Source organism: Somniosus microcephalus, chromosome 29 (genome assembly GCF_052327205.1).
Source record: "Somniosus microcephalus isolate GS21.2 chromosome 29, FLI_Smic_1.0, whole genome shotgun sequence".
Lineage (NCBI taxonomy): Eukaryota > Metazoa > Chordata > Chondrichthyes > Squaliformes > Somniosidae > Somniosus > Somniosus microcephalus.
In genome coordinates this window covers 38,616,940-38,761,118 of record NC_141015.1, presented here as the reverse complement: position 1 = coordinate 38,761,118, position 144,179 = coordinate 38,616,940, and the positions used below count along the sequence as shown (strand labels likewise).

Below are 144,179 nucleotides of genomic sequence, written 5' to 3'. Positions count from 1 at the left end.
TAGAAATCTATCTATCTCCTTCTTAAATATATTCAGTGACTTGGCCTCCACAGCCTTCTGTGGTAGAGAATTCCACAGGTTCACCACCCTCTGAGTGAAGAAATTTCTCCTCATCTCAGTCCTAAATGTCCTACCCAGTATCCTGAGACTGTGACCCCTCGTTCTAGACGCCCCCCCAGCCAGGGGAAACATCCTCCCTGCATCCAGTCTGTCTAGCCCTGTCAGAATTTTATACATTTCAATGAGATCCCCTCTCATTCTTCTAAACTCTAGTGAATACAGGCCTAGTCGACCCACTCTCTCCTCATACGACAGTCCTGCCATCCCAGGAATCAGTCTGGTGAACCTTCGCTGCACTCCCTCTATGGCAAGTTTATCCTTTCTTAGGTAAGGAGATGTTGGTTGAGGGAAAAATATTGACCAGGACACCGGGGAGAACTCCCCTGCTTTTCTTCAAATGGTGCCATGGGATCTTTTATATCCACCTGAGTAGGCAGTTGGTGCCTCGGTTTAACGTCTCATCTGAAAAACGGCACCTCCGACAGTGCAGCACTCCCTCAGTACTGCACTGGGAGCGTCAGTCTAGATTTTTGCGCTCAAGTCTCTGTAGTGGGGCTGTGAACCTTTGACTGTCTGACTCGGAGACAAGAGTGCTGCCCACTGAGCCACGACATATACCAAATCGGTGTGAATATGATCAGCTGGCGTGATGTGAATCTGCATGCAGGCACTTGAGACCAATACAGAATACTATCATAACACATTAGGGTAGTCCTTGACTTTGTGCGATAGTGTAAAATGGGTGAAAAAGAGTCGGCAGCCCGTTTTGCATCTCGAACAATTTTTATTTCCATTGACATCAACAACACCAACAACAACTGGCATTTATACAGCGCCTTTAATGTAGTAAAATGTCCCAAGGTGCTTCACAGGAGCGATTATCAAACAAAATTTGATGCCGAGCCACATAAGGAGATATTAGGACTGGCGACCAAAAGCTTGGTGAAAGAGCATGATTTTAAGGAGCGTCTTAAAGGAGGAGAGAGAGGTGGAGAGGTTTAGGGAGGGAATTTCAGAGCTTAGGTCCCGGGCAGTTGAAGACACGGCCGCCAATGGTGAGGCAAAGGAAGTGGAGGATGCACCAGAGGCCAGAATTGGAGGAGCGCAGAGATCCAGTGGGGTTGTAGGGCTGGAGGAAGTTACAGGGATAGGGAGGGGTGGAGGGATTTGAGCACAGGGATGAAACTTTTACGTTCGAGGTGCTGCGAGACCGAGAGCCAATGTAGGTCAGCGAGCACAGGGCTGATGCAAGATCCTGCAAATCCATTGGCAGGATAGGCGCACCAATGTCAGTGTTCTCGCTCAGGCCAACATCCCCAGCATCGAAGCTCTGACCACGCTCGATCAGCTCCGATGGACGGGTCACATTGTCCGCAAGCCCGATACGAGACTCCCAAAACAAGCGCTCTATTCGGAGCTCCGACACGGCAAGAGAGCCCCAGGTGGGCAGAGGAAACGCTTCAAGGACACCCTCAAAGCCTCCTTGAAAAAGTGCAACATCCCCACCGACACCTGGGAATCCCTGGCCCAAGACCGCACAAAGTGGAGGAGAAGCATCCGGGAAGGCGCCGAACACCTCGAGTCTCTTTGCCGGGAGCAAGCGGAAGCCAAGCGCAGGCAGCGCAAGGAGCACACGTCAACCCAAGCACCCCACCCACCCGCCCCTTCAACCACCGTCTGCCCCACCTGTGACAGAGACTGTAGGTCCCGCACTGGACTCATCAGTCACCTGAGAACTCACTTTTAATGTGGAAGCAAGTCATCCTCGGTTCCGAGGGCTGCCTAATATGGGTGAACAGGACCTGGTGCGAGTTAGGACATGGGTAGCCGAGTTTTAGATGAGCTCAAGCTTATCGATGGTGGAAGATGGAAGGCTGGCCAGGAGAGCGTTGGAATAGTCAAGTCTAGAGGTAACCAAAGCATGGATGAGGGTTTCAGCAGCAGATGAGCTGAGGCGGGGCAAGAGACGGGGCAAGAGACGGGTGAAGTTCCGGAGGTTGAAGTAGGCGGTCTTGGTGATGTTGAGGATATGGGGTCAGGAGCTGACCTCAACTAGGACACTGAGCTGACTGGCTTCACGAAGCCCGATAAATAACTGGAGTCTTCCCTGCCATTAGTTCACCTGGCGAGTTTAAATCTGGTGATGCCACTGACCGTATAAAAGCTCCTGCGTCAGGAAGTAGCAGCATAAGCAAAATATAAAATCAGCTTAAGCACTAAATCTGAAAGTGTTGGTGGAGGTGAAGAATCAGAAAGTATCATCAACAACAACAACAACTTGTATTTATATAGCGCCTTTAATGTAGTAAAACATCCCAAGGCGCCTCACAGGAGTGTCATAAAACAAAATTTGACACAGCCACATAAGGAGAAATTAGGACAGGTGACCAAAAGCTTGGTCAAAGAGGTAGGTTTTAAGGAGCATCTTGAAAGAGAGGCGGAGAGGCGGAGAGGTTTAGGGAGGGAATTCCAGAGCTTAGGGCCCAGGCAGCTGAAGGCACGGCCGCCAATGGTGGAGCGATTAAAATCAGGGATGCGCAAGAGGGCAGAATTAGAGGAGCGCAGATATCTCGGGGGGTTGTGGGGCTGGAGGAGATTACAAAGATAGGGAGGGGCGAGGCCATGGAGGGATTTGAACACAGGGATGAGGATTTTAAAATTGAGGCGTTACTTAACCGGGAGCCAATGTGGGTCGGCGAGCACAGGGGTGAACGGGACTTGGTGCGAGTTAGGACACGGGCAGCGGGGTTTTGTATGACCTCAAGTTTACGTAGGGTGGAACCTCATTGTCCGTCTCTCTCTGTCCTTGGTAACCAGGAATATTACTAATGCTACAGATAAAACACTCCTTGGGAAGGTCAGGTCAGGTGCTGCCAATAATTTGCAGTGAGTCATCAGTCTGATTGTGGCTTTTTCTTTGGTTACTGTAAAAGTGACAGCAGAACCCATGTAACACGTAAGATGCGGTTTCCGTGGCCTGTCTGTGACATCAGTCGCATTAGTCACTCTACTCTATCAGATTGTGCATGTCACTAGACCGACATCAGGCAAGGCTGCGCAGCATCACTTCCTATAGCTCTATCAGCTGAACAATTAAGAAATTCAACTGGATTGTGTTGGCAATCGATTGCTCATGATTCCTGGAATTAAATCACTTACTGCAAGAAAAGAAGAACTTGTATTTATATAGCACCTTACACAATCTCAGGACACCCATCATCCCAGTGCTCAATGATCCACATTGGCTCCCTGTCCCCGAACGCTGGCACTTTAACATTCTCGTCCTCGCGCTCAAATCCCTCCATGGCCTGGCCCCTCCCTATCTTTGTCACCTCCTCCGTCCCTACAACCCTCAGAGATCTCTGCGCTCCTCCAATTCTGGCCTCTTGCGCGTCCCCCACTTCCTTCGCCCCACCATTGGCGGCCGTGCCTTCAGCTGCCTGGGCCCCAAGCTCTGGAATTCCCTCCCTACACACCTCTCCGCCTCTCTCCCTCTCTCTCCTCCTTTAAGACGCTCCTTAAAACCTACCTCTTTGACCAAGACCTGCCCTGATATCTCCTTCTGTGGCTCGGTGTCAGATTCTGTTTGATAACCGCTCCTGTGAAGCACCTTGGGACGTTTTACTACGTTAAAGGCGCTATATAAATGCAAGCTGTTGTTGTTGTTGTCCCAAAGCGCTTTACAGCCAATGAAGTACTTTTGAAGAGTAGTCACCGTTCTAATGTAGGAAGAAAAAAAAAATGATTTGAACACTCAGGTTTTTTACTGAGGTACTAAATCGCATCACATTTGTTATTTTCTGACTTTCAGGCTTCCTGTCTTGGTTAAGGACTTACATTGATAATCAGCTTCATCACATCAATCAGATGTTATTGTTTGTTGCATGTTTTTGTTTTCAACTGGGATCTTTTGAGTTACCTTTATATTCCACGAGTTCCTTTTACTCCTCCTGTTCCTGTCGAGGGAGAGGGACCTCTTTTACTAATGCAAAACACCACGGGTGCTGAAAATCTGAAATGGTAAGAGAAAATGCTGGAAATACTCAGCAGGTCGGGCAGCATCTGTGGCGAGGGAAACAGAGTTAACGTTTCAGGTCAGTGACCTTTCGTCAGAATTGGAAGAGGTTAGAGATTTAACAGTTCATAAGCAAGTACAGAGGCAGGGAAAGTGGGGGGTGGGGAGAACACAATGGAAGATCGATAGGGCGGAAGGCAGGAGTGATTAAATGATAAAAGGGATGATGGTGCAAGGCAAAAGGGGGTGGGATAATAGGACAAGTAAAGAAACAACAGATGAGTCTAGAGGAGGTGTAAATGGGAACAGCAGACCCATTGCCAGCACCTGCTTTCTGAGAAGGTGGAACGGGGGTTATGATATAAAGTTGTTGAATTCAATGTTGAGGCTGCAAAGTGCCTCATCAAAAGATGCGATGCTTTTCCTCGCGCTTGTGTTGAGCTGTTCAGCCTGGTACCAGCGTCAGTGTTCTCGCTCAGGCCAACATCCCCAGCATCGAAGCTTTGACCACGCTCGATCAGCTCTGATGGGTGGGTCACATCGTCCGCATGCCCGATACGAGACTCCCCAAACAAGCGCTCTACTCGGAGCTCCGGCACGGCAAGAGAGCCCCAGGTGGGCAGAGGAAACGCTTCAAGGACACCCTCAAAGCCTCCTTGAAAAAGTGCAGCATCCCCACCGACACCTGGGAATCCCTGGCCCAAGACCGCACAAAGTGGAGGAGAAGCATCCGGGAAGGCGCTGAACACCTCGAGTCTCTTCGCCGGGAGCAAGCGGAAGCCAAGCACCCCACCCACCCGCCCCTTCAACCACCGTCTGCTCCACCTGTGACAGAGACTGTAGGTCCCGCATTGGACTCATCAGTCACCTGAGAACTCATTTTTAATGTGGAAGCAAGTCATCCTCGGTTCCGAGGGACTGCCTAAGAAGAGAAGGTACCAGCAGTGACTTAATGAAGGATGGTGCACAGTGGAACGTTACAAGGCTAGCTCTGTACACTCCCTGCGTTCAGGGCTTTGAATTGTTGTGGGTTCAAGATCCACTCTAGGATTTGAGCGCACAATCTAGGCTGGTGCTCCAACGCAGTCCTGAGGGAGGGCTGCATTGTCAGAGGAGCCGTCCTTTGGATGAGACGCTGAAGCGAGGTCCCAGCCGCCTATTCAGGTAGACGTTAAAGATCCCATTGCATTATTTGAAGAGAAGGGAGTGTCCCAGACAACATTCCTCCCACATCCAAAACCACTAGAAAAAGATTAACCCTTCACTCATCTCGTTGCTGGCGTGTTTGCCCACACGACAACAGTCACTGCTTCGCAAAGTAATCACTGAAAGGAAAAAAGAATATGCATTTATATAGCGCCTTTCACAAGCACAGGACGTCCCAAAGTGCTTTAAAGACAATGGAGTACTGTCACTGTTGTAATGTAGGGGAAAGTGGCAGCCAATGATAGCACAGCAAAGAGATAAATTACTAGATAGTCTGTTTTAATGCTGTTGATTAAGGGGTAAATATTGGCCAGGACACCGGGGAGAACTCCTCTGCGAAATAGTGCCATGGGATCTTTTACATCCACCTGAGAGGGCAGACGGGGCCTCGGTTTAACATCTCACCTGAAATACGGCGCCTCTGACAGTGCAGCACTCCCTCAGCCTGGACTTTTTGTGCTCAAATTTCTGGAGTGAGTACTTGAAACCCACAACCTTCTGACTCAGAGGTGAGAGAGTGCTACCCACTGAGCCAGGCCTGATATCTTATGACATGACACCGTGTGCGAAATGCTTTGTGATCTTTCGGAGAGATCTGATAACACACAGTATAAAAACAAGCCCGTCTTTCTTATTGCGGCACTCAAATGGTTAAAGTGTTCCTAACCAGTTCCATCTGCACCTCCGTGCAGAGCAGTACATTCCGTGTTTACAGTGGGAGCATTCAATTCACAGCGCAGTCAGCTGGATCCCAATTGAATGTGCGCGCTCAGCATTATCCCTCACCTCTGGCCCCCATTCAGTTCACCGAGTTCAGGGGCCTGGGTGGTGTTGAATTACCTGCCTGTTTGCACGTGTTGTGGTTGCTGTGAGCATGAAAGTGATGAGGGAGCTGCTCGAGGCTGCACGCACCAACCAGCCTGTCGAGCTGAGCGTATCAGCTTCCAACCTGTGGGACAGGCGCAGCAGTTGGCAATTGCAAAGGCAGCCATGGCTCAGTGGGTAACATTCTCGTCTCTGAAAGAAAGAAAGAAAGACTTGTATTTATACAGCACCTTACACGGCCATTGGACGTCCCAAAGCGCTTGGCAGTCAATGAAGTACTTTTAACATAAAAACATAAGAATTAGGAGCAGGAGTCAGCCGTACAGCCCCTCGAGCCTGCTCCGCCATTCAATAAGATCATGGCTGATCATCTACCTCAACTCCACTTTCCCGCCCGATCCCCATATCCCTTGATTCCCCTAGAGTCCAAAAATCTATCGATCTCAGCCTTGAATATACTCAAAGCCTCAGCAGTCACAGCCCTCTGGGGCAGAGAATTCCAAAGATTCACCACCCTTTGAGTGAAGAAATTCCTCCTCATCTCGGTCTTAAATGGCCGACCCCTTATCCTGAGACTGTGCCCCCGCTTCTAGACTCTCCAGCCAGGGGAAGCAACCTCTCAGCATCTACCCTGTCAATCCCCCTCAGAATCTTGTATGTTTCAATGAGATCACTGTAGTGTATGTACCCGTCTACCTTTAAGAGAACTATTGTATGTAACCGTTCACCTTTAAGAGAACTATTTTAGGTGTGGCACTACTTTGTTTGGCTTCTGTATACTGTAATACCGACGGTGACCACACCAGTATATAAGTGTTGTGTCAGGATTTATTGGGCAGATTCGCCCTGACCTTCGAATAGTAAAGTCCTGTTTTAAGTTACTCTTGGAGTCTGTGTATTAATTAACTAAACAACCCACAGACTTTACAATCACCTCTCATTCTTCTAAACTCCAGAGAGTATCGGCCCATTCTACACAATCTCTCATCATAGGACAACCCTCTCATCCCAGGAATCAATCTAGTGAACCTTCATTGCACCGCCTCCAAGGCAAGTATATCCTTCCTTAGATAAGGAGACCAAAACTGTGCACAGTACTCCAGGTGTGGTCTCACCAAGGCCCTGTACAACTGTAGCAAAACTTCCTTACTCTTATACTCCAACCCCCTTGCAATAATGATGAGTGTAGTCGCTTTTGTAATGTGGGAAACACAGCAGCCAATTTGCGCACAGCAAGCTCCCACAAACAGCGATGTGATAATGACCAGATCATCTGTTTTTTTAGTGATGTTGATTGAGGGATAAAGGACACCGGAGATAACTCCCCTGCTCTTCTTCGAAATAGTGCCACGGGATCTTTTACGTCCACCTGAGAGAGCAGACGGGGCCTCGGTTTAACGTCTCATCTGAAAGACGGCACCTCCAACCGTGCAGCACTCCCTCAGTACTACACTGGAGTGTCAGCCTAGATTTTTGTGCTGAAGTCTCTGCGTCAGAAGGTTGTGGGTTCAAGTCCCACTCCAGAGACTTGAGCACTATCTAGGCCGACACTCCCTAGTATAGTACTGAGGGAGTGCTGCACTGTCGGAGGTGCCGTCTTTCGGATGAGACACTAATCCGAGGCTCCGTCTGCTCTCTCAGATGGATGTAAAAGATCGCATGGCACTATTTTGAAGAAGAGCAGGGGAGTTCTCCCCAGTGACCTGACCAATATAATAGCCCTCAACCATTATCATTAAAACAGATTATCTGGTGGTTATCTAATGGCTGTTTGTGGGACTATGCTGTGGGCAAATTGGCTGCTATTTTTCTTACATTGTAACAGTGACTACATTTCATTGGCTGTAAAGCGCTTTGGGCTGTCATGAGAGGCGCTATATAAATGCTCATTCTTTTGTTCTTTCCTCTCTTCTCCTGAAGGCGTTGACTACTTGCTGGGGTCCTGTTCCGCGGGTGCTGTTGACCTCAAGCTCCTCACCCGAGTGCTTGTTATTCTCATGTGATCCTGGACTATGAGCGTTGGCAGAACACTACACTGCAAGGGACATCGGAACTAGGCCCCATCCTGCCCCCAGCCAATGGCCCACCACACATCCACCTTCCTGCGGGGTCACTGGACAGCAATAGCTGTTTATATGTTGGGTTTGGTGGTGTGCCAGGATCGGCGGCTCCCAAAGTAAACGTACTCTGTTTGCTATGTCTGGCAGTTAGGAAGGCCTGTTCTTCCGATCAGCGGCCATAATGAAGGGAAGAGATTGTGTTCCAGGTGACAGTTTGTTCCAATTAAATAGGTTAAGGAGGACCTATTAAGGGGTCACAAATTTAATTTCTACAAGGCCAGATCTAGGTTAGATCTATTTATCCCTTAACCAACATCATTCAAACAGATTATCCGGTCATTATCAGGTTGCTGTTTGTGGAAGCTTGCTGTGCGCAAATTGGCTGCCGCGTTTCCTACATTACAACAGTGACTACACTTCAAAAAAAGTGCTTCATTGGTTGTGAAGTGCTTTGGGACGTCCTGAGGTTGTGACAGGCGTTATAGAAACGCAGGACCTTCTTTTATCTTTCTTTGCCCTGACTGTGATCAGACTATAGGAATATGTAACCTTGCAGTGCGTCTTAATTGCAATTGTAATGCAGAACAGCCACAAGTTGATGGTAATGGGGATTTAGAGTGGGGAAGGCTGTCCAGGGTGAAGGATCTTTTCAACTCCTCCACTGCTATAATGACTGCTCTGAATTACAGCCTGTGAAAAGTGTTCACAATGCAGACCTTAAAGATGCTTTATGCCACAATTAACGTGCTTTGATGTTAAGAGTTCTCTCTCTGGGGGAAAAATTCGGTTGGTTTGCGCCTCCCGTTAGCGCCTTAAGAGGGCGCTAATGGGGCGCAAAGCAACTAGCGCCGGGCGCGGCGATGTTTGCGCCGCTCACGAAATTGACCAGACATTTTGCAGCGGCGCTAAACACTACCGTCATGATCTCCTGCGCCCGCAGATCGTGACATCAGTCAAGCGTGCAACGCCCCGGACCGGATATTGAGTGGCGCCCCCTGCCTTACCGCCTGCCGCTAGCAACGACAGGTTGAGGGGAGCATTTTGCAGTCGGGAAGGGACTGGGGGAGCGCTATTTAAAGGCGACCGCTTCCTGCCTTTTTTTTCGCGACATTTTTGCATCACGCATTCTGAGTGAGAGAGAGAGACTTCTGGAGATATTCAACGCTGTGTGAAGGAGTTTTGGGTACTGAGCAGCACTTTGTAGGTTTATTTTGATTTGTCCTTCCTTGCATCAATTTAGAAGAGACTGTGGGGGCTGCACTCTGAGCTCTTTCCCTGGGCCTCTCCATTGTTCTTTCCAGCAGATTTGATGTACAGGTCTCTCCAGGCCGAGATTCAAGGCTGCAATGAGCAGGGTGTGGATGGAGAGCAAGATCGACCCCTGTAAGAACTGTCCGGCACCAGTGTGTCTGTGTTCCATTGCTGACTGACATCACATGACATGACATCGCTCCTCGGCGTTAGCGCCTTAAGAGAGGTGTGAAGCGCCTGATTTAGCGCTCCAATCACCTCCAGGGGCGATAGAAGCCAAGTTTGCAGGCGGAGGCGATAACTAGCGCCAGGCACTAAACTTTGCACCCGGCCAATAATTGCGGCCCAAATGGGGCAAAACCGAATTTCTCCCCCTTTGTCTATTAATTGGGGACTCTCTTGTGTTCATATATATGGGAGCAGGCTCAGGAAGTGGGTGAAGCCTATCTTGGGGGGGGGTGCATGGTGTGTCTCTGTAAATACAAGCTTGCAAATGACTGGAAGAGGTTGCAGCCCCCCTTCCATTATTTGAAGGGGCTGCTCCTCAATTGTCGGTTGCACTTCAGTCCCCACGCTCCTGACCCTTGGGCAGCCAGTGCGGAGGGGGAGCGAGCGGATCGGAGGGAACCTCCTCGTGGGACGGCTCCTGGGCCTGGCTAAGGTGGCCATTAACAGGTCCAGGCCTGCGGGCGGTCGAGGGGCTCGTTCGGCCCGACCACCTGGTCCCTCTTCCGCGGCTGCGTTCGCACCCGGGTGTCCCTGGAGAGGGAGCTGGACACCGGAGAGACTGGAGTGCTTCATGATTCCCCGGGAACAAAGTTTTGGTTTGATTTGTTAAGTTTAATTTACGGCTTATTGGTTGTGCCCCTTTAAAAGGGGTTGCTTGCCTCCTATTTGATTGGTGATGGCACCAACCATCAATCACTGGAATCAACATAAAAAGGTGTAAACTACTGAAGATTCAGCCGGTGTATTCTATCAATTCAATTCAAATCAAATCGCTTTATTGGCATGACAAGGTACATCTTATGTTGCCAAAGCATCGAAAAACATTCATGGTTGTACACAAAAATACAGATCTATCCATACAGTGTACAAACAGATATATCCCTGAGTGTATAAATATACATTCATATAATTTTTGTATACTCTTTTCTTATATTTAGTGGTTGTCCCTCTGTTTATGGCAAGCTGTAACATAGTGTGCCGCTAAGGTTACACAATTTCTCTCTTCCCCTAGTAGATATGGGAGTTTTTGGTCGTCATTCAAATTTCTGAATTCCGGGCATATTTTTGTGAATTTTGGGTAGAAATTCTCCCTTATGCCCTGATATTTTCTACACGCTGTGAGGAAGTGCATCTCTGTCTCCACCACTCCCTGACTGCAGTGAGAGCATATCCTGTCCTCTCTTGGTAGCCGGGTCTGCCTGTGTCTACCTTTTTCGATCGCCAGGCTATGTTCACTAAGTCTGTACATTGTCAAGGTTTTTCTCATTTTGCTATCCTTCATCACCCGGCTAGCCGACTTTTACACACCCAGTGCACGGGCTTTGTACAGTCGGCTGCAAGGTCAATGTGAAGCTGTTAGGACCTACTAAAACCGGTTACTGGGTGGACCTAATTTAACGTAGGGTTTGGGGCTATTGGAGCGAGACGTCCAATCACAGTAGGCAACCCTGCCAAAGATCCTTCCTCAAATATGGTCAAAGAGGTGTTCAAAATTGAAAGGTTTTGATAGAGTAAATAGGAAACATAGAAGATAGCAGCAGGAGTCGGCCATTCGGCCCCTCGAGCCCGCTCCGCCATTCAATGCGATCATGGCTGATCATCCAAATTCAGTACCCTGTCCCTGCTTTCTCCCCATATTCCTTGATCCCTTTAGCCTTAAGAAATATATCTAACTCCTTCTTGAATATATTTAATGAATTGGCCTCTACTGCCTTCTGTGGTAGTGAATTCCACAGGTTCACCACTCTCTGGGTGAAGAAATTCCTCCTCATCTCAGTCCTAAATGGCTTACCCCTTATCCTTAGACTGTGACCCCTGGTTCTGGACTCCCCCGCCATCGGGAACATCCTTCCTGCATCTAGTCTGTCTAGTCCTGTTAGAATTTTATAAGTTTCAATGAGATCCCCTCTCATTCTTCTAAACTCTAGCGAATATAAGCCTAATCGACCCAATCTCTCCTCATACGTCATTCCTGCCATCCCAGGTATCAGTCTGGTGAATCTTTGCTGCACTCCCTCCATGGCAAGAACATCCTTCCTCAGATAAGGCGACCAAAACTGCACACAATACTCAAGGTGTGGTCTCACCAAGGCCCTGTACAACTGCAGCAAGACATCCTTGTTCCTGTCATAGAGTCATAGAGTCATAGAGTTTTACAGCACAGAAAGAGGCCCTTCGGCCCATCGTGTCCGCGCCGCCCATCCATCCCTGTCCTGTCTAATCCCATTTTCCAGCATTTGGTCCATAGCCTTGTATGCAATGGCATTTCAAGTGCTCATCCAAATGCTTCTTGAATGTTGTGAGGGTTCCTGCCTCTACCACCCTTTCAGGCAGTGAGTTCCAGATTCCAACCACCCTCTGGGTGAAAAAGTTCCTCCTCAAATCCCCTCTAAATCTCCTGCCCCTTACCCTGAATCTATGCCCCCTTGTTATTGACCCCCCTACTAAGGGGAAAAGTTCCTCTTTATCTACCCTATCTATGCCCCTCATCATTTTGTACACCTCAATCAGGTCCCCCCTCAGCCTTCTTTGCTCCAAGGAAAACAACCCCAGCCTGTTTAGTCTTTCTTCATAGCTGAGGCGCTCCATCCCAGGTAACATCCTGGTGAATCTTCTCTGCACCCTCTCCAAAGCAATCACATCCTTCCTATAGCGAGGCGACCAGAACTGCACACAGTACTCCAGCTGTGGCCTCACCAGCGTTTTGTACAGCTCCATCATAACCTCCCTGCTCTTATATTCTATGCCTCGGCTAATGAAGGCAAGTATCCCATATGCCTTTTTAACCACCTTATCTACCTGTTCCGCTGCCTTCAGAGATCTATGTACATGTACACCAAGGTCCCTCTGACCCTCTGTACTTCCTAGGGTCCTACCACTCATTGTGTATTCCCTTGCCTTATTTGTCCGTCCAAAATGCATCACCTCGCACTTTTCAGGGTTAAATTCCATTTGCCACTTTTCCGCCCATCTGACCAACCCGTTTATATCGTCCTGTAGCCTGAGGCTTTCCTCCTTGCAATTTACCACCCCACCAATTTTCGTGTCATCTGCGAACTTACTGATCATACCTTTTACATTCTCATCCAAATCATTTATGTAGATCACAAACAACAAGGGACCCAGCACCGATCCTTGAGGTACCCCACTGGACACAGGCTTCCAGTCACAAAAGCATCCTTCGACCATCACCCTCTGCCTCCTGCCACTCAGCCAGTTTAGGATCCAACGCGCCAAGGCACCCTGGATCCCATGGGCTCTTACCTTCTTGACCAGTCTCCTATGCGGGACTTTGTCAAAAGCTTTACTGAAGTCCATGTAAACCACATCCACAGCATTTCCCTCATCCACCCCCCTAGTCACCCCCTCGAAAAATTCAATCAGATTTGTCAGACATGATTTACCCTTGACAAAGCCATGCTGACTATCCCCGATTAATCCTTGCCTCTCCAAGTGGAGACTAATTTTGTCCCTCAGAATTTTTTCCAATAATTTCCCTACCACAGATGTTAGGCTCACTGGCCTGTAATTCCCTGGTTTATCCCTGCTACCCTTCTTGTATAATGGTACTACATTAGCTGTTCTCCAGTCCTCTGGTACATCCCCTGTGGCCAGAGAGGTTCTGAAAATTTGTGTCAGAGCCCCTGCAATCTCCTCCTTTGCCTCCCACAGCAGCCTGGGATACATCTCGTCCGGGCCTGGGGATTTATCCACTTTTTGGCCTGCTAAAACCGCTAGCACCTCCTCCCTCTCGATGCTAATATGTTCAAGTATGTCACAGTCCCCTTGCCCGATTTCTATGTCTGCATCGTCTCCCTCCATAGTGAACACAGATGCAAAAAATTCATTTAAAGCCCCGCCTACATCATCTGGCTCTACACACAGATTGCCACTTTGGTCCCTAATGGGCCCTACCCTTTCCCTGGTTATCCTCTTGCCCTTAATATACTTATAAAACATCTTAGGATTTTCCTTTATTTTGCTCGCCAGTGTTATTTCATGGCCCCTCCTCGCCCTCCTAATTTCTTTTTTAAGTATGCCCCTGCACTTTTTATACTCCTCTAGGGCTTCTTCCGTCTTTAGTCTTTTGTAACTGCCAAAAGCCCCCCTTTTATTTCTAATGCATTTTTGTATATCCCTTGTCATCCAAGGTTCCCTTTGCTTGTTGGTCCCACCCTTGACCTTTACAGGAACATGTTGGCATTGTACTCTCTCTATTTCCCTTCTGAAAGTCTCCCACTGTCTTGATGTGGATTTTCCTATAAGTAGCTGCTCCCAGTCCACTTTGGCCAGATCCTGCCTTATCATATTAAAATCGGCCTTCCCCCAATTTAGAACCCTTATTTCCGGGCCGTCTTTGTCTTTTTCCATGACCACCTTAAATCTCACCGAATTATGGTCACTATCGCCAAAATGCTCTCCTACTGACACTTCCACCACTTGCCCGGCTACATTCCCCAGAATTAGGTCCAGTATCGCCCCCTCTCTTGTAGAACTTTCTACATGTTGGCTCAAAAAGCTCTCCTGGATGCACTTTAAGAATTCTGCACCCTCTAAGCCTTTCACACTCTGACTATCCCAATTTATATTGGGGAAGTTGAAATCCCCCACTATTATTACCCTATTATTTTCGCACTTTTCTGAGATTTGCCTACATATCTGTTCCTCTATCTCCCCCTGACTGTTTGGGGGCCTATAGTACACTCCCAGCAAAGTGCTTGCCCCCTTTTTGTTTTTAAGTTCTACCCATATGGCCTCATTAGAGGAACCCGCTAATATATCATCCCTCCTTACAGCAGTAATTGACTCCTTAATTAATATTGCAACACCCCCTCCCCTTTTACACCCCCCTCTGTCTCGCCTGAAGATTCTATACCCCGGAATATTGAGCTGCCAGTCCTGACCCTCCCTCAACCATGTCTCCGTGATAGCAACAATATCGTACTCCCATGTGTTCAACAACAACTTCAGTTCGTCCACCTTATTTGCAAGACTCCTTGCATTAAAATAAATGCCTTCCAGCCCTGCCATATTCCCTTTTGCCTTCGCATATTTGCTCTGCCTTGTTTTTTTCTCTGTATTTGGCTGTAAATCACCCCCTGCTATAGCTCCACTCTGTACCCCATCCCCCTGCCAAGTTAGTTTAAACCCCCCCCAGCAGTGCTAGCAAACCTCCCCGCAAGGATATTGGTTCCCCTCTGGTTCAGGTGTAAACCGTCCGACTTGTACAAGTCCCACCTTTTCCAGAAGCAGACCCAGTGATCCAGGAAACTAAAGCCCTCCCTCCTGCACCATCCCTTTAGCCACGCATTCATCTGTTCTATCTTCCCATTCCTATACTCACTAGCACGTGGCACCGGGAGTAATCCAGAGATTACAACCTTTGAGGTCCTGCTCTTTAATCCTTCACCTAGCTCCCTAAATTCTTGCTGCAGGACCTCATCCCTCTTTTTACCTATGTCGTTGGTACCAATGTGGACCACGACCTCTGGCTGTTCACCCTCCCCCTCCAGAATGCCCTGCAGCCGCTCAGTGATATCCTTGACCCTGGCACCAGGGAGGCAACAAACCATCCTGGATTCACGTCTACGGCCACAGAAACGCCTATCTGTTCCCCTTACTATAGAATCCCCTACCACTATTGCTCTCCCACTCTTTTTCCCCCCTTCCTGGGCAGCAGGAGCACCCCCAGTGCCAGGAAGTTGGCTGCTGCTGCCTTCCCCTGGTGAGTCATCCCCCTCAACAGTATCCAAAGCGGCATACCTGTTTGAGAGGGGAATGGTCACAGGGGTCTCCTGCACTACCTGCCTGCTTCTATTGCTCCTCCTGGTGGTCACCCATTTCCTATCTTCCTGTGCAGCCCTTCCCTGCGGTGTGACCAACTCACTAAACGTGTTATCCACGAACCTCTCAGCATCGTGAATGCTCAACAACCCATCCACCCGCAGCTCCAGCGCCTCAATGCGGTTTGCTAGTAGCTGCAGATGGATGCATCTCTGGCACACGTGGTCATCAGCGGCACCGGCAGTGTCCCTGAATTCCCACATAGAGCAAGAGGAGCATATCACGGGGCTGGGCTCACCTGGCATGACCTTCCCTTTACTTAATTTAAATTAATTTACTATCACCAATTAAAAATATCTCTAAGGCGCTTGTATAGTCTACCAAAAGTCCCTGCTACACCAGAAAAGACCCTAGTAACTATAAACTACAGAGTTTAAGTTTAAAAAAGAGAAATACTCACCAACCAATCACTTACCTGCTCCCTGGTGACGTCACACTCTGATTACTTTTTACCTCTCTCCTCTGCTGTTGATTTGGTCCCGCCTCACTGAACCCGCCGGTTTTAAGTGCCGCCGGTCGCGCTGCTGCTCTCCCACAGGTCCAAGCTCTCTGACCTCGCCTCTGCTGAACCCATCGGTTTTAAGTGCCGCCGGTCGCGCTGCTGCTCTCCCACAGGTCCAAGCTCTCTGACCTCGCCTCTGCTGAACCCGCCGGTTTTAAGTGCCGCCGGTCGCGCTGCTGCTCTCCCACAGGTCCAAGCTCTCTGACCTCGCCTCTGCTGAACCCGCCGGTTTTAAGTGCCGCCGGTCGCGCTGCTGCTATCCCACAGGTCCAAGCTGTCTGACCTCGCCTCTGCTGAATCCGCCGGTTTTAAGTGCCGCCGGTCGCGCTGCTGCTCTCCCACAGGTCCAAGCTCTCTGACCTCGCCTCTGCTGAACCCGCCGGTTTTAAGTGCCGCCGGTCGCGCTGCTGCTCTCCCACAGGTCCAAGCTCTCTGACCTCGCCTCTGCTGAACCCGCCGGTTTTAAGTGCCGCCGGTCGCGTTGCTGCTCTCCCACAGGTCCAAGCTCTCTGACCTCGCCTCTGCTGAACCCGCCGGTTTTAAGTGCCGCCGGTCGCGCTGCTGCTCTCCCACAGGTCCAAGCTCTCTGACCTCGCCTCTGCTGAACCCGCCGGTTTTAAGTGCCGCCGGTCACGCTGCTGCTCTCCCACAGGTCCAAGCTCTCTGACCTCGCCTCTGCTGAACCCGCCGGTTTTAAGTGCCGCCGGTCGCGCTGCTGCTCTCCCACAGGTCCAAGCTCTCTGACCTCGCCTCTGCTGAACCCGCCGGTTTTAAGTGCCGCCGGTCACGCTGCTGCTCTCCCACAGGTCCAAGCTGTACTTGAATCCTCTCGCTATGAAGGCCAACATACCATTTGCCTTCTTAACCACCTGCTGCACCTGCATGCTTACCTTCAGCGACTGGTGCACAAGGACACCCAGGTCTCATTGCACTTCCCCTTCTCCCAATCTATTGCCATTCAGATAATAATCTGTCTTCCTGTTTTTGCCACCAAAGTGGATAACTTCGCATTTATCCACGTTATACTCAGGAAGACTCAGTTCCCTCTGGTAGGAGGGTCGGTGACAAGGCAGAAGACATTGATTTAAGATCATTGGCAAAAGTACCAACGGGTGAGATGAGGAAACATTTTTTTTTGATGCAGCGAGTTGTTGTGATCTGGAATGCGCTGCCTGGAAGCAGATTCAATAGTAATTCTCAGAAGGGAATTGGATAAATACTTGGATATATCCTGGCCAATACTTACCCCTCAATCAACATCAGGAAAAACACTTTATCCGGTCATTATCACAGTGCTGTTTGTGGGATCTTGCTGTGCGCATATTGGCTGCCGTGTTTCCTACATTACAACAGTAACTACACTTCAAAAAGTACTTCATTGGCTGTAAAGCACCTTGGGACATCCGGTGGTCGTGAAAGGCGCTGTAGAAATACAAGTCTTTCTTTTTTTTGATATGGAGGGGCTATGGGGAAAGAACAGGGGAAGTTCTTTCAAAGAGCCGGCACAGGGACGATGGGCTGAATGGCCTACTTCTGTGCTGTATGATTCTGTGTCCTGAGGAAGAGTCTTTAGATCGGAAAATGTTGACCAACTACCTTCTGTTTCTCCACAGATGCTGCCTGCCCTTCTGGGGAGCAGCTTCAGCGAGTTCCTTGCCAGTGTTGCAATCAAAGCTACAACCAATTGCACAAATCCCGTGCGTCTGGGAAGCGGCTGCAGTAAATGTGGTGGCTCTTGTGCAATGGGCCCGCGATAATGTCAGGTCTACGCATCTGCCGTCTGGTTCAGGCAGACAGTTACGGTAAAGTTACGCTCTGCTCTGCTCGTAGATGGGCCTCTGCGTTACACAGTGGATCCCAGTGTAAAACAGCCGATACATCAGATCAGATGCCCGTTATACATCGCTGCCGCTTTTCGTTTCATGTATAACTTGATGAGTTATCCATTGACAGGATAGGCGCACCAACGTCAGTGTTCTCGCTCAGGCCAACACATCCCCAGCATCGAAGTTTTGACCACGCTCAATCAGCTCCGATGGACGGGTCACATTGTCCGCATACCCGATACGAGACTCCCAAAACAAGCGCTCTACTCGGAGCTCCGACACGGCAAGAGAGCCCCAGGTGGGCAGAGGAAATGCTTCAAGGACACCCTCAAAGCCGCCTTGAAAAAGTGTAACATCCCCACCGACACCTGGGAATCCCTGGCCCAAGACCGCACAAAGTGGAGGAGAAGCATCCGGGAAGGCGCCGAACACCTCGAGTCTCTTCGCCGGGAGCAAGCGGAAGCCAAGCGCAAACAGTGGAAGGCGCGCACGTCAACCCAAGCACCCCACCCGCCCGCCCCTTCAACCACTGTCTGTCCCACCTGTGACAGAGACTGTAGGTCCCGCATTGGACTCATCAGTCACCTGAGAACTCATTTTTAATGTGGAAGCAAGTCATCCTCGGTTCCGAGGGACTGCCTAAGAAGAAGACTGCCTAAGAACTTGACTAGTCCAACACACTCCTGGCCGGCCTCCCACATTCTACCCTATGTAACACTTGAGGTTATCTAAAACTCGGCTGCCCGTGTCCTAACTCGTACCAAGTCCCGTTCGCCTATCACCCTCTGTGCTCGCTGACCTACATTGGCTCCCCATTAAGCAACGCCTCGATTTCAAAATCCTCATCCTTGTTTTCAAATCCCTCCATGGCCTCGCCCCTCCCTATCTCTGTAATCTCCTCCAGCCCCACAACCCGCCCCGCCCCCACCCCCTCCCCCCCCCCCCCCGAGATATCTGCGCTCCTCTAATTCTGCCCTCTTGAGCATCCCTGATTATAATCGCTCCACCATTGGTGGCCGTGCCTTCTGTTGCCTGGGCCCTAAGCTCTGGAATTCCCTGCCTGAACCTCTCCGCCTCGCTACCTCTCTTTCCTCCTTTAAGACGCTCCTTAAAACCTACCTCTTTGACCAAACCTGCCCTAATTTATCCTTTTGTGGATCGATGTCAAATTTTGTTTTAGAACACTCCTGTGCAACGCCTTGGGATGTTTTACTACGTTAAAGGCGCTATATACATACAAGTTGTTGTTGTTGTATAACGGGAGGCTGATCCGATATTGCCCGTTTTTTGGAATGTCCCCCAATATCAGTTATAATCAGGGATGCTCAAGAGGGCAGAATTAGAGGAGCGCAGATATCTCGGGGGGGTTGTGGGGCTGAAGGAGATTACAGAGATAGGGAAGGGTGAGGCCATGGAGGGATCTGAACACAAGGATGATAATTACTGCAGCAAAGCGGTGAATAACCTGTTTTTCAACTCTGGCAACATTCTGAGGTGCAAAAGCTTTGACGCTGTCTGAAGCTTAAAACTCCCGAGGCCAGAGCCAGGGCCTGAGCATCAGTTAATACACATGGGCACCAGGCTCGCTCCATCTGTCGCAATAGAGGGCTCGCTGAGCCTCTGAAGGGTTTTCATTAGCAGCCCAGTAGCGGATGAGATGTTATGTGAGAGCAGCAGACAGTTGGTGAGTCTGAGAAGGCATGCCAACGCCTGTTCTTGACTGAAGAAATTTGGAATGGCCCCCCAGATTCTCACCAACTTCTACCGGTGCACCATCGAGAGTATCCTGTCCGGCTGCATCACTACCTGGTATGGCAACTGCACCGCCACAGACCGCAAGGCTCTACAGATGGTGGTGAAAGCTGCACAACATACTATAGGAATTAAACTACCTGCTGTGCAGGATATCTACCCCGAGAGGTGCCGGGGGAAGGCCCTGAGAATCATTAAACACGCAAGCCACCCCGGCCACAACCTCTTCGCCCTGCTCCCGTCTGGTAAGAGATACCGAAACATATGGTTTCGTACCAGCAGGTTTCGAAACAGCTTCTACCCCCAGGCCATAAGGCTCATGAACGAATAATTTATTATTATTTATTACTGTTGTTTTATTTATTATTACTGTATTTCTATTAGTATTTTATCATTGCTATGCCATATTTATTCCAATGTTGGGAGGACTCGTAAAAATCAACATTTCATTGTGCAGTACACACGTTTGCTGCATATATGACAAATAAAATTGAATTGAGTGACAGAGGAGTTGCTGCCCATTTGTTTGGCAGCTGACTGTAATGGGACCTTGTGTGGAATTGCAGACGGGTCAGTTTCTTAGACCTGTCCCATTGATTCAACTGGACAGTGCCTCCAATATTCACATTTATAACTGCAAATGTACACTGTGTGAATGCAGGTTATATGGTGCATGGGTGCATACTACAGAAATAGACATTGTAAAAGAAAGAACTTGCATTTATATAGCACCTTTCACATCCTCAGGACCTCCCCAAAGTGCTTCACAGCCAATGAATTTCTTTTTGAAGTGCAGTCACTGTTGCTTTGTAGGCAAACGTGGCAGCCATTTTGCACACAGCAAGATCTCACAAACAGTAACTGAGGTAAATTACCAGAACATCTGTTTCGGGGACGTTGGTTGAGGAGCTAATGTTGGACATCCACCGGCAGATGTCCTCGCTCGTCTTTGAATAGTGCCACGGGATCGTTCCTGTAGATGGTGCACACCTGCAGCCACGGTGGATGTTTAAGCTGGTGGATGGGGTGCTGATCAAGCGGAATGTTTTGTCCTGGATGGCGTCGAGCTTCTTGAGGGTTATTGCAGCTGTACTCATCATCGAAAGCCGTCTTTCAGATGAGGCGTTAAACCGAGGCCCCGTCTGCTCTCTCAGGTGGACGTAAAAGATCCCACGGCACTATTTCGAAGCAGAGCAGGGGAGTTCTCCCCGGTGTCCTGGCCAATATTTAATCCTCAACCAACGTCACTAAAAACAGATTATCTGCTGATTATTACATTGCTGATTAGCTGCCGCGTTTCCTACATTGCAACAGTAACTTCACTTCCGAAAAGTACTTCATTGGCTGTAAAGAGCTTTGGGACGTCTTGAGGTCATGAAAGAGGCTGTTTAAATGCAAGTTCTTCTGTTCTTTCTATCATTCTCCTGACTTGTGCCTTGTTAGAGAGGCTTTGGGGTGAAGAAGTGTTTCCCAACATCAGTCCCAAACTTGCCCATTACCAATTTGTAACCTTTCACCTTGTCCTACAGACATGTTTTAGCTTGAAGTAGTGCTCCGAATTAGCCTTTTCCACTCTGCTTAGTATCTCATTCACCTCTATAAGGCCCCCTATCATTTGAAGTCTGAAGCATCTGGGATTTTCCTAGTCTATCCTCAACACTTAGTCCTCTGACATCAAGGATTGGCTTTGCATCCCTTCTCTGTGCTGCCTCCAAGGCTGGGATCTTCCCTTGTGCTTCAGTGTGTAATTCCCTTGAACCCAACAGTCAAGGTGCGGCTTGACTAGAGTTGCACACAGTCTGAGCTTGATGGACTCAGACGTGAACTCTGCTGACTTGGCAATGCAGCTCGGCATTCTGTTTGCTTTATTGATTGCTGCTCCACAATGGCTGGATACGGTTAGTATCGAGTCTGCTATCATTCTCCGATCTCTTTCAGCCTCTTCCCTGGCTAGTTCAATGAATTTTTAAAGGCTAGTTTCTCTCCAAGTTTGGCCATAACATGCTTTCAGTGGTTAATTTCTAACAGCGTCCCGCAGAAACTCTGATGTTGAAATACTAGCATTTCCTCAGCAACTATACTGCCAGAAAGAAACAGGAGACCGCTAAACCAGCCAATTAAATCATCGCCTTCAGCCAACTCCCAGACAGAGACATGAGGAGACATGAGTGTGTCTGACTCGCAGAGTTTGCTGACCTACATTGGCTCCCGGTCCGGCAACACCTCGATTAAAAAATTCTCATCCTCGTTTTCAAATCCCTCCATGGCCTCGTCCCTCCCTATCTCTGTAATCTCCGCCAGCCCTACAACCCCCCCCCCCCACCCCCGAGATACCTGCGCTCCTCCAATTCTGGCCTCTTGCACATCCCCTAATCCTGGGCATTGGTGAAAAGAACAGGTTGGAAAGTGCCTCACTCTCGTATTCATGTATTTCATAGAATCTTACAGCACAGAAGGAGGCCATTCCGCCCATCATGCCTGTGCCAGCTCTTTGAAAGAGCTCTCCAATTAGTCCCACTCCCCCCCCTGCTCTTTCCCCATAGCCCTGCTCTATATTGAGTAAAGTCATTGGCATTCCTGCCCTTTGGATGGATGTGGTAATGAGTGACTGAGGCTGAATCTGGCCGCTTCGAGAATAAGATCTGTCAATTCAACACAGGAACTGGTAGCAGCACTGATCCAGCAGATAGAGGAATCACTGAGCAAGCAACACACGTCTCACACACAGTCTACGGAAATACATTCACTTCTGGGAGCAGTTTTGAGTTCAGTTTCACACAAAGCATCAAAGGCCATATCCTGACCCGCAGGGATACAGTAATGTGGCTGCTATCTCGTACTAAGCCTTTTATACTGTGGAATCTGGGAATCCAATAGTGAAGCTTCTAAATAACAACAGAAAACGCCGGAAAAACTCAGCAGGCCAGGGCAACATCCGTGGAGAGAGAAACAGAGTCAACGTTTCAGGTCGAAACCCTTCGTCAGAACTGAGAAAAAAGCAGGAAATGAAACAGATTAAAAGGCAGTTTGGGGGCTGGGAAATGGGGGGGATGAAAGAAGAGACATTAAGAGATATTCAAGGTGAGACGAGATGGTAATAGGACAGGTAAAGAAACAAACAATGGCTCTAGATGAAGTGTGAAATGCGCTGGCAGAGTGAGAGACAGCTGCCATGTGGGAGAGAGAAAAAGGGGGAAGGGCACAAAACAAAGGTGTGGATAAAAAATATGAAAATGTAATAGGGGCCGAGGTTATGATCTGAAATTGTTGAACTCGATATTGAGTCCGGAAGGCTGTAAAGTGCCTAATCGGAAGATGAGGTGCTGTTCCTCGAGTGAAGCTTCTATCCTTTTTTAAAAATTTGTTTACAGGATGTGGGCGTCGCCGGCAAGGCCGGCATTTATTGGCCATCCCTAATTGCCCTTGAGAAGGTATGTGTGGTGAGCCACCTTCTTGAACCGCTGTTCTTTGTAGCGGTTTGGTACAACTGAGTGGCTTGTAAAGTCATTTCAGGGGGCAGTTAAGAGTCAATCACATTGCTGGAGTCACATATCGGCCAGACCGGGTAAGGACGGCAGATTTCCTTCCCCTAAAGGACATTAGTGAACCTAACCTGTACCTAACTTCACACCCAGGATCCCTAGGATGTGCGTGCTTCAGTGTCTCCTGTTCCAAACCTCTTGCATATCTTCACATCGCCACCACTAGAGCGGTGGTATATATATTAATGATCTGGACGAGAGAATTGGATGTAATATCTCCAAATTTGCAGACGACACAAAGCTGGGTGGGAGGATATGCTGTGAGGAGGATGTCGTGAAACTCCAGTATGATTTGGACAGGTTGGGTGATTGGGCAGAAACATGGCAAATGCACTATAATGTGGATAAATGTGAGGTTATCCACTTTGGTGGCAAAAACAGGAAGGCAGATTATTATTTGAATGGCAATAGATTGGGAGAAGGGGAAGTGCAAAGAGACCTGGGTGTTCTTGTGCACCAGTCGCTGAAGGTAAGCATGCAGGTGCAGCAGGCGGTTAAGAAGGCAAATGGTATGTTGGCCTTCGTAGCAAGAGGGTTCGAGTACAGGAACAAAGATGTCTTGCTACAGTTGTACAGGGCCTTGGTGAGACCGCACCTTGAGTATTGTGTGCAGTTTTGGTCACCTTACCTGAGGAAGGACGTTCTTGCCATGGAAGGAGTGCAGCGAAGATTCACCAGGCTGATACCTGGGATGGCAGGAATGACGTATGAGGAGAGATTGTGTCGATTGGGCTTATACTCACTGGAGTTTAGAAGATTGAGAGGGGATCTCATCGAAACCTATAAAATTCTGTCAGGCCTGGACAGACTAGATGCAGGAAGGATGTTTATGATGGCCGGGGAGTCCAGAACCAGGGGTCATAGTCTAAGGATAAGGGGTAAGCCATTTAGGTCTGAAATGAGGAGGAATTTCTTCACCCAGAGAGTGGTGAACCTGTGGAATTCTCTGCCACAGAGGGCGGTGGAGGCTAGTTCATTAAATATATTCAAGAAAGAGTTGGATATATTTCTTAAGGCTAAAGGGATCAAGGGATATGGGGAGAAGGCAGGGACAGGGTACTGAATTTGAATGATCAGCCATGATCTCATTGAATGGCGGAGCAGGCTCGAAGGGCCGAATGGCCTACTCCTGCTCCTATCTTCTATGTTTCTATGTAAAGAAACAAATAGGAACAGCCATTGAAAAGTGGCCGTCACAGTCTGTCGTGAGGTTTCTATCGAGAGGGAGCAATGTCCAATGTTCCTTGTAATTTTTTGTTTGGTGCATGGGCCCTTTTACTGTCTGCGCGGCCCATTCAATTTTATCGCATGCGCGGTTAATACCATTGCAAAGCTGGTGAGCGGTCTGCGCGGGACCTCCAGACCGCTGCACGGCCACGCAGCTTAACAGGAACGCTGGCGACATTTATTCTCCAGCTCCTCGCGTTCACACTGCCAAAACTAGATCAGTTCCAGATCACTCTCGCCTCTGAGTCAGAAAGTCGTGGGTTCAGTTCCCACTCCAGAGACTTCAGCACATAATCCAGGCTGACACTCCCGCTGCAGTACTGAGGGAGTGTTGCACTGTCGGAGGTGCCGTCTTTCGAAGGAGACATTAAACTGAGGCCTCGTCTGCTCTCTCAGGCGGACCTAAAAGTTTCCACGGCCACTATTTTGAAGAAAAACAGGGGAGTTCACCCTAGTGTCCTGGCCAATATCAACCAACATCACTGAAAACAGATTATCTGGTCATTATCGCATTGCTGTTTGTGGGAGCTTGCTGTGCGCAAATTGGCTGCTGTATCTCCTACATTACAACAACAACACCAACTTCTTGTATTTATATAGCACCTTTAACGTAGTAAAACGTCCCAAGGTGCTTCACAGGACCGTTATAAAACAATATTTGACACCGAGCCACATAAGGAGATATTAGGGCAGGTGACCAAAAGCTTGGTTAAAGAGGTCGGTTTTAAGGAGAGTCTTAAAGGAGGAGAGGCGGAGAGGTTTAGGGAGGGAATTCCAGAGCTTAGGGCCCAGGCAGCGGAAGGCATGGCCGCCAATGGTGGAGCGATTAAAATCGGGGATGCTCAAGAGGCCAGAATTAGAGGAGCGCAGATATCTCGGGGGGTTGTGGGGCTGAAGGAGATTACAGAGATAGGGAGGGGCAAGGCTATGCAGGGATTTGAAAACAAGGATGAGAATTTTGAAATCGAGGCGCTGCTTAACCGGGAGCCAATGTAGGTCAGCGAGCACAAGGGGTGATGGGCGAATGGGACTTGGTGCGAGTTAGGACACGGGCAGCCGAGTTTTGGATGACCTCAAGTTTACGTAGGGTGGAATGTGGGAGGCCAGCCAGGAGTGCGTTGGAATAGTCAAGTCTAGAGGTAACAAAGGCATGGATGGGGGTTTCAGCAGCGGATGAGCTGAGGCAGGGACGGAGACGGGTGGTGTTACAACAGTGACTACACTTCAAAAGTACATTAATTGGCTGCAAAGCGCTTTGGGACGTCCTGAGGTTGTGAAAGGCGCTGTAGAAATGTTATTTCTTTTAAAGACACTGGGGTGCAATTTCTACAGGGGTTCCCCCCGATCAATCGTCCATAAGAACTTCAGTTGCTTAGAAATCCTGGAGAAAGGAGAATCTACTCCGCTGTGAATAGTATTTTAATAATATGTGCAGAGCATGTTTTGGTAAGAGATGGTTTCCTATGTCACTGAATAAATGTCTCTTATCAGCTGTTGTATGAAAGAGCCAAAGTTTCATAAGTTTCATTTCATAACGAGTGGATTGAACTGACACACGTCACTTGTTTTTCTTGCTTTCTCTCCCTCGCTCTGATCCTGTCCTGCGCCGAGAGGCCCTCGGAGAGGTCCAGGACACACAACAACGTTTTGTGTTTCATGCGCAACGTGACCAGGCTCAGCAGACAGAGAGCTCTGTACACAGCAGACTGAACAAGTGCCACTGGGTCCTAGTGCCTGCCGGCATCAAAGGAAAGGCCGCAAATGTTACAATTTAGCGCTCCTGGTGCAGAGTTGTGCACGATGGGAACCTCGATCGGGTATTCGGCCAACGAAGCCGAGCTTTGTGGCTCGCCTGATTTTATGTGCATCGAGATTAACTTCCCGTTTCCCCTCTTGGATTCACTCTTTGATGCAATCTCTGTTGCTCGGCGGTCAAAACCGTGCGCTCCTCCCTCCAGTCCCCAGGTCCCACTTTGCCCACATTGAAATCTAGGCATTCTCCGCAAAGCGCCTTAGAGCCAATGAAGTACTTTTTTGAAGTGGAGTCACTGTTGTAATGTAGGAAACGCGGCAGCCAATCTGCCCACAGCAAGCTCCCACAAACAGCAATGTGATAATGTGCCATCCTCATTAAGTCATCCTCGGTTTCAAGGGACTGCCTAAGTAGAAGAAGAAGACTGAGCAGATAATCTGTTTTAGTGATGTTGGTTGAGGGATAAATATTGACCAGGACACTGGGGATAACTCCCCTGCTCTTCTTCGAAGTAGTGGCCGTGGGATCTTTTACGTCCACCTGAGAGAGCAGACGGGGCCTCGGTTTAAAGACAGTGCGGCACTCCCTCAGCATTGCGCTGGGAGTGTCAGCCTAGATTTTTGTGCTCGGGCCTCTGGAGCTGGTTGCTAAGATGGCGCTGTGTTTAACCGAGCTCCGTCCCATTAAAAATATTTGCTCAGATGCTTCCTGTGCTCCCGTCCCAAAGACTAAGTTGCTGAGATGAAATCTCTGTACATTGGCAGCTGCTTGTAAATACCCAGCTCCTGTACTTGGGGCAAGGCTAGGCTATGAAAGTCAGAGAAAAGGAGCAGAAAACGATTGTTCGTGTGTTCTTTAAGTATCTCAAAAAATTCAGTGACAAGTTGCTTTATACTGCAAACAGCAGGGACCCGGCACAAAGGCCTTTCTCTCAGATTCACAAATCATTAAAAGTGGCCAGGCAGGTTAACAAGGCCATAAAAAGTGCAAACTAAGCACTGGGGTCCATTTCTAGAGGAACAGAATTGAAAAGCAGAGAAGTGATATTAAACTTAAATAGAACCTTGGTTTAGACCACACTTGGGAGGACTGTGCGCAGTTCTGGTCTCCGTATTGCAAAAATGATATAGAGGCACTGGAGAAGGTGCAAAAAACGGTTTAGAAGGATGATACCAGAACTGAGAGGTTATAACTATTGGGACAGATTGAACAGGCTGGGGCTCTTTCCCTCGAGAAACTAGAAGACTGAGGGGTGACCTGAGAGAGATCTTTAAAATTATGAAGGGGTTCAATAAGGTAGTCGTAGAGAAAATGTTTATGTTTGTAGAGAGTCCAAATCTAGGGCCCATAAATATAAGATCGTCACTAATAAACCAATCGAGAATTCAGGAGAAACTTCTTTACTCAGAGAGTGGTGAGAATGTGGAACTCGCTACCAGATTCAGATTCAGATTCAGATTAGATTTATTTGCCATATGTAACAAAGTACAATGGAATGCTTGTTCCCCGTAGGGACGCGTCAGCTATACATACAGCGCCGCGTTCAGAGTCAATACAATGGCTTCCCGTGGCAGTGGGAGCACGATGTCCCTCAGCCGCTCCGTCCTCCTCTTCACTGCGGCCTCCTCCTCGCTGTTGCCGGCTCCACGTGTGGTGGCCTGCTTCTCCCGCTCTGGCCGCCATGCCCGGCTCCCCTCCTCCCATCCGGACTGCGAGTTACCCGAAATGGAGCTGCCGGCCGACGTGCTCCACAGGGAGCGGTTGAAGCGAATAGGGGACGCTCGATAAACACAGGAGGGATAAAAGGAATAGGAGGATATGCTGACAGGGTGAGATGAAGAGGGGTGGGAGGAGGCTCGTGTTGAGTGTAAACACCGGCACAGACCAGTTGTGCTGTAAATTCTGTAATGTAATTCTATGTAATGTAAAAAGGAAGGCGTTTTGATAATTGTTTGAATGTGAAATTTCACCTGAATGAAGCTGTTAAAATATATTTGCCAGCTTTGGTAAAGCAGAGAAATCTCGGAACAGTGTGAAGAAAGTAAGGCTTTGTGTTGTACGCTGAGAGAACGACTCTAACATGCACAGATTGCATCATCCACAGAACTGCAGGCACAGAGAGAAAAAAAATTCAACTGCCAGCCTCGGCTTGTGAGAAAGGCTGCGGTCTTTAATTAAAAACCTTAACGAGGACACTTGACAGGGAGGACAAAATGAATGTAATTATATCATTGTGAAATGTGCATTTCATGCGTTAATGTTTGCAGCTTTATGCCTAGATTGTAGTCAGAAGGTTGAAAGGAAAAAATTGCAGAATGTTTAGAAGTTTCCACTTGTGGGAGGGGTGGTGGGGGGAGTCCAAAACCAGGGCCCATAAATAGAAGATAGTCACTAATAAATCAAATAGGGAATTCAGGAGAAACTTCTTTACCCAGAGTGGTGAGAATGTGGAACTCGCTACCACAGGGAGTGGTTGAAGTGAATAGCAGAGGTGCGTTTAAGGGAAAAAAAGACTTGCATTTCTCCAGCGCCTTTCACGACCACCGGACGTCTCAAAGCGCTTTACAGCCAATGAAGTACTTTTTGAAGTGTAGTCGCTGTTGTAATATAGGCAATGCGGCAGCCAATTTGCGCACAGCAAGCTCCCACAAGCAGCAATGTGATAATGACCAGATAATCCGTTTTTTTGTTATGTTGGTTGAGGGATAAATATTGGCCCCAGGACACCGGGGATAACTCGGAACCCCGGAAGCTAGATAAACACATGAGGGAGAATGGAATAGAAGGATATGCTGGTAGGGTGAGATAAAGAGGGGTGGGAGGAGGATCGTGTGAAGCATGAACACTCAAAGAATCTGCAAAGGGATATAGACAGGCTAGGTGAGTGGGCAAACATTTGGCAGATGGAGTATAATGTGGGAAAGTGCGAGGTTATCCACTTTGGCAGGAAAAATAAAAAATAAAAAAGCAAACTATTATTTAAATGGAGCGAGGTTACAAAATGCTACAGTTCAGAGGGACCTGGGGGTCCTTGTGCATGAAACACAAAAAGTTAGCATGCAGGTACAGCAAGTAATCAAAAAGGCAAATGGAATGTTGGCCTTTATTTCAAAGTGGTTGGAGTATAAAAGCAGGGAAGTCCTGCTACAACTGTACAGGGTATTGGTAAGACCACACCTGGAGTACTGCGTACAGTTTTGGTCTCCTTATTTAAGGAAGGATATACAGGTAGACTATCCTTTATCCGAAAACCTCGGGACCAGCCGTGTTTCGGTTTTCGGAAAATTTCGGATTTCAGAAGGTATTTTATAAGACTGGGAAATTTGTCGGGCGTGGGGGTCGGCGGGGGTCATCGGGGGTCGGGGTCAGCGGGGGGGTCGGCGGGGGGTCAGGGGTGGGGGTCGGCGGGGGTCGGGGTCGTGCGCACGACTTACGCTGAACGAAACCTTTCGGTTTTCAGAGGATTTCGGTTTTCGGAAGTGCGGATAAAGGATACATTATCCCTTATCTGAAAGGGTGGGGGGTCGGCGGGGGGTCGGGGTCGTGCGCACGACTTACGCTGAACGAAAAAACCTTCGGTTTTTAGAGGGTTTCGGTTTTCGGAATTTCGGATAAAGGGTAGTCTACCTGTACTTGCATTGGAGGCAGTTCAGAGACGATTCACTAGGTTAATTCCAGAGATGAGGGGGTTGACTTAAGAGGAAAGGTTGAGCAGGCTGGGCCTATACTCATTGGAATTTAGAAGAATGAGAGGTGATCTTATCGAAACATTTAAGATACTGAGGGGGCTCAACAGGGTAGATGCAGAGAGGATGTTTCTCCTCATGGGGAAATCTAGAACGTGGGGGCAGAGTTTCAGAATAAAGGGTCGCCCTTTTAGAACTGAGATGAGGAGGAATTTCTTCTCTCAGAGGGTCGTAAATCTGTGGAATTCTCTGCCCCAGAGAGCCCTGGAGGCTGGGTCATTAAATACATTTAAGGTGGAGATAGACAGATTTTTGCAAGATAAGGGAGTGAAGGGTTATGGGGAGCGGGCGGGGAAGTGGCTTTGAGCCCAAGATCAGCCATGATCTTATTGAATGGTGGAGCAGGCTCGAGGGGCCAAGTGGCCTATTCCTGCTCCTATTTCTTACGTTCTTAAACACCAGCATGGTGCAGTGGGGCCGAATGGCCTGTTTCTGTGCTGTACATTCGATGTAATTCAGGCAAAAAAATGTCCAAATTTCTTTGTGCGGTTCGATTGGATTACCTTCTGCTTTCTGAGAAATGTCCCGATGGCCAATGTAGAATGAATTAATAAATTCAAATCACATGTTAGTAAATTCGCAGATCAGCCAATCAACTTTGAGGATTTTGGACATAAGAACTGTACAACTGCAATAATTGGAATGGAAGATCTGCTCCTAAGAAAGCGCGGCGCCAATTAGCATACAAGGGGGTGTGACACCCAGTGTGACAAAACTCTGTGCTAAAGATACCCAATGACAACACGCAACAGGGCTCGGATAAATGGGTCATTTTATTATCAAATACAATGTAAATAGTGAGAATAAGATATCTCCAAGCAGTTAACATTCAGTACAACAAGATTTATACATTCTGAGTAAATCCCATGGATCTCAAGGCATACATTAAATCTATCCAGTGAGTGAAATATGGGATTGAGACTGATCTACATACAGATTATTTAGAGCATTACAGACATCTCCATTGTCACAGAAGGGAATCAGATAGAACGCCTCACTACTACCATGTGACATTAGTGTAGGGGATCCCTCCAACCCACCCCTAACCCACCCACCCACCCACCTTCTCTAAATATCGGTAGCGCTGTGCAGGAACGGGACCACACTCTATTTGGAGCTATTCCATGACATAACGACGCACCCTCTAATCAGCTACATTACGCTACACTCTGTTTATACAGTTTAAGCGGACATGTATTGCACCTTTGCTCCTATGAAAGACGGGCATGCAAACACAACTTCACTTTTAGCGTTTTAAAAACTTTCTTTTCACCATTTATCGTCACGGTAAAACCTGTATTAAGATGGCGGCTTCGTTACTTGACTTGCCTTTGCAGCTCAGTAATATTAAAAGGATTTTTTTTGTGTGTGTGTCTTGGAAAGAGAACAAACCCTACTGGTCCAGCCATATCGCATCGTTCACCCCTCCCTTTACATAAAAACTTATTATCTGGAGCAAGAGGATAAGCGTTTGGCCCTCGCCCCCCAGTACGATTATCCTATCATAGACGCTTAACCCCCCCATCCCTAATTGTTAACTCCCAACTTTAAGAAACACTTAAGTTCCTTCCCTTACCTCGAGCAATGCTAATATCTCTAAACTCTACAATTTGGTACTTTTATAGTGCTCTTTGCTCACTCACTGGATCCATTAGCATGTTAGAGGCGAATAACACACTGTCTGTGTGGAGTTTGCACATTCTCCCCGTGTTTGCGTGGGTTTTCTCCGGGTGCTCCGGTTTCCTCCCACAGTCCAAAGATGTGCAGGTTAGGTTGATTGGCCATGATAAAAAAAATAAAATTGACCCTTAGTGTTAGGGGGATTAAATACGTGGGGTTACGGGGATAGGGTGGGATATGTGTTGGTGTAGGGGTTACGGGGATCGGGTGGGATATGTGTCGGTGCAGGCTCGATGGGCCGAAATGGCCTCTATCTGTACTGTGAGGTTTCTGTGATTTCTGTGATTTCTGTGACTCACATTTCTTGTGTAATACTCGGTCCTCGTGAAATGATTTGCATTTGAGAAATTAAAATATAACACACAGGCCCCACGAGTCTCTGACTACATCATTTACAAACAAGCCAAAGCCGTCACATCCCAGTAAGTGAGTGCTCTGACCAGAGAAACAAAATACAAAAATGGAGTACACTTGCAGTAATTAACTGGAGAAAAACAGTGAATACTACGATCAAGAGGGTGGTTCCAGGCCAATCGCCTGGTGCCCGGTGCTCTGGGCTACGAACCGTCACGTATTTAGAGAAACAGTAGCTGGAAGATGGAAGAACAGTGTAGGTACAAGGTCGATTCAAACTGGTCAGACCGGACCAACGTGCAGCTGAGCTAAGCACTGCAGCCCTCTGCAGAACAAGCTCAGGACGAAGCTTAGGTAATTCAGTCATAACTGATCAAGTTGTAACCAGCAAAGAATTTCTGTGCAGCGTTTGAACAGTGGGTGATCTTGTTATTAAATCCTCTATCCCAGTAATGCACTACCAACCTGCACAAGTCAAAGCCCCACAGCAATGTGATAATGACCAGATAATCTGTTTTAGTGAGGTTGGTTGAGGGATAAATATTAGCCCCAGGACACCGGGGATAACTTCCCTGCTCTTCTTCGAAATAGTGCCGTGGGATCTTTTACATCCACCTGAGAGGGCAGACGGGGCCTCGGTTTAATGTCTCATCTGAAAGACGGCACCTCCAACAGCGGGAGTGTCAGCCTAGCTTTATGTGCTCAAGTCTCTGGAGTGGGACTTGAACCCACAACCTCCTGACTCAGAGGCAAGGGTGCTGCCCACTGAGCCATGGCTGACACCTGTACCAGTGCCCCAGACCACATTCCGAGTGTTCTTTGAACTGCTCCCATCCCCGAGAATAGGGTGCAGGGGGTCTGGGGCTTGACGTGAATCGCTCCGTTAAAGGCGCTATATAAATGCAAGTTGTCGTGGTTGATTCCGTGCACTGTCACGTTTGATGCTATTGTTGTGCCTTTACACAGGGACAGTACCAGAGTATTCAGCAGACTGCAGGGCGAGAGAGCTGGAGACCATTTTGACTTTGGGCGAGATTGGGCGATATTGGCTGGGCTGCCCGTTAAACACCTCTCCTGACCTTTGTTTCTAATCGGGAACAGTGTTTAACGGGCGGTCGATATCATGCGATTGGCACAAAGTGAAAATTACTCCCCAGACAGTTTGGTGTCAGAGTGCCTCGAAAAGTCAAGAAATACTTGTTTATTGAGGCTGTAGTTTCTTAAATTAAACCCAAACATCGGCAAGAGAACTATGTGTGTGTGTGTGTGTGTCAGTGTGTGTGGGTCAGTCTGTGTGTGTGAGGGTCGGTGTGTGTGTGTGTGTGTGTGTGTGGGGGTGGGTGGGTGTGTGGGGTGTGTGTGTGGGTGGGTGGGTGTGTGGGGTGTGTGTGTGGGTCGGTGTGTGTGGGGGTCAGTGTGAGGGTCAGTGTGTGTGAGGGTCGGTGTGTGAGGGTCGGTGTGTGTGTGTGTGTGGGTCAGTGTGTGTGTGTGAGGGTCGGTGTGTGTGGGTCGGTGTGTGAGGGTCGGTGTGTGTGGGTCGGTGTGTGAGGGTCGGTGTGTGTGTGTGTGTGGGTCAGTGTGTGTGTGTGTGGGTCAGCGTGTGTGGGTCGGTGTGTGAGGGTCGGTGTGTGTGTGTGTGTGGGTCAGTGTGTGTGTGTGTGGGTCAGCGTGTGTGTGTGTGAGGGTCGGTGTGTGTGGGTCGGTGTGTGAGGGTCGGTGTGTGTGGGTCGGTGTGTGAGGATCGGTGTGTGTGTGTGTGTGGGTCAGTGTGTGTGTGTGTGAGGGTCGGTGTGTGTGTGCGTGTGTGTGTGTGTGGGTGGGTGGGTGTGTGGGGTGTGTGTGTGGGTCGGTGTGTGTGTGCGTGTGTGGGTCGGTGTGTGTGTGTGTGTGGGTCAGTGTGTGTGTGTGTGGGTCGGTGTGTGTGTGGGTTGGTGTGTGAGGGTCGGTGTGTGTGGGTCTGTGTGTGAGTCGGTGTGTGTGGGTCAGTGTGTGAGGGTCGGTGTGTGTGTGGGTTGGTGTGTGAGGGTCGGTGTGTGTGTGTGTGTGTGGGTCAGTGTGTGTGTGTGTGGGTCGGTGTGTGTGTGTGTGTGAGGGTCGGTGTGTGTGGGTCAGTGTGTGAGGGTCGGTGTGTGTGTGTGTGTGTGGGTCAGTGTGTGTGTGTGTGGGTCGGTGTGTGTGTGTGTGTGTGGGTCAGTGTGTGTGTGTGTGGGTCGGTGTGTGTGTGTGTGTGAGGGTCGGTGTGTGTGGGTCTGTGTGTGAGGGTCGGTGTGTGTGTGTGTGTGTGGGTCAGTGTGTGTGTGTGTGGGTCGGTGTGTGTGTGTGTGTGTGGGTCAGTGTGTGTGTGTGTGGGTCGGTGTGTGTGTGCGTGTGTGGGTCGGTGTGTGTGTGTGTGTGGGTCGGTGTGTGTGTGTGTGTGAGGGTCGGTGTGTGTGGGTCTGTGTGTGAGGGTCGGTGTGTGTGGGTCAGTGTGTGAGGGTCGGTGTGTGTGTGGGTTGGTGTGTGAGGGTCGGTGTGTGTGTGCGTGTGTGGGTCTGTGTGTGTGTGTGTGTGGGTCAGTGTGTGTGTGTGTGGGTCGGTGTGTGTGTGTGTGTGAGGGTCGGTGTGTGTGGGTCAGTGTGTGAGGGTCGGTGTGTGTGTCTTGAGCCGGTGACACCGCTCAGGTTCAGGACCAGCACCGTCCTAGTAACTCCTATAGTTTGTGGAATGGGGGGAGGGGATATTGGCTGGATAATTCTCTACTCATCGAGTCTGTAGAATGGCACATTTTCAGTGACAGCACCAAACACTGGTCATCGTGGAGATAAACAAGACAATCTAGTTCATCTTTCCAATAGAAACCTACGCTCTCCCCCAGGCCGTCACAGCACTGAACCGCTTCTTGAGTGACTCCAGCGCTTTGCCTGCATAGAGATTATTCCTGGTATTGAGCTCTCTGTGAAGAAGTGCCTCCTGACATCAGTACTGACCTTGCAGGTACTGCAGGAGCTCATACAGAGCTAAGCTGCTTCTATTCTGCCCTAACCCGGTCGCTCTACGTCGGGACATCTTAAAGCTGTTCATGACAATTTCCTCTGGTCAGTGTTCACTAACGTCAAAAAAGACCCTGTTCACAATTTCACTGGGAATACCAAGAAGAGAATTTTCATGAACACACGAGCGGTGATCGGGGAAAATTTATCCCTCAGAGTCTTACCTGCAACCTCAGAACATGCTCCCTCCCACTGCTCCAGTGTGACATTTCTGTGAACTTGCATCAGCCAACATGTGCTGAGTAATGGAGGTTATGGCCCACAGCAACTAGGAATTGGATGTGAGTGTGTGTGAACGTGTGTGTGTGTGTGTGTGTGAGAATGTGTGTGTGAACGTGAGTGTGTGAGAATGTGTGTGTGAATGTGCATGTGTGAACATGAGTGTGTGAACGTGCGTGAGTGTGAACATGTGAGTGAGCGTGTGTGAACATGTGAGTGAGTGTGAACATGCGTGTGAGTGTGTGTGAACATGTGTGTGGGTGTGAACGTGTGTGTGTGAGGGTGAACGTGTGTGTGAGTGTGAACATGTGTGTGAGTGTGTGTGAACATGTGTGTGTGTGTGAACACGTGTGAGTAAGTGTGAACATATGCATGAGTGTGAACATGTGTGTGTGAACATGTGTGAGTGTGAACATGTGCATGAGTGTGAACACGTGTGTGTGTGAACATGTGTATGAGTGTGAACACATGTGAGTGTGAACATGTGTATGAGTGTGAACACGTGTGTGAGTGTGAACATGTGTATGAGTGTGAACATGTGTGTGTGAGTGTGAACATGTGTGTGAGTAAGTGTGAATGTGTCCTCTTCCTGCATCACTCACACATGCCCCCTGGTGGATCAATCAGGCAACAGCATCGTAATCATTCACGGCGAAATAATCTTAAATTTACTGGCATCCTTTCAACTGGAGGTTAGTGAGATATTGTGGTGGGGCGGGGTGGGGGGGTGCTGGTGTGGAGGTAACTTTAACAACTGGGTACAAGCAGGAATAAAAAAAATTACACTTCACTAACTCCATAGCAACAACCCGCCCCTCCCTCCGACACTGGTGTGTGTCCACACAGCCTGGTCTAGTAGCAGGGATCGCTGACACTCAGCTAGTGTTCGCCTACAGGGCAACATTTCTGTTAAGGATAATGTTTCACTCGGGAGTTTAGATTCAGTGACACCTTTTCAGTGCTATAGTTGGTCCTGCAAACAGCTTCCAGAGAGAAACATGATCTGTCGCTGAAACTAAAATATTAAATAGGCCTGTTTGACAATTCAGCCCAGTGCTTATTGTATTAAACAGTCTCCGATTTGGTGGAACTCAAAGCCAGACCACAAGTTGGGCAAATTTAAAACTGCTCAATACATGTGCTGAGGCTTTCAGAGTGGTGCTGGCTTCCTTCCAGTGTTTGGGAGAGTATCTCTGCTGACAGGAAACAGACCTGCATTTCACACAACGTGTCAGGATTGCTGATTTTTCCCAATGAGATCGGCTTGTCTGGGATTGCCGTGGCACTGGCAAACTTGGGACATTTTGGAGGGTTTCCTATTCCTGCTCCCTCGCCCCACTTCACACGCACGTCCTATGGAGATGCTGCACTCCGCGGGCAGTGACTTATTCCCCAGTTTGAAAGTGTTCCGAGTTTCACATCAAAATTAAATGCAAACTTACAGAAACATTGTAATTACCGGCACATATGGGTGAGCAGTGGGTGAGGGGCAGTGGGTGAGGGGCGGTGGGTGAGGGGCAGTGGGCGAGGGGCAGTGGGTGAGGGGCGGTGGGTGAGGGGCAGAGGGCGAGGGGCAGTGGGTGAGGGGCAGTGGGTGAGGGGCAGTGGGTGAGAGGCGAGGGGCAGTGGGTGAGGGGCAGAGGGGCAGTGGGTGAGGGGCAGTGGGTGAGGGGCGGTGGGCGAGGGGCGGTGGGCGAGGGGCAGTGGGTGAGGGGCAGTGGGCGAGGGGCAGTGGGTGAGGGGCAGTGGGTGAGGGGCAGTGGGCGAGAGGCGAGGGGCAGTGGGTGAGGGGCGGTGGGTGAGGGGCAGAGGGGCAGTGGGTGAGGGGCAGTGGGCGAGGCAGTGGGTGAGGGGCAGAGGGGCAGTGGGTGAGGGGCAGAGGGGCAGTGGGTGAGGGGCAGTGGGTGAGGGGCAGTGGGCGAGGGGCAGTGGGCGAGGGGCAGAGGGGCAGTGGGTGAGGGGCAGTGGGCGAGAGGCGAGGGGCAGTGGGTGAGGGGCGGTGGGTGAGCGGCGGTGGGTGAGGGGCAGTGGGTGAGGGGCGAGGGGTGAGCGGCAGTGGGTGAGGGGCAGTGGGTGAGGGGCGAGGGGCGGTGGGTGAGGGGCGGTGGGTGAGGGGCAGTGGGTGAGGGGTAGTGGGTGAGGGGCGGTGGGTGAGGGGCGGTGGGTATGGGGCAGTGGGTGAGGGGCGGTGGGTATGGGGCAGTGGGTGAGGGGCAGTGGGTGAGGGGCGAGGGGCGGTGGGTGAGGGGCGGTGGGTATGGGGCAGTGGGTGAGGGGCGGTGGGTATGGGGCAGTGGGTGAGGGGCGGCGGGTGAGGGGCGGTGGGTATGGGGCAGTGGGTGAGGGGTAGTGGGTGAGGGGCGAGGGGCGGTGGGTATGGGGCAGTGGGTGAGGGGCGGTGGGTATGGGGCAGTGGGTGAGGGACAGTGGGTGAGGGGCGAGGTGCGGTGGGTGAGGGGCGGTGGGTATGGGGCAGTGGGTGAGGGGCGGTGGGTGAGGGGCAGTGGGTGAGGGGCAGTGGGCGCGGGGCAGTGGGTGAGGGGCAGTGGGTGAGGGGCAGTGGGCGAGAGGCAGTGGGTGAGGGGCGGTGGGTGAGGAGCGGTGGGTGAGGGGCGAGGGGCAGTGGGTGAGGGGCGAGGGGCGGTGAATGATGGGCAGTGGGTGAGGGGCTGACATTGTCTACTACACAGTCAACTAACATTACTCTAGAATGAAAAAGCTGTTACTTACCTCTCTATTTCGCTATATTGTTCTCAAATGTTTCCTACAACAATGAGCTCCTCATTCACACCCCTTCCCCTCCTCCTGGTTCAACTGCAACAGATTCAGGACTGTGATGTGTAAATGGTACACTTGCGGTGGTCAGCAACATCACTGGTGAGTGCGGCCGCCAACTGATGGTAGCTTGCTGTGCCCAGTCGTGTCAGTGTGGTAAATAAGTAGTGTTAAGTAGTGCAGTTAGTAGTGTCAATGATGTGCTGACTGGTGCCAGGGAGGTCATTGGTAACTGGTAGTGTACACGGTGGGACAGAGGATGAGTTAATCAGAAGGAGTAGAAGTGGTTTATGAACGGTGGAGAGAATGTGCCCAATGGTTAGTAGTGCTAATCATACAGCTGTTGCTCCTCTACCAGATGTAGCCCCCATCATCGGTCTCCCCAACTTCACCCTCTTCCTCCTCTGTTTCTTCGGCATTCTCTTCTGTCTCTTTCTCTTCCTCATCCTCCCATCCAACTCCGCTGCCAAAGTCACCGGAGAAACTTATCACATCATCTGTAAAAGCGGCAAGAAAATCCGGGTCAGTCGCAGCAGAAAGAACATCACGGAGCAAAGTTGCCAATGAGAGCAAGGTATTTAAAAGCCTGTGTGGAAGGGGAGGGGAGGGACGGGAGGGAGGGAAGGGCAGTGACAGGGCCAAGAGAATAGGAGGGGGAAAGAGGAGAGGAGGAAGGGAAAGGAGGTGCTCGGGTTACCAACTGTGGTTGGACTCATGGTGGGAGGTTTCATCACATGACCTCCAACCGCCCCGCTCCCCCACTCTCCCGCCATTGGTCGCCCAACATGTCAATCCTCCCGGAGCCCCGCCACGGACAAGATGGGCCGAATGGCCTCCTTCTGTGCTGTTAATTTATATGATTTCCCACACCAATTGGAAAGCAAACAGACACTTCATCACCTGATTGGGTGATTCTTGACTGTCAGTCAGACAGCCTGTTTTTTGCCATCTCCAAGGTTTGTATAACTAATAACTAAAAAGACTTTTCTCCTGGGTTGCTCGAATCTTTCAATCCTGGAGACTCCAGGACAACCCTGGGGGGGGGTTGGCCTCCCTCGGAAGAGCAACTGATAACTGACAAGGGTAACAATCACTGTCCTCCTCTTAAAGAGCGCAGAATAGCAACATAGGGGCAGGAGGAGTCCATTCAGCCCCTCGAGCCTGCTCTGCCATTCAATCAGATCATGGTTGCTCTGTACCCCAACTCCATCCACCCACCTTTGCTCCATACCCTTACCTAACAAAAATCTATCACTCTCAGTCTTGAAAGCTCCAACTAATCCCCAGCATCCACAGCCTTTTGGGGCAGAGAGCTCCAGATTTCTACTACCCTTGGTGTGAAACAGTACTTCCTGATTTCCCTCCGAAAGGGCCCGGTTCTAATTTTAAGGTTACGCCCCCCTCGTTCTTGATTCTCCCACCAGAGGAAATAGTTTCTCTCTCTCTACCCTGTCGAAACTGTGTAACATTTTAAGCACCTCGATCAGATCACCCCTCAACCTTCTAAACTCAAGGGAACAGAAGCCAACTTTGTGGAACCTGTCCTCATAATTTAGTGCCTAAATCCACTAGAAATGAACAAATAACGTTTCGGTCCCAAAGTTCAGGGTGTGTTTCCTTGGGGGGGAGGCTGACTGGTGAGTGAGAGAGAGCGGATTCTATGGAACTGCTCGGGTTACTTCCGGTCAAAGCAAAACGCAGTACGAGGTGATTACCGCAGTCGGGGTTTCCTTTAACACGGGTTCCGGTCACCTCACCGCCCTGCTGGTCGACGCACCAGCACTCGCCAGAGTAAGCGTTGCACTGCAGCTTCCGATAGTAGCCGTCCTCATCGCAGCTGGGGATGAGGGTACCTGTGAGACAGAGAGTGGGGTTAGTCTCGCACAGTGGCCAGAACCTGGCCATCAACTCATTGAAAGAAAGAATTCGCATTTCTCCAGCGCCGTTCGTGACCTCAGGATGCCTCAAAGTGCTTCACAGCCAATGAAGTACTTTTTTTTTTAAAGTGTGGTCACTGTCGTAATGTAGGGAACGCGCCAGCCAATTTGCGCACAGCACGATCCCACAAACAGTGATGATGATCCCTCAAAGCAGATAATCTGTTTTGAGGTGTTGGTTGAGGGGTACATGCATGGCCAGGACACCGGGGATAACTCCCCCACCCCCTGCTCTTTTTCAAAATAGTGCCATGGGATCTTTTACATCTGCCTGAGAGAGTAGACGGGGCCTCAGTTTAATGTCTCATCCAAAAGACGGCACCTGCGACAGTGCAGCACTCCACTGGAATGTCAGCCTGGATTATGTGTTATTACAATGCTCTGAGAGTGGGACTTGAACCCACAACCTTTGAGATTTAGAAGGCAAGAGTGCTACCTGCTGAGCCACAGCTGTCACCCAGCACCTTGCACAGCCTCTGGAAGTCCCAAAGTCCAAGGAATTTACAGCCAGTTAATTACTTTTGACTGGCAGCCTCAGCTGTTACGGAGGCAAAACAATTAACAACACAACCTACATAGGGTGGCTAGGCCGTGCCCTGCGATGACCATCAAACACAACTGGGGGATTCAGCTAGTTGAAATAATCCATGTTGTCTTAGACTGATCCCGTATGTTCAGTCGGAGGAACCATGGATTACTTCCTTGGTTTTCATGGGAAAATGGACAGAATCAGAAGGATGAGGTTCCCAAAACCCTGTCAAATATCCCCAGCTGTGAAGCGCTTTGGGACGTCCCGAGGTCGTGAAAGGCGCTGGAGAAATGCAAGTCTTTCTTTGTTTAAATGTGTTATTAGGGGTGGCAGGGGTCCCTTCCCCAGAAGGACATTAAACATAGAAAAATAGAAAAATAGGAGCAGGAGTCGGCCATTCGGCCCCTCGAGCCCGCTCCACCATTCAATGCGATCATGGCTGATCATCCAAATTCAGTACCCGGTCCCTGCCTTCTCCCCATATCCACCAGCTTTTCCTGGTGCCAGCCTATAAAATCACCAGGCTTACTGACATTGATATCACAACTTGCCAGGGCGGGTTTTCCTCGGTTGTTAATCCAGGACCATAACCAATGGGCTAGCAGGTCATGGCCATTCATAACCCGCAGGGAGAGCTCTTTGGGCACCTGGCCCGCTCTTCAGGCGCGGGGCAAGCCCTGCTCACCAAACCCCTTCTGACCTGCCCTGTATCGGCAGCCCCAGTTTACAGGCCATTCTGCTAAACAAGCTGTCTTTAGTTAATCTGGATCTACGTGTGTTTTTGATGTTTGCGTATGTGCGGCAGAGATAAACTAAAGTAACAATCTAATCTACTTCTCGATTTGCTGTGGCTTAAACCTTCGCAAACCGCAAATAACCAGTTCTCTGAATGGCCGCCTAATCATTAACCATCACTTAAACAGCCCGCAATCTGATTGGCTTTTTTGCAAACATTGATGCTGAAACACTTTCCAAACCGAAAAGCCCTGAGCTGGATAGCATTGCACAAGATGGCAGAGCAAATGACAAAAGCCTCGTACACTCGTACGCTGCCTGGGGCTCATCCTGTAAAGAGCGGACCTGTGCCACATTGCAGTGGAGAGAGCATACAGGTTCAATCCGAGAGGGGGGGGGGGGCGGGGGTATGTTGGAGAACCTCGCTCAACATCCAAGGAGCAAAAACAGGCCAGGAACATTCTTTCTCACCAGATCATCTGTTTTGTGGTGGTTGAGGGATGCACACATGGCCAGGACACCGGGGAGAACTCCCCTGCTCATTTTAAAAATAGTGCCATGGGATCTTTTACATCCGCCTGAGAGAGCAGACGGGGATGTTTACCAGGGTTTTGGGGACCTCATCCTTCTGATTCTGTCCATTTTTTCCCATGAAAACCAAGGAAGTAATCCACAGTTCCTCCGACTGAACATATGGGATCAGTCTAAGACAACATGGATTACTTCAACTAGCTGAATCCCCCAGTTGTGTTTGATGGGGATAAGAGTCAGCTGTGGCTCAGTGGGTAGCACGCTCTCAGACGGTCGTGGGTTCAAGTCCCAGCCTATAAAATCACCAGGCTTACTGACATTGATATCACAACTTGCCAGGGCGGGTTTTCCTCGGTTGCTAGTCCAGGGCCATAACCAATGGGCTAGCAGGTCATGGCCATTCACAACCCGCAGGGAGAGCTCTTTGGGCACCTGGCCCGCTCTTCAGGCGCAGGGCAAGTCAGTAAGTACCGGCAGGGTATTGGAGGACAGATTCATTTATCCTTTGAGTCCCACGAGCTTTTCTCAAAATGTATAAATGGGGAAACGAATGTCACTGCTTGAGCCTGCCTCAACATCAATGATAAGGTTTTACTTGCAAAAAAAAGACTTGCATTTATATATCTATTTTTTTATTCGCTTATGGGATGTGGGCGCCGCTGACAAAGCTGGCATTTATTGCCCATCCCTAACTGCCCCTTGAGAAGGTGGTGGTGAGCCGCCTTCTTGAACCGCTGCAGTCCGTGTGGTGAAGGTGCTTCCACAGTGCTGTTAGGGAGGGAGTTCCAGGATTTTGACCCAGCGCCGATGAAGGAACGGCCGATATATTTCCAAGTCAGGATGGTGTGTGACTTGGAGGGGAACTTGGAGGTGGTGGTGTTCCCATGCACCTGCTGCCCTTGTCCTTCTAGGTGGAAGAGGTCGCGGGTTTGGGAGGTGCTGCCAAAGAAGCCTTGGCGAGTTGCTGCAGTGCATCTTGTAGATGGTACACACTGCAGCCACGGTGCGCCGGTGGTGGAGGGAGTGAATGTTTAAGGTGCTTAAGATGTTTAAGTTTCTATTGTATAACGTCTTTCACAACTGTGCAGTTTTTGATGTATTTAATTCATCTTTCTATGTATTACAGAAAGGCGGAGGGGATGCACCTCAGTTACAGGAAACTCTTTGGTATCCGGCACCGACGGGACCGTGATGGAGCCGGCTGATTAAAAATTCCGGATGACGGTTATTTACCGAGGCTATTTTTAACAAAGAAAAATTTAAAAATCAAGAAATGTGCAGTATACAGTAATTGGGTACTCACCTACAGAATGTTGTGTTAAATGGATGGTGGGAGATGCTTGATTAAGTACAGTACTGCCAGTTGAGGGTAATGCAATGCAATGACTACGAGCAGCGTGGGAGACACACAGTACCCCTGTAAAATGGCGGATCAGAAGAGACTAGCGGCAGCGCGGGAGAGTCAGACTCCTGTTACAGGGGTATTGAGGCGTTCCGACTCCCGACAGCGCCAAGAAGCCGAGTAGTGGCAGTTTGGAGAACTACCCCCACTGACTAACTCGGCCACCGCGGGAGACTCGGACTCGGCAACATTGCCGGTTATTGAGGTGTTGTTTTCTGAGTGAGAATTTTGACACTTAATAGAGAATTCCGGATATTTAGGTGCTGTTTAAACGAGAGTTTCCTGTACTTATTTGCACAGAAGGGTGCACTTGGCTGCAATACTAAATCTTGAGGCTGTGACCTATCGAATCCCCCAGGGGTGTGCAAAAGACTACAGTTTCCAGCTGAGACTCACCAGGCACCTTCCGTACAGCCTCTTGCAGTTGGATCTTCTCCAGCTCAGCCAGGCAGGGGGGCTCTGCGACAACACAAAGAGATGGTTCAACAACAATAACTTGCATTTATACAGCACCTTTAACTCAGTAAAACGTCCCATCGCGTTTCACCGGAGCGATTATCAAACAAAGCTCGACACCGAGCCACATACGGATATATTAGAGCAGGTCGGTTTTAAGGAGCGTCTTAAAGGAGGAGAGGGAGAGGCGGAGAGGTTTAGGGAGGGAATTCCAGAGCTTAGGGCCCGGGCAACTGAAGGCACGGCCACCAATGGTGGAGCGATTAAAATCGGGGATGCTCAAGAGGCCAGAATTAGAGGAGCGCAGAGATCTCAGAGGGTTGTAGGCAATATTCCCTCTAATTTCTTCTGGCTGCGCAGCCCCTTTAACGGGTCGCGCGGTTCATTTAAATCTCCGCGATTGCGCGGTTTTTCCATTGCGTGGCCGGCGAGCGGCCTGTGCGGGACCTCCGGGCTGGTGACCGGGACCTCCGGGCTGCTGCGAGGGACCTTGGGGCTGCTGCGAGGAACCTCAGGGCTGCTGCGAGGGACCTCGGGGCTGCTGCGAGGGACCTCCGGGCTGCTGCATGGCTGCACAGCCACGCAGCTTAACGGGGAACATTGGTTGTAGGGGCTGGAAGAGGTTACATTGATAGGGAGGGGGCGAGGCCAGGGAGGGATTTAAGCACAAGGATGAGAATTTTAAATTCGAAGCTTTGCTGGACCGGGAGCCAATGTAGGTCAGCGAGCCTCACGGGTGATGGGTGAACGGGACTTGGTGAGAGTTTGGACACGGGCAGCAGAGTTTTGCATTCGCAAGTTACCGGGCCAAAGGTGGGTTGGGAGAATGCGATAAATAAAGCCACTGTATAAAATTCAAAAATGTTTTTCCATTAAATCTCTAAACATTGGTCACATAATAAACGTAAAAGACAAACAGTAGTTTGCATTATGTAGCAGTAATCATGCAAAAGATTCTACAAAAGGGAGCGGTTCCCCTTCAAGTCACACACCATCCTGACTTGGAAATATATCGGCCGTTCCTTCATCGTCGCTGGGTCGAAATCCTGGAACTCCCTCCCTAACAGCACTGTGGGAGCACCTTCACCACACGGACTGCAGCGGTTCAAGAAGGCGGCTCACCACCACCTTCTCGAGGGCAATTAGGGATGGGCAATAAATGCTGGCCTTGCCAGCGACGCCCACATCCCAGGAATGAAAGCTTCAAACAGGGTGGATGCAGAACAGCAAATGGAGGAATTTAAGGGAGAAAGAAAGACTTGCATTGCTATAGCGCCTTTCATGACCGCCGGACCAAAGCGCTTTACAGCCAATGAAGTACTTTTGAAGTGGAGTCGCTGTTGTAATGTGGGAAACGCAGCAGCCAATTTGCACACAGCAAGCTCCCACAAACAGCACTGTTATAGTGATGTTGGTTGAGGGATAACTCCCCTGCTCTTCTTCGAAATAGCGCTGCATCCGCCTGAGAGAGCAGACGGGGCCTCAGTTTAACGTCTCATCTGAAAGACGGCACCTCCGACAGTGCAGCACTCCCTCGGCACTGCACTGGAGTGGAGTGTCAGCCTAGCTTTAATGTGCTCAAGTCCCTGGAGTGGGACTTGAACCCACAACTGTCTGACTCAGAGGCGAGTGCGCTACCCACTGAGCCACAGCTGACTCACTAAGGGATTGAAAGGTTGGCCCAAAAGATGGGATTTTGGGGGAGCTTTTGAAGGGAGGGGGATTTTGAAGCAAGGGGAAGTGGTTTTGGATTATCTAAACGGAAATGAAAATTGGGCGGTTTCTAAAATGGAGTCCGATCTGCAACAGTGCAGTAAGTCTACTTGTTGAGTTAAGTTTGTGTAGATCATCCATTATTTTATTACTTAAACTAGAAGGTGCTTGTTCACTGGTCTGCACAAAACAGGACACTTCCTGGAGTAAGGGACCGTCCACGAACGATCGCACTTTTATCACCATGCAGAACACTTCCTGGAGTAAGGGACCGTCCACAAACGCTCGCACTATTATCACCGTGCAGAACAGAGACACTTCCTGGAGTAAGGGACCGTCCACAAACGCTCGCACTATTAGCACCGTGCAGAACAGAGACACTTCCTGGAGTAAGGGACCGTCCACAAACGATCGCACTATTATCACCATGCAGAACACTTCCTGGAGTAAGGGACCGTCCACAAACGCTCGCACTATTATCACCTTGCAGAACAGAGACACTTCCTGGAGTAAGGGACCGTCCACAAACGATCGCACTATTATCACCGCGCTGAACAGAGACACTTCCTGGAGTAAGGGACCGTCCACAAACGCTCGCACTATTATCACTGCGCAGAACAGAGACACTTCCTGGAGTAAGTGACCGTCCACGAACGCTCGCTCTATTATCACCGTGCAGAACAGGACACTTCCTGGAGTAAGGGACCGTCCACGAACGCTCGCACTATTATCACTGTGCAGAACAGGACACTTCCTGGAGTAAGGGACCGTCCACAAACGCTCGCACTATTATCACTGTGCAGAACAGAACACTTCCTGGAGTAAGGGACCGTCCACGAACGCTCGCTCTATTATCACCGTGCAGAACAGGACACTTCCTGGAGTAAGGGACCGTCCACGAACGCTCGCTCTATTATCACAGTGCAGAACAGGACACTTCCTGGAGTAAGGGACCGTCCACGAACGCTCGCTCTATTATCACTGTGCAGAACAGGACACTTCCTGGTGTAAGGGACCGTCCACGAACGCTCGCTCTATTATCACCGCACTGAACAGAGACACTTCCTGGAGTAAGGGACCGTCCACGAACGCTCGCTCTATTATCACACAACGTACTTTCCCTCCAGAAGCAGAAGCACCACTCGGCCATGGAAACGTGTCCATCTCTGTAGGTGTCGCAGGAGTTGAAGAAAGGTCTCACGCAGACCTCGTATTTGTCCAGGTTGATGGCTGCAAGCTCCGTCTCATCCAGGAACAGGTCCACATCTGTATCCAGCTTGGAAAACATCCAGCCAATCGAATCCCTGCAGCTAGCCGCCAAACTCTTATCCAACACTTTAGAGGAAAGAAGCAGAGATTATGACTAAGAGAGAGAGAGCTAGAGATGGCTTAAAAAAAAGATATCCTTCAGGCCCCCAAGGCACTATTTTCTATTGGGATCATTCTCCGAAATGTTGGACATAATGCGATCTCTAGAGTGACATTGCGGAGACACAGCCACATATAAAGAAGGATTTGTCCAACATTTTAATCACGAGGCTCTGAAACATCTCAAAGAGCTTCACACACAATGAAAGCGACCTGTTATGTCGGCAGATGCGGCAGCCATGTTGCACACAGCAAGATCCCACAATAGGATGAACGGCCAGTGAATGTATTTTTTGGTGGTGTTGGTTGAGGGTTGGGGGCGGGGGGACTGTCGGTGGATGGGCATCGGAGGTGGTGCTGGGATTTGGAGAGTGGGGTTGGGGGGTCAAACCCCGTCCAAAGTTTGGAGCCTGATTGGAAGAAATGCTCTTACATTCTGTGGCTATACTTTCTCACATTCCTCCTTCCCTTTGCTTTAAAGACTTTGGTGAATCTCTGAGCTCATAGAATCATAGAATAGTACAGCACAGAAGGAGGCCATTCGGCCCATCGAGTCTGCGCCGGCTCTTTCGAAGAGCAATCCAGTTAGTCCCACTCCCCCGCTCTTTCCCCATATCCCTGCAATTTTTTCTCCTTCAAGTATTTATCCAACCCCCTTTTGAAGGCTACTACTGAATCTGCTTCCACCGCCCTATCAGGCAGCGCATTCCAAATCCTAACCACTCGTTGCGTAAAAAAGCTTTTCCTCATGTCGCCTCTGGTTCTTTTGCCAATCACCTTAAATCTGTGTCCTCAAGGAGCCTGTGTTGGGGAATGGAGTCCAGAGCTGTTACGCGATTGTGTATGTGATTCCCCGACCAGTACCAGTACAGCTATTGACATGAATCAGTCATTCATGAAAGAAAGACTTATGAAATAATACTGAGCGGCCTACGGGTGGCGCTGTCCAGGGAGAGTATAAATACTCGGGCACGGGCCCAGCTTGCGCAGGACATTCTTAACAGGAACTAGTGAAGGACACAACTAGACCTCCATGTTGTAAAACAGTTGATTAAAGCTTTGTTTAATGCTTAGACCAAGTGCCTAGTAGTTTTCTTATGTCAGCTATTGTGTGCACCAATCATGGACCAATTATCAATGTGAGTCTTGTATGTATTAGTCCCAGGCCTGAGACTGGTACACACAATGCTCACGCCGGCACAGCACCGAGACCGGCACGCCCTGGTGTGTGTAATCTGTGCCGCGGTATGGTGTCGCATTTAACCTCGTTCTGTGCGCGGCAGCAGTTCCCTGTCTGTTATATCAGCTACAGAATGGCTCAGGAACTCACCACTGGGTGTGCTGTCTGCAGGCCTCCCTGAGCTGTTCTGTTTGGCATTTTCGTGCAGCAGTTGGAACCAGTCCCTGAGTCGGTCGCCGAGATCTGCGAGATCCTGGCCTGTGCAGCCAGCTAGAGAGGGAAAGAGAGAGAGCAAGTGATAAAACAGCTGTCGCGTGTTTAGTATTGGGCCGGCACTTATAGGCAGGCCTTAACATGATGCTGTGGGATGATGGAGTGCGAACGTTGAACCCATTGTCCATTAATTTGAGACATGACGTGTGGTGAGTGCAGCGTGCTTGGGAGGAACAGGCGACTTTGGACCTCTGGCGGGGGGGGGGTGAAAGTGGACATGGGTTGGGTCGCCCATTATACAATACGCCCAATATTCTGCTCTGTTGAAATCAACTCAACTGGCCATCGGGTGGTGCGTATTACAGGCGATCAATGGGATATGGCCTGATTTGCAACCTCACCCAATTCCACCCCTCTGGTCCCCAAAGCTCTCCATCACTCTACTTCTCCTCGCCTCATGTCTGGGTCTGTTGTAGACTCACTGATCGAGATTGATGGCTGTGATAAGTCAACGACTCCATCATTGTTGTATCATGCCACTACCAGGGTGGTAGAGGGCGAACTAGATGGACCTTGGTCTTTTATTCGTCTAGCGGTTCCTATGTTCAAATTTTAACGGTTAAAGAGAGGGAAAGGAAAAAAATTAGCATTGCTTGTTTGTACATTAATATTTACATGGCATAAATCCAAAGCTATGGACCACATGATCAGGAACAAGGGGCATGAAGTTAGGAATAATACTGGAAGCATAAAGGGGAGGTCAGAATTCATTATTTCATGCACATGATTATTAGAATACGGAATACAAGTGGCTAATGAAGCCGCATTAGCCTAGGTTGTGCACTCAAGTCCTGGGAGTGGGAAGCATTGGGAGTGGGAAGCATTGGGAGTGGGAAGTCCTGGGGGTGGGAAGCATTGGGAGTGGGAAGCCCTGGGGGTGGGAAGCCCTGGGAGTGGGAAGCATTGGGAGTGGGAAGTCCTGGGAGTGGGAAGCACTGGGAGTGGGAAGCATTGGAGTGGGAAGTCCTGGGAGTGGGAAGCCCTGGGAGTGGGAAGCGCTGGGAGTGGGAAGCACTGGGAGTGGGAAGTCCTGGGAGTGGGAAGCACTAGGAGTGGGAAGTCCTGGGAGTGGGAAGCCCTGGAAGTGGGAAGCACTGGGAGTGGGAAGTCCTGGGAGTGGGACATCCTGGAAGTGGAAAGCACTGGGAGTGGGAAGCACTGGGAGTGGGAAGCACTGGGAGTGGGAAGTCCTGGGAGTGGGAAGCACTGGGAGTGGGAAGCGCTGGGAGTGGGAAGCACTGGGAGTGGGAAGTCCTGGAAGTGGGAAGCACTGGGAGTGGGAAGCACTGGGAGTGAGAAGTCCTGGGAGTGAGAAGTCCTGGGAGTGGGAAGCACTGGGAGTGGGAAGTCCTGGGAGTGGGAAGCATTGGAGTGGGAAGCACTGGGAGTGGGAAGTTTTGGGAGTGGGAAGTTTTGGGACTGGGAAGCACTGGGAGTGGGAAGTTTTGGGAGTGGGAAGTCCTGGGAGTGGGAAGCACTGGGAGTGGGAAGCCCTGGGAGTGGGAAGCGCTGGGAGTGGGAAGTTTTGGGAGTGGGAAGTCCTGGGAGTGGGAAGCACTGGGAGCGGGAAGCCCTGGGAGTGGGAAGCGCTGGGAGTGGGAAGCACTGAGAGTGGGAAGCACAGGGAGTGGGAAGCACTGGGAGTGGGAAGTCCTGGGAGTGGGAAGCATTGGAGTGGGAAGCACTGGGAGTGGGAAGTTTTGGGAGTGGGAAGTTTTGGGAGTGGGAAGCACTGGGAGTGGGAAGTTTTGGGAGTGGGAAGTCCTGGGAGTGGGAAGCACTGGGAGTGGGAAGCCCTGGGAGTGGGAAGCGCTGGGAGTGGGAAGTTTTGGGAGTGGGAAGTTTTGGGAGTGGGAAGTCCTGGGAGTGGGAAGCACTGGGAGTGGGAAGTCCTGGGAGTGGGAAGCATTGGAGTGGGAAGCACTGGGAGTGGGAAGTTTTGGGAGTGGGAAGTTTTGGGACTGGGAAGCACTGGGAGTGGGAAGTTTTGGGAGTGGGAAGTCCTGGGAGTGGGAAGCACTGGGAGTGGGAAGCCCTGGGAGTGGGAAGCGCTGGGAGTGGGAAGTTTTGGGAGTGGGAAGTCCTGGGAGTGGGAAGCACTGGGAGTGGGAAGCCCTGGGAGTGGGAAGCGCTGGGAGTGGGAAGCACTGAGAGTGGGAAGCACAGGGAGTGGGAAGCACTGGGAGTGGGAAGTCCTGGGAGTGGGAAGCATTGGAGTGGGAAGCACTGGGAGTGGGAAGTTTTGGGAGTGGGAAGTTTTGGGAGTGGGAAGCACTGGGAGTGGGAAGTTTTGGGAGTGGGAAGTCCTGGGAGTGGGAAGCACTGGGAGTGGGAAGCCCTGGGAGTGGGAAGCGCTGGGAGTGGGAAGTTTTGGGAGTGGGAAGTTTTGGGAGTGGGAAGTCCTGGGAGTGGGAAGCACTGGGAGTGGGAAGCCCTGGGAGTGGGAAGTGCTGGGAGTGGGAAGCGCTGGGAGTGGGAAGCACTGAGAGTGGGAAGCGCTGGGAGTGGGAAGCGCTGGGAGTGGGAAGCGCTGGGAGTGGGAAGCGCTGGGAGTGGGAAGCCCTGAGAGTGGGAAGCACTGGGAGTGGGAAGCCCTGAGAGTGGGAAGCACTGGGAGTGGGAAGCCCTGAGAGTGGGAAGCACTGGGAGTGGGAAGCACTGGGAGTGAGACTTGAAGCTAAAGACTTATGTTCAAATATTCATGTTCATTGCTCAGTTTCGGTGCTGGTCAACTCTGACAGTCAGTCAAAGTGAATCATGCATTTGGACAAGATATAAATTTAGGATTTATTTAGGTGGATGATACAAGGCAACATCATGGCCTGTGTATATAAATATGTAAATAGAGACAGAGCTGAAATGGTTGCCCCATAAGTGTATCTGAGACAAAGACTTGTTGCTGACTCTAGCACCTTCTTTCAAAAGGTAGATTCAGGACAACCACACATCAGGTGTGAAAGGAGAAATAAAGATGGCGCGTTGAAAGTGAAATGGGAGTTTGGCTCCTTTCATTACTGGTGTGGTCAGGCTGCCGCCAACAGAGAGATGGGGTTGAACTTTAAAGGCCCACCCTCCCACAGGGTGAAACGCTGATCTCCGCCATGCCAACGTGGCCAGGGATCAATGAAGACATTCGTGCTCGCTAGCCTTCGCTTTTCCCCGGTGATACCATCCTGGGCCAACCACACTGGGCCTTTGAACCGTGGTTCGGAACATAAGAAATAGGAGCAGGAGTCGGCCATTCGGCCCATCGAGCCTGCGGCGCCAATCAATAAGAACATGGCTGATCTGCCACAGTGTTCCCTGTCATTTCTTTTGGCCCTACTGAAAAGCCGGCAAGCTGGCTGCGCGGGATCCCTGGAGTGCAGTGCGGTCGCGCAGCTGAAAGGGAACATCGATCTTCTACCTCAACACCACTTTCCCGCTGACATGAATCAGTCATTCATGAAAGAAAGACTTATGAAATAATACTGAGCGGCCTGCGGGTGGCGCTGTCCAGGGAGAGTATAAATACTCGGGCACGGGCCCAGCTTGCGCAGGACATTCTTAACAGGAACTAGTGAAGGACACAACTAGACTTCCATGTTGTAAACCAGTTGATTAAAGCTTTGTTTAACGCTTAGACCAAGTGCCTAGTAGTTTTCTTACGTCACCCGCCCTATCTCAATATCCCTTAATTCCCTTAGTTTCCAAAAATCTATCGATCACAGTCCTGAATATACTCAACAACTGAGCATCCACTGCCCTCTGGGTTAAAATGGGCGTGGAGCAACGTTCCCTTTAAGTTGCGCGGCCGCACAGTGCTCTGCGGGTCCCGCGCAGCCGGCTTTTATGTAGAAAAACTATGCAGGCGCGGAATTTTGAATGGCCCGTTAAAGGGGCCAGAATAAAAAAAATTGGAGGGAGCATTGGCGTGGAGCGATGTCAGGTCAATAGCTTGTGGCCCGGCCGGTATGAGTGGGATGGTTCCGGGAGGCGGGTATTAGAAGGGGAGGATTTACAGGCTGGAAATTCAAACCAAACATCACGTCAACATCTGACAAGAGTCATTCAATTCATCAGGGCCTTAATATTATCAGCCTTTGAATGTGGAAGGAGAAATGTTTGTCTGTTCTCCTGGGATGCTCTAACCGGCAGGGCTACGGACCCAAGAGCTGGGAAGTGGGATTTAGGCTGGATAGCTCTTTGTTGGCCGGTGCGGACACGATGGGCCGAAATGGCCTCCTTCCGTGCTGTAACTTTCTATGAGTGCAACTTGGCCTGTCCCATTATCATTGGCGCTCTGTGCCCGCGCCTGGCATTCACCTGGTTTGCTCCCGGGGTTAGAGGTCGGAGTGTGCTCTGTTGGACACGGACACTTCCTTTCGCATTGCTGGGTGAGTTGCTTCCCAGTCAGGCAAACCTGTAGTTCCAACTTACACTGGAGAGGGAGAGAGAGAGAGAGAGAGGGAAAGAGAGGAGAGAGGAAAAGCAAGAGATAAAGAGAGATTAGAACCAGTCAATGCCATGATCTCACTTGGACATGTCCACCGTGTGGAATTGTTAATTGCGAAATGAGCTGCCAGCTATAATTAATGAAATACAGGAAACTCTTTTTTATCCGGCACCGACGGGACCGGCGTGGTGCCGGTTTATCAAAAAGTCCGGATTACAGAGAGGTATAGTAAAAGGTACGAGAGCCCCGTACACAGCCACAGATCCAGGCGTCCCTGTTGCATGGCAACAGGTGCAGGAACCCCGGTTACACAGCCACAGATCCAGGAACGGCCACTAATATGAAGTAAAACTTACCTGATCCTACTCCTGAATTTTGCCGGTTAACAGAGATTTCCGGTTATTTAGGTGCCGGTAAATCGAGAGTTTCCTGTGCTGCAGTTATAGCTTTTATTTCCTGTTCATGTTTTCCCTCCAATTCTCTCCCCTTATTTTTCTCCTTCAGAAGGTTATGTCGATTCTGGGTCAGTGTGGTGGTGTTGGGCATAAACCCAACGCTGCCAGGGACAAACACTGCCACAAGTGGCCCCCTCAAAGAAAGACTTGCATTTATATAGCGCCTTTCACGACCACAGCCAATGAAGTCTTTTTTTGAAGTGTAGCCGCTGTTGTAGGAAACGCGGCAGCCAATTTGCGCACAGCAAGCTCCCACAAACAGCAATGTGACAATGACCAGATAATCGGTTTTAGTGATGTTGGTTGAGGGAAAAATATTGGCCCCAGGACACCGGGGAGAACTCCCCCTGCTCTTCTTCGAAATAGTGCAATGGGCTCTTTGACTACACTTCGATTAGTATTTCATTGGCTGTAAAGCGCTTTGGGACGTCCTGAGGTTGTGAAAGCAGCTATATAAATACAAGTTCTTACTGTTTCAGGAGGGGAGCGGAGGAGACTTTGGTAGTTGTGGGAGAGAAATGACAGGACGTGTCCGACAGTGAGGTTGAAGAGATGTTTTTTTTTGAGGAGGCGCTTGCAGGTGGCGAGAGAGGTCCAGAATGCAGAGAGTCTGATGGTCGAAGGGTCTGCGGAGCGAAGGGAGGTTGGGACGTATTGTATCCCAGACTCTAGAAAGCGGAGGGCGTGAGCTGGGACGTCGGGCTGGAGGGGGTTGCGGGGTTGGGGGGCATGGCTGGGCGAGTCCGTGGGGGGATTTTGAATTCAGTACAAGTGGAGAACAGGGAGCCAGGCATTAACAGCTCTGCATAATGGAGCAAAGTGAAAAAGATCATCACAAACAGCATACAAGCCCTTCTGTGATAAATAGGAGTGAGCAAAGCACTCATATAAATTTTTAGAACTATCATAATTACAAATGCAGTAATCATAACAACACGCTATGGTGTGAATACTAATATAACCCCGTGTACATATCAGTTACAATATGTCAGTCACTTCAGACCACACATACAAATCTGTCAACATATAATGCTAATGCAAAAGCAAAACACTGCAGATGTTGGAAATCTAAAATAAAAACAGAAAATGCTGGGAGTACTCAGCAGGTCAGGCAGCCTCTGTGGAGCGAGAAACAGAGTTAACGTTTCAGGTCGATGACCCTTCATCAGAATTGATCAGAACTAGTTCTGATGAAAGGTCATCGACCTGAAACGTTAACTCTGTTTCTCTCTCCACGGATGCTGCCTGACCTGCTGAATATTTCCAGCGCTTTCTGTTTTTATAACATATAATGCTATTTCATTTTGCTCTTTTGGACGGAGTGGCCAGAAAGCTGAGGGTAATGTAGTCCAGTGGTTATAGTACTGGATTAGCAGCCCAGTGACCATGTCAAATTGTGGAACTAAATTCAATAAATCTGATATTTTATGAAATCCAACTGATTCACCAACGTTCCCCCTAAGGTGAGCGGGCGCCAATGTGCCCTTTAATTTTTTTTTGGGGGGGGGGTCTGCGCGGGACACCGGGAGCGCTGCGCGGGACCCTGGGAGCGCTGCGCGGGACCCCGGGAGCGCTGCGTGGGACACCAGGAGAGCTGCGCGGGACCCCGGGAGTGCTGCGCGAGACACCGGGAGCGCTGCGCGGGACCCCGGGAGTGCTGCGCGGGACACCGGGAGCGCTGCGCGGCCGCGCAGCTTAAAGGGACGATTGCCAGGCGCGCGGCCGCACATCGATCGGGAGGTTCCGCGCAGGCCACTCGCCAGCTGTTGCTGCTGGAAAGGACACGGTGCACGAGCGGCCACTGCAGGGACCGCGCACGGAAAAAAAAAATAAGAGGGAACATTGCCTGCCACCCCGACCTGTCCTGTCCTACGTGTGACTCCAGTCCCACCTCAAAGTGGTTGGCTTGGTTTGGGTAATAAATATGAGCGACACTGCAAGGCCAAACTAAATTAAAGAAAGAGAGACCTGCATTTGTATAGCGCCTTTCACGACCACAGCCAATGAAGTCTTTTTTTGAAGTGTAGCCGCTGTTGTAGGAAACGCGGCAGCCAATTTGCGCACAGCAAGCTCCCACAAACAGCAATGTGACAATGACCAGATAATCGGTTTTAGTGATGTTGGTTGAGGGAAAAATATTGGCCCCAGGACACCGGGGAGAACTCCCCCTGCTCTTCTTCGAAATAGTGCAATGGGCTCTTTGACTACACTTCGATTAGTATTTCATTGGCTGTAAAGCGCTTTGGGACGTCCTGAGGTTGTGAAAGCAGCTATATAAATACAAGTTCTTACTGTTTCAGGAGGGGAGCGGAGGAGACTTTGGTAGTTGTGGGAGAGAAATGACAGGACGTGTCCGACAGTGAGGTTGAAGAGATGTTTTTTTTTGAGGAGGCGCTTGCAGGTGGCGAGAGAGGTCCAGAATGCAGAGAGTCTGATGGTCGAAGGGTCTGCGGAGCGAAGGGAGGTTGGGACGTATTGTATCCCAGACTCTAGAAAGCGGAGGGCGTGAGCTGGGACGTCGGGCTGGAGGGGGTTGCGGGGTTGGGGGGCATGGCTGGGCGAGTCCGTGGGGGGATTTTGAATTCAGTACAAGTGGAGAACAGGGAGCCAGGCATTAACAGCTCTGCATAATGGAGCAAAGTGAAAAAGATCATCACAAACAGCATACAAGCCCTTCTGTGATAAATAGGAGTGAGCAAAGCACTCATATAAATTTTTAGAACTATCATAATTACAAATGCAGTAATCATAACAACACGCTATGGTGTGAATACTAATATAACCCCGTGTACATATCAGTTACAATATGTCAGTCACTTCAGACCACACATACAAATCTGTCAACATATAATGCTAATGCAAAAGCAAAACACTGCAGATGTTGGAAATCTAAAATAAAAACAGAAAATGCTGGGAGTACTCAGCAGGTCAGGCAGCCTCTGTGGAGCGAGAAACAGAGTTAACGTTTCAGGTCGATGACCCTTCATCAGAATTGATCAGAACTAGTTCTGATGAAAGGTCATCGACCTGAAACGTTAACTCTGTTTCTCTCTCCACGGATGCTGCCTGACCTGCTGAATATTTCCAGCGCTTTCTGTTTTTATAACATATAATGCTATTTCATTTTGCTCTTTTGGACGGAGTGGCCAGAAAGCTGAGGGTAATGTAGTCCAGTGGTTATAGTACTGGATTAGCAGCCCAGTGACCATGTCAAATTGTGGAACTAAATTCAATAAATCTGATATTTTATGAAATCCAACTGATTCACCAACGTTCCCCCTAAGGTGAGCGGGCGCCAATGTGCCCTTTAATTTTTTTTTGGGGGGGGGGTCTGCGCGGGACACCGGGAGCGCTGCGCGGGACCCTGGGAGCGCTGCGCGGGACCCCGGGAGCGCTGCGTGGGACACCAGGAGAGCTGCGCGGGACCCCGGGAGTGCTGCGCGAGACACCGGGAGCGCTGCGCGGGACCCCGGGAGTGCTGCGCGGGACACCGGGAGCGCTGCGCAGCCGCGCAGCTTAAAGGGACGATTGCCAGGCGCGCGGCCGCACATCGATCGGGAGGTTCCGCGCAGGCCACTCGCCAGCTGTTGCTGCTGGAAAGGACACGGTGCACGAGCGGCCACTGCAGGGACCGCGCACGGAAAAAAAAAATAAGAGGGAACATTGCCTGCCACCCCGACCTGTCCTGTCCTACGTGTGACTCCAGTCCCACCTCAAAGTGGTTGGCTTGGTTTGGGTAATAAATATGAGCGACACTGCAAGGCCAAACTAAATTAAAGAAAGAGAGACCTGCATTTGTATAGCGCCTTTCATGACCACCGGACGTCTCAAAGCGCTTTACAGCCAATGAAGTACTTTTTTTGAAGTGGAGTCACTGTTGTAATGTGGGAAACGCGGCAGCCAATTTTGCGCTCAGCAAGCTCCCACAAACAGCAATGTGATAATGACTAGATAATCTGTTTTAGTGATGTTGGTTGAGGGATAAATATTGGCCCCAGGACACCGGGGAGAACTCCCCTGCTCTTCTTCGAAATAGTGGCCATGGGATCTTCTACGTCCACCTGAGAGAGCAGAGGGGGCCTGGGTTTAACGTCTCATCCGAAAGACGGCACCTCCAACAGTGCAGCACTCCCTCAGTACTGCACTGGAGTGTCAGCCTAGGTTTTTGTGCTCAAGTCCCTGGAGTGAGGAGTCGGACCCACAACCTTCTGACTCAGAGGCGAGGGTGCTACCCACTGAGCCCGGGCTGACACAAATCAAAGCAACGGGGGACACGGGGAACATACAGGGGTGCTCCAGTGATCCAGTCTCCCGACGGAGAGCAGTGCTTGCAGGAAGCACATCTGAGGGCATGCAATCTAACCTCTCCGCCCCCCCCCCCACCCCCCACCTTGACAAAAGGTGTGTGGCTAGCTCTGGCTAGATCCATCCCCCAACCCAACCATCCCCCCGCCCAAAAGCTTAGAGGGAGCAGCAGAGGAAAATGGAAGAGGAGAGAAGCATAACAGGGCAGAGAGAAGAGAAAGTTAAAACGTAAGTAGGGAAGGAGTTCACACATAGTTGTGCCCTGCTCCCCATGACATGAAGACAACAGAGTTAGGGAAAGGGAGGTCAGCGCACTCTCACCGTGAGCAATGCCACAGGAGTCACGCTAATCAATCTCAAAGTTCTGAGACTTGTCCGTCACACTTCCACAAAACAAAATATGCAGGGAAACTTTCCAGGCAACAGAAAAATACTTTCTAATTAGTTGCAAGAGTTATACTTTAAAATATAACAGTATAAAAAATGTTAGCCTGACCTCTGACCGACTGGAGCACCTGCCCAAGAACAATTCGTTTCTAACTGACCGAGTTGGTACAGCAATTAGTTTGTAGCCTTAAGGAAACACGTTAATTTACACACAGCTGCAGGCTTGCAGCAGAATAGTACACCGCGCTTTGGTAAAGTGCAGTGTGTTCTCTGACCGTGCCTTCAGCTGCCTGGGCCCTAAGCTCTGGAATTCCCTACCTAAACCTCTCCGCCTCTCTCTCCTCCTTTAAGACGCTCCTTAAAACCTGCCTCTTTGACCAAGCTTTTGGTCACCTGCCCTAATTTATCCTTATGTGGCTCGGTGTCAAATTTGTTGTCTTATAATACTCCTGTGAAGCGCCTTGAGAACGTTTTACTACGTTAAAGGCGCTATACAAATACAAGTTGTTGTTTTTGTTGTTGATATACCATGAGTGATATTACGGGATATCCTCTAATATATAATTATATTTCCAAAACATACGTCTGTGGCAGGTTAAGTATCGATGATTCTACCATCAACCAATGTCAAATCAAAGAATCTGGCTCTTTCAATCACCATCACTTCCAATGGGGCCCTCTGTGCTGTCTTCAATGTTCCCTTTAAGCTGTGCGGCCCCGCAGCTCTCTGGACCTCTGGCTCACCGGCTTTTCAATGAGAAAACCGGCGCATCCGCGGTATTTTGAATGGGCCACGCACCCGGAAAAAAAAATTAAGGGGAACATTGGCTGTCATAGAAACAATGCAGCACAGATAGAGGCCATTCGGCCCATCGTGCCCTCTGACCAATTACAGGAAACTCTCGATTTACCGGCACCTAAATAACCAGAAAGCTCTGTTAACCGGCAAAATTCAGGAGTAGGTTCAGGGAAGTTTTACTTCATATTAGTGGCCGTTCCTGGATCTGTGGCTGTGTAACCGGGGTTCCTGCACCTGTTGCTAAGCAACAGGGATGCCTAGATCTTGTGGCCGGGGTTCCTGCACCTGTTGCTAAGCAACAGGGAAGCCTGGATCTGTTGCTGTGTACGGGGCTCTTGTACCTTTTACTATACCTCTCTGTAATCCGGACTTTTTGATAAACCGGCACCACGCCGGTCCCGTTGGTGCTGGATAAAAAAGAGTTTCCTGTAGTCCCACTCTTTCTCCTACTAGCCCTGCAAATTTTTCCCCGTCCAAGTATTTATCCAATTTCCCTTTTTGAAAGTTATTATTGAATCTGCTTCCACCACCCTTTCAGGCAGCGCCTTCCAGGTCATCGCCGAGAGTTACAGAATGCAAGTCCTACCTGCGATGTGTAGGTGTGCCCGTCCGAGCCACACACGGGGGAGGTCTGAACCGCTTGGCACGGCTTGCAGGTGCTCTCCATGCGCCCCAGGGAAGCTTGCTTCATGCTAAAACAAACAGACGTCAGCAGTGAGCAACACATCCCGAAAAATCCCGGTACCCCCCTCCCTCACACGGAAACCCAAAACCTTCCCCTTTGTGGCAACGCAGCGATGTAACCGAGATTCCTTACCGGGGACTGCTCACTTTTCACAATACCAGAGAAAGTTGAAGGGTGGGATTTTAGAGAGGTTTTCAAAATGATGTAAAGTTTCAAGAGGGTAAGCAGTGAAAGATTGGTAAATAGGTAAGAAGGGCAATCAGCTCGGAGTTATCAGAAGACGAATGAAGGTTTCATAAAGAGTTATAAGAAATGGCTATTGAGGGAGAGAGGGATTTAAAAGGGAATTGGATAAGAACTTGAAAAGGAGGAATATGAAATGATAGGGGGAAAGCAATGTTCCCTCTCTTTTTTTTTACGTGCACGGTCCCTTTAACTGGCTGTGCGGCCCATTCAAATTTTCACGCGTGTGCGGTTTCTTCCACCGAAAAGCTGGTGAGCGGCCTGCGCGGGACCTCCAGACCACTGCCCGGCCACGCAGCTTAGCGGGAACGCTGGGGGAAAGGCATGGAACTGGGGTCAGAGCAGGCAGCTCAAGTGGAAAATCTAGCACAGGCACAATGGGCTGAATGGTCTCTTTCTGTGCTATAAATCCTAAGATAGAATTAATGGCCCTGGATTTCCACTCGGAGGCTCCCTGCGGGTGGATGCCTCCGATGCAGAAAGAAAATCTACGAACCTACCTGCTGGTCCCGGAGATCCCGAGGCTTGCGGTCCTGGGCCTCTCCTGTTGGAAATGCGCAGAGGCCCACGTGATCCAGGGGCGCAGGCCATGTGGGCCAGGCGAACCAATCAAAGAAGGGAATCCCCTTCATATTTTTGACAGGTCTGTAGACACTTTTCCCGGGCAGGCCAATGATCTGTCAAGAGAATTCTTGACAGTTCGCAAGTGCCGGGTTTTAGCGCATGCGCTTAGCATGCCTGAAACTGGCACTTGCGAGGCCCCAATGGGCGCGTACACACCTAGTACGCACCCGCGGGGGTCGGAAAATCCAGCCCGTTGTTTATATGGGTGATACTGAATCATAAAACGTGCAGGGAGATTTTTCTGCTTCAGTCCCCAGGGTATGGAGCTGTACCCGCTGAGAATGCATGCTGGGCAACTGTGCCCCCCCCATCCGCCCCTCCCAGCCGTGCAATATCCCCACGCTCGCTCCCGACAGGAGCAGCTCCGTGCTGGGAGCACCAGAATGGGAAACATGGAGTTTACCCAAGTGATGAAGGGTTCACTCGGGTTTCCACCTTGACTACTGGCAGACAATGCATGGAGACGGGATTGGGAGTGGGGATTTAGCAGGGCCTATTGCCTCCCAGTCGCCCCATCCGTGAGCGAGTGGTCAATCTATGGAACAGGCTCCCTAGGGAGACGGCGGAATCAGTTAGTATTGACAGAAAATAACATTGTGGGATTCAGTCTATGAGTAATTTGAGAGATGACGTGTGGTGAGTGTAGCGTGGTTCGGGAGGAACAGGTGACTTTGAACCTCTGGTTCCCAAAGCTCTCCACCCACTAGGGGTTTTCCTCATCTCATGTCTGGGTCTGTTGTAGACTCATTGATAGGGATTGATCGCTGTGATTGGTCAACAACTCCATTATCGTTGTATCATGCAACTATCAGGATGATAGAAGGCAAACCAGATGGACCTTGGTCTTTCTAGTCTAGCAATTCCTATCTTTCTATCTAGATCCACAGTGAGTAGTTCTGCACAATTAGTGATTGCTCATCAATGGCTTCAGATCTGTGCAGCTTTGTTGCAGAAATTCAGGCCACCTGGATAGGTCAACCCTGCTGAATTTAAATTTCCTACAATACTGCTCCCATACATGTCATGCACGAGCTGGGGAGGCTTTAGCCTTTACTGGAGATCTGGGAGGGTTTATCGGGACACAGCTCTGAATACGCGCGGAATTCTCTGAGAAGTTACAGCTGATCAAATCTGTTCAACTGCAATCCCTGCACACTTCAATTGTCACATCGAATGTACAGCACAGAAACAGGCCATTCATAGAAACATAGAAGATAGGAGCAGGAGTAGGCCATTCGGCCCCTCGAGTCTGCTCCGCCATTTAATGAGATCATGGCTGATCATCCAAATTCAGTACCCTGTCCCTGCTTTCTCCCCATACCCCTTGATCCCTTTAGCCTTAAGAAATATATCTAACTCCTTCTTGAATATATTTAATGAATTGGCCTCAACTGCCTTCTGTGGTAGAGAATTCCACAGGTTCACCACTCTCTGGGTGAAGAAATTCCTCCTCATCTCTGTCCTAAATGGCTTACCCCTTATCCTTAGACTGTGACCCCTGGTTCTGGACTCCCCCACCATCGGGAATATCCTTCCTGCATCTACTCTGTTTAGTCCCGTTAGAATTTTATATTCGGCCCAACCAGTCTATGCCGGTGTTTATGCTCCACACAATCCTGCTCCCACTCTACTTACTTCATCTCACCCATCAGCCTAACCCTCTATTCCTTTTTCCCTCATGTACTTATCTAGCTTCCCATTAAATGCATCTATGCAAGTCACCTCAACTACTCCCTGCGATGGAATCTATTATTAAGGACGTGGTAACAGGGCACTTAGAAAATAATAATAGGATTGGGTAGAGTCAACATGGATTTATGTAAGGGAAATCATGTTTGACAAATCTGTTGGAGTTTTTGAGGTTATAACTAGCAGAATAGATAAGGGGGAACCAGTGGATGTGGTGTATTTGGATTTTCAGAAGGCATTCAATAAGGTCCCACACAAGAGGTTATTAAACAAAATTAAGGCTCAAGGGATTGGGGGTAAATACTAGCATGGATTGAGGATTGGTTAACGGACAGAAAACAGAGAGTAGGAATAAACCAGTCATTTTCGGGTTGGCAAGCTGTAACTAGTGGGGTACCACAAGGATCAGTGCTTGGGCCTCAGCTATTCACAATCTACATCAGTGATTTGGATGAGGGGACCAAATGTAATATATCCAAGTTTGCTGATGATAAAAGCTGGCTGGGAATGTAAGTTGTGAGGAGGATGCAAAGAGGCTTCAAGGGGATATAGAAAGGCTAGGTGAAAGGGGAAGAACATGGCAAATGGAATGTAATGTGGAGAAATGTGAAGTTATCCATTTTAGTAGGAAAAATAGAAAAGCAGAGTATTTTTTAAATGGTGAGAGATTGGGAAATGTTGGTGTTCAGAGGGACCTGGGTGTCCGTGTACATGAATCACTGAAAGTTAACATGCAGGTACAGCAAGCAATTAGGAAAGCAAATGGTATGTTGACCTTAATTACAAGAGGATTCGAGTATAAGAGTAAAGACGTTTTATTGTAATTATATAGGGCCCTGGTGAGACCACACCTGGAGTATTGTGTACAGTTTTGGTCTCCTTACCTAAGGAAGGATATACTTGCCACAGAGGGAGTGCAATGAAGGTTCACCAGGCTGGTTCCTGGGATGGGGGGATTGTCCTATGAGGAGAGATTGAGTAGACTAGGCCTATATTCCCTAGAGTTTAGAAGAATGAGAGGTGATCTCATTGAAACATACAAAATTCTTACAGGGCTTGACAGGGTAGATGCAGGGAGGATGTTTCCATTGGCTGGGGAGTCTAGAACAAGGGGTCACAGTCTCAGAATATGGGGTCGGCCATTTAGGACTGAGGTGAGGAGAAATTTCTTCACTCAGAGGGTGGTGAATCTTTGGAATTCTCTAACCCAGAGGGCTGTGGAGGCTCAGTCGTTGAGTATATTAAAGACAGAGATCGATAGATTTTTGAATATTAAGGGAATCAAGGGATATGGAGATAGAGCAAAGAGAAAAGAGCCCCAGCCTGTTCAATCTTTCCTGATGGTTATAACCTCTCAGTTCTGGTATCAGCCTTGTAAATCTTTTTTCCACTTTCTCCAGTGCCTGTATATCCTTTTTGCAATACGGAGACCAGAACTGTGCACAAGTGTGGTCTAACCAATGTTCTATATAATTTTTACATAACTTTGTGCCAACGTGTTGATTTGTGGTGTGGCAGCCAATAGCTAAAGGGGTCAAAAAAAAGAGACTGGGCCATTGAGAAAGATGAATTCCCTCATGGAGTGTGGCGGGACGTGGATTAACACCCGTCATCCCGACAGCAGCGAGTTCCCAATCTCGGTCGGGTTTCTGTGGAGGATGGCCAATCTCCACAGCAACCCGACCGAGATTGGAAACTCGCTGCTGTCGGGATGACGGGTGTTAATTCACGTCCCGCCACAATCCATGGGGGAATGGCCAATCAATGGTCAAGCCCCCTCCCCACAGAGAGAGAAAAATTGAAGAGCCGTTCAACCTTCAAGCCCAGCCACCAGTCCGTTAATTAAAATGTTAACACTCCCAGTAGTTAGGCCCTTCAATCCCCTTTATCCACAGTGCAGGTATGTTCTATTCCCCTACTCTAAAGAACTTGATGTAAGAAAACTACTAGGCACTTGGTCTAAGCGTTAAACAAAGCTTTAATCAACTGTTTTACAACATGGAGATCTAGTTGTGTCCTTCACTAGTTCCTGTAAAAGAATGTCCTGAGCAAGCTGGGCCCGTGCGCGAGTATTTATACTCTCCCTGGACAGCGCCACCAGCAGGCCGCCCAGTATCATTTCATAACTCATTTCTACATGAATGACAAGATTCATGTCAGAACTTTAAGTTCCTCTGTCTTGTTGAAAAAGAAATCAAGGAGTGATGTTACTATCTCGATAAACCTCAGTCCCCTTTCTCAGCACTATCGATCCAGCTCCCTTTTAAGGGCGTCAACTGATCCCAGATCAAATGCCTCCTCGGGGAGCTTGTTGCCACTATCAAAAAAAAATCAGCTTTGCTTCAGCCTAGCATGAACTGAACCAAATCCCCAATGTTTCCCATATTTCCAACCGTAACAAGACATTTTGTATACTGGAGGACAATTATAGCCCCAGAGCAGAGAGTCAGTGCGTTAATAATTTAGAACGATCGATACAGTCTGGCTTTAAAAGGATTTGGTTTCATTATCAGGGATCATTTTTACACAAGTCCCACACAGCTCAAGAACCAGTCATCACTCAAGTGACAATTCTTCCATCAATTTAGTCAATTAAGACGTTGCTGCTCACACTAATTAGTTTGCATCCTGAGTTCAAGGTTAACTCAGGATTTATCACTAGCAAACTGGGACTGAAGCCAACCCCGATTTGAGTGGACGACGGCCTCCCTCAATCTGACGAGGGCCTCGGGCCAGGATTAGCTGCGTGGCCTACCGCGTCTATATCTAACCCGTGATCCCGTGCAGAACAGTGGGTTAGTCCTTTTTTGCCCCTGGGAACTGGGTTTGAATCCAACCAGCTACAAGCAAATGATGGTTATTTGACGCTTGATGGGGTTTGTACGGCGCAGTGGGCTAGAAGGTTGACTGCCACTGGGGCTTAGTCCAAGAGGACAAGGATCTCCTCTCTCTCTCTCTGAGATATTCTGTCACTTTTCATGGTTGGAAGGTCATACAGGCCACAGATCGCACGCACCGAGCTCCACACAGCAACTCCCAATACATACTCCCCTTGAGCGAGGTTCTGTGACAGAAGAACCTGTCTGACTGTGTGTCATAGAGTCATAGAGTTATACAGCACAGAAAGAGGCCCTTCGGCCCATCGTGTCCATGCTGGCCAACAAGCCCTGTCTATTCTAATCCCATTTTCCAGCACTTGGTCCGTAGCCTTGTATGCTATGGCGTTTCAAGTGCTCATTGACATGAATCAGTCATTCATGTGGAAATGACTTATGAAATGATACTGGGCGGCCTGCTGGTGGCGCTGTCCAGGGAGAGTATAAATACTCGGGCACGGGCCCAGCTTGCTCAGGACATTCTTTAACAGGAACTAGTGAAGGACACAATTAGACCTCCATGTTGTAAAACAGTTGATTAAAGCTTTGTTTAACGCTTAGACCAAGTGCCTAGTAGTTTTCTTACGTCGCTCATCTAAATGCTTCTTGAATGTTGTGAGGGCTCCTGCCTCTACCACCCTTTCAGGCAATGAGTTCCAGATTCCAACCACCCTCTGGGTGAAAAAGTTTTTCCTCAAATCCCCTCTAAACCTCCTGCCCCTTACCTTGAAACTATGCCCCCTGATTATTGACCCCTCTACTAAGGGGAAAAGTTCCTTTCTATCTACCCTATCTATGCTCCTCATAATTTTGTACACCTCAATCAGGTCCCCCCTCAGCCTTCTCTGCTCTAAGGAAAGCAACCCCAGCCTGTCCAATCTCTCTTCATAGCTGAAGCGCTCCAACCCAGGTAACATCCTGGTGAATCTCCTCTGCACCCTCTCCAATGCAATCACATCCCTCCTATAATGTGGCGACCAGAACTGCACACAGTATTCCAGCAGTGGCCTAACTAGTGTTTTGTACAGCTCCATCATAACCTCCCTGCTCTTATATTCCATGCCTCGGCTAATGAAGGCAAGTATCCCATATGCCTTTTTAACCACCTTATCTACCTGTCCTGCTGCCTTCAGGGATCTATGTACATGCACACCAAGGTCCCTCTGATCCTCTGTCCTTCCTAGGGTCCTACCATTCATTGTATATTAACAACAGAAAACGCTGGAAAAACTCAGCAGGCCAGGCAACATCCGTGGAGAGAGAAACAGAGTTAACGTTTCAGGTCGATGACCTTTCGTCAGAACTGAAGAAGGGTCATCGACCTAAAACGTTAACTCTGTTTCTCTCTCCACGGATGTAGCCTGGCCTGCTGAGTTTTTCCAGTGTTTTCTGTTGTTATTTCGGATTTCCAGCATCCGCAGTATTTTGCTATCGATTCGTTGTGTATTCCCCTTGCCTTGTCATTATCTAGGTGTGTGCGCGTGTGTCATTAGCTAATTGTGTGCATGCTCGTGTGTGCAGTCTGAGGGTGTGCCCACGAGAACGTGTTTGTACAAGTGCTCCTTGCAGCACGTGAGTGTGTTGGTGCGAGAACGAGCTGCACCCTACGGCTGACCTGTGCTGTAGTTTCTTGCGACTGATGCACATGGCCCTCTGCTGGCCCTGGGAGACGCACATTTTGTGTCGGCTGCACTTCACCTTCTGGCAGGGGTCCTTGGTGGGATCCAGTACTGCAGAGGCAATGGTACAACAGTTACTTACAAACGGGAGATTAAAGACGCTAAAAATCTATGTCGTAGCCTTTCTTGCTACTTTATCTGCCAATACTGCTTTGGTCAGTGCTCCCTTAAGCTGCAGACACTCCATCCTGTGCTCTCTTGCTGTAGAGCTCATTCTCCGACTCAAACTCATTCCATCCCAGGACCTCAAGGCTGTGAAACTCTTAATCTTCATCAGTTTGTACCCATTGTCCTTCTCCTGCAGTCATGATTTAATACAAGATCGTGCTCAGAATTAACCTTTTCTATTCCACGTATAATCTTTTTTACCTCAGTAAGGTCTCGCCTCATCCATTCCCGTCATTGGCTGGAGTCCAAGTTTTAGCGTCTATTCTCAGAACCCAATCCTCTGATACCAGGGATCAGCCCCTTGTGGCCTGTCACGTCCCCTCTTCTCCTTCCCCTCCGCTCCCCTTCCGCGCTCTTCCCCTCCCCTTCCCACTCCTCCCTCCCCTCTCTTCCCTTCCCCTCCCCACTGCGCCTCCCTGCTCCTCACCTCCTCTCCCCTCCCCTCCCTCCTCTCCCACACCCCTCCCCTTCCCGCTCCTCCCTCCCACTTCACCTCCCTCCTCCTCCTCACCTCCCCTCCCTTCTTTTCCCCTCCCCTCTCCCCTCCTCCCACACCCCTCCCCTTCCCACCCCTCCCTCCCCTCTCTTCCCTTCCCTTCCCCTCCCTACTTTGCTCCCCTCCCCTTCCCTCTCCTCCCTCCCACTCCCTCCCCTCCCCGGTTTGGTTGATTCCCTTGTGCCTCATCGACAGAAACTGCTGACAAATTTCAAACAGTGGTTAATCAATTGATGCTTTGAAATTTGTCAGTGGGTAACGGCAATTCTATCACTGACAGAGTCAACACATCGAAGAAACAGACGGCTAAATACTCCGGCTTTAGTTCTGCGGTAGACAGAGGTTTTCCAGAGTTCTGGCTCCCTCTAGGGGATAGGAGTCTTCTTTTGATGAATAAACAAGAAAACATGTTTTATTAACAGACTCAGAAATCACACCTTGCAAAGGCTCACTTTCCTGTGATTCCATTATTGATTTACGGAGAGAAATCAGCATCCTCTCCTTCATTGTTAAAAGACGAATTTTGCGCACTAGGTGAAGGAACACTCTGGAATGGGTCTTAAGTGTAAAGTCTAGCACCTATTCCAGAGAGAACTCACGATAGTTGCAGTACCAAGATTTAATCAGGCGTTGGCTGCAATGACTACGGTCGGGTCTAGGAGTTTAAGAACCCTGGGTTTTTGCCTGCAAATCGCAAATTAAGTGGGAATCTGACTCGTGTGTTTGAGACACATCGACGTATCTCATGAGGTCTGAGTCACATTCCAGTCAGGAGAGACAAGGGGAGACCAAATGCAGATTGGGTGACCGCTTTGCGGAACACCTCCGTTCAGTCCGTAAGGGGGACCCCGAGCTCCCGGTCGCCTGTCACTTTAATTCACCGCCCCATTCCCACTCAGACCTCACTGTCCTCGGCCTCTTGTATTGTTCCACGGAAGCTCAGCGTAAGCTCGAGGAACAGCACCTCATCTTCCGATTAGGCACTTTAACATAGAAACATAGAAGATAGGAGCAGGAGTAGGCCATTCGGCCCCTCGAGCCTGCTCCGCCATTCAATGAGATCATGGCTGATCATCCAAATTCAGTACCCTGTCCCTGCCTTCTCCCCATATCCCTTGATCCCTTCAGCCTTAAGAAATATATCAAACTCCTTCTTGAATATATTTAATGAATTGGCCTCAACTGCCTTCTGTGGTAGAGAATTCCACAGGTTCACCACTCCCTGGGTGAAGAAATTCCTCCTCATCTCTGTCCTAAATGACTTACCCCTTATCCTTAGCCTGTGACCCCTGGTTCTGGACTCCCCGACCATCGGGAATATCCTTCCTGCATCTAGTCTGTCCAGTCCTGTTAGAATTTTATAAGTTTCAATGAGATTCCCTCTCATTCTTCTAAACTCCAGCGAGTATAAGCCCAATCACAGCCTTCTGGACTCAACATAGAGTTCAACAATTTCAGATCATAACCTCGGCCCCTATCACATACATATATATATATATTTTCTCTTTTTTTTAATCCACACTTTCGTCTGGGCTTTTTTCTTCCCTCCCACAGGGCAGCGGTCCTTCATTCTGCCAGCACCATACACGCTTCATCTAGAGCCATCCTTCGTTCCTTGAATATCTCTTAATGTCTCTCAATCTCTCCTGCTTTCTATCCTACCTCTGACCTTCCCTTTTGTTCTTTCAGCCCCTCCCCCTTTTCCCAGCCCCTAAACTTGCTTTAAAATCTATCCCTTTTCCTGCTCTTTTTCCAGTTCTGACGAAGAGCCATCGACCTGAAACGTTGACTCGGTTTCTCTCTCCACCGATACTGCCCTGACCTGCTGAGTGTCTCCGGCGTTTTTTGTTGTTATTTGAGACAAGAAAGATGTTGCAAGTTCTAGTTGTTGGCAAAAGAGCCAGAGGGGAGAGGAGGAGAATTTTTTTTTTTTTTTTAAAACACAGTGAGTTAAGATCTGGACGTCACTGTGTGAAAGAGCGGCCGGCGGAAGCAGATTCAATACAGGTAGGCTATCCTTTATCCGAACTTCCGGAAACCGAAAACCTCTAAAAACCGAAATTTTTTCGTTCAGCGTAAGTCGTGCGCACGACATGACCAGAGTGGCGCACGACTTACGCTGAGCAGGGCAGAGGGTCACAGAGTTCCCTCCTGGGTAGGAGATTGCAGGCCGAGCCGGGCAGTGTGAAGGAGGTACCGGGAGAGTGAACCCAACAATACAGCGGCCCGTCCGATATTCTTTTCTCCCGCCGACCCGACCCGACCCGAACCGAACCGCGGCCCGTCCGATATTCTTTTCTCCCCCCCCCACCCCACCCGACCCGACCCCCGACCTGAACCGCGGCCCGTCCGATATTCTTTTCTCCCCACCACCCGACCCCACCCCACCCCCCGACCCGAACCTTTGCCCGTCCGATATTCTTTTCTCCCCCCCGACCCCCCCCGACCGGAACCGCGGCCCGTCCAATATTCTTTTCTCCCCCCCCCACCCGACCTGATTTGCGGGCCAGCTTAGTAGGAGTCAGCCGATATCCGGCTTTCCAGAGAAGCAGGAAGGGGAATGAGACACAGAACAGTCGCAAGAGGTAGCCTGAACTTTTAAAATTTATATTAAATACAAATTTCCCAGTCTTATAATAATACCTTCTGAAATCCGAAAAATTCCGAAAACCGAAACTCAGCTGGTCCCAAGGCTTTCGGATAAGGGATAGTGTACCTGTAGTAATTTTCAAAAGGGAATTGGATAAATACTTGAAAAGGAAAAAAAAATTGCAGGCACGTGGGGGGGAAAAGAGCGAGGGGGAGGACGGTTAGTGGGACTAATTGGATAGCTCCATCAAAGAGCACAATGGGCCGAATGGCCTTCCTCCCTGTAAGATTCGATAATTGTTGTTGCTGTCGCCGCACGTATGTAGAAAGCTCAACACTGCACTGCGGGGCGAGACTGGGTACTGCAGCCAGGACTGCGGTTACTGCACCGCACTAATGCTGAGATTTCACTGGGGCTCCCCAGGTGGGCTGGAAAGCTGTTTTAGAGCAGGAACTGATGACCCAGCAGGTCCGTGCGTCCGTCGGTAATTCTCAGAGGAGGCTCGTCAGGCGATGCGCTGTCTCACCGAGAATGATCAGACGATGCAACGCCTGCCAAAAAAAACGGCGCCCGCATGACAAGTAACAGAGAACAATTTCTGTTTCAGAATATTCCGTGTGCAAAAAAAACTGCATTCTTTTCAGATTTTTTTGTTGTTGATCCTATTAAGCTCCTGCTTGGTCTGACCGGGTCTCGATTCCTGTATTGCAGCGTTAGGCGTTCAAAGACACTGTGCCTGCGTGAAAGGCCAGTTGCCATGCCGACGGGCTAACTTGGTTAGGCATGTTTAGCGTGTGGCTCACCCTGCCAAACAGATCACCAGCTGCAGGCACTCTACAGCCCTCTGGACTCAACATAGAGTTCAACAATTTCAGATCATAACCTCGGCCCCCATCACACATATATATATTTTTTTCCTTTCTTTTTTTTTAATCCACACTTTCGTCTGGGCTTTTTTTCTTCCCTCCCACATGGCAGCTGTCCTTCATTCTGCCAGCGCCATTCACACTTCATCCAGAGCCATCCTTTACTCCTTGAATATCTCGATTCAATTCAATTTTATTTGTCATATATGCAGCAGACGTGTGTACTGCACAATGAAATGTTGATTTTTACGAGTCCTCCCAACATTGGACTAAATATGGCATAACAATGATAAAAATACTAATAGAAATACAGTAATAATAAATAAAACAACAGTAATAAATAATAATAAATTATTCGTTCATGAGTCTTATGGCCTGGGGGTAGAAGCTGTTTCGAAACCTGCTAGTACGAGACCGTATGCTTTGGTATCTCTTACCAGACAGGAGCAGGGCGAAGAGGTTGTGGCTGGGGTGGCTCGCGTGTTTAATGATTCTCAGGGCCTTCCCCCGGCACCTCTCGGGGTAGATATCCTGCACAGCAGGTAGTTTAATTCCTATAGTGTGTTGTGCAGCTTTCACCACCATCTGTAGAGCCTTGCGGTCTATGGCGGTGTCTCTCAATGTCTCTCAATGTCTCTTAATCTCTCCCACTCTCTATCCTATCACTGACCTTCCCTTTTGTTCTTTCAGCCCCTCCCCCTTTTCCCAGCCCCCACTTGCTTTAAAATCTATCCCTCTTCCTGCTTTTTTTTCCCCAGTTCTGACGAAGGGTCATCGACCTGAAACGCTGACTCTGTTTCTCTCTCCACGGATGTTGCCTGGCCTGCTGAGTTTTTCCAGCGTTTTTCTGTTGTTATTTCGGATTTCCAGCATCCGCAGTATTTTGCTACCAGATCACCAGCTGCCGCTGGTCTATCTGCTATTTAAGTTTGTGCGTCACTTTGCTATAATTCTGCTTTCTGACGGCTCCCAAAGGGACTGTTATAACGAGGGGTTGGTTTGAGCTAAGATCCTTTGGGCAGCATCCAACTGGCCTCATTAGAAGATCCTTCATTCCCGGACAAGGCGCGCGCTTCGCAAAAAAAAAACTGCCGCTAGCAAGATTCCTGGGATGTGCTCCTGCTGCACAGCTTCAAACACCGGGAGTGCACAAGCCCCCATCCCATCCGTTAAAATTCGGTGGAGATTACATCGCATTTGCAGCACAGAAACAGGCCATTCGGCCCCACTGCTCCGTGCCGGTGTTTATGCTCCACACGAGCTTCCTCCCACCCCTCTTCATCTCACCCCATCAGCATTTCCTTCCATTCCTTTCTCCCTCATGTGTTTATCCAGCTTCCCCTTAAATGCATCTACGCTATTCGCCTCCATCCATGTGATGGCGAGTTCCACATTCTAACCACTCTCTGGGTAAAGAGCTTTCTCCTGAATTCCCTACTGGATTTAGTGGAGGCACTGTGGGGTCTTAGGTCTGACTAACCACTTGCTATGTTGGTCCCTTTGGGAGTCCGACAATGCCTCGATTTTAAAATTCTCATCCTTGTGTTCAAATCCCCCCCTCCCACGGCCTCGCCCCTCCCTATCTCTGTAACCTCCTCCAGCTCTACAATCCTCCGAGAACTCTGTATTCTTCCAACTCTGGCCTCTTGCACATTCCCCCACTTCCTTCATCCCGCCACTGGCGGCCGTGCCTTCAGCCGTCTCGGCCCCTTGGCTCTGGGATTCCCTCCCTAAACCTCTCCGCCTCTCTCTCCCCCTCTTTAACACACATAAATGCTGTGGCAACAAGAGCAGGTCAGAGGCTGGGTATTCTGCGGCGAGTGTCTCACCTCCTGACTCCGCAAAGCCTTTCTACCATCTACAAGGCACAAGTCAGGAGTGTGATGGAATACTCTCCACTTGCCTGGATGAGTGCAGCTCCAACAACACTCAAGAAGCTCGACACCATCCAGGACAAAGCAGCCCGCTTGATTGTCACCCCATCCACCACCTTAAACATTCACTCCCTCCACCACCGGCGCACCATGGCTGCAGTGTGCACCATCTACAAGATGCGCTGCAGCAACTCGCCAAGGCTTCTTCGGCAGCACCTCCCAAACCCGCGACCCCTTCCACCTAGAAGGACAAGGGCAGCAGGCACATGGGAACACCACCACCTCCAAGTTCCCCTCCAAGTGACGCACCATCCTGACTTGGAAGTATATCGGCCGATCCTTCATCGTCGCTGGGTCAAAATCCTGGAACTCCCTCCCTAACAGCACTGTGGGAGCACCTTCACCACACGGACTGCAGCGGTTCAAGAAGGCGGCTCACCACCACCTTCTTGAGGGCAATTAGGGATGGGTAATAAATGCCGGCCTTGCCAGCGACGCCCACATCCCATAAAAACGAATAAAAAGACGCTCCTTAAAACCTTTGTCGTTGACCTAGCTTTCGGTCACCTGTCCTAATATCTCCTTTGGTTGGGTGTCAAATTTTTTCCGTCTGATTACGCTCCTGCGCAGCAGCTTGGGACGTTTTACTGCCTTAAAGGTGCTATATAAATGCAAATGTTGTTGTTAAATGTCCTGGTGATGACATATCACTGCAGTCTGCTGCAGTAAGTGGTATCGAGGGCGAATTAGTTCTCGGTCTTTAGAGAGCTATGTTGGATTGCTGTAGCTCGGAGCACCACTGTTACTGAATGCCTGCATGTATGAGCTGTCCAAAAGCCAGTGAGAAACAGGAGTCCTTAAACTTTAATGACTTCATTAAATCCTTGTTAAATAGAGGAGTTACTGGGAATATATTTCCCAGCTGAGAGGTTTAATGGTAGCTGATGCGTACAAATACTTTTATATCCCTGCGCTGTCTGAAAAATATATATCCCTATGCATGGGAACATTCGCAGGTCAGAAAATAAAGATTATTTTCCTTAGCATTGTTAGTATCTGGTAACCACTCGCGAGGTAGAAAGAAAGACTTGCGTTTATATAACGCCTTTCACGACCACCGGACATCTCAATGCGCTTTACAGTCAATGAAGTACTTCTGAAGTGTAGTCACTGTTGTAATGTGGGAAATGCGGCAGCCAATTTGCGCACAGCAAGCTCCCACAAACAGCAATGTGATAATGACCAGATAATCTGTTTTAGTGATGTTGGTTGAGGGATAAATATTGGCCAGGACACCGGGTATAACTCCCCTGCTCTTCTTCAAAATAGTGCCACGGGATCTTCTACGTCCACTTGAGAGAGCAGACGGGGCCTCGGTTTAACGTCTCATCCGAAAGACGGCACCTCCGACAGTGCAGCACCCTCTCAGCACTGTACTGGAGTGTCAGCCGAGCTTTATGTGCTCAAGTCCCTGGAGTGGGACTTGAACCCACAACCTTCTGACTCAGAGGCGAGTGTGCTACCCACTGAGCCACAGCTGACGCTCTGAATCAGTAGCGCTCTCACTTCTGAATCAGAAGGTCGTGGGTTCGAGTCCCACTCCAGGGACTTGAGCACCTAATCTCGGCTGACACACCCAGTGCAGTACTGAGGGAGTGCTGCACTGTCGGATGAGATGTTAAACCGAGGCCCCGTCTGCTCTCTCGGGTAAAATATCCCCTGGCACCAAGGGTCCCGTTAAGCTGCGCGTCCATGCAGCGGTCTAGAGGGCCGCGCAGCCCGTTAAAGGGGCCACACACCCCCAAAAAAATTAGAGGGAACATTGCCATGGCACTATATCGAAGAAGAGCAGGGGAATTCTCCCCGGTGTCCTGGGCCAATATTTATCCCTCAACCAACATCACTAAAAACAGATTATCTGGTCATTATCACATTGCTGTTTGTGGGAGTTTGCTGTGCGCAAATTGGCTGCCGCATTTGTTATATTACAACGAAATGACTCAACTGCCTCTCCTTACTAAGTGACTCAGCTCGTGGTGATGGGCAATTCATTCTGAAGTTTAGAAACATAAAAGATAGGAGCAGGAGTAGGCCATTCGGCCCCTCGAGCCTGCTCCGCCATTCAATGAGATCATGGCTGATCATCCAAATTCAGTACCCTGTCCCTGCCTTCTCCCCATATCACTTGATCCCGTTAGCTTTAAGAAATATATCCAACTCCTTCTTGAATATATTTAATGAATTGGCCTCCACTGCCTTCTGTGGTCGAGAATTCCACAGGTTCACCACTCTCTGGGTGAAGAAATTCCTCCTCATCTCTGTCCTAAATGGCTTACCCCTTATCCTTAGACTGTGACCCCTGGTTCTGGACTCCCCCACCATCGGGAACATCCTTCCTGCATCTAGTCTGTCTAGTCCTGTTAGAATTTTATAAGTTTCAATGAGATCCCCTCTCATTCTTCTAAACTCCAGCGAATTTTAGCCTAATCGACCCAATCTCTCCTCATACGTCATTCCTGCCATCCCAGGTATCAGTCTGGTGAATCTTCGCTGCACTCTCTCCATGGCAAGAACATCCTTCCTCAGATAAGGCGACCAAAGCTGCACACAATACTCAAGGTGTGGTCTCACCAAGGCCCTCACCAAGGTCATCACAGATAAACCCTCAGTTAAATGGTCACCAACAGAAATACGACGAGGAAGGCCATTCGGCCCGTTGTAGACCACCCATCAAGAAAGAGCCCATTGCAGCATCTAATTTTTTTTTCATTGATTGATTTGATAATTAAATGCTCTCGCCTCCACTACCCTATCGGGAATCCATTCCAAGTGCTGATCACTTTGTGCGTGTGGAGAAGAACATTTTAGGCGTCAGACCTAAATTTGCCTTTTACTAGTTTGAAACCGTGCCCCTTCATCCTACTCTCACCGCTTAGTTTGAAGTAATATTATGGAATCATAGACTAGTACAGCACAGAAGGAGGCCAATTCAGCCCATCGAGTCTGCGCCAACGCTCCCTCTAAGGAGCACGGCCGCGCATCAATCCCGGAGGTCCCGCGCAGTCCGCTCGCAAGCTGGAAGATATACTGCGCGGCAAATTTAAAGGGACCGTGCGCGGAAAAAAAAATTAGAGGGAACATTAGTCTGCACTGGCTCTTTCGAAGAGCAATCCCGATAGTACCACTCCCCCGCTCTTTCTCCTTCAAGTATTTATCACGTCGCCTCTGATTCTTTTGGCAATCACCTTAAATCTGTGTCCTCTGGTTATCGACCCGTCAGCCATTGGAAACAATTTCTCTTTACTTACTCTATATAAAACCTGCATGATTTTAAACACCTCTATCAAATATACTCTTAACCTTTTTTTTTAATAAACTTTATTTTATTACTTAGGATATACGGCACAGAAACAGGCCATTTGGCCCAACCAGTCCATGCCGGCGTTTATGCTCCACTCGAGCCTCCTCCCGTCTTTCCTCATCTAACTCCATCAGCATAACCCTCTATTCCCTTCTCCCTCATATGCCTGTCCAGCCTCCCCTTAAATGCATCTATACTATTCGCCTCAACCACTCCCTGTGGTAGCGAGTTCCACATTCTCACCACTCTCTGGGTAAAGAAGTTTCTTCTGAATTCCCTATTGGATTTCTTGGTGACTATCTTATATTGATGGCCTCTAGTTATGCTCTTCCCCACAAGTGGAAACATTCGCTCTGTATCCACTCTATCAAAACCTTTCATAATTTTAAAGACCTCTAGGTCACCCCTCAGCCTTCTCTTTTCAAGAGAAATGAGACCCAGCCTGTTCATCCTTTCCTGATATGTATACCCTCGCATTTCTGGTATCATCCTTGTAAATTTTCTCTGCACCCTCCAGTGCCTCTATATCCTTTTTATAATATGGTGACCAGAACTGTACGCAGTACTCCAAGTGTGGTCTAACCAAGGTTCGATACAGGTTTAGCATAACTTCCCTACTTTTCAATTCTATCCCTCTAGAAATAAGCCCTAGTGCCTGGTTTGCCTTTTTTAATGGCCTTGCTAACCTGTGTCGCAACGTTTAGTGATTTGTGTACAGGAAACTTTCGTTTAACCGGAGGTTAAATGTCCGGAAAGCTCTATCTACCGGCAAAATTCAGGAGCCGTTTCCTATAAGTTTTTTTACTTCTCGTTGCTTTTTTTTCCAGGCTCTGCAAGGTCTAGCTGAAGCTGTTGCTTAGCTACAGAGACGCTTTTAAGCTACGGCCAACTGTTTCGAAGCTGTTGCTAAGCAACAGGGTTTGTTGAGTCACATGGAGCTCAAAAGCTCCGTATGTTTTAACATTAGCGCTGGTTTCTACGGCTGTTTTGATGGTACGGCACCAGCTCGGTCCCGTCAGTGCCGGATACCAGAAAGTTTCCTGTATTTGTACTCCGAGATCCCTTTGTTCCTCTACCCCACCCAGACTCGCACCCTCCAAGTGATACGTGACCTCCCTATTCTTCCTACAAAAATGTACTGGATTTACCTTTCCATTCTATTTATCATCTTCTGCACCTCTATAAAACCTTTCAGTCTTGTCCTTTTAAGGCTAAAAGGTCAAAGTTTCGCGAGGATTTCCTCACACTCAGGACCACTGACACTAGGGGAGGAAATTTTAACCTAATCCACCCATTGGGGAGCTGACGGGATGGTGTAAAACGCCGGCATTACCCCCCCCCTCGCCCAATTCTACTCTCCACTGAAGCCAATGGGCGGGATGGAAATCCAACGCTCCATCCGATCCCATTGGTTTCCCGCCAGGTGAGTTCGATTAAAATTGCCCCCCCTAGGACTCAGTCCAGTGGTGCTTGGATGAATTACCTCTCGAATGTCTCTCATGGTTCTGAAAGAAATCTACCTCCTTTGAATGAATCAATACTACCCGCATCCACCATCTCCCAAGGAAGCCTGTTCCACAGATTGACCACTCATTCTCTGAAATATTGTTCCCACATATTAGTTTTGAATTTACATCTCCCCGCCCCTTCAAGCGCAGTGTCCTCTGGTAAAACTGTTCTGGGGAAAGTGAAACAGCTCGTTAAGGTCGACATTATCTAGTCCCTTTGGAATCCGAAAAACAGCAATCATATCACCTTCTCTTTTCCAGTGGGAACATGCCCAATTTTCATTATCGCTCTTCGGCCATGATCTTATTGAATGGCGGAGCAGGCTCGAGGGGCTAAGTGGCCTATTCCTGCTCCCATTTTTTATACTCTTATAATCCAACCCCTCAATCCTTCTGGTTGCTCTCTTCTGTATCCTTTCAATAGCCGCAATATCATTTCTGTACCGTGGCGACCAGAACTGTCCGAGCTCATACTCAGAAACTGAACGTTATGATTTGATTAGTGCGTCATACACTTTGAGCATGGCTTCGTGTGACTTCTGCTCTACTGTCCTGAAGGAGGAGCTAGTTTGGGCCTAATGGCCTTCTCCGTTCCTAAAAGTTCTTATACTCCTGCCTCGTCTCGTTATCTCGCTCAAAATTGTCATTAGATGCTGGCAGTACCTGCCAGTCTACTTTTGGATGGCAGAACAACCCTCCCAAGTAGTCGGCACGTCAGCTGATGGTCATTTTGGTAAGTTGGCCAAGACAAAACAAGCGGTTGTACCCGGTGCAGTGACAATTTATTTGTACCAAAGTTCCAAACTCATTCTTATTTACAAAATTAACCTAACTTGGGAGAAGGGGAACTTTGACATCGGTAGTGGGGAAAATGCTAGAATCTATATATATAAAGCGGCTCTTCTGTCTGTCTGTCTGTCTGTCCGTTCTCTATACGTTTGAAAGTTACAGAGCGTACCGACGCGCGCGTCGCCTCAAAAGAAAGCTTGCGATTCCGGACCGGTCATAGGCGTATTTACGTTTCGGCCGGACATAAATCCCGCCCGCGGTATCCAAAAAACGTTCAACATTCCGCTCATTTGCATCTCATTAGCGACCGTGTGACGTCGAGGTCGACCAATCGGACGGCGGGTTCCTGGCGCGTGCCATCCTACAGTTGAGTGTCGAGTGACTCGACGATTGACCAATCCTACGCTTCGGTGACCTGACCGGTCGACCAATCGGTGCGTGTGTGGGCGGGCCTTATCCTTCTGAACCGAGGTGAGTGGCCGCCATCTTGATTTTTCACGATTTTTTCCCCCACACTTTCTGTGTGTTAGGGAACTAAGGTAAATATTTTAATGATGTGTTAGGGAATTAAATAACAATTTATTTGTGTTTTAAATTGTGTTTAGCAACCCCCCCCCCCTCCTCCTCACCCTCGCGCAGGGGGGACTCGGGGCCTGAAGCTCAAAAAATTTCTCTCTCTCTCTCTCTTTCTTCCCTCTCTCTCTCTCCTTCTCCTCTTCCCTCTCTCTCCTTCTCCTCTTCCCTCTCTCCTCTTCCCTCTCTCTCCTTCTCCTCTTCCCTCTCTGTCTCTCTCTACTTCCCCCTCTCAGGTTTGACGGTGTCGGGGCCAGAGCGCGGGATGGACACCCGAAGTGATCCGCTTGCTAACGGCCGCCAGCCCGCGGGGTTTCCCTGCCTACTCCCCGCGGGCCGCCTCGCGCCGCTGGCACTGACCGCGCATGCGCCGCCCGCCCGCGAGAGCCCGCTCTGGCTTTTTTTTAAACGGCTGTCCCCGATCTCAATCGGACACGGGAGTCTGCCAACCGGGTCCAAAGGCCCGCCTTGTTCACCAGCAGGTGCTACCGAGGTTAGTCCGGTCGGGCCTGGAGGGAGAGTGTGAGGGAGGGGGGGGGGGGAGAGAGTGTGAGGGAGAGGGGGAGGGGAGAGAGAGTGTGAGGGAGAGGGGGGGGCTTCCCCCCACAATCGCTCTCTCTCCCCCCCACAATCGCTCTCTCTCCCCCCCAGTCGCTCTCTCCCCCCCAGTCGCTCTCTCCCCCCCACAGTCGCTCTCTCTCCCCCCCAGTCGCTCTCTCTCCCCCACAGTCGCTCTCTCTCCCCCCCACAGCACTCTCTCTCCCCCCCAGTCGCTCTCTCTCCCCCCCAGTCGCTCTCTCTCCCCCCCAGTCGCTCTCTCTCCCCCCCAGTCGCTCTCTGTTCCCCCCCCAGTCTCTCTCTGTTCCCCCCCCAGTCTCTCTCTGTTCCCCCCCAGTCTCTCTCTGTTCCCCCCCCAGTCTCTCTCTGTTCCCCCCCCCAGTCTCTCTCTGTTCCCCCCCCCCAGTCTCTCTCTGCCGCCCCCCCACCCCCCCAGTCGCGCTCTCTCTCTCTTCCAACAACAACATGCCCTCGAAAAAGCCTCGGCAACGCCGGGCTCACCCCAGCTAGTCTATTATAAAAGATGTAATAGCAGAGCACTTGGTAAGCAGTGACAGGATCGGACAAAGTCAACATGGATTTACAAAAGGTAAATCATGCTTGACTAATCTACTGGAATTTTTTGAGGATGTAACTGGTAAAATAGATAAGGGAGAACCAGTGGATGTGGTGTATTTGGACTTTCAGAAGGCTTTCGATAAGGTCCCACATAAGAGATTAGCGCGCAAAATTAAGGCACGTGGGATTGGGGGCAAGTTATTGACTTGGATAGAGAACTGGTTGGCGGACAGAAAGCAAAGAGTTGGAATAAACGGGTCGTTTTCCGAGTGGCAGGCAGTGACTAGTGGGGTACCGCAAGGATCGGTCCTAGGACCCCAGCTGTTCACAATATATATTAATGATCTGGACGAGGGAATTGGATGTAATATCTCCAAATTTGCAGACGACACAAAGCTGGGTGGGAGGGTAAGCTGTGAGGAGGATGTCGAGAAACTCCAGTATGATTTGGACAGATTGGGTGATTGGGCAGAAACATGGCAAATGCACTATAATGTGGATAAATGTGAGGTTATCCACTTTGGTGGCAAAAACAGGAAGGCAGATTATTATTTGAATGGCAATAGATTGGGAGAAGGGGAAGTGCAAAGAGACCTGGGTGTTCTTGTGCACCAGTCGCTGAAGGTAAGCATGCAGGTACAGCAGGCGGTTAAGAAGGCAAATGGTATGTTGGCCTTCGTAGCAAGAGGGTTCGAGTACAGGAACAAGGATGTCTTGCTACAGTTGTACAGGGCCTTGGTGAGACCGCACCTTGAGTATTGTGTGCAGTTTTGGTCGCCTTACCTGAGGAAGGACGTTCTTGCCATGGAAGGAGTGCAGCGAAGATTCACCAGGCTGATACCTGGGATGGCAGGAATGACGTATGAGGAGAGATTGTGTCGATTGGGCTTATACTCGCTGGAGTTTAGAAGATTGAGAGGGGATCTCATCGAAACCTATAAAATTCTGTCAGGCCTGGACAGACTAGATGCAGGAAGGATGTTTATGATGGCCGGGGATTCCAGAACCAGGGGTCATAGTCTAAGGATAAGGGGTATGCCATTTAGGACTGAAATGAGGAGGAATTTCTTCACCCAGAGAGTGGTGAACCTGTGGAATTCTCTGCCACAGAGGGCGGTGGAGGCCAGTTCATTAAATATATTCAAAAAGGAGTTGGATATATTTCTTAAGGCTAAAGGGATCAAGGGATATGGGGAGAAGGCAGGGACAGGGTACTGAATTTGGATGATCAGCCATGATCTCATTGAATGGCGGAGCAGGCTCGAAGGGCCGAATGGCCTACTCCTGCTCCTATCTTCTATGTTTCTAAAAGCATTTAATGCAATAAGAGGTGTGTTATCATAAGATCTGAAGTGAAGCATTGACAACTCTTTTAAAAAACTCATTCTCGGGATGTGGGAGTTGCTGGCAAGGCTGGCACTTTCTGTTCATCCCTGGTAGCTTTGAGAAGGTGGGTTGCTTGCTAGGCTGCAGGGCAAAGAGTCAACCGTGTTGGTGTGTGACTGGAGTTGTATATAGACCAGACTGGGTAAGGAGGCCAGTCTTCCTTCCCTAAAGGATAGTGCTGAACCAGTTGGGTTTTATACAGCGCCTCTCATAACCTCAGGACGTCCCAAAGCGCTTTACAACCAATGCTGTACTTTTTGAGTTGTAGTCACTGTTGTAATGTAGGGAACGCGGCCGCCAATTTGTGCACAGCAAGCTCCCACAAACAGCAATGTGATAATGACCAGACAAATTGTTTTAGTGATGTTGGTTGAGGGATAAATATTGGCCCCAGGACACCGGGGAGAACTCCCCTGCTCTTCTTTGAAATAGTGGCCGTGGGATCTTTTATGTCCACCTGAGAGGGCAGACGGGGCCTCGGTTTAATGTTTCATCTGAAAGACGACACCTCCGACAGTGCAGCACTCCCTCAGCACTGCACTGGGAGCGTCAGCCTGGATTATGGGTTCAGGTCTCTGGAGTGGGACTTGAACCCACAACCTTCTGACGCAGTGGCGAGAGGGCTGCCCACTGAGCCACATGGGCACTCCAGATTATGTACTATAGGATGCCTGGCACCTACGGAGCTGTAAAGAGTCAAGACCATTAGGGCAGGAAGAGGGAGAACATGGGCAGAGAAATTATAAATGATCAAATCGTCCAATAAGAAAATATATGTTTGTTGCTGGGTCTGTCTAGAATTCTTTCCAAGGACTCAATTATCATAACCTCATCCAGCAGCAGCAGGTGTTGTCCTGTTGATCCCATTTGGATTTTGCCAATTAATTTACTGGGTCTCAGGCCCTACGACCAGTAGTAGTAGTGATGGGGCACTTTATTGCATGCCAAATTTCCCATGTGTATGCTCACTCAACTCGCCATTAATAACCGCAGTGCTCCAGGTAGACGGGGGGGGCGACCGCTAAACGCTAACCATTCACTCCCAGCTGGGGCCTCATGGCTCATGTCTCGGTGTCACCTCCAGAACGTGCTCAGTGCACAGCGGGTAAACTGCACCTATTTATTCATGTCAGGAATGTAGGACTGGTGTGTGTGTCGGTGTCAGCTGCTTTCTGCGCACTGCACACTGCAAGCAAGGTAGCACATTATTCATGTCTGCCACTGGCCATGGTTTTCACTGCAGCGATTCTCATATCTGCAAGCTACAGCATGGGTAAAAATTAACAGTTCAGCAACATCAGTTACTATCTGGGTCACGTCTACCCAACTGTTAACTGCTGTACCTACGCAACACACACAGGGCAAAAGGTCATAGAGTCATAGAAAGAGGCCCTTTGGCCCATCGTGTCCGCGCCGGCCATCAAGCCCTGTCTATTCTAATCCCATTTTCCAGCACTTGGTCCATAGTCTTGTGTGCTATGGCATTTCAAGTGCTGATCTAAATGCTTCTTGAATGTTGTGAGGGTTCCTGCCTCTACCACCCTTTCAGGCAGTGAGTTCCAGATTCCAACCACCCTCTGGGTGAAAAAGTTTTTCCTCAAATCCCCTCTAAACCTCCTGCCCCTTACCTTGAAACTATGCCCCCTGGTTATTGACCCCTCTACTAAGGGGAAAAGTTCCTTTCTATCTACCCTATCTATGCCCCTCATAATTTTACACACCTCAATCAGGTCCCCCCTCAGCCTTCTCTGCTCTAAGGGAAGCAACCCCAGCCTGTCCAGTCTCTCTTCATAGCTGAAGCGCTCCAGCCCAGGTAACATCCTGGTGAATCTTCTCTGCACCCTCTCCAATGCAATCACATCCTTCCTATAGTGTGGCAACCAGAACTGCACACAGTATTCCAGCTGTGGCCTAACTAGCGTTTTGTACAGCTCCACCATAACCTCCCTGCTCTTATATTCTATGCCTCGGTAAACGCATCACTCACGGCTTCTCAAAAGCTTACAGTGTCAGGGACTCACATTGATACAGTGTCTTATCTCCACGGGTCATCACAGCTGCAATGAGTTACTCTGAAGTGCAGTGACTGTTGTAATATATGCAGCCCAATTTCTCGGCCGTTCGATGAGAGGCTCCTCTGTCTGCTGACCCTGGGGACAGTCTCAACACGTCCTCGAGAGCGCACAGGCCCACAGCACAGAACTGCCTAATCGGCAATGCCACTCAGACAGGCCCAAGAATGGCCGCACTAGTACAGTAAGGGGCTGCATAGAATGACACAGCACAGAAGGAGGCCATTCGGCCCATCGTGCCTGTGTCGGCACTTTGAAAGAGCTCTCCAATTAGTCCCACTTCCCCCTGCTCTTTCCCCACAGCCCTGCAAATTTTTCCTTATCCAATTCCCTTTTGAAAGTTACTATTGAATCTGCTTCCACCGCCCTTTCAGGCAGCGCATTCCAGATCACAACAACTCGCTGCGTAAAAAATAAACAAACAGTCTCCTCATCTCCCCTCTGTGGTTCTTTTGTAAATTATTTAAATCTGTGTCCTCTGGTTACTGACCCTCCTGCCTGTGGAAACAGTTGTTGACAATCACAGTGATCAATCTCTATTAATGAGTCTACAACAGAGACAGACATGAGGCGAGGAAAACCCCCAGTGGTGGAGAGCTTTGCGAACCAGAGGTCCAAAGTCACCTGTTCCTCCCGAGGACGCGACACTCACCTCATCATGTCTCAAATTACTCATAGACTGTATCTCAAAATGTTATTTTCTGAAAGAAATCTATCTAATTTGTATTTGAAGCAATCTACACTCACTGTTTCACCGTCTCCCTAGGGAGCCTGCTCCAAAGATTGACCACTTGCTCACTGAGATATTGGTTTTGAATTTACCCCCATCAAGCACAGACCATGTCCTCTGGTGAAACTGTTCTGGACAAGGTGAAATAGCTTATCACGGTCTACATCATCTAGTCCCTTTACAATCCTAAAAACTGCAATCACATCGCCTCTCAACCTTCTCTCTTCCAGTGAGAACATGCCCAATTTACATAATCGCTCCTCATGATCCAATCCCTCCATCCCCCTCAATCATGCTGGTTGCTCTCTTCTGTATCTTTACAATAACAACAACTTGTATTTATAGAGCGCCTTTAACGTAGTAAAACATCCCAAGGCGCTTCGTGGAGTATTATAAGACAAAAAGTTGACACCGAGCCACATAAGGAGACATTAGGGCAGGTGGCCAAAAGCTTGGTCAAAGAGGTAAGTTTTAAGGAGCATCTTAAAGGAGGAAAGAGAGGTAGCGAAGCGGAGAGGTTTAGGCAGGGAATTCCAGAGCTTAGGGCCCAGGCAACAGAAGGCACGGCCACCAATGGTGGAGCGATTATAATCAGGGATGCTCCAGAGGGCAGAATTAGAGGAGCGCCGATATCTCGGGGGGGGTTGTGGGGCTGAAGGAGATTACAGAGATAGGGAGGGCGAGGCCGTGGAGGGATTTGAAAACAAGGATGAGAATTTTGAAATCGAGGCGTTGCTTAACCGGGAGCCAATGTAGGTCAACGAGCACAGGGGTGATGGGTGAACGGGACTTGGTGTGAGTTAGGACACGGGCAGCCGAGTTTTGGATGACCTCAAGTTTACGTAGGGTAGAATGTGGGAGGCCAGCCAGGAATGCGTTGGAATAGTCAAGTCTAGAGGTAACAAAGGCATGGATGAGGGTTTCAGCAGCGGATGAGCTGAGGCAAGGGCGGAGACGGGCGATGTTACGGAGGTGGAAATAGGCGGTCTTTGTTATGCCACGGATATGTGGTTGGAAGCTAATTTCAGGGTCAAATATGACACCAAGGTTGCGAACAGTGTGGTTCAGCCTCAGACAGATGATAGGGAGAGGGATCGAGTCAGTGGCTTGGGAACGGAATATGTGGCGGGGGATGAAACCAATGGCTTCAGTCTTCCCAATATTTAATTGGAGAAAATTTCTGTTCATCCAGAACTGTATGTCAGACAAGCAGTCTGACAATTTAGAGACCGTGGAGGGGTTGAGAGAAGAGGTGGTGAGGTAGAGCTGGGTGTCAGCAGCGTACATGTGGAAACTGACGCTGTGTTTTCGGATGATGTCGCCAAGGGGCAACATGTAGATGAGAAATAGGAGGGGGGCCAAGGATAGATCCTTGGGAACACCAGAGGTAACGATGCGGGAGCGGGAAGAGAGACGGTTGCAGGTGATTCTCTGGCTACGATTAGATAGATAAGAATGGAACCAGGCGAGTGCAGTCCCACCCAGCTGGACGATGGTGGAGAGGCGTTGGAGGAGGATGGAGTGGTCAACCGTGTCAAAGACAGGTCGAGAAGGACGAGGAGGGATAGTTTACCTTTGTCACAGTCACAAAGGATGTCATTTGTGACTTTGATGAGAGCCGTTTCGGTACTGTGGCAGGGGCTGCAATAGCTGCAATATCCTTTCTGTACTGTGGCGGCCAGATCTGTACGCAGTATTCTAAGTGCGATTGCTACAAGTTGCGTGAGACTTGTGTGATGGGCGATGGCAGCACTATCACCAAACTAAACCCAGCATTAAAAGCAGCTTCAAGGTGCTTTTATATTATGCTAATGGTGCTGGGTTCCTGACGCTCAGGCTCAGCACAGTTTGGCTGGTGGGCAGAGGAAACGCTTCAAGGACACCCTCAAAGCCTCCTTGAAAAAGTGCAACATCCCCACCGACACCTGGGAATCCCTGGCCCAAGACCGCACAAAGTGGAGGAGAAGCATCCGGGAAGGCGCCGAACACCTCGAGTCTCTTTGCCGGGAACAAGCGGAAGCCAAGTGCAAACAGCGCAAGGAGCGCACGTCAACCCAAGCACCCCACCCTCCCACCCCTTCAACCACCATCTGCCCCACCTGTGACAGAGACTGTAGGTCCCGCATTGGGCTCATCAGCCACCTGAGAACTCATTTTTAGTGTGGAAGCAAGTCATCCTCGGTTCCGAGGGACTGCCCAAGAAGAAGAAGAAGAAGAGAAGTTTGGCTACAAGTCAAATATAAAATTGCTGGGATTCATTAAGACCGACGGCTGGGGCGACCCTGCCTGTGGCCCATGTTTTGGGAACCGCATCTCAATAAACCCAACATAAAAGCCACCGCTCTGCGTTAGTCTGTCTCTTCTGCGGAAGAATCAATGAGCGTTTCAGGCACTTCGCTCTGACCTTTCATTCTCTCAGGGCTCCTCCGCTCACTCAGCCTCGCGTCATCCCACTCGTCCCTGGTTGTTAGGCTCAGCATATTTATTTAGCGCACTTACGATTGATTTCTGATAGCTGAGAAGGACAAGCAGCCCCAACACCAGGCTACACGATGCAGCCCAGCAGCCAGCCGAGACATTGATCCATTTGACACTGGCAGCTGTGTTTGTTCGGTGTTAACCTCTGTCACGGCGGGAAGCAGCAGACTAATGGGGGAGGAGGTCAGAGACGTGCGGTTAAGTCTACCTACCCCCGTTCCTCGTTACCTTTTCATTCCCTGGACCCCCCTCCCCGCTCAGACTGAACCCCCTCCTGTTAATAGAAATGTTCGATTAACAAGCCTCCATGACAAAGCACCAAACCTGACACTGACACTTCTTACATGAGGCATTCTCCGACAATTCAGTGCCAATCGTCCACTCTGAACTGTATGGGCTTTGGACCTTTACATCCAGGAAAGAAAGAAAGACTTGCATTTATATAGCGCCTTTCACGACCACTGGACGTCCCAAAGCGCTTTACAGCCAATTAAGTACTTTTTGAAGTGTAGTCACTGTTGTAATGTAGGAAACTCGGCAGCAATTTGCACACAGCAAGCTCCCACAAACAGCAATGTGATAATGACCAGATAATCTCTATTAGTGATGTTGATTGAGGGATAAATATTGGCCCAGGACACTCGGGAGAACTCCCCTGCTCTTCTTCGAAATAGTGCCGTGGCATCTTTTATGTCCACCTGAGAGAGCAGACGGGGCCTCGGTTTAACGTCTCATCTGAAAGACGGCCCCTCCGACAGTACAGCGCTCCCTCAGTACTGCATTGGGAGCGTCAGCCTAGATTTTTGTGCTCAAGTCTCTGGAGTGGGGCTTGAACCCACAACCTTCTGACTCCGAGGCGAGAGAGTGCTGCCCACTGAGCCACAGCTGACACTAAGGAGACTTTTCATCCCCTCAGTTTGTCTTGATTTGACCCTGGGTTACAGAACAGGGTTCTGGCCTGGGGCCAACATTTATCCCTCAACCAGCATCGCTAAAACAGATTATCTGGTCAGTTGCTAGCGGGACCTTGCTGTGCGCAAATTGGCTGGCACATGTCACAGCAACAGTGACTACACTTCAAAAGTACTTCATTGGCTGTAAAGCGCTTTGGGACGTCCTGAGGTCGTAAAAGGCGCTGTAGAAATGCAAAGTTCATTCTTTCTTTACTTACTCAGTTCCCCCCAACCCTACGCTCTGTTTGTAATGTGAGACATACTGCGGTGATGGAGGAACAAACAGGGTCAGTAGTGACCACGGTCCAGTCCCATTCAGTCCAAATCATGCCGCCCCTTAAATAGGTTGACATGAATCAGTTATTCATGAAAGGAAGACTTATGAAATAATACTGAGCAGCCTACAGGTGGCGCTGTCCAGGGAGAGTATAAATACTCGGGCACGGGCCCAGCTTGCGCAGGACATTCTTAACAGGAACTAGTGAAGGACACAACTAGACCTCGATGTTGTAAAACAGTTGATTCAAGCTTTGTTTCATGCTTAGACCAAGTGCCTAGTAGTTTTCTTACGTCATAGGTTATAAACAAGAAAATGTTCCCAGCAGTAATGTCCTGCAGCAGTCACGGTACCCTGTCTTGTACATACAGGCGGTGGGTGGCATTGCAGAAAGTCCAATCCCACTGCTACATCTACAAGCAGCCCTCCGAAATGGGAGTGTCGCTGATAAAATGAGATCGGTGAGCTAAAATCCAGCATTAAATTTAGGTCAATAATGCATTCAAACCCATGAGGTGCCCAGAAAACATCTAGCAAAAACCACACACATAGTAAAGCTCTAAATATGGGCAGGTAATGAGAAAGACCCTACCCTGGTGATCCCTCACATCCAGGATACGGCAGCATAGAGGTTATGTTACTGGACTAATGATGTGGAGATGTGAGTTCACAATCCCACCACGGCAATTAGGAAAGTTAAATTCAGCTAATTAAATAAATCTGGAATAAAAAGCTAGTGTCAGTAATGGTGACCATGAAACTACTGGATTGTCATAAAAAACTCATCTGGTTCACTAATGTCCTTTTAGGGAAGGAAATCTGCCGTCCTTACCCGGTCTGGCCTATATGTGATTCCAGACCCACAGCAATGTGGTTGACTCTTAACAGCCCTCTGAAATGGCCCAGCAAGACACTCAGTTATACGAGGCAGCGGCTCACCACCACCTTCTCGAGGGCAATTAGGGATGGGCAATAAATGCTGGCCTCGCCAGCGACGCCCACATCCCAGGAATGAATTTTTAAAAATATATGTGTATGGCCTATTTAGAAAAGTGCAGGAGTTCCTGCATTAGGCATTCAACACCAAACTCGTTCCGGTTTCCCCTAGTAGTTATCCAGGTCGCCGCGCTCTCTATCACCATAGTGTGGAATAACGAGCAGTGCCGTAATGCCGACTCCTGCCCCCTAACCTATTGAGGAAAAACCCAAACTAATTTCACTTAGGATCCTTACAGACGAGAAAGAGAGACTATCGCCCCATCAGTCTGGCCTGGAACCGAGGCAGAGTCCCAGAGGTAAAGGACAGTATGCTAAACCACCGACTGAACAATTGTTAAGAAATCAGGTTTATCATGAGCTTGAAACTCTGGCATGTTCTTGGTCCCGAAAAATCGGCAAAAAGTTCCTCAGCATTTACAGTAAAGGGAAAGCTTACCTTCGTCAAAGGGCAGCCTCTGATCCCAGCTTCGGATGTAGTCATCCTGCACAAGAGAAGGAGAAGGATATTGTAATGCAAAAGGGAACAACAACTAACATTTATATAGCGCATTTAATGTAGTAAAACGTCCCAAGTTGCTTAACAAGAGCGAGATCAATAAAAACAAAATTTGACACCGAGCCACAGAAGGAGATGTCAGGACAGGCGATCAAAGAGGTGGGTTTTAAGGAGCGTCTTAAAAGAGGAGAGAGAGGCGGAGAGGTTTAGGGAGGGAATTCCAGAGCTCAGAGCTCGGGCAGCTGAAGGCACGGCCGCCAATGGTGGAGCGATTTAAAATCGGGGGATGCTCAAGAGGCCAGAATTGGAGGAGCGCAGAGATCTCGGAGGGTTGTTGGAGGATAGGGAGGGGCGAGGCTGCGGAGGGATTTGAAAAGAAAGATGAGGACTTTAAAATTGAGGCCTTGTCGGACCGGGAGCCAATGGAGGTCAGCAAGCACAGGGGCAATGGGTGAACGAGATTTGGAGCGAGTTAAGATACGGGCAGCAGAGTTTTGGATGAGCACAAGTAATTATTTCAACAGAACATCAATCCTCTAGCTCTTACGTGCAGCTCTGAAGTACTTAAAAAAGATGCAATGAAAGACTTGCATTCATATAGCGCCTTGTTAGATCTCAGGAACAATTAGTTATTTTTGGAGTGCAATGACTGTTGTTATGTAGAGGAATTTGCGAACGGTTGCACTCTATATGATATTTTTAAGTAAGAAATTAATTTTCTCTGACTTATGCCAATAAATCCCTCTCCCGCCCACATCCTCTCTGAGTCTCCCGACCATTCTGTTGCGCACAAATTATTTGATTGCATTTTTAACCGTTTTGTGTGAGTCAAAAGTGACTGGAACGGCGCAAGGACGGGAGTCAGATGGAGATTTTATTCCTCCCACTTCATTGACACAGTCTACGCTTGTTGGCAGGAGAACACAAATAAGTGAAGTTTCCTGCTGATTGCGATTGGGAGACCGCGGAGTCCTGCCCTCACGGATACTCCGCATGCAATGAATTGGTTCGGTAAAGCCAGATGTAACCCCTCATGCTGCATAATTACCTCTGCAGCACCAACTCAGCACTTAAACAATTAACTGCACAGAGTTTACAGATTTTCTTGGTGGTGGCAATAACAGAGAATATACAACAGGCTCCACAGGATCCTGATAGGTTGGCTCAGTGGGGAGCACTCATGCCTGTGAGTCAGCAAGGCCATGGGTTCAATCCCCACACTAGGACTTGACCACGTAATCTAGGCCGACAACTCAGTGCAGTACTGAGGGAGCGCTCCATTGTCGGAGATGCCCCTTTTGGGTGAGACGGTAATCCAAGGCCCGGTCTGCAGTGCACAATTGGCTGCCAAGTTTTGACTACATAACCCCAGTGACCGCACTTGAAAATGAATTGATTGGCCGTGAAGCACTTTGGGATGTCCTGAGATGGTCTATAATTGCAAGTTCCTTCTTTCTTTACAAGATCCACCTTACAAGATATGTTCCAGGTTAATGCGAACACATACATGGAGGTTCTGAACACTTGGGAGGTATTAGACACCCAGGGGCGTGATCTTGCCAGCCCTGGGGAGGCAGGTATGGAGGCGGGACTGCCGGGAAAATGGCAGAATTTGGGGGCGGGTGCCCATTCCGCCCCCAACCCGTCATCTTCCCAGGAGGCGGGTAGCCGACCCGCGCCGGGTCCCATCTCCTGGAGGCGGGAAGGGGATTACAGCCACTTAACTGCCTGTTAACAGTTAACAGGCAGATAAGAGGATTATCCCCATTTTACCCACACAAGTGCCGGCTTCCTGAAGGCTGCAAACCCCGCCAGGGTCACCGAGGTGAGCAGTGGGTCTGCGGGGGTCAGAGGGGTGCAAAAGTGTGCTGTGGAGGTGAGTGATGGGTGCAAGTGTGGAGAGGTGAGTATCTGAGGTAAGTGGAAAGTGTTAGAAAAAGTTTACTTACCTTTGTTTCTTCCTGCAGGCTTCAATCGTTGGGGATGCGGAGAGTCTCGCACCTCACCGGCAGAGAGGATAGATGGCTGCTGCATTCTCCAATGTAACAACCATCTAATTTCTGTAAAAGAGGTTTGATGAGGTCTTGAATTCAAGAACTCATCAAACTACAGAGAATGTCAGTGTTTGACAGTTTCACAGAGCTGTCAAACTATGACAATTTATCTGTCAAAAATGTTTGACAGATGAAACATCATACGCTGACGTTCTCTGTCACCGGCTTCCCCTTAATTGGCCTGCTAAGCCCGCTGGGTCAATCAAGGGAAAATAGCGTGGGTTGGCCACATGTCGATGGAGGTGGGACTAAAACCCGACAAGTGGGAGTCCCGCCTCCAACGCGCTCCCATTGACAAAATCGCCCCCCAAGGGTCAGATCGCAGGAGAGCAGCCTGTAAATGGGGGGACCAGATGGCTTCATTCACGGATCTCCCTGATTTATATTATGATCTGTCACCATGCTTCCCGTGAAGAAAAAAACTTGCATTTATATAGCGCCTTCAACGTAGTAAAAATGTCCCAAGGTGCTTCACAGAAGGGCAATCATACTAAAAATTAACACAGAGTCAAAGGAGGAGACCTTAGGACAGGTGATCAAAAAGCTTGGTCAAAGGGATAGGTGATGTAAGAAAACTACTAGGCACTTGGTCTAAGCGTTAAACAAAGCTTTAATCAACTGTTTTACAACATGGAGGTCTAGTTGTGTCCTTCACTAGTTCCTGTTAAAGAATGTCCTGCACAAGCTGGGCCCATGCCCGAGTATTTATACTCTCCCTGGACAGCGCCACCAGCAGGCCCGCCCAGTATTAAGTCATTTCCACATGAATGACAAGATTCATGTCAATAGGTTTTTATTGGGAGTCTTAAAAGAGGAGAGTGAGGCGGAGAGGTGCATGGGGGGAATTTCAGACCTTAGAGCCGAGGCACGGCCGCCAATGGTGGGGCGATGGAAATCGGGGAGTGCCCCTCAGGGCACCCGCTGCAAAGAGGCAAATTAAATGGGGGGTATCAGCCAAACAGACACCAGAGAACTAAGCCCAGATGACAGCAGCATCCGGAGAGAAAGTGGAACCAAACCACATCATCCGGGCACTGGCCCCTGAAATTTCCAGTGGCTCGACACTGGAGTCGGGCAGCGGTGCTCTGGCCTGACACCTCAATATTAAAGTCCCTGAAACTATGCTGTGCCAATATTAGCATACGATCACTCAATGTATTTCAACAGAGCGCCGATTAACTTAAAGTAAACAGGTTCACTCTGTTAAAATAACAGACGGGAGGAATTTCAAATGACCGGGCCAAGCTTTCATACGCCAATATTTGCACAGCATAATTTCAGAGCTTAAGTTAACTGACTGTTAAATGGAATTAGGTGGAGTCAGAAGTGTCACATGTTCTATTCAACAATAAACTAGTGAGGTAGCGCCGCAGAACAAGACAAAACTAGTGTGTACAACATCTGAATGAACAGGCTTCATTTAGTACTGAGGAAAAGGAGGAGCAATTGTTTAATGTACTGTGTGTGGGGTCATTCACATTGGAAGACAAATTACATTTGTTATTAGGCAGCTAATACATAAATAAATACACACGCACACTAATGGATCTTACTTGCCATCTTACTGCAATTATATAGGGCCCTGGTGAGACCACACCTGGAGTATTGTGTGCAGTTTTGGTCTCCTTACCTAAGGAAGGATATACTTGCCATAGAGGGAGTGCAACGAAGGTTCACCAGATTGGTTCCTGGGATGGAGGATTGTCCTATGAGGAGAGATTGAGTAGACTAGGCCTATATTCTCTAGAGTTTAGAAGAATGAGAGGTGACCTCATTGAAACATACAAAATTCTTACAGGACTTGACAGGGTAGATGCAGGGAGGATGTTTCTTCCTGGCTGGGGAGTCTAGAACCAGGGGTCACAGTCTCAGAATAAGAAGTCGGCCATTTAGGACTGAGATGAGGAGAAATGTCTTCACTCAGAGGGTGGTGAACCTTTGGAATTCTCTACCCCAGAGGGCTGTGGAGGCTCAGTTGTTGAGTATATTCAAGGCAGAGATCGATAGATTTTTGAATATTAAGGGAATCAAGGGATATGGGGATAGTGCAAGTGGAGATGAGGTAGAAGATCAGCCATGATCTTACTGAATGGCGGAGCAGGCTCGAACGGCCAAATGGCCAACTCCTGTTCCTATTTCTTATGTTCTTACAGCGGGACAATATTAACCCTACCTGTCTGGTGGAAACCGGGCGGGCGGACAGTTAAAAGTGCGCCAATATAAGACTTTTAATAAATATAATTTATTAATTTTATATATACAATATACGTATATAGATAACATGGGCTAGTTTGGCATTAAAGTATATGAGCCTGGAGCTTTTTGGGGTGGGATATTAGAATAAGAAAGCTTAACTCATGCTGATGAGATCCGTTTGCTATTTTAATGCTTTTGAGATGAATGGGTTTGTTATCCCATTAAATAGCAGACCAAGAAATCTCCTGCGAACACATTGCATGTTTGGACCAATTTTGCCCAATGCCATTTCTCGGCTGTGGTGCACGGAATTGTTCTGTTCTTTCACGTTATCGACTCCGCTCCTGAGAAGCTTCGGGCTGGACTGCTGCAGTCTCTCTTTAATGGGCCCCTGGGCTAAGACAACCCTTTGAAAAAAGCGTGTTTATTGATCCTTTTCCCGTCTGGAGAGAGTGCGCCAGACACCACAGAGCGGGTAATTGATGGGCAGCAGTGACTGACGATGCAGTAACTCAATCGAGCCCTTCTGATAACATCATCAACCGTGAAAGCATAGCCTATGTCAGCAGAACGGCCCGGAGTGAATGCCCTAAAGGAATACTCCAGACTAAAGGCAAGTTCTTGAAAACACACACACACACACACACACACACACCTCAGCAATAATCCTGAGGATTGGGAGCAGTTTAGGAGTCAACAAAGGAGGACAAAGGGATTAATTAAGAAAGGGAAAATAGAATATGAGAGTAAGCTTGCAGGGAACATAAAAACTGACTGTAAAAGCTTTTATAGATATGTGAAGAGAAAAAGATTAGTGAAGTCAAGCGTAGGTCCCTTACAGTCAGAATCAGGGGAATTTATAATGGGGAACAAAGAAATGGCAGACCAACTAAATGCATACTTTGGTTCTGTCTTCACAAAGGAGGACACAAATAACCTCCCAGAGATGCCGGGGAACATAGGGTCTGATGAAAGAGAGGAACTGAAAGAAATCAGTATTTGTAGGAAAATGCTGTTAGGAAAATTGATGGGACTGAAGGCTGATAAATCCCCAGGGCCTGATGGTCTACATCCCAGGGTACTTAAGGAAGTGGCCCTAGAGATAGTAGATGCATTACTGATCATCTTCCAGAACTCGATAGACTCTGGAACGGTACCCATGGATTGGAGGGTAGCTAATGTTACCCCACTATTCAAAAAAGGTGGTAGAGAAAAAGCGGGGAATTATAGACCGGTAAGCCTGACATCGGTAGTGGGGAAAATGCTAGAGTCTATTATAAAAGATGTAATAGCAGAGCACTTGGAAAGCAGTGACAGGATCGGACAAAGTCAACATGGATTTACAAAAGGTAAATCATGCTTGACTAATCTACTGGAATTTTTTGAGGATGTAACTGGTAAAATAGATAAGAGAGAACCAGTGGATGTGGTGTATTTGGACTTTCAGAAGGCTTTCGATAAGGTCCCACACAAGAGATTAGCGTGCAAAATTAAGGCACATGGGATTGGGGGCAAGGTATTGACTTGGATAGAGAACTGGTTGGCGGACAGAAAGCAAAGAGTTGGAATAAACGGGTCGTTTTCCGAGTGGCAGGCAGTGACTAGTGGGGTACCGCAAGGATCGGTCCTAGGGCCCCAGCTGTTCACAATATATATTAATGATCTGGACGAGGGAATTGGATGTAATATCTCCAAATTTGCAGACGACACAAAGCTGGGCGGGAGAGTAAGCTGCGAGGAGGATGTCGGGAAACTCCAGTACGATTTGGACAGGTTGGGTGATTGGGCAGAAACATGGCAAATGCACTATAATGTGGATAAATGTGAGGTTATCCACTTTGGTGGCAAAAACAGGAAGGCAGATTATTATTTGAATGGCAATAGATTGGGAGAAGGGGAAGTGCAAAGAGACCTGGGTGTCCTTGTGCACCAGTCGCTGAAGGTAAGCATGCAGGTGCAGCAGGCGGTTAAGAAGGTAAATGGTATGTTGGCCTTCGTAGCAAGAGGGTTCGAGTACAGGAACAAGGATGTCTTGCTACAGTTGTACAGGGCCTTGGTGAGACCGCACCTTGAGTATTGTGTGCAGTTTTGGTCACCTTACCTGAGGAAGGACGTTCTTGCCATGGAGGGAGTGCAGCGAAGATTCACCAGGCTGATACCTGGGATGGCAGGAATGACGTATGAGGAGAGATTGTGTCGATTGGGCTTATACTCACTGGAGTTTAGAAGATTGAGAGGGGATCTCATCGAAACCTATAAAATTCTGTCAGGTCTGGACAGACTAGATGCGGGAAGGGTGTTTCTGATGGCCGGGGAGTCCAGAACCAGGGGTCATAGTCTAAGGATAAGGGGTAAGCCATTTAGGACTGAAATGAGGAGAAATTTCTTCACCCAGAGAGTGGTGAACCTGTGGAATTCTCTGCCACAGAGGGCGGTGGAGGCCAGTTCATTAAATATATTCAAGAAAGAGTTGGATATGTTTCTTGAGGCTGAAGGGATCAAGGGATATGGGGAAAAGGCAGGGACAGGGTACTGAAATTGGATGATCAGCCATGATCACATTGAATGGTGGAGCAGGCTCGAAGGGCCGAATGGCCTACTCCTGCTCCTATCTTCTATGTTTCTATGTTTCACACACACACACACACACACACAGTCTGAGTATTAAACAAGGCTTTAATCAACTGTTTTTCAACATGGAGATCTATTTGTGTCCTTCACTAGTTCCTGTTAAAGAATGTCCTGAGCAAGCTGGGCCCATGCCCGAGTATTTATACTCTCTCTGGACAGCGCCACCAGCAGGCCGCCCAGTATTATTATATAAGTCATTTTCACATGAATGACAAGATTCATGTCACACGCTTCTTAAATGCATCTACAGCTTCACATCTTGTTGCCGTTTCAGTTGGTGGCGTTTATATCTGGCAGATAGCTTGCGTGCTTATACTCTGAGTCACTGTCAGTCAATGCTGCTGCATTACAGCACGGCTCATTGACCTCTGATGCACAGGTCCATACAGTGGACAACACAAACAAACATAAAGCTCCCGGACTGCACTGTTCCCGCTACAGCAGGATCCAGGTCACCTGCGGTCACACTGCAAGCTCCCTAAATGGCCTCGTAAATGCCTTGAGGCTACTTTTATGTAATGACATATGCACAATTGATGCCCTGGGCAGGTCAAGCATCTGAGTGTCAACTTGGTTTAATTGAGATGAGGGAATGTACCACCCGCTGCCCGCGCTCTCCTGCAGACCCGTCAGAGATGGGCGATTTGGGAAGAGGAGACGTGGGGGGGGGGCGTTGGCAGAAAGGCCTCCAACGGGCCTAGAGGAGGGAGGAGGCAGCGTAAACACGGGACAGCGATGCACAGGCTGAGCGGGAAGAAGACAGGACAAGCAGAAAGGGTGGGGAGAGAGAAGGGTTTTAGGAGACTTCTGAAAGCCAGGAGGGGAAAGAGGTGGCAAGGACGGAGGGATTTAGAGCAGGAGAGGTGTAGTGATTGAAAGAACTGCTGCTATACGTGGAGTGCAGGAGGCAGGGAATGTAAACGGCCAGGCTGGATTTACTAACAGCATTTAGACTTTGTGGCCTTAAGAAAGTCACAGCAGCAGAATAATTCTGTGTATTGTACAGTATAATTCCCCTGTCCTTATAACACAGTATATTACCCAACTTAATGTGAGCTACAGCACCAGCACTGAACATTTTAGTCTAGGCCCCGTACTCTGGCATTCCCTCCCTAAACCTCTCTGCCTCTCCATCTTAAGACCCTCCCTTAAAATTCACCTCTTTGGCCAAGCTTTAGGTCACTCCCTCCTCCTGTGCAAGCTCCCACAGACAGCAGCAGCAATGTGATAATGACCAGAGCATCTGTTTTTGGTGATGTTGGTTGAGGGATAAATAATGGCCAGGACACTGGGGAGAACTCCCCTGCTCTTCTTCCAAACAGTGAATCTCATACATCCAAACGAGAGGGCAGACGGGGCCTCGGTTTAACGTCTCATCCGAAAGACGGCACCTCCGACAGTGCAGCACTCCCTCAGCACCGCACAGGAGTGTCAGCCTGGATTTTTGTGCTCAAGTCTCTGGAGTGGGAGCTTGAACCCACAGCCTTCTGACTCCGAGGTGAGAGTGCTACCCACTGAGCCACGGCTGACACCCAAGGTTACAGAGGATGGACGCTGCCTAATATCGGGAAACAGGTAAGGGACAGGCAGCCATATTTGTACTTGCCGGCCAGATCCATAAGCAAGGAAGGAATGTGGGTGGCGATTTTACGGGCAAAGTAAAACACTATTAGATACAAGTTCTTTCTTCCTTCAAATGTCTCTAGTTTGAATTTAAATGTAAATGAGGGTCAGTGTCGACACCTGGGAATCCCTGGCCCAAGACCGCACAAAGTGGAGGAGAAGCATCCAGGAAGGCGCCGAACACCTCGAGTCTCTTCGCCGGGAGCAAGCGGAAGCCAAGCGCAGGCAACGCAAGGAGCGCACATCAACCCAAGCACCCCACCCACCCGCCCCTTCAACCACCGTCTGCCCCACCTGTGACAGAGACTGTAGGTCCCGCATTGGACTCATCAGTCAGCTGAGAACTCATTTTTAATGTGGAAGCAAGTCATCCTCGGTTCTGAGGGACTGCCTAAGAAGGAGAAGAAATGAGGGTCCATTTCTCTTTTGTAATAGAAGAGTGTTTAATAAGAAAAAACATATATTAGAGTATTTACAGTAATCAACAAACCAACCATGTATTAGAGTATTTATGGTAATCAACAAGTGGACCATGAACTAGAGTATTTATGGTAATCAGCAGATGAACCATGAACTAGAGTATTTATGGTAATCAACAAATGGACCATGAACTAGAGTATTTATGGTAATCAACAGATGAACCATGGACTAGAGTATTTATGGTAATCAACAGATGGACCATGAACTAGTGTATTTATGGTAATCAACAGATGAACCATGTATTAGAGTATTTATGGTAATCAACAGATGGACCATGAACTAGAGTATTTATGGTAATCAACAGATGGACCATGAACTAGCATATTTATGGTAATCAACAAATGGACCATGAACTAGAGTATTTATGGTAAGCAACAGATGAACCATGTATTGGAGTATTTATGGTAATCAACAGATGGACCATGAACTAGAGTATTTATGGTAATCAACAGATGGACCATGAACTAGCGTATTTATGGTAATCAACAAATGGACCATGAACTAGAGTATTTATGGTAATCAACAGATGAACCATGAACTAGAGTATTTATGGTAATCAACAAATGGACCATGAATTAGAGTATTTACGGTAATCAACAGATGGACCATGAACTAGAGTATTTATGGTAATCAACAGATGAACCATGAACTAGAGTATTTATGGTAATCAACAGATGGACCATGTATTAGAGTATTTATGGTAATCAACAGATGGACCATGTATTAGAGTATTTATGGTAATCAACAGATGGACCATGAACTAGAGTATTTATGGTAATCAACAGATGAACCATGAACTAGCGTATTTATGGTAATCAACAGATGAACCATGAACTAGAGTATTTATGGTAATCAACAGATGAACCATGAACTAGAGTATTTATGGTAATCAACAGATGGACCATGAACTAGAGTATTTATGGTAATCAACAGATGAACCATGGACTAGAGTATTTATGGTAATCAACAGATGGACCATGTATTAGAGTATTTATGGTAATCAACAGATGGACCATGTAGTAGAGTGTTTATGGTAATCAACAGATGGACCATATATTAGAGTATTTATGGTAATCAACAGATGAACCATGAACTAGCGTATTTATGGTAATCAACAGATGAACCATGAACTAGAATATTTATGGTAATCAACAGATGAACCATGAACTAGAGTATTTATGGTAATCAACAGATGGACCATGAAACAGAGTATTTATGGTAATCAACAGATGAACCATGGACTAGAGTATTTATGGTAATCAACAGGTGGACCATGTATTAGAGTATTTATGGTAATCAACAGATGGACCATATATTAGAGTATTTATGGTAATCAACAGATGGACCATGAACTAGAGTATTTATGGTAATCAACAGATGAACCATGGGCTCGAGTAAAACTATCACTAACCTCCACTTCCTGACAGGCGGCACGAGATGGAGAGAAAGCACAGGGAAGAAAAAATGAAAAGAAAACAATTAGCAAGTTGGGGGAAAATAAATTGATACTAAACCAACACGCTATCAGAGAGTCCCTTTAATGGGAGCCATGCACGGAGCCCAGGCTCACAGGAAGCAATCCCTTTAATACAGATACCCTGCCAGAATCTGAGCCCATGGGACACAATCCCGTTGGTGCAGACACAAGCACAGAATCCAAGCCTACGGCACCTAATGCAAAAGCAAAATACTGCGGATGCTGGAAATCTGAAATAAAAACAGAAAATGCTGGAAACACTCAGCAGGTCAGGCAGCATCTGTGGAGAGAGAGAAACAGAGTTAACGTTTCGTGTCGATAACCCTTCGTCAGAACTGGAAAAGGTTAGAGATGTAACGGATTTTTAACCAAGTGTAGGGGGAGGGAGAGGGAGGAAAGAACAAAAGGGAAGGTCTGTGAAGCTCGAGGAACAAACCTCATCTTTCAATTAGGCACTTTACAGCCTTCCGACCTCAACATTGAGTTCAACAATTTCAGACTATAACCTCGGCCCCTACTTTTTTTTCTTTTTTCTCTCAGATGGCAGCTGTTGATGATTCTGCCATTTACACCTCATCTAGACTCATCTTTTGTTTCTTAACTTGTCCCATTACCTTCTCCTTTTGCCTTGCACCATCATCCCTTTGTCTTTTAATCTCTCCTGCCTTCCATCCTACCACAGACCTTCCATTTTGTTCTTTCCTCCCCCTCCTCCATTTCCCTGCCCCTACACTTAAAAATCTGTTACATCTCCAACTTTTTCCAGTTCTGACGAAGGGCCATCGACCTGAAACGTTAACTCTGTTTCTCTCCCCACAGATGCTGCCTGACCTGCTGAGTATCTCCAGCATCTTCTGTTTTTATTCCTAAGGTACCTAATCCCTTCCAGACAGATGTGCCAGCACAGAGCTGTGGGCCACACTGCACCCAGCTCCTTTAACAGATCAAGGCAAAGCTTCGGCCTATAGCAGGCAATCCCTTTAATAAAGGCACGTGAGCACAAGGAAAGAAAGAAAGAACTTGCATTTATATAGTGCCTTTCACAACCTCAGGGCCTCCCAAAGCCCTTTACAGCCAATGAAGTACTTTTGAAGTGTAGTCACTGTTGATCGGTCCTTGGACCCCAGCTATTCACAATATATTAATGATCTGAACGAGGGAACTAGATGTAATATCTCCAAGTTTGCAGACGACACAAAGCTGGGTGGGCGTGTGTGCTGTGAGGAGGATGCCGAGAAACTCCAATATGATTTGGACAGGTTGGGTGATTGGGCAGAAGCATGGCAGATGCAATATAACGTGGATAAATGCGAGGTTATCCACTTTGGTGTCAAAAACAGGAAGGTAGATTATTATCTGAATGGCAATACATTGGGAGAAGGGGAAGTGCAACGAGACCCGGGCGTCCTTGTGCACCAGTCGCTGAAGGTAAGCATGCAGGTGCAGCAGGCGGTTAAGAAGGCAAATGGTATGTTGGCCTTCGTAGCGATAGGGTTTGAGTACAGGAACAAGTATGTCTTGCTGCAGTTGTACAGGGCCTTGGCGAGACCACATCTTGAGTATTGTGTGCAGTTTTGGTCGCCTTATCTGAGGAAGGATGTTCTTGCCATGGAAGGAGTGCAGTGAAGATTCACCAGGCTGATACCTGGGATGGCAGGAATGACCTATGAGGAGAGATTGGGTCGATTGGGCTTGTACTCGCTGGAGTTTAGAAGAATGAGAGGGGATCTCATCGAAACTTATAACATTCTAACAGGATTAGACAGACTAGATGCTGGAAGGATGTTCCCGATGGTCGGGGAGTCCAGAACCAGGGGTCACAGTCTAAGGATAAGGGGTAAGCCATTTAGGACAGAGATGAAGAGGAATTTCTTCACCCAGAGAGTGGTGAACCTGTGGAATTCTCTACCACAGAAGGCAGTTGAGGCCAATTCATTAAATATATTCAAGAAGGAGTTGGATATATTTCTTAAGGCTAAAGGGATCAAGGGATATGGAGAGAAGGCAGGAACAGGGTACTGAATTTGGATGATCAGCCATGATCTCATTGAATGGCGGAGCAGGCTCGAGGGGCCGAATGGCCTACTCCTGCTCCTATCTTCTATGTTTCTCATTGAAATTTAGAAGCATGAGAGGTGATCTTATTGAAACATGTAAGATACTGAGGGGGCTCGACAAGGTAGATGCAGAGAGGATGTTTCCCCTCGTGGGGAAATCTAGAACTCGGGGGCATAGTTTCAGAATAAAGGGTCGCCCTTTTAGAACTGAGACGATGAGGAATTTCTTCTCTCAGAGGGTCGTAAATCTGTGGAATTCTCTGCCCCAGAGAGCCGTGGAGGCTGGGTCATTAAATACATTTAAGGTGGAGATAGACAGATTTTTACAAGATAAGGGAGTGAAGGGTTATGGGGAGCGGGCAGGGAAGTGGCTTTGAGCTCAAGATCAGCCATGATCTTATTGAATGGCGGAGCAGGCTCGAGGGGCCAAGTGGCCTATTCCTGCTCCTATTTCTTATGTTCTTATTTCCACCGCCCTTTGTGTGAAGAAATGCTTCCCAATTTCACTCCTGAACGGCCTGGCTCTAATTTTAAGATTGTGCCCCCCCGAGGCCACCGTAGCCGGGGCTGTTCCTGTCCTGTGTGGCTCAATACTACACAGTGTGACGCCTCTGCCCTCTGCATCACCAGGGACTTACAGGAACGCCGTCGAATTAAGACTTTTGAAATTAAGGAAATGAATCTTTGATGAAGAAGCCAGGTCTCATTCTGTGTTTTAAAATAGTGTTGTTTTCACCTGGAGCTGGGAGCTATTCAGTCAAGCAAAGTATTCCTCATGAGGGTATCCAAGGTCATGTTGAGTCTTGCATTATTTAAAATGGAAAAGCTTATGAAATCTCAAATAAACAATTAAACTAATGGTTAAACGGCGCACTCCTAACCACAGAAGGATGATTGTTGCATGTATGATTTGTTTAACAGATTAATAATTGCTATTGCCCCATATTAATTTAAAGAATACAGGAAACTCTTTGGTATCCAGCACCGACGGGACCGGCGTGTTGCCGGTTGATCCAAATTTCCGGATGATGGAGAGGGTTATCTACCGAGGCTATTTTTAACAAAGAAAAATTTAAATATCAAGAAATGCGCAGTATACAGTAATTGGGTACTCACCTACAGAATGTTGTGTTAAATGGATGGTGGAAGATGCTTGATTAAGTACAGTACTGCCAGTTGAGGGTAATGCAATGCAATGACTACCAGCAGCGTGGGAGACACACAGTACCCCTGTAAAATGGCGGATCAGAAGAGACTACCGGCAGCGCGGGAGAGTCAGACTCCTGTTACAGGGGTATTGAGGCGTTCCGACTTCCGACAGCGCCAAGAAGCCAAGTAGTGGCAGTTTGGAGAACTACCCCCACTGACTGACTCGACCACCGCGGGAGACTCAGACTTGGCAACATTGCCGGTTATTGAGGTGTTGTTTTCGGAGTGAGAATTTTGCCGGTTAATAGAGAATTCCGGATACTTAGGTGCCGTTTAAATGAGAGTTTCCTGTATTAAATTTAAGCTCGAGAGGATGTTCAGGGGCTTAAGTTGTCCTCGTGTCCTGAGGGCCGAGATTTCTTCCTCAACCAACAGCAGCAAAAGCAGATTAACTGGCCACTCATCTCATCGCTGTTTATGGGTTCTTGCTGTGCGCAAAATGACTGCTGCGTTTGCCTATAACGGCAGTGACTGCACCTCAAAGTAACTCATTAGATGTGAGGTGATTTAAGACATCCTGAGAGCTGTGATGCTGTTTCATACAAGTCTTTCTAATTAGAACTGCCAATGGGTGGAAATTAGTCCTTTTGTTTAAATTCTCACAGGGGTCAGCACAAAATGTCTTGTCTTATTTCAAAAGAACTGATTCGTTCTAAGCTATCAGAATGTTTCCCCGGTTACTTTGGTCAATTTTAGAGAAGTGCAATGATGCTGTGGATTGGAGTGCGCCCCCCCCCCCACCCCCGACTCTTCCTTCCTGTGAGTTTAGGGGCACGGGTTCAATTCCTTCCGCTGACCGTGAAACAGCAACGCGCAGGGGCCTAGTTTTGCTTTGAGAAGGGGTGGGGTGGAAAATGGAGGGTTGATGTTGAGAGTTCTGACCAGTCCAACTGCTTTATTATCCGTTTCTTGGGGGGCCGACAACGAGCCTCCGCCTTGGACACAGGAATGGCCAATAGTGGGAAAACATTGGGAAGAGAGTGTGTGCTTTCACACCAACAGGTAGAAACGTCTCTCCATGGTGTAGCTACTTGTTGCTATCCATTTTCTTCAAATGTAAAGGTTAAATGTGGAGTGCAACCATTAACACTACCCTGAGATGGTGCCATTTTTACCTGCCTGAAAACCCAAGCATCTTGCGGACCCCAGCAGCTCAGGAAAAAAGACCCCCCTCTGTGGCGTGATACTGAGACACATCGATGAAGAAGGTCTTAGGTTCTATCCGCTGTTGTGGCCGTGCCTTCAGCCGTCTGGGCCCTAAGCTCTGGAATTCCCCCCCCCCCCCCAAGCCTCTCCACCTCGCTCTCCTCCTGTAAGATGCTGCTTCAAACCTACCTCTTTGACCAAGCTTTTGGTCACCTGCCTCAATTCTGAAACGTTGGGCTGGATTTTCATTGGGCCGTGGAGGCGGGATTGGAGGCGTGTGGGGGGGTTAAAATCCCGAAATCGGGGGGGCACGAACCCATCCCGCCCCCAACCCGCCTCCATGCCAGTTTCAAAGGAGGCGGGTACCCGCCCCGCACTGGGACCTGCCTCCCCGAGGCAGGAAGGGGATTAGTGCCAATTAACTACCTGTTAACAGGTAGTTAACAGGCAGTTTTTAGCCTAATCCCTATTTTCATTCTTGAAGTGTGGGATTCCCAACGGCTCCAAACCACGCCAAGTTAGCGAGGCGGGCTGTCGGGGTGAAGGGCTTGGAGGGGTCGAGATGTCCGGTGTTCAGGTGAGTGATGGGTGCATGAGTGCAGACGTAAGTGTGTTTGGTGTGTGTAAAGTGTTTAAAGAAGTTTAATTACATTTACTTACCTTTACAGCCTTCCTTCCTTCAGGTCGCGGGAGTCCCTCATCTCACCGGCACAGAAAGCAGAATGGCTGCGATCTGTCAAAAGTTGCAGCATTCAGCTTTCTGTTCTGTTGAGATCTCTAAATCATCCTGAGAGGAAGGAATTAACTTGGAGTACAGATTGTCAGTGTTTGACAGCTTCAAACAGCTGTCAAACGCTGATATTTCATCTGTCAAAAAGTCTTGACAGATGAAATATCAGTCTGTGACGTCACCTGTTGCTGGGTGGCCCTTAATTGGCCTGCTGAGCCTGCTGGGCGGGCTCAACAAGGTCAATCAAGTCAAAATTGCGTAGGTTGGCTAGAACCCCGTACGTTGTAGTCCCGCCTCCTACCCGCCTCCTCAATGAAAATCCAGCCCGTTGTGTTGGATTACGCTCCTGTGAAGCGCCTTGCGATGTTTTGCTACGTTAGAAGCGCTATATAAATGCAAGTTGTTGTTAGTCATCTTAGCCAGAGCAACAAAGGGAGTTTGATCATTGGCCTCAGTGCCAACAGATGAGCTTCAACACCCGTGCAAAGAGTATGCTGCTTCACTGAGCCACCTGGATGGGCATTGACTATAACACCAGCAACTCATGTAAAAGGGGCTTTAAAAACCCCACTTCCCCTACAGCAGGAGTACAAACCTACAGCCATAGAACCACCTGTAGCCCATGAACCATGGCAGCCCAACCAACTCAATGCTCTTTGCACCTATAGTTCTTATTTGCTGGTATGTCCTGTTTCAATTTTCTGGGTCTGGAGGCTTGAGAAGGGCTGTTTTTTTTTACCACTGTTGTCTTAGTGGTGGATACGCCAAAATCAGAACATCACCATCATGATTTCAGTCGTGGCTCAGTGGGCAAAAGGTTGTGGGCTTCAAGTCCCACTCCAGAAGCTTCAGCACATAATCTAGGCTGACACTCCCGCTGCAACCTCTTCGCCCTGCTCCCGTCCGGTAAGAGATACCGAAGCATACGGTCTCGTATCAGCAGGTTTTGAAACAGCTTCTACCCCCAGGCCATAAGACTCATGAACGAATAATTTATTATTATTTATTACTGTTGTTTTATTTATTATTACTGTATTTCTATTAGTATTTTTATCATTGCTATGCCATATTTATTCCAATGTTGGAAGGACTCGTAAAAATCAACATTTCATTGTGCAGTACACACGTTTGCTGCATATATGACAAATAAAATTGAATTGAATTGAATTGAATTGAGGGAATGCTGCACTGTCAGAGGTGCCGTCTTTCGGATGAGACTTTAAACCGAGACCCTGTCTGCTCTCTCAGATGGATGTGAAAGATACCAATAGCACCATTCGAAGAAGAGCAGGGGAGTTCTGCCTGGTGTCCTGGCCAATATTTATCCTTCAACCAACATTACTAAAACAGGCGATCTTACTGCTGTTTGTGGAAGCTTGCTGTGTGACAATTATCTGTCACATTTCCTACATTACAACAGTGATTACACTTCAAAAAAAGTACTTAATTGGCTGCAAAGCGCTTCAGGACGGCTTGGGGTTGTGAAAGACGCTTTATAAATGTAAGTCTTTCTTTCTATAAAACCTAAATGAGAACATCAAGGTCTGTTAGTGGGACCAATTTGAGATGTATGGAAATTAACAGAAGCAGGGATTTAATCTTCGAATGTGACCCCAAGGCTTCTTGGTACACAGCAGGTGACACATGAAAGCAAACGATTAGATATCCCTGGCCTATGGGATGGTAAGTTGTTCAAAACAATTTGGCTGAATGATATTGAAAATTGCAAATTTATGCAGGTGAAAGACCATTTAATTAAATTTCCTGCTGCAGCATTACATACAATTAGGTTCAGACAGTAATGTAGTTTAGCAAAAGCAATTAGCTATTGTGAGAAATGCTTCTGCTGTACGCTGAACTAAAGGTCACGGGAGCCAGACTCAACGCTCGCTATCTATTACACCAGCAGTCTCTGGAACAACAGTACATTGACTTTGACCAGCACTCATGATTCGACCAAGACAACATTTACCTTGGGCTCCTCCGTAGAAACCAACCTTCCCCCTCCTATATATTTCTTAAGGCTAAAGGGATCAAGGGATTTGGGGAGAAAGCAGGGACAGGGTACTGAATTTGGATGATCAGCCATGATCGCATTGAATGGCGGAGCAGGCTCGAGGGGCCGAATGGCCTACTCCTGCTCCTATCTTCTATGTTTCTATGTTTCCTTCCCCCCCCCCCCATTTCTATAGAAAGGGGAGCTGTGCATGGAAATGTTCAATATTCCATTGGTTTGCTTCCTGTCATATTAATAAAGTTACTGCGCCCATTTTGTTTGTAAAATTCCGCTCTTGATTCTACAACCAGAAGATGCTTAAAGGTGGAGGGGGGCCCGCAGGCAGAAAAAGGAAAAGGACTTGCATTTCTATAGCGCCTTTCACAACCTCAGGACGTCCCAAAGCGCTTTACAGCCAATGAAGCACTTTACTGAAGCGTAGTCACTGTCACAGCAAGATCCCACAAACAGCAGCGATACGAGTGGCCAGTTAATCTATTTTTTTTTGGTGTTATCTTTTTTTAAGCTAAGGGAAGAATTTTTGGCTAATTCACCACCAGGACAACCCTCTGCTCTGCTCCTGACAGCGACATCTGAAGCACAGGAGGGGGCAGATGTTGCACGTCTCATCCAAAGGACAGGTAGAAAATCACTCCTTGCGGGGGGGAATGGTTTGGCTTCTCCTTCGACAACACTTCCCCGAACCGACGACACAACTGAAACCAGAAACTCTTGGCACCATTGGCGAATGCCCTTGCCCAGCCACAAGGATCAGTGGTGTGCCTCCCTCCCAATGGGCGCCAATATGTGAGTAATTTATATTAGATTCGGTCTTTGGTACTCAAAGACTAGAGGGAGCTTTGTTTAACGTATGCGTGTTTATTACAGATATTAAAGAAGCTACAGTGCAAGAAGTTAAAAATACGTTTATAGTCAGTTAAAGACTTTGAATTTCCAAGCCCCGTGGAGGTGGGTTTGGAGGCGGGAGTGGGGGGAAAATTGCAGAATCGGGGGGCACGAACCCTTCCCGCCCCCAACCCGCCTCCATGCCCGTTTCCCAGGAGGCGGATACCCGACCTGTGCTGGGAGCCGCCTCCCCGAGGCGGGAAGGGGATTAGTGCCAATTAACTGCCTGTTAACAGGTAGTTAACGGGCAGTTTTTGGCCTAATCCCTATTTTTAGCCCTGAAGTGTGGGCTGCCCGACGGCGCCAAACCACGCCAAGTTAGCGAGGCGGACCGTCGGGCTGAAGGGCTTAGAGGGTTCGAGATGTCCGGTGTTCAGGTGAGTGATGGGTGCATGAGTGCAGAGGTAAGTGTGTTTGGTGTGTGTAAAGTGTTTAAATAAGTTTTACTTACCTTTACTTACTAATGCAGGCTCCCTTCCTTCAGGTCTCGGGAGTCCCTCATCTCACCGGCACAGAAAGCAGAATGGCTGCGAGCTGTCAAAATCTGCAGCCTCTGCTTTCTGTTCTGGAGAGATTTCTAACTGAGTCTGTGGAGAAGGACTCAAGTTAGAAGTCAGATTGTCAGTGTTTGACAGCTTCAAAGAGCTGTCAAACGCTGATATTTCATCTGTCAAAAGCTCTTGACAGATGAAATGTCAATCCCTGACGTCACCTGTTGCCGGGTGTCCCTGAATTGGCCTGCTGAGCCCGCTGGGCGGGCTTAACAAGGTCAATCAAGGGAAAATCGCGTGGGTTGGCCACAAATCGATGGAGGCGGGACTACAACCCAAAAAGTGGGAGTCCCGCCTCCATCACGTCCCCATTGACAAAATCCAGCCCAACCTGTTAGGTTGAGGTGATCAATCTCAAATGTCCTTGTGGTAACACTTGAGCATATCCAGTCTCGCTCCGAGAATGTTCTAATATTCAGTACTTTTGTTCCCGTTTGTCAATATATTTCAATGTTTCCTCCAAGCCAAGGAGCCTCCTAACCATTCCAGCACATTCCAAAATAGGCAGAAACAGTCAAGCCACAGTTCCCATGTTATGATCCCATAAACAGACGATAACCACAGCAGATGCAATCATAGAATCACAGAAATTTGCATCTTGTCCGTGCCGGCCGACAAAGAGCTCTCCAGCCTAATCCCACCTTCCAGCTCTTGGTCCGTAGCCCTGCAGGTTACGGCACTTCAAGTGCATATCCAAGTACTTTTTAAATGTGATGAGGGTCTCTGCCTCTAACACCCTTTCAAACAGTGAGTTCCAGACCCCCACCACCCTTTGGGTGAATTTTTTTTGCCTCAAATCCCCTCGAAACCTCCGACCAACTACTTTAAATCTCTGCCCCCTGTTTATTGACCTCTCTGCTAGGGGAAATAGGTCCTTCCTATCCACTCTATCTAGGCCCCTCATAATTTTATACACCTCAATTAAGTCTCCCCTCAGCCTCCTCTGTTCCAAAGAAAACAACCACAGCCTAACCAATCTTTCCTCATAGCTAAAATTCCCCAGCCCAGGCAACATCCTCGTAAATCTCCTCTGCACCCTCTCTAATGCAATCTAATTGAGTCAGCTAGTGGCTCAGTGGGTAAACACACTCACCTCTGAATCTATGAAGGTTGTGGGTTCAAATCCCACTCCAGAGGCTTGAGCACATAAAGCTAGGCTAACACTTCAGTGCAGTACTGAGGGAGCGCTGCACTGTCGGAGGTGCTGTCTTTTGGATGGGATATTAAACCGAGGCCCCGTCTGCTCTCTCAGGTGGATGTAAAAGATCCTATGGCACTATTTTGAAGAAGAGCAGGGGAGTTATCCCCAGTGTCCTGGGGCCAATATTTATCCCTCAACCAACATAACAAAAACAGATTATCTGGTTGTTATCACATTGCTGTTTGTGGGAGCTTGCTGTGCACAAATTGGCTGCCGCGTTTCCCACATTACAACAGTGACTACACTTCATCGGTTGTAAAGCCTCTGAAACATTCTTTTCTCACAGTGCCTTTCACTGAACTTTCGGGTCAGTCACCTGCTGTACATTTTGCTTTTTTGGCCAGCAGGATGTTTTCACTGAAAACGTTGTCCCGAAATCTACAAGGGGTCGCAATCCCGGAAGTTCACAGAATAGAAACTGACAGGCACAGAAGGAGGCCACTCGGTCCGTCGTGTCTGTGCCAGCTCTTTGAAAGACCCAGTTACTCACCAAGAGCGGTCCGGGTGGGCATTAAAGATCCCGCGGCACTATTTGCAGGTTGCGCTGGCCAGCATTCCTCCCTCAGCGCCAACAGCGGATTGGCTGGTAATTTATATCACGGCTGCTGGTGGGATCTTGCTGTGCTCAAAATGGCCGCCACGTTTAAAACAGCCATTGCCCTCGAAAGGAATTCACTGTCTTGTGAAAGTGCTTTGGGATTATTGAGTGAGATGTGACAAGGGGCTACAGATTGTTCTCTTCAACATGCGCAGGCGATTTTTTGTTTATTTTCAGTACACAAGGCAGCATCCTCCCAAAATGTCCAGGTTCGGCAGATTCTGCATTCTCCCAAGTTCAGCTGCACGGAGGCTGCATGTGGTGCAGGGACGAAGCCTGCGCCTGTGCAGTGAGCTTGTGCAGCCCGCTGCCATGGAAATGGGTTTGACAGTGGGGGTGGAAACAACAGCTACAGCAGCTCGCCTACAGCTCATTTCCAAAACGTCAGACCTGACACTAGCACAAAAAAACCCACTGCTGTGCTTTTGTCGTTTTATTTTAAGAAGTCCAAAGGATTTCTACATGTTGTCACCAGACAGATTGCTGTATTAGTGTGCCGTCACTAACAATGTGACCTTGGCCAATGGGACAGTTCCTCAAATGAAAGCAGCATAGAATGATAGGACACGGGTTCACGCCAAAGGTCATGGTCTCTCCTACATGCTCAACTCATGGCCTCAACACTGTCACAGGGAGCGGTCAAGGATATCCCACAGGGAAGGAAAACTGGAAGGAGATAAACTCCCAGGGCGGAATTCCCCGCAATGGTTCAGTGGGCAAATGCGATGGCTCGTAGATTATCAAGATCCTTCATCGTCGCTGGGTCAAAATCCTGGAACTCCCTCCCTAACAGCACTTGGGAGCACCTTCACCACACGGTTCAAGAAGGCGGCTCACCACCACCTTCTCAAGGGCAATTAGGGATGGGCAATAAATGCTGGCCTTGCCAGCGACGCCCACATCCCGCGAATGAATAAAATAAAAACGATATACAGACCTGGAAGGTGCCAGGTTCAATCCTAAGGCTGTGCTGAGTTTGCTGATTGCAGGCAAGATTATAATGGCATTAAAATTGGCCTCAGCATTCCTGGGCTAAGATTAGGAGGGAGGGGGGAGGTGAAATAAACCAGGGTATCTGTTGCTGTTCCAACCCAATAACCCGCTACTAGAAAGGGCTTCAGGTAGGGTGGGGGGGTGAACAGGTGGGGGCAGCTTTCTATTGAGAAACCAAAGTGAAAAGCCAAGCCCCAAGCTTGAAAAAAAAGACTTGCATTTCTATAGCGCCTTTCACGACCTCAAGACGTCCCAAAGCGCTTTACAGCCAATGAAGTACTTTTTGAAGTGTAGTCACTGTTGTAATGTAGGAAACGCGGCAGCCAATTTGCGCACAGCAAGCTCCCACAAACAGCAATGACCAGATAATCTGTTTTTAGTGATGTTGGATGAGGGATAAATATTGGCCAGGACACCAGTGATAACTACCCTGCTCTTCATCGAAATAGTGTCCATGGGACCTTTTACGTCCACCTGAGAGGGCAGATGGGGAGGCCTCGGTTTAATGCAAGCAGTGATCAACAGAATAAATTATAAATCATGAACTAGTCATTAGGTGAGTGGCAGCTTGGATTTTAAAAGCTTGATGATTGTAGGAGGAAGAAATTAAAAAATTAAAAGCATAAAAAGTCCATGTGTTTGAGCAGGAGTTCGTGCAATGAGCCTTGGAATACAGTTGAGGAAGGAGGGAGAAGGATGGCCTACTTGGAGTTTGGACGGACCAAGAGAGGAGCATTTTCACAGGAGAAAAATACCACAGTAGTAGCAATAAAATAGAGAAAGACACCGACAGAAAGCAAGGTAGAGGTCAGCGGTGAAAGAGGAAAGAACACAATGAAGAAACCAAATTTCCTGGAGTCAGCTGTAGCAATGGAGGAGGTCCAATTTAGGTCAGAGGGGAGCATGAAGCCAAGAATGTTCTTTTATAAATCAATTTCGGGATGTGGGCATCGCTGACTAGTCCGCCATTTATTGTCCATCCCTTGAAACATAGAAACATAGAAGATAGGAGCAGGAGTAGGCCATTCGGCCCCTCGAGCCTGTTCCGCCATTTAATGAGATCATGGCTGATCATCCAAATTTAGTACCCTGTCCTTGCTTTCTCCCCATGTCCCTTGATCCCTTTAGACTTAAGAAATATATCTCACTCCTTCTTGAATATATTTAATAAGTTGGCCTCAACTGCCTTGTGTGGTAGAGAATTCCACAGGTTCACCACTCTCTGGGTGAAGAAATATCTCCTCATCTCAGTCCTAAATGGCTTACCCCTTATTCTTAGACTGTGACCCCTGGTTCTGGACTCCCCCGCCATCGGGAACATCCTTCCTGCATCTAGTCTGTCTAGTCCTGTTAGAATTTTATAAGTTTCAATGAGATCCCCTCTCATTTTTCTAAACTCTAGCGAATCTAAGCCTAATCGATCCAATCTCTCTTCATACGTCATTCCTGCCATCCCAGGTATCAGTCTGGTGAATCTTCGCTGCACTCCCTCCATGGCAAGGTGTTGCTGGGCCTTCTTCTTCAACCTCTGCAGTCCACTGAAGGTGCTCCCACAAGGCTGTTAGGTAGGGTTGTTCCAGGATTCTGACCCAACCACGATGAATGTTGACAGAGGAAGAAGGACTAAGGAGGGGCAGAGCTATCAAAGGTCAAAGGTGCCGGTTGGTGGCTAAAACATCTAAGAGCCACGAAGAAACCGCGTTGTTGAAGAAAACAAGATTTCCATTGCCTCACTGAAGAGTATGGAGCAGCAAAGGTGTGGTGATTGAGTGAGTCTCTGCTTTGCAAGAGGACTCAAGATTGTGATCACTGAGGGCTTGGGCATAATGGCCTCAATAGTTGAATATCCTGCCAACATTCACTAAATAAGTTAACACAAGAAGAATGGCCACTCAGATGACTGCTGGTGCTCACTGAACCACAACCTCAGGAAAGAAAGAGAGAAAGTTGGAAACAGTATGTCTATTTTGATGACAAAGATAATATAAGGGTCAGAGACAAAAACCATCAGTGTGCAAAAAAACTCAAAAATTCCCATAAATTCCCAAAATTCCCATAAATTCCTGAAAATTCCCATGGAAAGTTTCAGATCAGAAGTGAAGCCGGGTGAGAGTCTGACACACAGCATTTTTGTTATTAAATTCATTCTCGGGATGTGGGCGTCGCTGGCAGGGCCAGGATTTATTGCCCATCCCTAGTCGCCCTTGAGAAGGCGGCGGCGAGCCACCTTCTTGAACCGCAGGTCACCTAATCTCTCGGCAAGAGCTAATACAGACTTAGAAAAACCAACAAGAGTTCGGGGAGAAAAATACCGTAAAGAGAGGAATTCTACCCTCACTAAAAAAAAAGTGTCCTCCATAATTTCTCACTGCGAGATAGCCCAACGTCAGGGTGGGGAAACACCGAGCAGAAAATGGGGGAGAGGGTTACTGTGATTTTTCCCATGGATATAATGGGCTTTTTCATAAAAGTAGGAATAGTTAAGAGCTGGGGACAGAAAGAACCCCCCCCCCACTCCCTCCCCACAATTTTTCATTTAGAATTCAGAATGATACAGCACAGAAGGAGGCCATTTGGCCTATCGTGCCTGTGCCTGTGACAGCTCTTTGAAATAGCTACCCAATTATTCCCACTCCCCTGCTCTTTCCCTATAGTGCTGCAATTTTTTCCTTTTCAAATATTTATCCAATTATCTTTTGAGAGTTACTACTGAATCTGCCTCCACCACCCTTTCAGACAGCGCATTTCAGATCACAACAACTCGCTGCGCAAAATAAATTATCCTCATCTCCCCTCTGGTCCTTTTGCCGATTCTCTACAGAGAATGAATTCTCTGCACCCATTAGATCTGTCCTCGAGATGGGAAATAAAACCAAACTCCTGCCCGACGTTAAGCGTCCCGTGGCACCATTGAAACAAAAGCCGGGAATTTTCCCAGTACCTTGGCCGACATTCCTTCCCCGACCAACACCACCAGAAGCAGATTAATTGGCCATTCATCGAATTGCTGCTTGAGGGACCACAACCAGCGCACTTCCTGCTAAGCTGCGCGGCCGCTCTCTGGCTTTTACGCGGTGAATACCGCCCATGCGCAGTAATTTAAAGAGACCGCGAATTAAAACAAGCCGTGCAGAACAAAGCGCAGAGATTACAGGGGCCATTGATTAGCGGTAATTCTGACTTCGGGCAATATCGATTCAGCCGCCTGTTATACGTCTCTCCCGGTTGGAGTCAACAGAAAGGAAAAATCAGGAGAGATGTTTAATGGGTGGCTGAATCGGCATCGCCTGTTTTACACTATTAGCCAAAGTCAGAATGACCCCCTTGTGCCTCCGAAGTGAGGATCTCGCGCAATTCTCTGAAGTGCCCTGTTACAACCCAATAGTGGAGTACATTTAATGAAAGTCATATTTACTGTAAAGATTCCTCAGAGTCCTCGTAGGACTGCTGCCATCTTTACTGTTACTGCTTGAGACTAGAAATGAATTGGTGGTCCACACACTGCCATTTTTCTATCCGCTCTTTCAATCAAAGAAGGAAGGACTTGCATTTATATAGCGCCTCATACAATCTCAGGATGCTCCAAAGCGCTGTTACAGCCAATGAAGTACTTTTCTTTTGAAGTGTAGTCACTGTTGTAATGTAGGAAACGCAGCAGCCAATTTGCACACAGCAAGCTCCCACAAACAGCAATGTGATAATGACCAGATAATGTCGGTTGAAGGATAATTATTGGCCCAGGGCAACTCGGATAACTCCCCCCCAGCTCTTCTTCAAACGATCTTTTACACTCAAATGATCTTTTATGTCCACCTGAGAAAGCAGACGGGGCCTCGGTTTAACGTCTCATCTGAAAGACGGCACCTCCGACAGCGCAGCACTCCCTCGGCACTGCACTGGTGGTGTCAGCCTAGATGATGTGCTTCAGGTCTCCGGAGAGGGACTTGAACCCACAACCTTCTGTCTTACCAGAAGGGAGAGTGCTACCCACTGAGCCACCGCTGACAACTAACAGGAACACTAATACTTCAGATGTAATGCCTGTTAAAATAGCGGGCGGGAGAATGCCACACGAATGAGTTAAGTGTTCCTCCACTAACATCAGCTCCAGTAATTTCTAAGCTTATGTCATTATCACTGAGCTTGGCTGCTCTGGGAATAACTCTGCCACAAAGATTTGTAAGTTAAGTGCTTCCAGCCAAGCCACTCTCACCCGGCTTCACTTCTGATATGCAACTAATTGCATCTAGAAGATGCAGGTCTGCTTGTAAGGGTCGCAGCTCGCTGCCTGCTGAGAGGCTGCCTGGAGGCAGGAGCCTGCCAGTTCTGCGGGAAGCAGAACTGAGGGGGTAAAACTGAAAGTGCGTGAGGAAGCAGAGGAAAACCCACCCTTGTACTCCATGATGCAATGCACCACTTTACCAGCGCGTTGCACCATCAGGGCTGCTAGAACACTCCAACAGTGACTACAATTCAAAAGTACTTCATTGGCTGCAAAGGGCTTTGGGGTTCAGAGGTTGTGAACGATGCTAGAGAACTGCCAGCTATATTTTTTTAATTTTAATGTTTCTGTAACAGCTCCACAATCAGAGGTTTATAAGCCGCCAGTGATTCGACTTCTTAAACCATTTTAATTAAATGAAACTTGATGTACCAACAGGGCTCAGACCACAGGTTAAAGGGAAGGTATTGCAGTCATGAGGACTTTTTAGAATAAAATTCTAACAGGACTAGATAGACTAGATGCAGGAAGGATGTTCCCGATGGCCGGGGAGTCCAGAACCAGGGGTCACAGTCTAAGGATAAGGGGTAAGCCATTTAGGACAGAGATGAGGAGGAATTTCTTCATCCAGAGAGTGGTGAACCTGTGGAATTCTCTACCACAGAAGGCAGTGGAGGCCAATTCATTAAATATATTCAAGAAGGAGTTAGATATATTTCTTAAGGCTAAAGGGATCAAGGGATATGGGGAGAAGGCAGGGACAGGGTACTGAATTTGGATGATCAGCCATGATCTCATTAAATGGCGGAGCAGACTCGAGGGGCTGAATAGCCTACTCCTGGTCCTATCTTCTATGTTTCTATGTTAACAGGAGGAGGCCATTCAGCCCCTCGAGCCTGTTCCGCCATTCAATGAGATCATGGCTGATCTGCGACCTAACTCCGCCTTTGCTCCATACCCCTTAATACCATTGGTTAATAAAAATCGAAATATTAAGAGAAATATTCCATCCTGAGCATTCGGTCGGAGTCTATCATATTGTTTTTTAGCTTGTGAATTTTTGTAATGCTGCTTTTTTTTTAAACAGGGGTCGGGAGGATCGATGCACTCAGCTGGGTAGTTGAAGCATCAATAATTGGTGATTTCCTATCACTCAGATCCATTCAGAAATCAGTGGTTTCGCTACCTCTGCAACTTATGCAAAAACTGCTTTGCTTGGGAGGCAAAGTAGCTTACAGGTGAGCAGCACAGGGACGTGTTGCACAGTCTCGCATTGGGACCAATCGCGGGCGCTAGGCATCACTGACACGGAGCCGTGATTTGCGAAGTTGGCCAGTGGTGTCTGCGTGGAAAAGGGGCATGAAGGGCGTTGGCTGCAGCCCAGTGATGTCCATCGCATCACCCAGTGTGTCTCTGAAACGCGGAGGTAGGGAGCGAGCTTAAACACGATGCTGGGAAGGCAGAACTGCGTCCCCGACGGTCGCATGGCCTGGGGCAGCGGGACTTTCCCAGTGGCCAACTTGACAACTGAGAGTCAAAGAGAGGACATAAAGGTCGCACTGAGAAAAGGCCATTCAGCCCGTCAAACAGGCTTCTTCTGCAGTCCATGCATAACCAACAACAACAGCAACAACTTGTATTAATAGAGCGCCTTTAACATAGTAAAACGTCCCTGGGTGCTTCACAGGAGCGTTATCAAATGAAATCCGACACCGAGCCACATAAGGAGAAATTAGGGCAGACTTGGTCAAAGAGGTAGGTTTTAAGAAGCGTCTTAAAGAAGGAAAGAGAGGTGGAGAGGTTTAGTGAGGGAATTCCAGTGCTTAGGGCCCAGGTAGCTGAAGGCACGGCCGCCAATGGTTGAGCGATTATAATCAGGGATGCTCAAGAGGCCAGAGTTAGAAGAGCGCAGATATCTCGGGGGGTTGTGGTGCTGGAGGAGATTACAGAGATAGGGAGGGGCGAGGCCATGGAGGGATTTGAAAACAAGGATGAGAATTTTGAAATCGAGACGCTGCTTAACCGGGAGCCAATGTAGGTCAGCGAGCACAGGGGGTGATGGACGAACGGGACTTGGTGCGAGTTAGGACACGGGCAGCCGAGTTTTGGATGACCTCAAGTTTACATAGGGTAGAACGTGAGAGGCCAGCCAGGAGTGCGCTGGAATAGTCAAGTCTAGAGGTAACAAAGGCAAAGGCTCAATCTCTGCCCACCCCCCCCCACCCACCCAATAGATCTAAACTCCCTTCCTAACCACCATGTGAATCAAACAGATCTATTAACATCTGCATAACTGTCAATCCCCATCCAATTTCTCGATGGATATTGACCCAGTTCCTTCTTAAAGGTGTCAATCGACCCAGAATTAACAACTTTTTACTGTTAGTTTGTTCCACATCCACTATCTGTGGCTTCTAATCCCTAATCTAACTTGAGGTTTGTGGGTTTCAGGATGGAAGAGATCACTGAGGAGTTCTCCCCGGTGTCCTGGGCCAATATTTATCCCTCAACCAACATCACTAAAACAGATTATTATCTGGTCATTACCACATTGCTGTTTGTGGGAGCTTGCTGTGCGCATACTGGCTGCCGTGTTTCCTACATTACAACAGTGACCAACGTTGTTGCTACGCTGCGCGGCATGCGTAGCGATCTGGAGGTCCCGCGCAGGCCGCTCATCGGCTTTTCAATAGAAGAGTTTGAATGGGCCGTGCCGCCAGTTAACAGGACCGCGCACCAAGAAAGAAAATTAGAGGGAACATTGACAGTGACGACACTTCAAAAAGTACTTCATTGGATGTAAAGGGCTTTGGGACGTCCGGTGGTCGTGAAAGGCGCGATAGAAATGCAAGTCTAAGGATAAGGGGTAAGCCATTTAGGACAGAAATGAGGAGGAATTTCTTCACCCAGGGAGTGGTGAACCTGTGGAATTCTCTACCACAGAAGGCAGTAGAGGCCAATTCATTAAATATATTCAAGAAGGAGTTGGATATATTTCTTAAGGCTAAAGGGATCAAGGGATATGGGGAGAAAGCAGGGACAGGGTACTGAGTTTGGATGATCAGCCATGATCGCATTGAATGGCGGCGCAGGCTCGAGGGGCCGAATGGCCTACTCCTGCTCCTATCTTCTATGTTTAAGTCTTTTTTTAAATAGTCTGCTTACCTCTTTTCAGAGGAAGGCAGTTCCCAAACCATTTGAGAACCTGTATAAAAAGAAAAAAAAAAGCCGGCCACACACAGCAAGTCAGTCACCATCTCTAAAGAGAAAGGGCAAGTTCTGATCTCCCAGGTGTGCACCTTGAAGGTGAGGAAAGGTACACACACCTTTTTTTTAAATTTGTTTCTGGGAGGTGGGCATCGCTGGCAATTTTTGCCCATCCCTAAGTGCCCTTGAGAAGGTGGTAGTGAGCCGCCTTCTTGAACCATCAGAGGGCAGTTAAGAGTCAACCACATATAGGCCGGACCGGGTAAGGATGGCAGATTTCCTTCCCTAAAAAGGACATTAGTGAACTAGATAGGGTTTTTTACAACAATCTAGTAGTTTCATAGTCACCATTAGTGATACTAGTTTTTAATTCCAGATTTATATAATTGAATTTAAATTTCCCAGTTACCTGTGAGTGGGATTTCAACTCCTGTCTTACATAATTATTAGTCCAGGACCTATTGGATTTAACTAGCCCAGTGACATTACCACTATGCTACCGTACACCTAGAACACCTCCTCCCTGGGTTTCCCTGATACAGATGCTGACTGGCCTGCTATGTAATCCCAGCACCTTGCTGATTCGAGAATCGAGGCTCTAGGAAACGCTCTTAAAAAAAAGGGAGTTGACATCCTTTCAATTTAAAACCCAGTGCGTATCAACCCTGTCACCAACCACCACCATGCCCTCCCCAAGCTTAGGAAGATGTCATCATGCAGGACTACAGCGTCTGCGAGTGACCTACTTAACAGCACTCCTGCCTCCCCTGCGTGATCTTAATTAAAAAGTTGCATTTATTTAAAAAAAAAATCTGGGGCCAGGAACAGATTCAAAGCTGCCGACTTTGTGTGATGGGGGCCGATGGAATGACGCAGGTCTTACTGGGACTAGGCTCAGGAAACACGTCCTCTCTCGATTCCAAAGAGCCTGAATGCTGGACTGAGGCACCCCTCCCTCCTGAGCAACCCCTCCACTCCTGTGTCTCATTCCCTAGAGGAATCTCTCGGCAGAAACCAGCACTTCATCCCGCCGCCCCCCCATCGAGAAGCAGAAATAGCTTTTTTTTTTACAGAGCCCCCTAACAGATGCATGGAGGAATGAAATGCCAGGTGATGCATTAGGCATGTATATATCTATAAAAAAAACAGCTATTGCAATGTGTGAAATCCATTCTGCCCGCCCCTACTGCCAAAACCTGACAAATTGATCATCCAAATCGATTAGAATCGTCCAACAATTTATACCCAACTGACCCCCACCCCCCTCCCTCCATCCAGATCTCCTGTAGATGCAATGGGCAACATTCTCACTGTAACGACAGGTGAATCCGGACAGGCAGAAAATAATGGTGCATTTCTATAATCATTGCAATTCCACACACTATTCTATCCACAATCAGCTTCGCCTACAGATTCCAGCTTCAGATCTGCAAGCCTTGCCATTTGTTTTTTTTAAATTAAAAAACCTATTCCTATGCGGTATTTTAAATGTGAACAATTCCGTTTCTCATTGTTATATCTTTGGTTGAAATTCTATGTGGGACTCACGTCTCTGAAGCGGTTCCAGTCTTTGATCTGTTGGCTGTGCTGGGAGACGCCGGACAGCCATTGCTCATCTTCCAAGAAATCCCCCTTATTGCCCCCTTTTTCCAGACTCTCCGTCTCGGCTGCTGCCGCCGCCAGCAGAGGAATAAGGAGAAAGTTCAGCGCCTTCAACATGCTCCCAGGCCTCGATGATGCGACTTGTCCCGCAAGTTGGTTCCTGTGCAATGCGAGCTGATTATATTTCCAGTCACTCCCCACCCCCTCTCTCTAATCTGGGACTGTGTGAGGCTGCGCCACATTACACAGCACATCACTAACTCTCTCTCTCTCACACACACAGCTCATCACTAACACACACAGCTCATCACTCACTCACACTCACACAGCACATCTTCTTCTGCTTCTTCTTAGGCAGTCCCTGGGAACCGAGGATGACTTGCTTCCACATTAAAAATGAGTTCTCAGGTGACTGATGAGTCCAATGCGGGACCTACAGTCTCTGTCACAGGTGGGGCAGACGGTGGTTGAAGGGGCGGGTGGGCGGGGTGCTTGGGTTGACGTGCGCTGCCTTGCGCTTGGCTTCCGCTTGCTCCCGATGAAGAGACTCGAGGTGTTCGGCGCCTTCCCGGATGCTTCTCCTCCACTTTGTGCGGTCTTGGGCCAGGGATTCCCAGGTGTCAGTGGGGATGTTGCACTTTTTCAAGGAGGCTTTGAGGGTGTCCTTGAAGCGTTTCCTCTGCCCACCTGGGGCTCTCTTGCCGTGTCGGAGCTCTGAGTAGAGCGCTTGTTTTGGGAGTCTCGTATCGGGCATGCAGACAACGTGACCCGTCCATCGGAGCTGATCGAGCGTGGTCAAAGCTTCGATGCTGGGGATGTTGGCCTGAGCAAAAACACAGATGTTGGTGTGCCTATCCTGCCAATGGATTTGCAGGATCTTGCGGAGGCAGCGGTGGTGGTACCTCTCCAGTGCTTTGAGGTGCCTGCTGTACATGGTCCATGTCTCTGAGGCATACAGCAGGGCGGGTATCACTGCTGCTCTCATAGAGAGTCATAGTCATAGAGAGTCATAGAGTTTTACAGCACAGAAAGAGGCCCTTCGGCCCATCGTGTCTGCGCCGCCCATCCATCCCTGTCCAGTCTAATCCCATTTTCCAGCATTTGGTCCATAGCCTTGTATGCAATGGCATTTCAAGTGCTCATCCAAATGCTTCTTGAATGTTGTGAGGGTTCCTGCCTCCACCACCCTTTCAGGCATTGAGTTCCACATTCCAACCACCCTCTGGGTGAAAAAGTTCCTCCTCAAATCCCCTCTAAATCTCCTGCCCCTTACCCTGAATCTATGCCCCCTTGTTATTGACCCCCCCACTAAGGGGAAAAGTTCCTCTTTATCTACCCTATCTATGCCCCTCATTATTTTGTACACCTCAATCAGGTCCCCCCTCAGCCTTCTCTGCTCCAAGGAAAACAACTCCAGCCTGTCCAGCCTCTCTTCATAGCTGAGGCGCTCCATCCCAGGTAACATCCTGGTGAATCTTCTCTGCACCCTCTCCAAAGCAATCACATCCTTCCTATAGTGAGGCGACCAGAACTGCACACAGTACTCCAGCTGTGGCCTCACCAGCGTTTTGTACAGCTCCATCATAACCTCCCTGCTCTTATATTCTATGCCTCGGCTAATGAAGGCAAGTATCCCATATGCCTTTTTAACCACCTTATCTACCTGCTCCGCTGCCTTCAGGGATCTATGTACATGTACACCAAGGTCCCTCTGACCCTCTGTACTTCCTAGGGTCCTACCACTCATTGTGTATTCCCTTGCCTTATTTGTCCGTCCAAAATGCATCACCTCGCACTTTTCAGGGTTAAATTCCATTTGCCACTTTTCCGCCCATCTGACCAACCTGTTTATATCGTCCTGTAGCCGGAGGCTTTCCTCCTCGCAATTTACCACCCCACCAATTTTCGTGTCATCTGCGAACTTACTGATCATACCTTTTACATTCTCATCCAAATCATTTATGTAGATCACAAACAATAAGGGACCCAGCACCGATCCCTGAGGTACCCCACTGGACACAGGCTTCCAGTCACAAAAGCAACCTTCAACCATCACCCTCTGCCTCCTGCCACTCAGCCAGTTTAGGATCCAACGCGCCAAGGCACCCTGGATCCCATGGGCTCTTACCTTCTTGACCAGTCTCCTATGCGGGACTTTGTCAAACGCTTTACTGAAGTCCATGTAAACCACATCCACAGCATTTCCCTCATCCACCCCACTAGTCACCCCCTCGAAAAATTCGATCAGATTTGTTAGACATGATTTACCCTTGACAAAGCCATGCTGACTATCCCCGATTAATCCTTGCCTCTCCAAGTGGAGATTAATTTTGTCCCTCAGAATTTTTTCCAATAATTTCCCCACCACAGATGTTAGACTCACTGGCCTGTAATTCCCTGGTTTATCCCTGCTACCCTTCTTGAATAATGGTACTACGTTAGCTGTTCTCCAGTCCTCTGGTACATCCCCTGTGGCCAGAGAGGTTCCCCTGTAGACCATGAGCTTAGTGCCGGGTTTGAGGCCCTGGTCTTCAAACATTCTCTTCCTCAGGCGACCGAAGGCTGCACTGGCACACTGAAGGCGGTGTTGGACTTCGTCATCGACGTCTGCCCTTGTTGACAGTAGGCTCCCGAGGTATGGAAAGTGGTTCACGTTGTCCAAGGCCTTGTCGTGGATTTTGATAATCGGGGGGCAGTACTGTGTGGCGGGGGCAGGTTGGTAGAGGACCTTTGTCTTACTCATACACATACACTCACTCACACACACACACACACACACACATACATACATACATACACACACTCTCACATTCACACACACACTCACTCATACAAACACACACTTACTCATACACACACACACACAACTGTACCCTAGCATGAGTCAGCACCTGTGCAACTATACAAAAGCAAAATACTGCGGATGCTGGAAATCTGAAATAAAAACAGAAAATGCTGGAAATACTCAGCAGGTCAGGCAGCATCTGTAGAGAGAGAAACAGAGTCAATGCTTCAGACCTGAAACGTTAATTCTGTTTCTCGCTCTACAGATGCTGCCTGACCAGCTGAGTATTTCCAGCATTTTCTGTTTTTATTCCTGTGCAACTGTACCCCAGGATGGATCAGCAGCAACCTCAGGAAAGAAGAGAACACTTTCAGGAAAAAGTAGAGAGTTGTAAAGTTCTGGACACACGCTCTAAGAGCACACATGTAACAGAAAAATATTTGTAATTACAAACAAATGCGGCTTTTTATTTGCAATACCATGCAATATTGATCGTGAATTAGCGCAGGAAATGGTGAGTAAATAAGCTCTTGAAATGAGATTGGAGGAGCTGTTTGCATTAATGTGAATTGTTCCAGCTAAATCAAGAATATTAAAAAATCAATTTAGAAGCGGAGCCGGATTTTTGGCCATTGTGCGGGTGTATTGCTGAACTGAATGGAGCGGCTCATCACCACCCACCTGCAGTGAGACCCCCATCTCCGAGTCAGCCCACCAAGATAGCAAGTGACATCATGGGCTCACTCACTTTCACGTCCATCATTTTGCCTCACCTGGAGACAGGATGGAGGGAGGTGAGACCAGCGTGTTAGAGATTCCAATCACCACCTCACAAACTCTAAAATATCTTACATTGATCAAAAGAATGAGTAATGTTCATCTTACATTGTATATTTATATCCCAGCCAATCTGCTGTGGCATTGTACACGGCAAGTGGAAATATATCGGCCGTTCCTTCATCGTCGCTGGGTCAAAATCCTGGAACTCCCTCCCTAACAGCACTGTGGGAGCACCTTCACCACGCGGACTGCAGCGGTTCAAGAAGGCAGCTCACCACCACCTTCTCGAGGGCAACTAGGGATGGGCAATAAATGCTGGCCTTGCCAGTGACGCTCAGATCCCAGAACGAATAATAAATTAAACAAACCACAGGAGCATTATCCCATGTTCTACACAATGTATTATTCCGAAGCTAAATTGTAGTTGTGGGTAATCAGGCCTGGCTCTTTGATGTCACAGGGTCTAATTGCTTTAAATAAACATCTTCTGTCTAATTGCTTTAAATAAACATCTTCTGAAGCCAGCCAGAGAGTATTCTGGTCATTATCTCATTGCTGTTTGCGGGAGCTTGCTGTGCGCACATTGGTTGCTGCGTTTCCTACATTACAACAATGGCTACACTTCAAAAGTACTTCATTGGCTGTAAAGCGCTGTGGGACGTCCTGAGGTTGTGAAAGGCGCTATAGAAATGCAAGTTGTTCATTATTTCCTTGAAACCATTCATAATCATGATTATATCCACAATGTATAGACTAGCAGGCCTACCATGGGGGTTTCCTCAAATTAGCTCACGAAACATGCTCCTTTATAATTTATTGGGTAGTGGGCACCTATTGTGGCAATAGGGAAAAGCCACAGCATAGCAGGTGGCGGTTTATAAAAAGAAAGACTTGCATTTATATAGCGCCTTTCACAACCACCGGACGTCCCAAAACGCTTTACAGCCAATGAAGTACTTTTTGGAGTGTAGCCACTGTTGTAAGCTGGGAAACGCGGCAGCCAATTTGCGCACAGCAAGCTCCCACAAACAGCAATGTGATAATGACCAGATAATCTGTTTTAGTGATGTTGATTGAGGGATAAGTATTGGCCAGGACACTGGGGATAACTCCCCTGCTCTTCTTCGAAATAGTGCCATGGGATCACCTGAGAGAGCAGATGGGGCCTCGGTTTAACGTCTCACCCGAAAGACGGCACCTCCGACAGTGCAGCGCTCCCCTCAGCACTGCACTGGAGCGTCAGCCTAGATTTTTGTGCTCAAGTCTCTGGAGTGGGGCTATGAACCCACGACCTTCTGACTCAGAGGCGAGGGTGCTACCCACTGAGCCACAGCTGACACTACCATGGAGCTGGGGAGGCAATAATTTTTAAGTTATTTTAGCATGGGAGAAATCTGGCTTGAGCCACAGATGATGCAACAATTTATTTATTTGGTGGGCACTGGGAAAACCCAGCACAGTTGAAATTAATAATTTATAATTGCTTTAATATTTAATCATTAGCAGAAAAATATCTTCAGCTTTGAAGTCAGCCAACAGAACACAAAACAAAATGGTGAGTGGACCTGGGTGGCTCACTCCACAGCCCCACCAGTGATGGGAGGGCTGAATAGCAGGCATCAGAGTGTTACACTGCATGATAGGAGCAGACATTACTGTTGGACTTTAGAGGTTAACTTTAGGGGTTACTGAATGTGTGGCTAAGTGGGCATGACAAAAAGGAAGTCTCAAGAATTTTAATATATTACAGATAATTATAATAAATGATTAGAGGTAATTATTATGCATATCGTATAAGCCCTCAGAAACACCCTGCTGAAATTGGACTAAAATACAGCTGTAGAATGCTGCAGCCGTACTAGTGATGGATTGGGGTGTGTGCCAGTGGATTGCTGGGCATAAATACAGCTAGACACAAGAACGTAAAGAGCTTGGAATGGTGCAAGACCATTCGGCCCAACAAGTCCACTCCTTCCACAGTCCATTCACAGACTATTCCAATGCTCTTCTGGGCGGCTTCTCACCCTGCACCTTCCCTAAACTGCAGCTCATCCAAAACTCTGCTGCCCGTGTCCTAACTCGCACCAAGTCCCGTTCACCCATCACCCCTGTGCTCGCTTGACTTACATTGGCTTCCGGTCCGGCAACGCCTCGATTTTAATATTCACATCTTTGTTTTCAAATCCCTCCGTGGCCTCGCCTCTCCCTATCTCCTCCAGCCCTACAACCCCCCCGAGATCTCTGCGCTCCGCCTATTCTGGCTTCTTGCGCATCCCCGATTTTCATCGCTCCACCATTGGCGGTTGTGCCTTCAGCCGCCGAGGCCCTTAGCTCTGGAATTCCCTCCCTAAACCCTCTCCACCTCTCTACCTTTCCTCCTTTAAGACGCTCCTTAAAACCTACCTCGTTGACCCAGCTTTGGGTCCCCTGCCCAAATATTTCATGTAGCTCGGTGTCAAACTTTGTTTGAAAATCGCTTCTGTGAAGCGCCTTGGGATGTTTTACGATGTTAAAGGCGCTCTATAAATGCAAGTTGTTGTTGTATGACTACCTCAGCCATGAATTTCTCCTCCATCTAAGCTAAGATCCTTACACTCTTTCCCTAACTCCCAGGCGAGTAAAACAGATCTATTAATATCGCCGTAACACTCAACCTACTTTCTCAACAGTTTATTTTTAATGGCACAAAATGACCCACAATTAACTACTTTTCCAGGGAATTTGTATCCTTTGGGAAAAAATATTCTAATTTCTGACTCTGCTCGAAGCTTGTAAATTTTATGGGTGTATTCTCAATCTTTGTTCTCACTTCTCAAGCTAAACAACCTGCTTGTCAATACTTCATAGAGTCATAGAGTCATAGAGTCATAGAGTAATACAGCACGGATAGAGGCCCTTCGGCCCATCGTGTCCGCGCCGGCCATCAAGCCCTGTCTAATCTAATCCCATATTCCAGCATTTGGCCCGTAGCCTTGTATGCTATGGCATTTCAAGTGCACATCCAAATGCTTCTTAAATGTTGTGAGGGTTTCTGCCTCCACAACCCTTTCAGGCAGTGAGTTCCAGACTCCAACCACCCTCTGGGTGAAAAAGTTCTTTCTCAAATCCCCTCTAAACCTCCCGCCCTTTACCTTGAATCTATGCCCCCTAGTTATCGACCCCTCTACTAAGGGAAAAAGCTCCTCAGCATCCATCCTATCTATGCCCCTCATAATTTTGTACACCTCAATCATGTCCCCCCTCAGCCTCCTCAGCTCCAAGGAAAACAAACCCAACCTGCCCAGTCTCTCTTCATAGCTGAAGCGCTCCAGCCCTGGTAACATCCTGGTGAACCTCCTCTGCACCCTCTCTAACGCGATCACATCCTTCCTGTAGTGTGGCGACCAGAACTGCACACAATATTCCAGCTGTGGCCTAACCAGTGTTTTATACAGCTCCATCATAACCTCCTTGCTCTTATATTCAATGCCTCGGCTAATGAAGGCAAGTATCCCATATGCCTTTTTTACCACCTTATCCACCTGTTCCGCCGCCTTCAGGGATCTGTGTACTTGCACACCCAGATCCCTCTGACCCTCCGTCTTGCCTAGGGTCTTTCCATTCATTGTGTATTCCTTTGCCTTGTTAGTCCCCCCAAAGTGCATCACCTCGCACTTTTCCGGGTTAAATTCCATTTGCCACTGTTCCGCCCATCTGACCAACCCATCTATATCGTCCTGCAGACTGAGGCTACCCTCCTCGCTATTTACCACCCTACCAATTTTTGTATCATCCGCGAACTTACTGATCATACCCTTTACATTCATATCCAAGTCATTAATGTAGACCACAAACAGCAAGGGACCCAGCACCGATCCCTGTGGTACCCCACTGGCCACAGGCTTCCAGTCACAAAAACAACCTTCGACCATCACCCTCTGCCTTCTGCCACTAAGCCAGTTTTGTATCCAATGTGCCAAGGCACCCTGGATTCCATGGGCTCTTACCTTCTTGACCAGTCTCCTGTGCGGGACTTTATCGAAGGCCTTACTGAAATCCATGTATACCACATCCACTGCGTTACCCTCATCCACACACCTAGTCACCCCCTCAAAAAATTCAATCAAATTAGTCAGACATGATCTTCCCTTGACAAAGCCATGTTGACTATCCCTGATTAATCCTTGCCTCTCCAAGTGGAGACAAATTTTGTCCCTCAGGATTTTTTCCAATAATTTTCCTACCACTGATGTTAGGCTCACTGGCCTGTAGTTCCCCGGTTTTTCCCTACTACCCTTCTTGAATAATGGTACTACATTAGCGGTTCTCCAGTCCTCTGGCACATCCCCTGTGGCCAGAGAGGTCCTGAATATATGTGTTAGAGCCCCCGCAATCTCCTCCTTTGCCTCACACAGCAGCCTGGGATACATTTCATCCGGGCCTGGGGATTTATCCATTTTTAGGCCAGCTAAAACCGCCAATACCTCCCCCCGCTCGATGTTAATATGTTCGAGCATATCACAGTCCCCCCGCCCTATTTCTATGTCTACATCGTCCTTCTCCATAGTGAAAACAGACGCAAAAAATTCATTCAGAACCCCTCCTACATCTTCCGGCTCCACACACAGATTGCCACTTTTGTCCCTAATGGGCCCTATTTTTTCCCTAGTTATCCTCTTACCCTTAATATACTTATAAAACATCTTCGGATTTTCCTTTATTTTGCTTGCCAGTGTTATTTCATGGCCCCTCCTTGATCTCCTAATTTCTTTTTTAAGTATCCCCCTGCACTTTTTGTACTCCTCTAGGGCTTCCTCCGTCTTTAGCCTTTTGTATCTACCAAAAGCCCTCCTTTTTTTCCTAATCCATTCCCGTATATCCCCTGACATCCAAGGTTCCCTGTGGTTTTTGGAACCACCCTTGACCTTTACGGGAACATGTTGCCATTGTATGATCTCAATCTCCCTTCTGAAAGCCTCCCATTGCTCCGATGCGGATTTTCCTACAAGTAGCTGATCCCAGTCCATTTTGGCCAGATCCTGCCTTATCCTATTAAAATCGGCCTTCCCCCAATTTAGAACCTTTATTTCCGGCCCATCCCTGTCCTTTTCCATGGCCACCTTAAATCTTACCATATTATGGTCACTATCACCAAAGTGCTCACCTACTAGCACTTTTTCCACTTGGCCGGCCACATTCCCTAGAATTAGGTCCAGTACCGCCCCCTCTCTTGTAGGACTTTCTACATGCTGGCTCAAAAAGCTCTCCTGGATGCACTTTAAGAATTCTACACCCTCTGAGCCTTTCACACTCTGACTATCCCAGTTAATATTGGGGAAGTTGAAATCCCCCATTATTATTACCCTATTATTTGCACATTTCTCTGAGATTTGCCTACATATCTGTTCCTCTATCTCCCCCTGACTGTTTGGAGGCCTATAGTACACTCCCAGCAAAGTGCTTGCCCCCTTTTTGTTTTTAAGCTCCACCCATATGGCCTCATTGGAGGACCCTGCTAATATATCATCCCTCCTTACTGCAGTAATTGACTCCTTAATTAATATTGCGACACCCCCTCCTCTTATACCTCCCCCTCTGTCTCGCCTGAAGATTCTGTACCCCGGAATATTGAGCTGCCAGTCTTGCCCTTCCCTCAACCATGTCTCCGTGATAGCAACAATATCATACTCCCATGTGTTTATCAACACCTTCAGTTCATCCACCTTATTCGCAAGACTCCTTGCATTAAAATAGATGCCATCCAGCCTTGCCCTTATATATTTGCCCTGTCTACCAAGCTGACTTGTTTTTTTCTCTATAATTGGCAGCACATCCCCCCCTATTTCAGCTCCCCTCTGTATCCCATCCCCCTGCCAAGTTAGTTTAAACCCCCCCCAACAGTGCTAGCAAACCTCCTTATAACATCTACCTTATAAAGGCCGGCATCATGTGCCTTGTCTCCAGCAAAAATAAGGCCAGTTGCCTGAGTCCCTCACCCAAGCCTATTCCCTGAAGACGTGGAATCACACTTGACGCTCTTCTCCAAACTCTTTCAAGTGGAAAGCTGATCGGGTATGCACAACCGGCTGAGGATTTCTGCTGAGGAATGATCGCAGATGAAAATCTGGCGGCTGTCAAGCGTGCGTGGGAAGGAGTTGGCCATCTGTGGGGAATTGAGAATAAAAGAGGGGATAAGGCTTATACATTTCTGAAAGAAAATTATTCAAGCCAGGATTCCTGCTTCTGATCAGCGGCTGCTGCTAAGAGCAATTGCCTGTTTGCGGGCATGGGGCCAGGGCAGGGAAAGGTCGGCCGTGTTGCCTTCCACAGTCAAATAGCCTGCCAGCTTACTCATGAAGAATGGTCATTTTGACGAGGTGCGGGTGGTGTTTGTGCAAGACCCCAAGATGAATAAATGCTTCCAGGAGAGGAGGGGGCAGCATTTGAAAAAAAAAGATAGTAAACCATCAAAGGATTTCATTGTTTTCTTGATATAGTTTCACGCCTTGGAATACTCCAGGGCAGTGCTGAGGGAGTGCTGCACTGTCGGAGGTGCCGTCTTTCAGGTGAGACGTTAAACTGAGGCCCCGTCTGCCCTCTCAGGTAGACGTAGAAGAGCCCATGGATATTATTTTGAAAAAGAGCAGGGGAGCTCTCCCCGGTGTCCTGGCCAATATTACATTTTTAAATTCATTCTTGGGATCTGGGTGTCGCTGGCAAGGCCAGCATTTATTGCCCATCCCTAATTGCCCTCGAGAAGGTGGTGGTGAGCTGCCTTCTTGAACCGCTGCAGTCCGTGTGGTGATGGTACTCCCATAGTGCTGTTAGGGACAGAGCCCCAGGAGTTTCACCCAGTGACAATGAGGGAACAGCAATATATTTCCAAGTCAGGATGGCCTGTAACTTGGAGGGGAACTTGGAGGTGGTGGTGTTCCCATGCGCCTGCTGCCCTTGTCCTTCTAGGTGGCAGAGGTTGCGGGTTTGGGAGGTGCTGCCGAAGAAGCCTTGGCGAGTTGCTGCAGTGACTCTTGTAGATGGTACACACATAAGAACATAAGAAATAGGAGCAGGAGTCGGCCATTCGGCCCCACGAGCCTGCTCCGCCATTCAATAAGATCATGGCTGATCTTCTACCTCATCTCCACTTTCCCGCTCTATCCCCATATCCCTTGATTCACTTAATATCCGGTGGTGGAGGAAGTGAATATTTAAGGTGGTGGATGGGGTGCCAATCAAACGGGCTGCTTTGTCGTGGATGGTGTCAAACTCCTTGAGTGTTGTTGGAGCTGCACTCATCCAGGCAAGTGGAGAGTATTCCATTACACTCCTGACATGTGCCTTGTAGATGGTGGAAAGGCTTTGGGAAGTCAGGAGGTGAGACACTCTCCGCAGAATACACAGCCTCTGACCCACTCTTGTTGTCACAGTATTTATGTGGCTGGTCCAGTTAAGTTTCTGGTCAATGGTTACCCCCAGGATGTTGATGGTGGGCAAATCTCTGCTGTTCATGTTGCACTACGTCCTGCACACCTATCACCCACGTCCTTGCTGATCTTCTACCAATGCATTCAATTAAAAATCCTGGTCCTTATTTAAAATTCCTTCATGGCCTTGCACCTCCTTACCTCTCCAATCTCCACCAGTCCTATAATCCCTTTCAACTGCTCCATTCCTCTGACTCCAGACTCTTAATTATTCCTCTTTCCCTGCCTCCCCCTCCCAGTGATGGCAGAGCTTTCAGTTGCCTTGGTCCTATTCCCTTGGGATTCCTTCCCTAAACTTCTCCATCTTTAAAAAAACCATCTCGAATCCCATCTCTTCAACCAAGCTTTCAGTCACCCCACCTAATTTCTCTATACTTGCTCAGTGTCTATCCCTTACTCCAGGAGCTATTTCATTATGTTAAAATCACTATACAAGTTCAGTTCGATAGCAAAATACTGCAGATGCTGGAAATCCGAAATAACAACAGAAAATGCTGGAAAAACTCAGCAGGCCAGGCAACATCTGTGGAGAGAAAATAGAGTCAACGTTTCGGGTCAAACCCTTTGTCAAGACTGGAAAAGCACAGGAAATGAAAGATTAAAAGGCCAGGCTGGGAGAGAACAAAAGAGAAGTGAAGAGACATTAAGAGGTATTCAAAACGAGACGAGATGGTGACAGGACTAGTGGAGACAAAAGACGGCTCTAGATGAGGTGTGAAATGCGCTGGCAGAATGAGAGACAGCTGCCATGTGGGAGAGAGAAAAAGGGGGGGAGGGCCAAAACAAAGGTGTGGATAAAAAATAAGTAAAAATGTAATGGAGGCCGAGGTTATGATCTGAAATTGTTGAACTCGATATTGAGTCCGGAAGGCTGTAAAGTGCCTAATCGGAAGATGAGGTGACGTTCCTCGAGCTTACGTGGAACAATGCAAGAGCCCGAGTACAGTGAGGTCTGAGTGGGAATGGGGCGGTGAATTAAAATGACAGGCGACCGGAAGCTCGGGGTCGCCCTTACGGACTGAACGGAAGTGTTCCGCAAAGCGGTCACCCAATCTGGTCAACTGATACAAGTTCAGTTGTTGTTGTCATCATGGTTTAACTTGAGGTACTGTTCTGGATTTCGCCTTTCTGAATGGTTTACTATCTTATATACATCTGTAAGGTCATCTCTCAGTTGCCACCTTTCAAAGGCGAAGAGCCCAAGTTTCTCCAGTCTTTCCTCAATATCTGAATCCTCTGAGACTAAGGATCAGTTTTGCAAGTCTTCTCCGCATTGCCTCCAGGACTTGAATGTTTTTCACGTGTGTCGGTGGCCAAAACTGGGCGCAATACTCAAGGTGCGGTCTGATCATAGCGCTGTGCAACTTCAGCATGTCATCTTCTGGGAAAGCCGAGATAAATCAGAGGCAATCTGTCTTTGTGCCACTCCGCCCGCCTCGCCATTACGCCAGCGATCACCAGGTGCATATATCTTTGCATTTGCAAAGGCAATTTCTGACCCTTGTGAAAGCAAAGAAAAAGCATTTGGGAAGTAAAAAAAAAACAAGCATCTTTCTCATTTTTAAAAGCGTGGCAAAACTCCCAAGATTGAGAAGCGTTTCCGATTATTACACAAATTATTCTCGTGCTGTTGAATCCTGATGAACACTCAACCTCCTTTGCCAAGAGATGCGCTGTGCTCTTGGCACCGAGTGACAGTTGGATCAGAATTTCCATAAAATCTAGATAAAATTGGTCAATTAGCACATCTTTTCACCACAATTCATTTAGCATTCATTCAGAAATTCATGCGACACAAAAACAACAGATAACACTTAAGAGAAACATATACTTTGCAACAGGAGAGATTAGAATTCTGATGTGCAATTGTTTCCGGGAGAAATTTGGCAGTGGAATCGACTGCATTTAGAGTAAAAGAAAGGCTTGCATTCATATAGCGCCTGGCACGAACACCGGACGCCCCAGAGTGCTGTAGAGCCAATGAAAATAAGAATATAAGAACATAAGAAATAGGAGCAGGAGTCGGCCCTTCGAGCCTGCTCTGCCATTCAATGAGATCGTGGCTGATCTTCTGCCTCAACTCCATTCACCGGCCCTATCGCCATATCCCTTGATGCCTTTACTAGTCAGAAATCTATCAACTTCTGTTTTGAATATACCCAATGACTGAGCCTCCACAGCCCTCTGCGGTAGAGAATTCCAAAGATTCACCACCCTCTGTGTGAAGAAATTTCTTCTCATCTCAGTCCTGAATGGCCTACCCTTTATCCTGAGGCTGTGGCCCCTGGTTCTAGACTCCCCAGCCAAGGGAAACATTCTCCCAGCGTCCACCCTATTAAGCCCTGTAATAATTTTGTATGCTTCAATGAGATCCCCTCTCATTTTTCTGAATTCAAGAGAATACAGGCCTAGTTTACTCAATCTCTTCTCATACTACAGTCCCGCTATCCCAGGAATCAATCTCCTGAACGTTCGTTGCACTCCCTCTGTGGCAAGTATATCCTTCCTTGGGTAAGGAGACCAAAATTGTACACAGTGAAGTACTATTTGAAGTGTAGTCACTGTTGTAATGTAGGAAACGCGGCAGCCAATTTGCGCACAGCAAGCTCCCACAAACAGCCATGTGATAATGACCAGATCATCTGTTTTTTTTTTAGTGATGTTGATTGAGGGATAAATATTGGCCAGGACACCGGGGATAACTCCCCTGCTCGTCTTCAAAAGAGTGCCACGGGTCTTTTAACATCCACCTGAGAGAGCAGACGGGGCCTCAATTTAACATCTCATCGGAAAGAGGGCACCTCTGACAGTGCAGCACTTGAGGTCAGTCTAGGGTTTTGTGCTACAGAATTACTGGAGTGGGACTTGAATCCACAACCTTCGGACACCAGAAGGATGAAGAGTGCTACCCACTGAGCCACAGCTGACACTGAGCATTCAAGAAGAGTGGTGCTGTGGGATAGGAGGAGCTAACACATTCTTTTATGTATCCTGCAATTTCCATATTTGACAAATTTGCACCATTAGGGAATAATCCTTAATCAAAAGTCTCCTCTGCAGAGCCTAGGAGACAAACATTTTATCCAACATAAATTAGAGAGAAACACTCCGTCAATGTCAGTGACAGGCAGGGAGATTCATGTAGAGCATATCCACTGCCTGGTGTTGACTGCCTTATACAGTAGTTAATCTTTTTACTGAACTAAAGTTGCAATTAGCCGTGCGTGTAAGAATATACAAAAATAGTGAATAGGAAAAGGCTGCTTGGTCCATTGCCAATGGGCCATGCACAATTTGCATTGTTGAGGTCTTGTAACCATTTAAATTTGTTGTTTTCTGCAGTAGCATGTGGTGCATTGTTATTCTACGTAATGGGAATGAATGGCAAGTAGCTTCGTGTCAGCAGTGGCTCAATGGACACTCCCAGTGCTAGTAGTGAGGGAGTGCCGCACTGTCAGAGGTGTTGTCTTTCAGACGAGATGTTAAACCGAGGCCCCGTCTGCTCTCTCAGGTGGGCATAAAAGATCCCATGCCACTATTTTGAAGAAGAGCAGGGGAGTTCTCCCCGGTGTCCTGGCCAATATTTATCCCACAAAAAACAGATGATCAGGTCATTATCTCATTGCTGTTTTTGGGAGCTTGCTGTGCATAATTTGGCTGCCATGTTTCCTACATTACGACAGTGACTACACTTCCAAAGTACTTCATTGGCTGTAAATCACTTCTGATGTCCTGTGGTTGTGTAAGGCACTATATAAATGCAAATCACTAATAGGGTACAGCACGAATGTCCAAATTGAGGCCTGAGGGCCATATGAAGCTCCCATTCCCTGCCAATCCAGCCCTCAAAACCTAGGCAACTTGTCCTGTTTCTACTTGGTGTACACCAGTGTGCACCAATGGGAAGTGTCTCTGACGGTGTGTACCAATGGGAAGTGACCAATGGGAAGTGACTCTGAAGGTGTGCACCAATGGGAAGTGACTCTGAAGGTGTGCACTAATGGGAAGTGACATTCAGAAGGTGAGCACCAATGGGAAGTGACTCTGAAGGTGTGCACTAATGGGAAGTGACACTCAGAAGGTGAGCACCAATGGGAAGTGACTCTGAAGGTGTGCACCAATGGCAAGTGACACTCAGAAGGTGTGCACCAATGGGAAGTGACACTCAGAAGGTGTGCACCAATGGGAAGTGACACTCAGAAGGTGTGCACCAATGGGAAGTGACACTCAGAAGGTGTGCACCAATGGGAAGTGACACTCAGAAGGTGTGCACCAATGGGAAGTGACACTCAGAAGGTGAGCACCAATGGGAAGTGACTCTGAAGGTGTGCACTAATGGGAAGTGACTCTGAAGGTGAGCACCAATGGGAAGTGACTCTGAAGGTGTGCACTAATGGGAAGTGACACTCAGAAGGTGTGCACCAATGGGAAGGGACACTCAGAAGGTGTGCACCAATGGGAAGTGACACTCAGAAGGTGTGCACCAATGGAATCTTACAGCACAGGAGACATTTGGCCCATCGTGCCTGTGCCGGCTCTTTGAAAGAGCTGCCCAATTTAGTCCCACGCCCCAGCTTTTTCCCTATAATGCTGCAAATGAGTCCTCTTCAAGTACATGTCCAATTGCCTTTTGAAAGTTCCTATGGAATCTGATACCAGCATTCTTCCACGGTAGTGCATTCCAGATCTTAACAGGCCTCTGTGTGGAAAAAAATCTCATTCCACCTCTTGTTCTTTTGCCAATTATTTTAAATCTGTGACCTCTGGTTGCGACCCACTTTTCAGAAGAAATGGTTTCTCCTTACTTGCTCTATCAAAACCCCCTCAGCATTTTGAATACCTCTACTAGGTCTCCCCTTCATGCCTGCTTGAGAATCAAAAGAAAAAAATCGTTGCAACTTGCTCGAAGCTTGTAGATGCAGGGTTGTCTGAAAATCACAATTGTGACTTTAATTTCTGTATGCTGGAATTGCCTGATGGGTAGAAAAGGTCCACATCGTCCAGCAATGTGAAATCCAGCTGACTGGCCATTGTAGCCAGGCTGAGCACTCAGAGCCAGAAGAAGCAGCAGCACATGAACAGCCCCGCTCCTGACCTTATGACAGAGGGAAGGTCACTGGTGAAGCAGATGAAGATGGTTGGGCCTGAGGAAGTTCCTGGGGTGCTCCTGCAGTGATATCCTGGGTCTGTGATGACTAACCTTCAATAACCATGACCATCTTCCTTTGTGTCAGGTCTGACTCCAGCCACTGGAGGGTTTTCACTTTGGCCTCAGTTTTGCGAGGGTTCCTTGGTACCAGATTCTGGTCGAATACCGCCTTGATGTCAAGAGCACTTGCTCTCACCTCTCTGGCACTCAGCTCTTGTGCCCATGTCCAGATCAAGGCTGCAACAAGGTCATCTGTTTTTTTCTTGGTGTTATTGGGTCAGGGAGGAGTGTTGGCTAAGACAAAAGGAGAACACCCCTGCTCTTCATCAAGTAGTGCCACGGGATCTTTAACATCTACCTGAACAGGAGAGTAGAAATCTGGAACGCTCGCCCCCAAAAGGCTGTGGCCTCTTGCACATCCCCAATTTTAATCGCTTCACCATTGTCGGCCATGCCTTCAGCTGCCGAGGACCTAAGCTCTGGAATTTCCTCCCTAAACTTCTCTGCCTCTCTTTCCTCCTTTAAGACACTCCTTAAAACCTACCTCTTTGACCAAGCCCTAATATCTCCTTATGTGGCTCGGTGTCAAATTTTGTTTGATAACACTCCTGTGAAGCGCCTTGGGACTTTTACTACGTTAAAGGTGCTATATAAATGCAACTTGTTGTTGTGGACACTAGGACAAACGGAGTGACATGAATCTTGCCATTCATGTAGAAATGACTTGTGAAATAACACTGGACGGCCTGCTGATGGCGCTGTCCAGGGAGAGTATAAATACTCGGGCACCGGCCCAGCTTGCTCAGGACATTTTGTAAACAGGAACTAGTGAAGGACAACTAGATCTCCATGTTGTAAAACAGTTGATTAAAGCCTTGTTTAATACTCAGACCAAGTGCCTAGTAGTTTTCTTACGTCACGGAGGTTTCAAGAGTGAGACCGGTAAGATTTTTGTTAGGCAAGAGTATGAAGGGATATGGAGAAAAGGCAGGCGAATGACACTGAGGTACAGATCAGCCATGATCTAGCTACTTGAATGGCAGATCAGGCTTGAGGGGATGAATGAATCGCCTGCTCAGGCAGGGTCACAGTTTAATGCCTCACCTGAAGGATTGTCCCTACAACAATGCAGCACTCCATCAGTACTGCACTGGAGCTCAAACGCTGGCATCTAGCTCTTTCCTATTCTAGTGACCAAATTGCCACCCAACTGAGGCAAGCAGATACATAATTATTTCCATTAAAAAAAACCTCAACATTTTGGTTTGTAAATGTTATTCTTTTGTGCAGTGCAGGTAATAATTCAGATAACTTCAGGCAGAACATCTTAATATATTTTTTTTCTTCCTGCCAATTTTCTCTGGCAATTTGAATATCTTAATAATTGATTCCAGTAAACATCAATCTGAAAACGCTAATGGGTCTCGAGGAAACAAGTTGGCTCGACAATTACTGTGGATATGAAGACAGCTACAGGCAGTGCTTGGCTCCGTCGGAGTCAGACGGATATTTTAAACAGATTTTATTGTGCTCAAGTGGTGGAAGTTGCTCAGAATTAATTAATGTTGACACCACAGTGATGAAGAAGGGACTTATTTTTGCAGTTGTTGTGGGGGCTCATGGACTTTGGAGGGAGACTGTGTCCTTTATTCACTGAGGAAACAACATAGACACACACAAATATAAATTCAATACAATGATCCTTATCTAGGGGTATGGTAGTGTAGTGGTTAGGATACTGGACTAGCAGTCCAGAGGTTGAGAGTCCGGATCACATCACGGCAAGTTGTAATTCAATAAATCCGATTAACTCGCAGACTGGCTCCAGCAAAAATGAAAGTTGCTAGATTGTTATAAAAACCCAACTGATTCATCCAACTCACGCTTTTCAGGAAAGGGAACCTGCCACCCCAATCTGGTTGGTGTAAACATGACTCCGGTTCCATGCTACACAGTTGACTCAATGCTCTCTGAGATGGACTAGCGAGCTGTCCTTCTGGGCAATGGATGTGGCCGTGACAGCACTGTCCACATCCGAACAAATAACTTAAAAAAAAAGATATCCATCATCTGGCACAGAGCAACATGATAACCTTTCCAACAAGGTTCATTCAGAAGTTGAAAGTCACCTAGAACAGTTTTTTTACAAATTAATTCACAGGATGTGGGCGTCACTGGCCAGGCCGGCATTTATTGCTCATCCCTAGTACAGGAAACTCTTTTTTATCCGGCACCGACGTGGTGCCGGTTTATCAAAAAGTCTGGATTACAGGGAGTTATAGTTAAAAGGTACGAGAGCTCCGTACACAGCAACAAATCCAGGCTTCCCTGTTGCTTAGCAACAGCTGCAAGAACCCCGGCCACAGACCAAGCGTCCCTGTTGCTTAGCAACAAGTGCAGAAACCCCCGATTACACAGCCACAGATCCAGGAACGGCCACTAATATGAAGAAAAACTTAACTGAACCTACTCCTGAATTTTGCCGGTTAACCGAGATTTCCGGTTGTGGGTGCCGGTAAATTGAGAGTTTCCTGTAGTCTTTGAGAAGGGGGTGGTGAGCCTTCTCCTTGAACCGCTGCAGTCTGTGTGGTGAAGGTGCTCCCACAATAGGTGGCCAGGTAGTCGAGCGCCAGTGTATTGGCTTTACCCGGGAATGGGTGTCTGAGACCTACTCTTAACAGATTTAATCTCTCTCCTTCCTTGGTGCTGGTGGGGGTGGGGGTGCGGAGCATTGTATGGCAGTGAACTGGTAGGAGCAGAATCACTCTAGGGAACTGCACTGTTTTTCAGAATACAAGCTCGAGGAACAGGGCCTCATCTTTCTACTAGGCACTTTACAGCCATCCGGCCGTAACATTTGAGTCTTAACAAATTTAGATCTGAACCACCGCTCTCATTTTCTCTCGGACACGGGTGCTGGTAATGGAGGGCGGCTGCACCAGTCGCTGGGAGAGGAGGAGGAGGTGTGGGCTGGTGCTCAGGATGGGGATCCCCTATCGGTACATAGTTGGTGGGGTGATCCGTACCCCTGGGGTCCACCCACCTTTCTCTGCCACATTCCTGGGCCACGGTAGCCCTCCCCTCTTCGCCAGATGCTTCCCTCCTCCTCGCTATTCTCCTGCAACCATTTACACCTCCTCTGGACCTATCTTTTGTCCCGTTATCACCTCCATTTGCCCTGCACCATCATTCCTTTTGTTATTTAATCACTCCTGCCCGCCACCATATTACAGACCTTTCGCCTTTGTTACCCCCGCCTCCCCTTTTCTCCGGCTCTGGACTTGCTTAAAGGCTCATCATCTCTAACATCTTCCAGTTCTGATGAAAGGTCATTGGCCTGAAACGTTAACTCTCTTTTTCTCCTCACAGCTGCTGCCTGGCCTGCCGAGTGTTTCCAGCATTTTCTGTCCTTCATTTCCGATTTCTAGCCTCCGCATTATTTTGTTTTTTGTTTCCACTATTTTTCCCTTGGCTGCAGGCAGAGCGGCACTGATGACGATAATTATCTTCAATTCATACGAACTCATCGAGCTGCTGAAGGAGGCAATGTGGCAGCTAGAAACAGCAGCAGCAAGCTCATTTATTTCAAATGCTCCAGCAGATGGTGGCTTGGCTGCAAAGTGGGTCTAATGATGCATTTAAATTGTAGAATTGCACTGAGAATTGGTTCTGCAACAGTGCATCGGGCCGCTGGTGCAGTGGAAACCACCCTATTTATATCACAGGGCGGGTTCCACGGCAGCCAGAATGACATGTGTAGTTGTGAATCTCAACTTGGCTACTGGCTGCCATGCTTCTCCCCTGCATCCCCCACCCCCCCAAAAAAAGGGAGGATGTTTCCTCATAGCTGGTGAGTCTAGAACCAGAGGTCACAGTCTCAGAATAAGGGGTCGGCCATTTAGGACTGAGATGAGGAGAAATTTCTTCACTCAGAGGGTGGTGAATCTTTGGAATTCTCTACCCCAGAGGGCTGTGGAGGCTCAGTCGTTGAGTATATTCAAGACAGAGATCGATAGATTTTTGAATATTAAGGGAACCAAGGGATATGGGGATAGTGCAGGAAAGTGGAGATGAGGTAGAAGATCAGCCATGATCTTATTGAATGGCGGAGCAGGCTTGAAGGGCCAAATGGCCGACTCCTATTTCTTATGTTCTTAAAAGCACACAGCAAAACGAGTGCAAGGCCACACTTCACTGGCCAGTATGGGAGCAACGAGCCAGAAGCCACTGTAGTGGTATTCATAACCATTTACCCATGTGGCACTGTATTGCAGCGTATAAACATTCTCTTCCTGCCCTCGTCAGTGTAACAAATCGACAACAATAAGGATCAAAAAGCAGAGTTGATTTGGAACCAATTCCCTTTGTTGCCCATAAAGTGTCTAGCTGTGGCTCAGTGGGTAGCACACTTGCCTCTGAGTCAGAAAGTTGTGGGTTCAGGTCCCACTCCAGGGACTTGAGCACATAAAGCTAGGCTGACACTCCAGTGCAGTGCTGAGGGTAGTGCTGTACTGTCTTTCAGATGAGACGTTAAAACGAGGCCCTGTCTGCTGGTGGATGTAAAAGATCCCATGGCATTATTTTGAAGAAGAGCAGGGGAGTTATCCCCAGTGCCTTGGCCGATATTTATCTCTCAACCAACATAACAAAAACAGATTATCTGGTCATTATCACATTGCTGTTTGTGGGAGCTTGCTGTGCGCAAATTGGCTGCTGCGTTTCCCACATTACAACAGTAACTATACTTCATTGGCTGTAAAGCTTTTTGAGACGTCCGGTGGTCGTGAAAGGTGCTATATAAATGCAAGTCTTTCTTTTTTTTAATAAATCCAACCACTTGGAAATACAGTGACAGGACTTGCCCCAGAAAGGTGATGTCCAAACCACAGCCAGTGAACCATATGTAGAGTCTGGCCATTCTGGTCCATCACGGCCAGGCGAGTCAGTTCTAATAACGTTTATATCTCATACTCGCTGGTCTGCCCGGTTTACATTTGGTGAGCCTGGAGGTTTGGGAAGGGCCTATTCTTAGCGGCATTCCCTCATTGGCGGATAAATCCTGAATCAATCCACCAGGAGCGGTTGGCATTTGCAACTTGAGTTGGGAATTTTGATTTAAAAGCTTAACATGTGACATGCAAAGCTCTATGGTATACACCCACGTGGTGACACACCAGCTACACAAATCCTGGTATTCCTATGGGGATTGTGCAAATGGGGCCCTTTATGGGAAGGGATAGGGGGGTCAGGGTAGCCATTTTGAGTGAGCTGCCTGGTTGAATAATGTGCACCATTTGATGCTTTCCTTTTTCCTCCTGGAAATCTGCAGCACATGGTTGAATTTATACTTCAAAATGGCTACCCTGCACCTTCACAGAATCACAGAAACCCCACAGTGCAGATAGAGGCCATTTCGGCCCATCGAGCCTGCACCGACACATATCCCACCCGATCCCCGTAACCCCTACATCAACACATATCCCACCCTATCCCCACGTATTTAATCCCCCTAACACTAAGGGTCAATTTATCATAGCCAATCAACCTAACCCGCACATCTTTGGACTGTGGGAGGAAACCGGAGCACCCGGAGGAAACCCACGCAAACACGGGGAGAATGTGCAAACTCCACACAGACAGTCACCCGAGGCCAGATTCGAACCCGGGTCTCTGGCGCTGTGAGGCAACAGTGCTAACCACTATGCCACCTTGTCCTGGATTTTTCACAGTTGTGCCTGTTGTAGAACAAGGGGGAAAAAAAATTCACAAAACAAGACTATATTCTGTACGGATAACCGTAGCTGTCGTAAAGACAGCGGGGTTTGATTGACAGCTGACTTCATATCCGGGGGCGGGATCCGACGCCATCTTGGCCATGCTTGAGGTACTGTACTAGGAGACACAGAGTCAGGACTGAATAAATGGCACTCCACTACAACTGCTTGGGAGACTCGTAATTACGTTATTAAGATAACATTACATATTCTGCAGGAATTGTTGGACATCGTGAAAGTTAAAAGTTTAACGGTCAAACTATTAGTAAAAAAACAGTACTAGCAAAATTAATGGGACTAAAAGCTGATAAATCCCAAGGACCTAGGGTTTTGAAAGAGGTGGCCATTGGGATGGTGGACGCATTGGTTGTCATCTTCCAAAATTCTATAGATTCTGGAACGGTTCCTGCAGATTGGAGGATAGCAAATGTAACCCCGCTATTTAAGAAAGGAGGGAGAGAGAAAACAGGGAACTACAGACCTGTTAGCCTCACATCAGTAGTTGGGAAAATGCTGGAATCTATTATAAAGGATGCAATAACTGGGCACTTAGAAACTAATAGTAAGATTGGGCAGCGTCAACATGGATTTATGAAAGGGAAATCCTGTTTGGCAAACCTATTGGAGTTCTTTGAGGATGTAACTACAGGAAACTTCGCGATATCCGGCACCGACGGGACCGAGCTGCTGCCGATCTGTCAAAACTTCCGGATAGACCGGCGCTAATGTTGAAGGATACGGAGGTTTTCATCTCAGTATCTGACAACACTGTTGCTTAGCAACAGCTTGTAAACACTCGGCCCGTACCTTGGAAGCGTCTCTGAAGCTGTTGCTAAGCTACAGAGACGCTTTCCAGAGCCTGACTGTTAAAAAAATGCTAGGAGAAGAAAAAAAATCCTAACCAAAACGGCTGCTGATTTCTGCCGTTAGATTGAGGTTTCCGGACGTACAACCTCCGGATAAACCAAAGTTTCCTGTAGTGGAGTAGACAAAGGGGAACCAGTAGATGTGGTGTATTTGGATTTTCAGAAGGCCTTCGATAAGGTCGCACACAAGAGGTTGGTGAACAAAATTGGGCACATGGAATTGTGGGTAATATACTAGCATGGATTGAGAATTGGTTAACAGACAGAAAACAAAGAGCAGGGATAAACGGGTCTTTTTCAGGATGGCAGGCTGTGACTAGTGGGGTACCGCAAGGATCGGTACTTGGGCCCCAGCTATTCACAATCTATATCAATGATTTGGATGAGGGGACTAAATGTAACATTTCCAAATTTGCTGACAATACAAAGCTAGGTGGCAGTGTCAGTTGTGAAGAGCATGTGAAGTGGCTTCAAGGGGATCTCGACAGGCTCAGTGAGTGGGCGAGAACATGGCAGATGGAATATAATGTGGATAAATGTGAAGTTATCCACTTTGGTAGAAAAAACAGAAAGGCAGAGTATTTCCGAAATGGTGAAAGATTGGGGAATGCAGATGCTCAAAGGGACCTGGGTGTCCTTGTACATGAGTCACTGAAAGTGAATGTGCAGGTGCAGCAAGCCATTAGGAAGGCAAATGGTAGGCTAGCCTTCATTACAAGAGGATTGAGTACAGGAGTAAAGAAGTCTTACTCCAATTATCTAGGGCCTTGGTGAGACCACACCTGGAGTACTGTGTACAATTTTGGTCTCCTTGCCATAGAGGGAGTGCAACGAAGGTTCACGAGATTGATTCCTGGGATGGCGGGACTGTCAAATGAGAAGAGGTTGAGTAAACTAGGCCTGTATTCTCTTGAATTCAGAAGAATGAGAGGGGATCTCATTGAAGCATACAACATTATTACAGGGCTTGATAGGGTGGATGCTGGGAGAATGTTTCCATTGGCTGGGGAGTCTAGAACCAGGGGCCACAGCCTCAGGATAAAGGATAGACCATTCAGGACTGAGATGAGAAGAAATTTCTTCACACAGAGGGTGGTGAATCTTTAGAATTCACTACCCCAGAGGGCTGTGGAGGCTCAGTCATTGGGTATTTTCAAAACAGAAGTCGATAGATTTCTGACTAGTAAGGGCATCAAGGGATATGGCGATAGGGCCGGTGAATGGAGTTGAGGTTGATGATCAGCCATGATCTCATTGAATGGCGGAGCAGGCTCGAAGGGCCGAATGGCCTACTCCTGCTCCTATTTCTTATGTTCTTACTACTTTGTATCTTAAAGCAACAGGTTTTCCTGGAAGTGTCATAAAAGGAATGCATTGTCAGGCTTTCCAAGATATAAACAGGATGACATTGAAGTGTCTGAGGAGAAGGCATTGCTTGTTTTCTGAAATGTAAAGTGCTTGAGTAAGGGAATAAGTGTTAGTGATGATGTCACCCATGAATGGTTAATTGGGGTATTTGGAAAATCATAATGCAGTCAAGCAGAGTCAGCATGGTT

General features: G+C 48.3%; 1 protein-coding gene across 1 annotated transcript; it reads right to left on the bottom strand.

Moving 5' to 3' along the window:
- Window positions 1-30,592: 30,592 nt before the first annotated feature.
- On the bottom strand, window positions 30,593-120,049 carry LOC147098664 (testican-2-like). Its single transcript, XM_085970654.1, has 10 exons — window positions 119,753-120,049; window positions 88,868-88,913; window positions 66,132-66,246; window positions 58,986-59,091; window positions 52,324-52,438; window positions 47,896-48,015; window positions 46,314-46,532; window positions 43,425-43,487; window positions 39,610-39,747; window positions 30,593-38,391 (listed from the first exon to the last, which is right to left on the bottom strand). Exons 1-10 carry the CDS (start codon window positions 119,921-119,923, stop codon window positions 38,246-38,248), a joined length of 1,239 nt encoding a protein of 412 aa, XP_085826780.1. The 5' UTR covers window positions 119,924-120,049; the 3' UTR covers window positions 30,593-38,245.
- Between the last annotated feature and the right edge of the window lie 24,130 nt (window positions 120,050-144,179).

Bases quoted from the DNA above. Each gene is read 5' to 3' on its own strand.
- LOC147098664 (XM_085970654.1), bottom strand. From the start codon at position 119,923: ATGTTGAAGGCGCTGAACTTTCTCCTTATTCCTCTGCTGGCGGCGGCA. The intron at 88,914-119,752 runs GTGAGTCCCACA...TCTCTTGTGCAG, and splicing joins ACTGGAACCGCTTCAGAGAC to GATGACTACATCCGAAGCTG. The intron at 43,488-46,313 runs GTACGTTGTGTG...GTGTTGTCGCAG, and splicing joins CTTCTGCTTCTGGAGGGAAA to AGCCCCCCTGCCTGGCTGAG.